The sequence below is a fragment of the Mustela nivalis genome (assembly GCF_964662115.1).
Source record: "Mustela nivalis genome assembly, chromosome: 7".
In the NCBI taxonomy this organism is placed as follows: Eukaryota; Metazoa; Chordata; class Mammalia; order Carnivora; family Mustelidae; genus Mustela; species Mustela nivalis.
The window spans coordinates 131,839,581-131,983,759 of record NC_139026.1 but is presented as its reverse complement, the minus strand read 5'-3'; the positions used below and the strand labels follow the sequence as shown (position 1 = coordinate 131,983,759).

The 144,179-nt window shown below is 39.9% G+C and overlaps 1 long non-coding RNA gene across 1 annotated transcript; it reads left to right on the top strand.

The window, feature by feature from the left end:
• The first annotated feature begins 63,257 nt into the window (after nt 1-63,257).
• Nucleotides 63,258-135,058, top strand: LOC309870073. Its single transcript, XR_014314473.1, has 3 exons — nt 63,258-63,809; nt 125,023-125,100; nt 134,793-135,058. It is a non-coding gene; the product is annotated as an uncharacterized lncRNA (long non-coding RNA).
• Nucleotides 135,059-144,179: the final 9,121 nt, after the last annotated feature.

Sequence of the window (144,179 nt, the reverse complement as noted above, 5' to 3'; positions counted from 1 at the left end):
AACTTTACCTGTAAAATTAACAAATATTTATGGAGCATTAAATATATGTCTGAGACCATCCTAAGAGCCAAAAACAAAACCACGTGCAACACTGGGTCTGATCCTTGCCCTCATGTGGCTTTTGGTCTAATAAGAGAGGCAAGCATTAAACAAATAAGCATGGAGAAAACTAGGTGACTGCCAACAGTGGCAAGTGCTCTGAAATTCAAGAACAGATGTAAGGTGTTGATGAAAATAAAATAGAGGTACTGAATTTAGATTGAGGTTTCTGGGGAATGTTCTTTGAGAAAGTGACAGGTAAAATAAGCAAGACTTGTCAGGTAAAGAATCAGAAGTACGAGGGGAGAAAAACCATGAGAGACTCTTACCTATAGGAAACAAACTGAAGGTTGCTGGAGGGGAGGTGGTCTGGGGGATGGGGTAAGTGGATGATGGGCGTTAAGGAGGGCCCTTGATGTGACGAGCACTGGGTGTTATACACAACTGATAAATTATCAAACACTACATCATCTGACACTAACCATATACTAAATGTTGGCTAAATGAATTTAAATAGAAGAAGAAGATGACGAAGATGAAGAAGAAGAAGAAGATGATGAAGAAGACAAAGACAAAGATGAAGAAGAACACAACGAAGAAGACAATGACGATGAAGACGAAGAAGAAGACGAAGAAGACAAAGACGAAGACAGAGATGAAGGAGAAGAAGAAGAAATCTGAGCACAGATGTCAAGTCCCTGAGGCAGGAAGGAGGCTAGGGGACATCAGGATCCAGCTTCCAGCTACCTTTCCCAGCATCGAGGAACTTGGCTCCTTCTTTTATCCCTATGGCCCCTGAATTTCCAGCCTCTCCCTCTCTTCTCTGCTTCCGTGTGCACCAAATCCATCTTCTCCCACCAACTGTCCATTCACACTCTAATACTTACCTGTGGCCCCTACCTGAGTACTTCAACAGGCACTTTTGATCTGTTGACAGGACTCTGCCCTATTGACTGCTCCCTTCTTCTTGACACGTTGTGACACTTTCTCATCTCTTGGATTCAGTGATGATGTTTCTTCTTGCCTTTATTTACCTACGGAGACACTATTTCTTTTGTCTGTCCCTTAAATACAGGCTCCCATGTTCCATCCTCAACATACTTCCCCTCTTGTTCATGAAACATTCTTCTCCAGGGACCTCCCCCAGGCCCCACACTTCACTACAACCAACATTCAGATGACTTCCTAAGCAACTCTCTCTCCAGGGCAAAAATCCCTGCCATGTGTCCTCTTGGCTGTGTCAGAGCCTCTAGAATCACTGTAGCTAGTGCTGGGGTAGCTGGTTGAATAGGAACACGCTTCTGTCCCTGTCCTTATGCTTGTAGTTCTGACCATAGAAGACATAATGTTCCCGGGGCACTTTCCACCCCCTCACTCTTTCTTCCCTGAGGGAAAAGTTAAAATCTTATTGGTCAGCTCTTGAAATACTGATTGAGATGCATTTTCAGAAAGTGTGGGGTTTCTGTTCTTTGGAGACAGAATGAGGCTTCACTCACATCGTTATCACTATCTACTTCAGAGGTAACTTTTCTCCTACACCTTGCTCTCCCAAGGTTAGCACACCCTAGGGCAACCAGCCACCCCACTTCCTCTGGTCTCCTGAAACATAAGTTGCAGCATCTGCCTCCCAGATTCCGTCATCCGTGTTCAAGGAGGAAGGAGAAAAGCTCTTCTTCGAGTCCCAGACTTGGGCCTTGTGTCTGGGCTTAGTCTGGGGTGTAAGTTGCTTACCTGATTATTACTAAAGCAGTGCTCTATGTCTCATTCACATTTTCTCCTTATGTATACACTTCTATGTTAGGGAACTACAGAAGGGAGAAGAGCATTAAAATGCCATTCCCAACCCAATCCACTGCCAGCCCTTTCTTTTCTCAGTAATCCGTGCCTCCCCAGGGCCCAACCCAAGTGGACCTCTTATCCTTCTTCTCCCTTACTCACAGTTTGCTAACTTGCTCTTGTAATTCTTTCCTGGTAGAATGCAAATATGTCCTTCTCATTTCTGTTTCCTTAGTTGGGGCTTTAGCAGCTCTCAGGAATTTACAAGCCTGATCCCATCACTCCCTCACTCGGAACTTCTGTCTCCCCAAGGCTTTCAGAGTGAAGCCCAACTTCTTCATGTGACGTGCCTTTCCTGCCCCATCTTCTCTCACCCTCAACTGTAAGTTTCGGGGTTATTACACACATGTCCAGCCTCTTCCCACTCACTCCCCACGCTCTTTGTCCATCTCTTTTTAGAAACCACTTATGAACATCCTTGCTCACCAATATCCTACTATTCATGGCTTCTCTGTGTTCCCAAAGCACCCTGAACATTCCTGTGTCTCCCGGCTAATCCATAAGGTCCTAAGGAGGTAGGATTCCGCCTACCTCTGTATCTCTTTTACTTAGCACAGGATCAACTCTGGATGAACATTTGCTAAAAGAATGACTAACAGAAATGAGACTAAGAATGCCATGTTTCTGGAGAGGACACATGAACACAGAGCAATGACCACGCCTTTGCTGTCATTGGCTTCTGTCAACCTAAATATTTGCTGAATCAACTTCCAGTTAACATTGGGGTTGAAAAATAAATTACTGTGCTTTGCTGGTAAGCAGTGCCTAGAGGAAATCACATCATTATAAACTTGATCGAACTATGGTAATTGTTTAAATGTCAAGATCACTGCCATAAATAAAAGCTGTTCTTTAAATGTTACAAAAACAAAACCAGTATTTGCCATATTCACTAGTGATAATTACAGGGCATAAAGAAACCACCCCTGATTTAGAAGTTGTAAATGTCTCTTGGGGAAGGACCCAGTTTTCTTTTACAATACATGATTTTCAACTTGTCATCTGACTCTAATCTCCAACATAGTAGAATAATACTGAAACCATTGCTAATTAAAGAAATTTAACTGCTGTCTACTTCTTATTAGCCACATTTTCTTCTGCAGGTCACCTTCAAATTCTCCCTCACTGTAAATATTCAAAAAAAAAAATTAAATTACTGAGTAACCCTGATAAGACATGGAAATTTGAAAGCTGCAAATGTTAGGTAGGATGGCAAGTGAATGCTTTTTATTCCAATGTTTAATGCATATTTCTAGGATTGGAAAAAAGTGATAAAGAGAAGGAAAAGAGGAAAAAAAGGAAAAGAGTTTTCTATCCAGCTGTCCTACAGTATTTATCATAACTAACACTGCAACGTGTTAATAAGGAAGTTCAAAGTACATGGCTTGCCCAGTTAAATTTTTTAAAATGACATTAAAGTTTTAGTGACTGAATTTGGGGCTAGATCAGCTTTGAACATGAATGAGCTTTTCTTTCTTTACTAACTGGGAAACTGCCTCAACATGAGCATATGCAGAGCCCTGGTCTAACTATTAACCTTTGACTCATTTTTTCACCCTTCCATGTTGCTACCTTTTTTTGTGTGTGTGTGTGTGTGGGGGGGGTCCTATTGCTATTCCTCTCCTTGCTGTTGGCAAAAAAGTTTTTTTGAAAAAAATCTTTGGACAACAGTGTAGGCATTCAACGGTGGCTGCTAGAATTCAACTTCTATACCACTGTCCATTCCAAACCCCCCCTTTTTAAATTTCTTTTTAGCATAACAGAATTCATTGTTTTTGCACCACACCCAGTGCTCCATGCAATCCGTGCCCTCCATAATACCCACCACCTGGGTCCCCCAACCTCCCACCCCCCGCCCCTTCAAAACCCTCAGACTGTTTTTCAGAGTCCATAGTCTCTCATGGTTCACCTCCCCTTCCAATTTCCCTCAACTCCCTTCTCCTCTCCATCTCCCCATGTCCTCCATGTTATGCTCCACAAATAAGTGAAACCATATGATAATTGACTCTCTGCTTGACTTATTTCACTCAGCATAATCTCTTCCAGTCCTGTCCATGTTGCTACAAAAGTTGGGTATTCATCCTTTCTGATGGAGACATAATACTCCATAGTGTATATGGACCACATCTTCCTTATCCATTTGTCCACTGAAGGGCATCTTGGTTCTTTCCACAGTTTGGTGACCATGGCCATTGCTGCTATAAACATTGGGGTACAGATGGCCCTTCTTTTCACTACATCTGTATCTTTGGGGTAAATACCCAGTAGTGCAATTGCAGGGTCATAGGGAAGCTCTATTTTTAATTTCTTAAGGAATCTCCACACTGTTCTACAAAGTGGCTGCACCAACTTGCACTCCCACCAACAGTGTAAGAGGGTTCCCCTTTCTCCACATCCTTCCAACACACGTTGTTTCCTGTCTTGCTAATTTTGTCCACTGTAACTGGTGTAAGGTGGTATCTCAATGTGGTTTTAATTTTAATCTCCCTGATGGCTAGTGATGATGAACATTTTTTCATGTGTCTGATAGCCATTTGTATGTCTTCATTGGAGAAGTGTCTGTTCATATCTTCTGCCCATTTTTTGATATGATTATCTGTTTTGTGTGTGTTGAGTTTGAAAAGTTCTTTATAGATCCTGGATATCAACCTTTTGTCTGTACTGTCATTTGCAAATATTTTCTCCCACTTCGTGGGTTGCCTCTTTGTTTTGTTGACTGTTTCCTTTGCTGTGCAGAAGCTTTTGATCTTGATGAAGTCCCAAAAGTTCATTTTCGCTTTTGTTTCCTTTGCCTTTGAAGACATATCTTGAAAGAAGTTGCTGTGGCTGACATCGAAGAGGTTACTGCCTCTGTTCTCCTCTAGGATTCTGATGGATTCCTGTCTCACGTTGAGGTCTTTTATCTATTTCGAGTTTATCTTTGTGTACGGTGTAAGAGAATGGTCGAGTTTCATTCTTCTACATATAGCTGTCCAATTTTCCCAACACCACTTATTGAAGAGACTGTCTTTTTTCCACTGTATCTTTTTTCCTGTTTTGTCGAAGATTATTTGACCACAGAGTTGAGGGTCCATATCTGGGCTCTCTACTCTGTTCCACTGGTCTATGTGTCTGTCCAAACCCCTTTTGATCATTACTCAGTGTATGCTGAGGCAACCTTAGGATGTCACAAATTCTTCATTAGGTTCACTTTCACTATTCAGGTGATATGGGAACATTGAAGATAAGTTTAAATCAACCAGCACTGGGGCGCCTGGGTGGCTCAGTGGGTTAAGCCTCTGCCTTCAGCTCAGGCCATGGTCTTGGGGTCCTGGGATCGAGCCCCGCATTGGGCTCTCTGCTCAGTGGGGAGCCTGCTTCCCTCTCTCTCTCTCTCTCTCTGTCTGCCTCTCTGTCTACTTGTGATCCCTGTCAGTCAGGTAAAAAAAAATCTTAAAAAAAAAAAAATCAACCAGCACTAAGATATAAAGGATTATTCCATCTGCCCCAGGGATGACTATAGCCCTCATTATGGCCAGTGCCCCTTTTCCTCATACCCTCTGTGCTTCAAATGAAAGGGAGGCTAACCCGTGGAAGAGCAAAAATATGGTGAAATACATCTTCAGCTTCTCACCCTCTTGTCTGGATTCATGGATGTCTATTAACCTGTGTGTGACATCTCCTGAAAACATATGTGATGGCCTGGACAGTGAGTTAAAACTTCCCTAAATCAGAGAAGAGAGAAAAAAGCTCACAATAAAATAAAATTGACTCGTTCCCTAGTAAGGTATTCATGAGGCAATGGGAGAAGGGAGCTAAAGGGGAACATGGCATCAAATCAAAGGAAATAATTTCCTCCTCCTTCTACTCAAGAAGCACAGGAAGTAAAGCATTCTTCATACATGCATTGCAGGTGTGGATGGAGACTTCTGAAGCACACGTACAACTTCTAGAGGGAAATTCCAAAGACAGAAAACAAGTGGCTCACAGAAGTTGAGCACCTTGTTCCAATCTGATATCCAGAAAACAGAAGAGTTGTGAATCAGCCCACGGTCTGTCAGACGTAATCATCCTCTCTCTACACCATTAACAAATCATTGTAGCATGACTGTTGTTTCTGTTGTTGCCGTCTACTCAATAAAGCTACCTATTCTGAAAACAGGCCTTCAGAGACATTGCAACATTCAAAATTAAGCATTAATATACTTCAACATAATAAAAACCAGACATGAAAAACCTACAGCAAACATCATACTAATGGTGAAAGTCAGAAAGCTTTTCTCGAAGATCAGAAACAAGGCAAGGATGCCCACTGTTGCCACTTCTAGTCAGCATAGTACTGCTTTTTTGTTATTTAACTGTATGAGTTCTTTCTATATTCTGGCTATTAATCCCCTATCAGAAACATGATTTTCAGGTATTTTTTTCACCTTCTGTAGGTTGTCTTTTCACCTTGCTGATGGTTTCTTTTGCTGTGCAGAAACTTTTCAGTTAGATGTAGTCCCACTTGTTTATTTTGTTGCCTGTGCTTTAGGTGTAATTTCCAAAAACCCATGACCAAAAGCCATGACAAGGAGTGTTTTTCCTGTATTTTCTTCTAGGAGTTTCATGGTTTCAGGTCTTATCTCTAGCCCATTTTGAGTTAATTTTTGTGAGTGGGAAATGGGTAAAGAATCTAAATAGACATTTTCCCAAAGAAAATATATGAATAGTTATAGGTATATGAAGATGTCCAACACCACTATTCATTAGGGAAATGCAAATTAAAACCATAATAAGATATCACCTCGTGCTTATTAGAATGGCCATTATCAAAAAGATAAGAGATAACAAATGCTGGCCTGGATGTGAAGGAAAGGTAACTCTTGTGCACTGTTGGTAGGATTATAAATTGGTAGACCCATAATGGAAAACAGTATGGAGATCCCTCAAAAAATTAAAATAGAACTACCATATGATTACCTATTCCATTTCTGGGACTATAGCCAAAGGAAATAAAAGCACTTGCTCAAAAAGGGTATCTACACCTCTATGTTTACAGTACCATTACATATAGTAGCTGAGACATGAGTATCCATCACCAGATGAATGGATAAAGAAGTTGTGGTACACACGTAGAAGGGACTATTGTTCAGCCATTTAAAAATGAGGAGATCAGGGGATGCCTGGGAGACTCAGCTGGTTGGATCACTGCCTTCGGCCCAGGTCATGATCCCAGAGTTCCCGAATCAAGTCTCGCATCGGGCTCCCAGCTCCACGGGGAGTCTGCTTCTCCCTCTGACCTTCTCCTCGCTCATGCTCTCTCTCATTGTCTCTTTCTCAAGTAAATAAATAAAATCTTTAAAAAAAAATTTTTTTAAATGAGGAAATCCTACCACTGGTGACAACAGAGATGGACTTTGAAGGCATTATGCTAAATGAAGTAAGTCAGACAGAGAAAGACAAATACTACATGATCTCACTTATATGTGGAATCTTAAAAAAAAAAAAAAAAAAAAAGATACCAAACTCATAGAAAAAGAGATTGGATTTGCAGATTTGTGGTTACCAGAGGTGGGGAATGGGAGGAGAGAGGATTGAAGGAAGGTGGTCAAAAGGTACAAACTTCCAGTAAGGTAAGTATGTATTAAGGATATAATGGTGTCTAGAGCCAACACTGCTCTAAGGTATACAGCAAAGTCATTAAGAGAATAGATTCTTAGAGTTCTCCACACAAGAAGTTATTTTTTCCTTTTCTTTTCACTGTATCTATATGAAATGATGGATGTCAACTGAACTTATTGGGGTCATCATTTCACAATATTTGTGAATCAAACCATCATCCTCTATACCTTAAACTTCATAGTGATGTAAGTCAATTATATGTCAATACAATGGAGGGGGAAGATTTAAAAAAAAAATAAAAGTACGAATACCTGGGCAGAGAAATTAGGCAAGAAAAAGAAATAAAAGGTATCCATATTAGAAAGGAAGTGAAAAAATACCTCTGTTCACTTGTTACTATCTTATACATAGAAAACTCTAAAGATTCCATGCAAAAAAATCAGAATTGATAAAAAAAAAATTCATCAAAGTAGCAAAATAAAAAGCCAACACACAAAAATCGATTGCATTTCTAAACACTAACAATGAACAATCTAAAAGGAAGATTTAAAAAAAATTATTTCCATCTATAGTAGCATCAGAAAGAATTTCCTTTTAATAACTGAACAAAAGAGCTGAAAGACTTGTTCAAGGAAAGGTATAAAACATTCTTAAAGAAATTAAACAAGACATAAACAAATGAAAAGACATTCCATTTATTCATGGGTTGGAAGACTTAACAGTGTTGTTAATACTACTCAAAGCGATCTGCAGATTCAGTGCAATCCATATCAAAATCCTAAAAGACATTTCTTACAATAGAAAAAATCTATCCTAAGCTTCACATGGAATCATAAGGGACCCTGAATAGCCAAAACAATTCTGAAAAAACAAAACTGGAGTTCTCAAAATTCCTGATTACAACTTACTACAAAACTACAGTAATCAGGGGCGCCTGGGTGGCTCAGTTTGTTAAGCAACTGCCTTCGGCTCAGGTCAAGATCCTGGAGCCCAGGGATCGAGTCCCGCATCAGGCCCCCTGCTTGGCAGAGAGTCTGCTTCTCCCTCTGACCTCTCCCCTCAATCTCTCTCTCTCTCCCCCCACCCCCAAATAAATAAATAAAATCTTTAAAAAAAGAACTACAGTAATCAAAACAGTGTGGTACCTTACCATTAGAGTAAAGAGATATACAGATAAACAGATATACCAAAGATATAGGAGAGAGTCCAAAAATAAACCTGCACATGTGTGGTCCACTGATCTTTGACAAAGGGCGTCAAGACCACCAGAAATCTTTTCAACAAATGGTGCTCAGAAAACTGTGTTACCATATGCAAACAAATGAGGCTGGACCTTTAGCTAATACTGTATACAAAATTCAACCTGAAATGGATCTGTGACCCAGATGTGAAACCCCAAAATAGGAAAAAACAAAAACAAAAACAAAAAAACTCTTAGGAGACAATAGAGAACAAGAGCTTCACAATATTAGATTTCTTGGATTGGATACCAAAGGCACAGACAACAAAAGAAAAAGTAAACAAACTGGACCTGGTGAAAATTTTAAAATGTGCCTCAGAAGACACAATCAACAGAAAAAAAAGGCAACACACAGAACAGAATAAAGTATTTCCAAATCATACATGTAAGAGAACTACTAAACTCAACACCAAAAAAAATAAACAGCCTGTTTCCAAAATGGCCAAAGAATCTGAATAGACACTTCTCTAAAGAAGATAAACAAGTGGACAATAAGCATGGAAAGATGCTCAACATTACTAATCATAAGGGAAATGCAAATCAAAACTATATGAGCTATCACCTCAGACCCATCAGAATGACTATTACATTTAGGGGGAAAAAAAAAACAGAAAGCAAGTTTTGGCAAGGATGTGGAGAAAGGAATCCTTGTGCATTGTTAATAAGAACTTAAAATGGTACAACCATTATAGAAAACAGTACAGTGGCTCTTCAAAAAATTTAAAATACCGGGGCGCCTGGGTGGCTCAGTGGGTTAGGCCGCTGCCTTCGGCTCAGGTCATGATCTCAGGGTCCTGGGATCGAGTCCCGCATCGGGCTCTCTGCTCAGCAGGGAGCCTGCTTCCTTCTCTCTCTCTCTGCCTGCCTCTCAGTGTACTTGTAATTTCTCTCTGTCAAATAAATAAATAAAATCTTTAAAAAAAAATTTAAAATACCATGACCATATGATCTAGTAATTCCTATTCTAGATATATAACCAAAAGAATTGAAAGCAGGGTCTGGAAGAGACATCTGTATACCCACATTCAGGCTACATTATTCACAGTAGCTAAAATGTGGAAACACATCAAGTGTCCAATGAACAGATAAACAAAATGTGGTATTAGAAGCACAATGGCATACTATTCAACCTTAATAAAAGAAGGAAGTCCTGCTGGGTGAAACTTAAGGACATGATGCTAAGTGAACTAGGCCAGTCAAGAGAAAAAAACCATATGATTCCACCAACAAGAGGGACTAGGAGCAGTCACAATCACAGAGAAAGTAGAATGGTGGCTGCCAGGGATTGGGGGAAGGAAGAAATGGGGAATACTGTCTAATAAGTATAGAGTTTAAGTTTTGCAAGACAAAAACCACTCTGGAGATAGACAGGGGAGATGGCTGCACAGCAATATGACTGTATTCATGCCGCCAACCTGTACACTTAAAAATGGTTAAGAGAAATTCTACGTCATGTGTATCTTCCAATAAAAACTGGAAAATGTAAAAAAAAAATTCAAACCTTATAATCTGAAAATTGACAGCAATCTTTTAACAAACACTACAGACACCACATATTTGACCATCAAAATTTACCTTTAGCATTCCCAATATTACTTTTAAAATATTAACCCACATTAATTCCTATTTATTTATCTATAGGTTTCTACTTTTTTGTTCTTTTCTAAATTTTTAATTGAAGCCTACATAGTTGACACTATTACATTAGTTTCAGGTGTACAACATAGTGATTCACCAATTATACCCATTACAAAATGCTCACTATGGTAAGTACAGTTACGATCTGTGTTACCATACGAAGTTATTACAGTATTATTGACTATATTCCCGATGCTGTATTTTTCATCCCCATAACTTGTTTATTTTATAACTATAAGTTTATACTTCTTCATGTCCATCACCTGTTTGAACTGCTTCCCAGCCTCTCTCCCCTCTGGAAACTACCAGTTTGTTCTCTACAGTTAGGAGTCAGTAACTTTGTTTGGTCATTCATTTATTTTGTTGTTTTGATTTTACATACAAGTGAAACCTCTGGTACTTGTCTTTCTGTCTGAGTTTATTTCATCCAGCATAATACACTCCAAGTCCACCCATGTTGTTGTGAATATATGATTTGATCCATTCTTTTTTTGGCTGAGTAATATTCCATTAATATTGCCTTGTATATACATGCCACATCTTGTTTGACCCTTCATCATTCCATTGTAAATAATGCTGCAATAAAACTAAAATAGAAGTATATACAATCTTGGGGTGCCTGGGTGGCTCAGTGGGTTGAGCCGCTGCCTTCGGCTCAGGTCATGATCTCAGGGTCCTGGGATCGAGTCCCGCATCGGGCTCTCTGCTCAGCAGGGAGCCTGCTTCCTTCCCTTCCCCTCTCTCTGCCTGCCGTGATCTCTCTCTGTCAAATAAATAAATAAAATCTTAAAAAAAAAAAAAGAAGTATATACAATCTAGTAATTCCACATCTGGGTATTTAGCCAAAAAAAATGAAAACACGAATTCAAAAGATATGCTTTTTTTTTTTAACCTTACACTTCTTTAAAGCAGGCCTCAAAATCACATAATAACCACAGGTAATACGAATCCACGTGAGCCAATATAAAGTAAAAAGAAGTATCAATGTGATAACGTACTGCTTCATAATTGTAAATGACAGAAGTAACCAAAAAACATGGTTACTTGAGGTAAGTTGAAATCCTTTTTGTAATCATCAGCTCCCAATCAGTCCATTAGGCTCTCTCAGTGACACACGGCACAGCCACACTTCTTATGTGGACTACTGACTTTTCTATATTTTTTCCTGCTGGTCTTTGTACTTTCTACAAAACCTATTAAAACTTTCCTCTCTAGGCTTATTATTTTCTGTTTCTCCTCCCTGTTCATTCCTCATCTGTTGTTGCTTCACATTCACATAGCTGTAAGTATTTCACTCCGCACTCGAGGCCTCTGGGGAGAAAAGATAATCTCCATTCATCCCTGCACTGCACGTTCTGGATACTCCCACCAACAGGATCACAGAGGTATTGAACTTCAGCGCTATTAGGGACTACTGTGAGCACGGAAGATGACAGAGATGGAGAGACTCGGAAAAAAATTGTATGGCCAGATGGATAATAAAACTGAATTACTCAACTGCACTGGGACTACACCAGGAGTCTCCATCCAGCGGGTCATGCCAAAAGATCCATGGTTAGGAACTGCATATATACTCTTAAAAATTTATCTCTCTACCCATAGATTTGGCTTCTGAAGATTTCTTCAGGATTTTAACTTCTCTTAGCCAATGCCAAGGATCCAAGCTATTTTCTTTTCCCAACTTTTTTGTTCCATTTGCGCTGCAGCTCGGGAAAGAATGTGGGCCACAGCCCGAGGCAGCTGGGCCTCCAAGAGTCTTGGTGGGGGTGGTGCAGCTGCAGACCCCTGGATCGGAAGCGTCAACCCTGGCGGCTACACAGCCTGTGATTTGCCTGAGTATTTGTATAATGAGGATGAAATTCAGTTTGTATTTAATTATTGTTTTGATAATCCCTGGTTCTAAATCACTTGCCAATGGTATTTTAAAATTCCTTTTCCTTTGATTCTATTCCCCTTAATGCAGCAATTAAATACCACCTATTATGGCTCACAAATGCAAAGAATCAGCAATTCTCACACAAAAAAATTGTAGGAAATGGTACAATGGACCCAACAACTCCTTCCCCCAGAGATTAAGGAAACATGAGAATGCAACAAAGAAGGAGCATTCAAAGAACTTCAGAATTCAAGGGCCCCAAAGAGAAGATGGAGAGCAGAATCACAAGGGGATGGATGCTATATCCTTGGGACACGGGGACATTAAGGATGAAAGGGAGAGAGAGGGAGGGGGATGATATGGAGGCAGCAGCCTTGACCTCTACCACCTTCTCCCCCTAGGCCTCAACTGTGCCCTATTAAAGGATCAGAATATCCAAAAAGAGTCATCAAAGATCGCAAGAGGAAAAGAGGGAGAGTCTGTCTGTTAGGCTATCTGGGAAAATACTGGGAAGGTCCCTGGGCAGAACAGGGACCTTTTAGGGAAGGTTCAATCTGAAAAAACTCTTCCCATGGGTCAATTTACATTTTAGGGAAGGTTCAATCTGAAGAAACTCTTCCCATGGGTCACATGTGCCAGGAGCGATCACCACATTTCTTTAAAATAGAGATGAATCAGTAATAGGATTCTTTTGTCTTTGTACTTCTTCTGGGCAACTAACTTCTCCTTCCTTTTCTCTCTCTCCTTTGATATGATTGTCTCCAGTATACACACATACACACACACACACATTTTGGCTATCTTGTGTCACCGATTCATTTGTTCAACAAACCCTGAGTGCCTCTTATGTTCCAGGCACTGTACCATACCCTGAAGTTTGTGAAATGAATCCCACTCCTTCCCAGGCACTCCCAGCTCAGCAAAGGAGATACCCAGGAAGACTGGTCATTCAACAGTAGAGGGGACATCTGGGAGGCATTAACTCTGATGGGGGCAGGGAGGACGGAAGAGTGAGCCAATAGTTGGGGAGAGAATTCATAGACAAGGACACTTAAGCTGGGTCTTGTTTGTGAGCAGCAGTTTGCCAGGAAAACAAGGAGGGAACAGAATAACTAAGCTGCAAAGGTGGAGTTGAAAGTTTTATGATCTATAATTTCCTTTATGTTCTGAAACACAGATGTCTTAAAACTCAGGTTGGCATATCAGAACATCTTTATTAGTTTTCATTGATCAGCTCTTGGGATTAGTTTAGAGGTTGGACATATGGTGCTTTCAATCATTAAAAAAAGATGAATTTGCTTATTGTGGAGTAGACTGCCATTCTATTCGCCAACATTCTTCTAGAACCTGGAAGCGTGGACAACTCTTGCTTCGATCATGAGATTTCTGTTCTCAACTGTTTTGGAGAGTACATTACAGAGAGTTGGGTCAACTCAGCTGCATGCAAACTGCAAAGCTCCAAATTTAATTCCCAGCTTGCATCCTAAATTTTCTAAAACTATGATGTTACTTCAGCCAAGAAACAGATGGATAGTTATTTGACTTTTGGTTATGTTCCTAAGCAAATGTACAGATGAAGTAGGCATAATGGACAGAACATGTTACAACCCACAGCTCTCAAATTATTTCCATTAATTATTGAGTTTAGTGGTCATACTTCTTTGGGTACAATGATCTCTTATTCCTTGTACTGAGGATTTTATCTTTTCCTTATGCAAGCCTTTTAAATGATGAAACATGGGCCCTCTGATTATAACCAGTGACACTGGTGTTAGCCAGTTTTTCCTCTATTACTGTTCCTCTATTATCTACTTCATTGGCACCACTATTTATCAAATCTGTAATCTTTTTCAAATAGGCAAAAATACTTTCTACATAAGATTTGAGCTCCCTTAAAAAGTAAGAAGCATTAAACTGGTGAATAGGTTTGTAGAACATTTATCATTAATGTTAAAGGTCTATGATCCCAAACCCATCAATAGGCAAACCTGGGTTAGGTACTCAACCTCTTTGTGACTTAGTTCCTTCTAAGAAAAGTGGAGATGACAGTACTTTATAGGGTTCTCATATGGTTTAATGCAATAATTTCTGTAGCATACATAGGTTATCACAGGGCCTACCTACTGAAGGCACCCAGCAAATAACCCATTTATTTGGCTGATGATGAGTTTTTTTTAGTAGCCAACAACCTAAAGGCACTGAATAAAATCTAATACTTAGGATTTAATAAAAATATCTCTCCTTTATGCTTACATTCATTAGTAACATGTCATAACTAATGCTTTTGATATAAGAGGAAGAAAAACCATTTCAAAATCCATATAATCAAACATAAACTACCTCAGGGAAAGAGAGAAAGTGCAATATTGCATGAATAGTGGAAAATTATATCTATAACACGCTTCTTAATTCTGACTTAATGAAAATAAAGGTGAATGTCATATGTGGTTATTTTAATTAGAGCTTATATCAAGGTGGTTAAAAATAGTCAAATTTTGACAAACAATTCTTCAGCATTCAATTAACATTTGGATCAAATTATAATTTCCCCCCATGCAATTCAAAGTGATAAAATAAACCTATCTTTGAAGCAAACAAATATTTTGTTCAATGATTTCCACCCTTAATAATAAAAAAAAAAAGGCTCACTTAAGCCCACAGCTAAAGAGTAAATAAAAAGTAAATATCTTAGGAACCAAAACAAAAAACCAAAACGAAAGTCAAAGTTAATACTCTTTCAATTCATTAAATCGTTCCTGACACACAGCACAACACTTCCAACTGCTAATTAATGACATTCTGAGATTTCAGGAATTGATGAGAATGTTCACAGTGAAATTCAATCTGTTTCTTTATGAAAACTATCTTGTGCTTAACATACACCACAGGATAATTAAACATGGGCTCACAAACACCCACAAACTGCCTCTGTCTTCCCTCTAACTGAAGGCATGTGAACACAGAATCCTCTGTCAAAAGCAAAACAAGTAATAACACAACAGACCCACTTTTCGCCTGTAAAGAAAATTTTCGAGATAATTTATTTAAAGAGGAGACACAATAAAATGTATCTGCTGATGTTCCCTCCTCTGAACATTTTTCAGAACCTGTAACCTGAGTTTCCATTGCCCGTAATTAGTCACAAATACTTTCAAGACACATAATCTGACAGGAAGGCCCCTGGAGACGTCTCTGAATATAGTAAAGCAAACCAGGAGGTTAAAACTCCTTCTTCACATTTTTCTTCAACAAGATCTGCTAAACCAAGGAAATTATTTGATTTGCAAGACCATTAGCCACACTGACAAATTAATTTCATCAATCACGGTAAAATGGGATGAAATTGAGTATTTTTTTTTTTCATACTGAAAGTAAATTCAAGGGCACTTAGGGAAGAGATGGAGAAATGGTGTCCTATTATCCAAAAGACATTTTAGCTCCTGTAAGGACCTCATGACTCATAATGCGGGGAAGTGGGAATGAGAAGACATGGTTTCCGCTTACATTTCAAAATGTCTCAGCACACACAACTCTCATTGGTTTAAATTATTAAAATCTGTGAATGAACAAACCTCCCCCACAATACATCCGTTCCTGGGAATGGGACGCCGCACACAGCACACAGCGCTCCAGCAGCTGGCTTGTTATAGGGAAGAAAGACAAGGTGCATGCTTGCTGATGAAGCATTAAACCTCGAGCATTTCCCAGCTCAGAAAGCACTTGAACGTATTAACGTTAATATAAAACAAGACCAAGTTAATTCTGCCACCAGGATGCTGCTACTGGAACCCTCCTGCATTTAGGCCACCATTAGTCTGTCACAGCTTCTCATTCCCGCTCTTAAATTAGTCATTCATTTATTCAGCAAGTATACTCTGGGTTAGATTTTGAAAGATTGTTCAGGTGATGCCAGAAGTTTAGACTTTTACTAAAGGCAATGCAGAGGTAGTGAAGGGTCTTAAGTAGGAGAATGACATGATCAGATTTTTAGTTTAGAAAGATGACAGCTGGGAGGTCCGGGGGGGCTCAGTCAGTTAAGCATCTGCTTTTGGCTCAGGTCATGACCCCAACATCTTGGAATGGAGCCCCACGTCAGGCTCTCTGCTCAGTAGGGAAGCCTGCGTCTCCTTCTCCCTCTGCTGCCTGCTCTACTTGTGTTCTCTCTCTTTCAGTCAAATAAATAAATAAAATCTTTAAAAAATTTTTTTAAAAATAAAAAAAAGAAAGATGACAGTTTGGATATTATATGGGATGCACTTAGGAGTAGATACCTGGAAAGCAGCTTAAGAGGACTGCACTATCGCAGGCAATAAATGCTGATGGCCAGAAGGCTATGGGAGCAAAATTCAAGAGAATGAAATAGCATCAAGACATACAAGGAAGGTTACCAAAGAAAAAGAAGGAACAAAACAAATTTGGAGAGATGGTTGGGAAATGATGTGTTCAATTTATAACGAGTTGCATTTAAGGTCAAATGCATAGTTAGTGCAGAACAGTGAGATACCTATCTGGACCTCACAAGCGGGTGGGAGGGGGAATCTATATTTGGAAGACGTCTCCAATACAAATGATTATTCAAGGGGTGGCAGAGATAGTGCAGGTAGAAATTTTAGGATTAATGGGAAAAAGCTCAGAAGACTAAACACTAAGAAAGCACCCACATTTTAGAAATGGGCAAAGAGGGAAAAGAACAGAAAAGGAGAAGAAAAAAAGAAACTGTAGGAGTACGCAGAGAGAAAGCCAAGATCAAAGACTTCAAGAAAGCAGCAGTCATGGTCAAAACTGGCAAGAGCTGCCAAGTTGTCAACCGAAATAGAAAAGTGCAAGGGATTTAATAAAAAGAAGAATGATAGATGAGTTGGGAATCTTGGTTGTACAAATGCTCAACTGGACTGAATTAGGTTGCACTTGGAGATGAGGGATTGGAGACGAGTATAAAGAACATTTTCATGAACTGTCAATGTCCACTTCTAGAAATTTCCACCCACGAGAACAAAATTGTCAGTTGCGGCATAATCACTGAAATTACTCCAGACCTGGTGCAGCAGTGAGGCAGGACCCAGAGAGCAATCACTTGATGACATGAGGGACAGACGTGAGGGCAGCTGTTGACAGCGATGGGAAAACAAAGGGGTCTCAACCCCTATTCCTGGCTCTCAGAACATCACTGTGAACAAATGAGCAAATTCTACATTCATTCTTTCATTCATTCATTCATTCAAGAAGTATTTCTTCAGTAGCTGCTACTTTGGGGGCTGTGCTAGATGCCAGGAAGATTCTGGATAAATGAATCCACATGTGCTTCCTGCTCTCCCAAAACCTATAGTAGGGAGCCTGCTGGACATGTGGAAGCCTTGAGATGGAGGAAAATGTCAGTTAAGACCCAAAAGTAGGGGCACCTGGGTGGCTCAGTCTATTGGGTGGCTGCCTTTGGCTCGGGCCATGATCCCAGGGGAGCCATGCACAGGCTGCCTGCTCAGCGGGGAGTGAGCTTCTCCCACTGCCTACCACTTCTCCTGCTTGTGCTCGCTAGCTCTCTCTTTCAAAAACAAACAAACAAACAAACAAACAAAACAAAAGTTTGAAAAAAAAAAAAAAAAAAAAAGACCCAAAGGTAACTGGTTCCACTGAAGAGGAGAGCAAAAGAAGGGACATTTGTTCACGAGGAAACTAGTTCTCCATAAGGCTTAGTGCACAGGTTTTGGAGGGAGGCAGTGGTGGAGGCTGGGTCAGAAGGAGGAAGTCCAGAGCAGGCTGGACTGCCCAGAAGAGGCCATGCATGCTGTAGGGACTTCCATTTGTAGCGCAACTAAAAACATTGGATGTGCAGCCTGGAGGAACTGGCTAACAGGACTTGGGGTTTCCAGTGGAATTCATCCCAAATGGGCAGGTCCTGATTAATGGGGCTTCCTGGAGAATTAAAATGTGCAACACGATGGTAGCTTCCGGCACTTGGTTCTCATAACAAAACCAGCCTAGACTTGGTTAGACTGGGGGCCCATAGGACAGTGGAGGCATGGGGATTTTTTTCCCCAATGCCCATTATTGAAATAGCCCTGGTGTTCAGGAGGAAGGTGGACCTTTTGTGAGCCAGACGGTTCCAGATTGTGGTTCTAAAGGAACCCACTTCTGACCCTGGTATCTTCTGAACCTTTGTATCTCCTTGATGCGCATCTTCATCATTTTCCTCACGTTAAGTGACTCTCCCCTTCGGGTCCAGTTTTGATTCTTTCTTAACAAGGAATTTGCATCCATCATTATCTCCACTACCATGGTCTCCATAGTTGGCCCATCCTGACATGTTCTGGCCTCACCCAAGATGTCGATCTGCAGTTGTGTTGGTAGGATATTTGCCTGAAGACCACAGTCCTTACCCACCATGCTGCTCACCTCATAAAACCGCTGAGGACCACCCCTGTCGCCCAGGGTCAGGCGACCAGAAAATAAAAGACGCATCACTATCCTGATCCAAATTCTGAAAGAAACAAAATGCCAGTGCTTCCCGCAACACCTTCATGGCCTTCCTCAAGACAAAACTCTAGCTACTGCCATCCCCTCAGCCAACCCCCTTGTTTCTTGCTAGTTTCGTCTGTAGAGAGACAAGAGGTCTTTTTCTTGCCAAATATTTGGATCGGATCACATTTCTATGAGCTGAGTGCTACACACTATAAAGTGCCCTTCAAAAGAGATATTCCTATGAGTCAGAATGGTCCTCTGGGCCCTAGAATCTTAGCTTCTTCCTAAGTGGCTTCCTCTGGTGGCTTCAAGGCCTTCTGCCAGCTTTCCTGCTGTGCTGATTACCTTTCCCTTTCCTCCACTCCAACCAAACAAATATTATTTGGCACAATGTTTCATCCTTCCAAAGCCATCTTCAGATTCCTTCCCCACTGCAGCTGGCAGACAACGGTCCCCTACCTAGTCCATCCCCCAGTTCCTCTGTTTGCCCACAGAAGTTCTCACTCAAATCCTGATCCATACAGATAATGTAGCCACACCAGGTAGAAAAGGTGAACACACACTTCGGCCCCAAACACCCATCTGGGATGTAGGTGAATGGAGCAGGGAACAGGGTTTGTGACTGTTGAGTGCAGTCCTCAGAATAATATCAGTGTTGGCAAGGGGTGCAAAATAATGGGAAAATCGGAACCACAAGAGAAATACAAGCATGCGTCAGGCTTCTCTTCATTCACTTGTAGACAAAATCAGAAGCAGATGTTTTTATTCACTGCCCTTCGCACTGGCACTCACTGCCTGACGAACTTCCTCTTGCCAGCGCGCTCTCCCTGGGCTTAACCATCCACACACTGGCTGCAACTTACCACTCATTTCATTGTGGGTTCTACGAGAGCTTCCCCATTTGCCCATCTTATGTTCCAAGGCTTCCCACGATCTGTGGGCCAGGCACAGTTACAAGCAGCCGTCACTTACCAGCTCTGCTGGTTTGTGTTTCAAAGCACTACAATATACACACCTAAAATCACTGAAACTCCACGCTGTTCACTGGGGTCTCTCAATGGGTGCAGAGCTGCTCAATGCGACCTGCCAAACCATGATGCAGGAAATCTAGTCCCAGTGTCTGCATGGTAATCAGCAACATGAAAAAAGTCACAATCAATTTCCATAGATGCCTAATTTACATCAGGGAAGGTGCCCAGGGTCAAGCCCGACATATAGAGCAGCTCCACGGGATCATATTCTGTTAGCACATTGTGGGCAGGATGGAAGGAACCATCAGGCTCTATGTTTCTAAATAACTGAAATCAAGTGTTTATTCTACTCTTCATTCATTTATATAACACTTCTTAAGCATTTAGTATGTGCCAGGGAATACTATTCATACTGGGGACACAGCAACTTGGAAAAAATAATAAAGAATCCCTGCTGTTGGCAAAAAGACGATAGATGGATACTGAGTTCTAACAGAGTGCCCTCATTCTATATCAGTTGTTAGAGGTTGTGATGGTTAATGGTGCCCAGATATTTTGTCGAACATTATTCTGAATGTTTCTGTGAGGGTGTTTTTTGGATATTGGTATTTTTTAAATTTTATTTTTAAAGATTTTATGTATTTACTTGAAAGAGAGAGAGAGCGAGGAAGAAGGGTGGAGGGGTGGTAGAGGGACCAGAAGATTCCTTGCTAAGCACAGGGCCCAACTCAGGGCTTGGTCCCACGACCCTGAGATCATGACCCCAGCCAAAATCAAGAGTCAGATGCTCAACAAAATGTACCACCAAAGCACCCAAATATTAATAATGAAAACAGCAAACATTGAGTAAAGCAGATTACCCTCCATAACACAGGTGAGCCTCGTCCAATCAGTTGAAGAGCTTAAAGAAACAAAGACTGACCTCCCCCAAACAAGATGGAACTTCAACAGATGACAGCCTTCAAATAAGAACTGCAGTATGAGCTCTGTCCTGAGTCTTCTGTCTGACCCGTAGATTTTGGATTTGCCAGTCTCATCAATCACATGAACCAATTCCTTAAAATTGCCCTCTCTCTATATACACACAAACACACATACACACACACACACATATTGATTCTCTGTCTTTGGAGAACCCTGACTAATACAGGGGCATTCTGATATCAATGGGAAAGTCTCCAGTCTTAGCATACCCATACTCATATTCATGTCCATGACGGTGTCTCCCACATACTTCCCAGCACTGATACTGGAGGAACTGGTTATCCCTGCCCCTCCCCTGACAGCCTTCATGATACACCTGGGTAGGACCCCCACTTGGGTTAACAGCTATCAAGGAAAGCCTAGTCTTTGGAAGTTGGACCCTAGGCACCTACCCATGGTACCTCCTTAACCTCACTCATTCCAGTATGTTCTCAGGGAAATCACCCAGTTCTGCTGGCTCCAAAGGTCACCTACAAACCTCCCTGGGACTGAAAATCAATCCTTAGTTCTGAGCCACACCAGTTTGCATCCTCTGCTGAGTTCATGCAAATGTCAAAGCAGCAGGAGAGTGCCACAGTAGGCAATCAATCCTGCCCCAGAGACAGCAGGCCACCTAGCAGCTCACGTACTTGCTAACCAGAAACCGTGGACACCACAAAGGTCTGATCCTGTCTTTAAAAGTCCTTCATTCCAAAGTATTCATTCGCTCATTGGGATTGGCCTGGATCTCAGCGCCTTTGGGCCCTTCCATACCATCTCGGCTTTGCTCCTGCTTCCCCTCTGCGTGGGGTGCTTTCTTCCATTTTTCTATCAGAAAACCCATTCTTCCAGCCTTCTCTCAAATGTTACATGTTTTCTGAAGTCTTTCCTGACCCCTGCCAGCAAAAGTTAATTACTCCCTTAACTGTGTTCCCAGAGACATTTAAATTTCTTCTGAAGATTAGAAAGGACACATCAAAAACAGGGTCATATTAACCAAATATTCAGACATCAGCCCAATGAAAGCTGTTCGAGAAAACTGATCTAACTATGAGAAGGTTCGGGTTTTACTGGTTCTATTCTCTCAGTACCAGTCTTTAAAAATGCAATTTGTAGGAGCACCTGGGTGGTTCAGTTGTTAAGCATCTGCCTTCGGCGCAGGGTATGATCCCAATGTCCTGGGATCAAGCCCTGCATGGGGCTCCCTGCTCGGCGGGAAGCCTGCTTCTCCCTCTCCCACTCCCCCTGCTTGTGTTCCCTCTCTTGCTGTGTCTCTCTCTGTAAAATAAACAAAATCTTAAAAAAATTAAAAAAAAAATAAAAATGCAATTTGTAAACAGGCTGACAGCACTGGACAGCTCAGTAGCGGCTACTTTCCAGAGATTAGTTGGCTCATAAACCAGATATAAGCCTCAAATATGAGAACTCCAAAATATAAAAACATGTAGTGCAGTGCTCATGAGGTAAGTCCTGGTCATTTCTCTCCACGTAGCTGGGTGTGCACTCTACAACTACAACTGTTCATATCATAATCACTCTTGTTAACTCTATTCCTTAGATCCTTCCTCCCTAAGAGAGAATGGAATTGTGCTGTCTTCAAAATAGTTCAAGTGGCTATTAATTTATTCCACTGAAATGTCTTAATAAGATGCCCCCCAAACTTTCCAAACCATCACATGTCAAATCCATTAAATGCCCCGGACTGACTTTAGCACATATCATGTGGTGATTTGCAAAAGAAACAATAAATCTGAGCTACTCGTGGAAATAGATGTTGGACGGGATTGCCAACAGACCGTGCTAAGAACTACCATAAACACGCCCTGATTTTTGCAAAGTTCATCTGTCACCTGGAGCCCGCAGAGTGGTGTGTGGTGGCAGGGGAGGGAGGCAGCAGCTTCAGTTTGGTACCGAACTTAACATTCACGTTTCCTGGGCAGGTTACATTCAAACATTAATTACACAGAAGTAATAAAATAATCTCACTCTTACTGAAACTCCCAGCATCCTGTGTTTTTCCCCACCACAGCATGAGGGGTGCCATTTTGGCTTTTATACCAGATAAGTCAACTCATCACTTATAATACTGCTCCAGAGGCGGGACTGGGTTCCGGCAGCTTCTGGACGTCCTGTCCAACCTAGTGGTTGGCACAGAGCAGGGACTGCCCCTTCTGTGCTTGGTCGAGAACCAGTCTCTGGCTGGGGTGTCTTCCATGTCTCTCAAAACTTGGCCTTGATGTTGTATGATGATAAAGGCAAGTCCAATGACTCATGTCCCACCGATTATACCTGGCACTCAGCAGTATTTTTTACAAACCCCCTTCTCCTGAAACACTCATGCACCTCGTCCCCAGGGCGCCACACAGCCCTAGTGTCCAGCTTTGTGGCAGTCCTTCTCAAGTCTAGAAGCCTCTTCTTTCAGGAGCTCAGGCTTCCAACTTCCCCAAGCTCACACCCCAGCACCTCGCATCCCATCGGACTGTCTTATATCCACCTGCAGGCCGCTGACTTCTTCAAGTATCTCCTTTTCCAGCCTCTCCCGAGAGCTCCAGACAAATCCACACAGCAGACACAAAGGGCACTCGAATACAACTCTTCTACAGCCTCTCTGGAAATATGCCCCTCGGACTTCCCGGTATCCATAAGGAGGCACAATGACTCCCTCAGGCAATACGAGACTGTCCTGTGCTCAAACACCAGGGCTACTTCAGCAGCAAATCCCATCAGCTTTATCTCCCACTTTCTGCGACTTTCTGTCACCACGGCCTCTCCCCTGGACCACAGTGTCAGCCCCTAACATTAGTGATGGTTTTTTTTTTTTCTAGTAATAAAATTTATTAGTGGTATGATAGTCTCCATACAGATCATAAAACATACCCATAGTTTAAACCATAAATTTATCTGTCTCCCATTTAAGTACCTAAAAGTAGATAGTTCAAAGCTATAGTGTTGGGACCCTGGATCTATCAATCACATCACTCTACTGTAGAAGTTTATATTTGCAAAATCATTTCATGTTCCAACATATCCAGTCATCATAAGTCATGATATCTCTAATTCAGTGAAGAAGGAGAAAGAGAAGGAGAATGAGAAGAAGATGAAGACAAAGATGAAAGATGAAGAAGATGAAGAAGAAGAAGAAGAAGAAGAAACAGCAGTAGAAGCACCAGAGGAGGAGGAGGAGGAACAAGAGGAAGAAGGGTGAAGAGGAGGAAGAAGAAGGGTTTATGTTTCTTTTTTTTAAAATTTTTTATTTTTTATAAACATGTATTTTTATCCCCAGGGGTACAGGTCTGTGAATCAGCACTCACCAAAGCACATACCCTCCCCAATGTCCATAACCCCACCCCCTTCTCCCAACCCCCTTCCCCCCAGCAACCCTCAGTTTGTTTTGTGAGATTAAGAGTCCCTTATGGTTTGTCTCCCTCCCAATCCCATCTTGTTTCATTGATTCTTCTCCTACCCACTTAAGCCCCCATGTTGCATCACCACTTCCTCATATCAGGTAGACTATAGTTTCAGGGATCATTTCTATAGTCTGTTAGTGATGGTTTTAAAGTATAAATCGAATCCCATCACTTCCCTGTTCAAAGCCAGTCCAGGGCTGCCTGGGTGGTGCGGTGGGTTGAGTGCCGGGTCTAGAGTTGGGCTCAGGGTTGTGAGATCGAGCCCCACGTCAGGGCTCCATGCCCAGCGTGGAGTCCGCTTGGGACTCTCTCTCTCCCTTTCCCTATACCCCTCCCCCTTCAAATAAATAAATACATCTTTAAAAAAAAAAAAAAGAAAAGTGCCAACCTAAGGCTCCTCATTACACTCAGAAGTGGTCTGGTTTCTTTTTTTCTGAGGAGGTTGGGAAAGGTGTGGATTAGAGGGAATTTTATTTTTGTTGTTGGCAATCTTAAATATATTTTCAGGGTGGGGGGAATACCAGAGATTTCTACTATGTAAGGCTCCCTTCCTCTGATTCCAAGTACTATACTGATATGAAGATCCAACCATACCCTGTTACGGCTTAAAACCCTTCCATGGCTCCTCACTGCTCTTGGACAAATACCAACATCCTGCTGTGGCCTGTAGACTCTGTTCCACGCCCCCTCCTCCCCAACCCCCAAGGCTGCAGTGAAGCAGAAAGAGGCCTAGATGGGAAGGAGCTTAGGCCAGCATTCTTGGCCCTGCCACCTCCTCCCAGCAGCCCTCCCTAATTTTACCCACATGAAGGTCCTCTCTTCAGAACATCCCAGATTCTTACCTTCACACCCTGAGGCTGGACAGAACCAGGTCCCTTTACGCCTCTGACTGCCATTCTTCCCCTCCTTCACCATGGTCTCCCCCCACCACAGCCTTCTGGCAGCTGCCTACACAAGCTCATTTCCTCTGCCTGGACCGCATCCCCTCAGATGACCACATGTTCACACGCTTACTTTGCTCTTACGATCTTCAAAGACCTCTCTCCAGAGTGGCCCCTCCTATCCATAACTGGGCCGAAGCATCCTGTCCCCTTCTCTGCTTTATTATTTAAATAAGTTGTTTAATATCTGTCTCCTCCACTAAAATGAAAACAGGGAGGAAAGGACTTCTACGAACTCATTCGCCACGGACTCCCACTCGGGTCTTGGCTGGCAGTTCAAGCTGACCGGAGCTGGCTCTGCTCGCCCAACCTACATGCTGCAGAAAAACCCACCCGGATGCGACTTAGTGACGGCATCTCTGAGATACAGAAAAATGAGTTTAGTTGAGCATCTGAACGTGCTTCTTTCGTTCAATGAACCATTTGTAAGACCTTTATTTCCCACACCTGTGCCTGAGGATTGCCTGAAGGACTGAACGGGCATGAAATCAGAACTCTTCCAATTGCAAATGAACAGAAAGCCAATTCCAAAAAACGTATTCCAGAAAGAAGGAAAAAAGGAAGAGAGGCAAGGAGGAAAGGAAAGGAAGGAGAGGAGAGGAAGAGCAGAGGAAGGAAGGAAGGAAACAAGCAAGCACGAAGCCATCCAACAGCTCAGAGGAGGATCTTTAAAGAATATTGTTAGGACACATTTTCTCTCCCATCTCTCACCTCGCTCATCCTCTTTATGAAAGCTGTATTCTCCCCTGCTATAAACATGCTCCCTCTGTGTAGCAAGGGAGTAACAACTGTCAATTTCAGGACTGTAATCATTAAGTAATTCCAGTGAAAAGAGGATTTCTTTTTTCCAAAAGCCTTTTATCAATCCCAGGAATGACTCGAGGGGCCTGTGCGTCCACCACTGGACACATGCCTTGTCCAGCGGGACACGCCTGAGGGCGGTGCTCACGCCCGCGGTCCAGCTGAAGACCAATAGAGCTGGGGCTGGCCAGCATGCTAAGCAACCAGACTGAAGGAGTGGGCAACCCACAGCAAGCAGAACGAACCAGGATTTGCGAATGTCTTTTTTATCCCAGGTATGACAGACATTTTTCATCTCAACCTGCACACAGAATTGAGGTCTAGAAGAAAATCTCTGCACTCAGCAGCAAAGAGGGGAGGACAAACCTCCCACTCTTTATTTGCTCCCACATAGACCCACGTGGACCTTCTATGTTCACAGAACCCAACATGCTCACAAACGCCGGAGAAGCCCTAAAGCTAATCTCCCAGGACAGCTGCAGAGATAAGTAATGATCAACAAGTCAAACTCAAAATTGAATTATAGGCAGAAATATCAGCATAGTTATTTATCTACAGCTCCCCCTTTGGTGTCATCTGGAATTACGGTTTTAAAGACCATTCACCCACTAGTAACTCTCAAGTCATTTCTCTAGACGAACCTCTCGCCTCAACCTCACACTGGCCAGTCCAATAGTCTGCATGTCAATATCCAAGAGGCAGCTCAAACCTACGACATGTAAAACAGAAGCCCTCCTCTTCCCAAATCTGATCCTCTCTCTTGTCTTCTGCTCAGAGGTGGCAACTCCGTTTCACTTCTCAAGCAAATACCCTTGAACCTGAATTTACCCTAAATTCTCTCTCTTCCACCTGGCATCCGAAGCTTCACCCAATCATGTCAGCTCTGCTTCAAAGTATGTAAAAAATCAACCTAGAGCTGGCACTTCTCTGCCGCTACCCCCTGGCCCGAGTCACCAGCATCCCTTACCTGGGCCACTGCAACAGCTTCTCAGTTGGTCCTCCGGCCTCTGCACTCAGTGTCCAACCAAGAAACCAGAGTGATCCTGTTTTTAAAAAAAAAAAAAAAAGTAAGATCATGTCACACCTCTGTTCTCAAATCCTCTGCTACATGCCCATCTCATGAAGCCAGAAGTCAAAGCCAAGGAGCCTTGTGCGATCTGATCCCTGTTGCCTTCCTGACATCATGTCCTGCTACTGGGCCCCTCACTGGTTCAATTCAAGTCACCTGGTCATTCTTGTCAGTCCTCATATATACCAGGCATGGTCCTGTTGCAGGGTTTTGGACTAGCAGTTTTTTCCACCTGGAATCCTCTCCCCTAAAAATCTTTACATTTACCATTATGAAAGCTGCCCAAATGTACCCCCAGGCAACACTTCCTCTCTCATTTCTTCACCTTGTTTTTCTCTAGGTCACATCTCTCCACTGATATATAAACGTTTTGCTTGCTGATTGCCTGTGTCTCCCCAACAGACTACAACCTCCATGAGAGTGGGTGTGTGTGTGTGTGCATGTGTGTCTGTGTGTGTGCTCTATCACTACTGCCTGAAACTGTGCCTGGGATGTAGTAGGTGTTCAGTAAGTATGTGCCAAATTAATCAATTACCTATCTGTAAATTTCTCTTGCCCCCACCAAAAAAAGGAAAAAAGAAAAGTATATGACTTAAAGAAAAACCCTCTCTTGCCTCCTCCTCATCCTCTCGCTCACACAGACTTTAAGAAACAGAAAAATATTTTTAAGAGTATCTGCTTTTTGAGCCCAATAGGTTAAAGGATGTATTAAATAAGAACTACTTGAAATAAGATACAAGCATAGCAAAATAAAATATGTAGTAACTGAAATAAAATCAGTAGGTATACATAAAAGCAATTCATACCATAGAGAATAAACTTGAGAAGCACTCCCAGAATAAAGGCCAAATGAATGAAGTTGTAAAAAAAAAAAAAATGCACAAAAGAAATGGCATACTTGAAGGGCAAATCTTAGATAGGAAACCCACCCGTAAAAGAATAAATGGACAAGAAACAATAATAGAAGGAAGGAGAAGATAAAATATTCCAGACCTAAAAAAGCAAACTTGACATCAAAACTTGATAGGTTAACATCTTCCGGAGAAACTTAATGAACAGAAATAAATATTATGACATAGCCTCATAAAAATTTAAAACTTAAGGAATATTTTTAAGGTGTCCTAAAATCAACCAAACTGGGGGAAAAAATCGACTACAGTTTCTTTTCCATTATCCTTTTTATAATAATAAATGCCAGACAATAAGGCCGTTTACAGCACATGGAGGAGAAAAGTTTATGATTTAGGATTTTTATAAGTATCTATGTGCTATCCATATGTTAGGACAACATCTGTTAAGTAACTACACCCGCAAATGAGGAATGTTATAAAAAAAAATCAGCTAGCAGATGAGAAAAGCTGATAAATTTACCTCCCAATAAGTTTTTTACAAAAACTTAATGATGATACATTCCAGCTCACCAAGAGGTTAATTTAAGTTAAAAAAAAAAAACAAAAACGAAGGCACTTAATAGAAAGTAATTACCAGTAGACATAGAAATGGGTTAACTGCCAAGAGATAATTAAATAAATACATTAATAGTTATGAAAAAATGATATAGTCTAACAAATATAATTTTAATTAATATAATATAGTAACTGAAACAGAATGCAAAACATACATTTATTGAAAAAAAGAGCATGTTATTCCAAAAGATTTGTTTATTTGTGTGTTAACTTTCAGATTAATTTCATGGAAGTGTAAATCTGTGTGTGCACTGACGGAGTGGATAATGGTAGGGAAATTTGAAAAGCAAGAGACTAAATTCTTATTAAAATGTGAAGCACTGGTAGAATTTAAAAGAGACTATCTTCCTTCAATATACAAAATTTTGGAATAAACCTAACAAATGTGTGCAAAACATGCATGGAAAAAAAAAATACAACTCTTTTGAAAGACACTAAAGACTCAGAGAGAAAGAAATGTCATGTCTGTGGGTCAGAATAATATACTCAATTTTTTAGACATTTTGTTTCTTCTCAAATTGAACTTTGAATTAAATGCAATTCAATCAAAATTCCAGACATTTTTTTTTTTTCAACAGAACTTGGAAAGTCAATTCCAGACTGTATATGGAAGAGCAAAAAGCAAGAACAGCACTTGAAGACAGAAAAGGTAAGAGGATTTGCACTCTCAGATCTTAGGACTTACAATAATAAAACTGTAGTGACTGATCACCATAGTGTGGCACTAACTTATGGACAGACAAATGAGACAGAACAGAGATGACCCTCTGAGCCTCTTAAACATGAAAATGTGATGTATGGCAGAGGTGGCATTGAAAATCACAAGAGAAAGGATACAAGTTTAATATATGGTGCCAAGACAACTCCTCACACTCACCACACCAAGTATTAAAGACTTGAATTCAAAAGTGAAAACCTAAAAAACTTGTTCATCCAAAGGCTTCTATGGATGGCTTTGTTTTTAACAGCCTAAAAATTGAGACAACACAAATATGCAACAAAAACGGAATGGATGGGACACCTGAGGGGCTCAGTTGGTTAAGTGTCTACCTTCAGCTCAGGTCATGATCCCGGGTCCTGAGATCAAGGCCGTCATCAAGCTACCTGCTCAGCGGGGAGTCTGCTTCTCCCTCTCCCTCTGCCCTTCCCCCTGCCCCCATTCATGCACACACTCTCTCTCAAATAAATAAAACCTTATAAAAATGGGGGGAATAGATAAATAAACTGTAGCCTATCCATATACTTGAGTATTAGTCAGTAATAAAAACGAATTAACTATATATGCAACAACATGGATGAATCCAAAATAATTGCACTAAGTGAATGTAGCCAGGCAAAACTGAATGCAGACCATATGATTTCCTTTGTATAAAACTCTAAAAAATGTAAATTAATCTAGGTGACAGAAAATAGATCAGTGGACACCTGGAGATGGGGAGTGTAGGGAATAAGAGAAAAGGATTACTAAGAGGAACAAGGGAACTTTTGAGAGTGCTGAGTAAGTTCATTATCTTGATTGCGTTGATGGCTTCCTATGTATACAGATGTCAAATTTTATTTAGTTGCCTATTTAAAATAAGTGCAGTTTATTGGAGGTTAATCAAAACTCAATTAAGCTGTATTTTTTTAAAAAGGTATCATAAAGAAAGTTAAAAGACAAGCCAAACACTGGAAGAAGACTATTTGCAATACATATAACCATCAAAAGAATAGCATTCATTATATATATTTTTGTATATATATAAAATTCACACACACACATATATATATAGAATAGCATTCAACATATATTTTTAAAGTCCTTAAACCATGAAAATAAAGCAAGTAATACAGTAAAACAGGCAAAAGACATAACAGGCATTTCACAGAAGAGGGACGACAAATGGTAAATAAACTAAAAAGAAGATGCTCAATCCCATTAGTAATCAGGAAAACGTAATTGTAAAATCATAATAATGTACCATTTTACTTCCACATATTTATGGAAAACAATACAAAGCATATGCAAGGATGCAGATCAATAAGAACTCTTACACATCACTGGGAGAGCTAAAATAGTATGCCACTTCAAAAACGAATGCTGCCTTCACATAAAAACTGAAGCTCTTCATACTCTATAACCCACCAATTCTGTTCTCAGGAACACACTTTAGAGAATTCTTGTACATGCACATTAGTCAACACCTACAGCAGCATTCATAGCACCATTATTTACAATAGTAACAAACTGGAAAAAACTCAAATGCTCATCAACCAGAGAACAGATGAATAAATTGTAGTATATTCTTTCAACCAAAAAAAATTTATCAGGAAAAATATGGATATACTGTCTAAATGCAACAATACAGATAATTCACAGAAATGTCATATTGCAGATGAAGTACCAAGCTGCAGAGAATGTATCTATGGTATACAATTTTTTAAAATTAAAAAAAGCAAAAGCAAACAAAGCATTGCTTTAAAAATGCAAACATACGTGACAAAACCTTAAAAATAACTTCAATGAGCAAGTCTTTCACCTCCTTGGTTAATTTTATTCTTTTGATGCTATTATAAATGGGACTATTTTCTTAGTTTCTCTTTCTGTTGGTTAATTAGTGTGTAGGAATGCAACAGATCTCTGTATATTAATTTTGTATCCTGTGACTTTACTGAATTCAGTTATTAGTTCTAATCATTCTTCACTGGAGACTTTAGGGTTTTCTATACATAGTATCATGTCATCTGCAAATACTGATGGTTTTACTCCTTCCTCACTGATTTGGAGGCAATTTAATTATTTTTCTTATCTGATTGCTGTGGCCAGGACTTCCAGTACTATGTTGAATAAAAAAGACAAGAATGTGCATCTTTGTCTTGTTCCTGATCCTACAGGAAAAGGTTTCAGCTTTTCATCTTTGAGTATGATGTTAGCTGTGGGTTTGTCATGTATTATGGTCTCTATTATGGTGAGATATAGGCCTGCTATATCCACCTTGTTGAGTTTTTATCATAATTTGGAGTTTTTATCATAAATTGATGTTGAATTTTTTCAAATGTTTTTTCTGCATCAATTAAGATGCTCATATGATTTTTAGCCCTCATTTTACTAATGTGATGTATTACATTGATTGAATTTGTGGCTATTGAGTCATCCTTGCAGTTCTGAATAAATTTCATTTGGTCATGGCATATGATCCCTTTAAGGTACTGGTGAATTCAGTTCGCTAATATCTGTATCTATGTTCATCAGTGATATTGGCCTATACTCTTTTTTTCTATACTGTCGTGTTTTTGGTTTGAGGTTATCATTGGCCTCACAGAATGAATTTGGAAGCATTCCAACCTCTTCAATTTTTTGGAAAAATTTAATAATAGATATTAATTCTTTATTAAATGGTTGGGGGAATTCACCTGTAGAGCCATCTGGTCTGTGACTTTTGTTTGTTGAGGGTTTTTGTTTTTTTAAGGTTTATCTATGTATTTGAGAGAGAGAATGAGCGAGCAGAGGGACAGAGGGAGAGCAAGAAAGAAACTTTAGGAGACTCCTCACTGAGCTTGGAGCATGAAGTGGGGCTTGATCCCACAACCCCAGATCATGACCTGAGGTAAAACCAAGAGTCAGATCCTTAACTAACTGAGCCACACAGGAGCCCCAAGAGTTTTTTGATTATTGATTCAATTTCATTACTAGTAATCAAGTTGTTCAGATTTTCTATTTCTTCTAACTTAGTCTAAGAGAATAATAAATCCCATAGACTGGTGCTTACCAGTGAAGGGGAGGCTAGGAAGAACACACTAGTGAACTGATGGGGGTAAGACAGCAGTAAGGTAAATGCTGATGTTCTGGTTAAGCTGCTGGGCTCCAGTTACCTTGGTAACATAGATTTATTTTTACAACTTACACATGTGTTTCAACATTTTGTATGTATCAAATACTACATGGTAAAAACATTTGAAAGAAAAAATTTACACTTCTTAGCATGTTAAATAGCAATAAGTTAATATTCAGAGATATAAGAAAAATGTTAGAAATACAGGAGATAAGTTGTCAGGTTAACGAAGAACAATTTACAAGAGACCAAATGCACCCAGAAAATAAACTTGGAAAAAGATTCATTCTCACCTAAAATCCAGAAAATTGCCTCTTGAAGCCACATATTACAGCCAACTAAATTATCAGCTATTATATAGCTATAATTCTATTGTACACTTACAATCCTGGAAGTTGTTTATCCTAAGATACTACTAAAAAGTCAATTAGCAAAACATTTTAGCATCTGAAAATATTCTTCTACTTTAAGCCAAATATCTTATTTTTTATAATCTTTATTTTTATAGTTCATTCATCATAGTGAAAAGTAAATATTCAACAACATGAAAAATATCTAGAAAATCATCATGTATCTCCTCAAAGGCATAAAAGTTGATAGTTTTGAACATTATGCAACAAAAAAGCAATGTTAATGAACATTTGATGAAAAAAAGGTAAGGATGTACACACATCATTATGACAACTATACTTTTAAAAAGAAACAAGCCTATAAAAAGTCATGGAATTAAATACTCTAGAACTATAACACTAGTTTTATTGGGTTGATAACAAAGTTTTTATCTGTTTTTTTTTTCAATTTCTTTTTACTCTTCTCTATATTCCAAGATTTTCGTATGTGACTTATACTTTTTTTTTTAATCATTAGGAGTTAATAAGAAAATGAAAAGCTAGTGCTTTAAATATTAGGCTTACCATATATAAAAAAATTAGTTTTACCTCCCCCAAAGTCATAGGAACATTATCAAAGCTGGTACTAAATAAAATCAAACACCAAAACAAAACAAAACCTAACAAAGTGAATTTAAAAGCCCTTAAGAGTTAAAAAAAAGAAAGCTAAATTTAGTTGGAATGGTGAATAAAACGCATAGAGAAATATTTCCTTGAATTCACATAAAAGGACAACGCAGAGAAAAAAGTTGCAACAGCCTTTTTCTCTCCACACAGTGGTTCATTTTTTTCAGTGTGAGCACAGAAAAGAATATGAACCCCTGAAACATATTTTTCAAGTGAGAAAGTATATCCATTTGAACTTGACTTTTAAGATACACACATTTTTAAACAACAGGACACAAAGGTGAGGAGTTGGTGTGCATATCCATTAGCAGACAGCTGCTTATAATTTTGGTTTAGAGTTGGAACACTATTCTTGGAATAACCAATTGTGTTCAATTTGTAACAGATGTAACCAAGTGTTTATTACAGTAAAATGCTAGTTTCCGTAAGTCAAAAGTTCAATGAATAAACAAGCCCTGTATGTAAGCAGAATGACATTTATTGTTCCAAACCAAAGAATTCACTCTAATCAGTGGTGGACATTAATTATTCCATTAACTACAATGTTCTTAATTTTATTCTACTTGGAAGAAAGGGGGAAGCTAGCTCATTTGTTGCATTATATTTAATTATGTCTTATTCTCATAGATCCTATACATGATTGCAATCATAAAGTTAAACATAGGGAAATACCTAAACATTTCACATGAATCAACATTTTGCCCACATAACCATCTTTAATCAAAAGAGGGGGAAAAGTCTGATTCAAGACCTAGTTCACAGTCTCTCTATAGTTTTTATGTAGGAACATCAAATCACACCAGCCTTCCTGCCAAAGAGGCTTTCTTTCAATGTGCCTTTTAATGGGTGTCCCTATGCTGTTGCCCACTGAAACCTTCACACAAACCATTCTCAGGGCAAGTTTCCAGAAAGACTGACTCAGTCACCCTATTTTATGAAAACCTTCAGTTTTCAGTACTCCTTTATGGAATGGGCTGAGCTAGGGTGCAGACAGCAGGATAGCTAGCATCCAAATCCAGAGTTTAAAAGGGTAGAAAAATGCTAGAAATACAGAAGCAGTTATAGCTGAAGACATAAGAAGGAAGGAAGATCGGTGAGGTCGGCGGGCTGCAAGAACTTTGCTAGAAAATCTGGTGTAAAATACCGGATATTGGAGTGAGCCCACTGGGTTAAACTGAGGCAGACACAACCACTTCAAACAGCTGAAAGAATGGACTTGAAGGGTTCAACTTCCACCTGGGACCAAGGTCATGGCCAGATGGGCAATTTCTCCCGGGCATAGGACAATCTGAAGGCAAAGCTATCAGATAAACACAGCATCAGTTAACTCAATGACAAGTAATCAAAGCATAGCTCATATTAAAATAATTACACACATATTATGGAGGAGAATAAGTTGCAACACGAGGACTTAAATAAATTTTGATTTTAATTTTTTATTTTTTTAGACCACTTAGGGCTAACTACCCTAGTTTGGAATTATGCCTTCATTCTCTTCTTCCTCCTTCAGGGATAATTACTCAGGGGTAAAATTTGAGAGAATCTACTAAGTTACCCAACATGGCAATAAAAATCTTTCACAATAAGATTCTTGTCCACCTTTCAACCTTATTTTCCCCTATAATAAGTAAATCTTCCCCTGTGACAGATAGACTGATCTAGTAACACTGCCAAAAACAAACAAACAAATCTTGGACAACACCTTAAGAATGCTAAAAATTCTAATTCTACTAATTGTGTAAAAAATGTACAAGTATTGGGGGGCCTGGGTAGCTTGGATGGTTAAGCATCTGCCTTTGGCTCAGGTCATGCATGATCTCAGGGTCCTGGAATAGAGCCCCACATCCGGCTTCCTGCTCAGTGGGAAGTCTGTTCTCTCTCTCCCTCTCCCCTTCCACCCCACTTGTGCTCTGTCTCTCTCTCAGAAAATTGATAAAATTAAAAAAAAAATTAAATGTACAAGTATTACGTTCTCCTTTGTATAACTTCAAATATTCACAATTAGAAGTTACTCATGAGCCCATGTCAACTACTGAGAAACTTACGAAGCAGGAATAAATGTGCAAACATGAATGTGCAGAGCAAAAAGAGATGATGCCAATTAAAGCTCACACATTTTTGTTTTAGGAGAAACCAACATACCATTACTATTTGTCTATTTTTAAATTTGTATATAAACCCCTAATAAGGTGACTTTTTTTCATTTTCCCAGGACACAGCAGTTAAAAAGTAGATAATTACATAAGCAGGGGGGAATGAGAATAGTAGCAGGGACAAGTGCTCTAACAAAAAGTGGAAGCAAGTGTTAAAAACAGTGACAGCAAGAGTTAGAAACTAACCAACCAGACACAATCATCAAAAAGCCAAAAAAAAAAGTGTAGAGCCATTCAGTGCAGAAAGACATCAATAGCCCCAAACAAGTGGCATGGACAGGCTAATGGTCCTTGTGCTGGATTCCTCAATATCCACTTGACCCCAAATTATAACAAGTTCATCACTCTCTGTTGGCCAGTGACTGGTCTAAAAATGGTCATGCAAACCAATCCTGTCCAATGAGTTCTATGATGAGGTCTGTGCAATGACCCCCAAGAATTCATTGGCCATTTGCCACAGACAGAAAATGGTGCCCAACACAAGAGGTAGGGCAGAATTAAACAGGAACAGAAGAACAGCTAGACCCAAGATACTAGACTCAAAACCTGGCCATCAGGAGCTATGTGAACTGTACTATCTACCTATTAAAGCATTTTTCCATTGGGATTTCCATTCCATGCAGTCCAGAACTTCTCATCACACAGATTCAGCTGAAGACCTGGCCTCAGCTGAACTGGGTGACTTGGGAGTAAGGGACTTAATCTCTTTGAGCCTCAGCTTTTTCACTGAGAAAAGTTTCCTCATTGATAACTGTGAAAATTTAAGGCAAAAACATATTGCATCATATGGCAGTCTGTTCCTCCAAAGGCTGGCACATCCCAAAAATCAAGACTAGAAACAGACTATATTTAAGAAGCTAGATCGAGTGGAACATATTTTTGTCCAGATTTATTTTAAGGTAATTAATAACAAATTCTAGGAAGTTTTTTCTTTAACATGACAATGAGTATCCTAATCCCAGAGCTAATAACAGATCTAATGGAAAGTGCTGTAACTGTTTATTGATATACATGCATAATATTTTAATTTATATATATGTAATTTTAATTGTGGTAAAATTGACCACAGAATTTACCATCTAAACCATTTTTTTAAAGATTTGTTGATTTGAGAGAGAAAGTGAGAGGCCACACAAGTAGGAGACACAGAGGGAGAGGAAGAGAAGAGTCTCAAGCCGACTCCAAAATGAGCCTGGAGCCCAATGTGGGGCTTGCTTTCAAGACCCTGAGATCACAACCTGAGTCGAAACCAGGAGTGGGACACTTAACTAACTGCACCACTCAGGTACCCCGACCATCTTAACCATCTTAAGTGTCCTATTTAGTAGTACCTTCATATTGCTGGGTTATCATCACCACCTTTTATCCCCAAAACTCTTTTCATCTTGCAAAGCTGACACTCTGTACCCATTAAACACTCACTCCCTACTCGCCCTCCCTCCAGCCCTTGGCAAGCACCATTCTATTTCTGTCTCTATGAATCTGACCACGCTGGGTGCCTTATAATGGACTTTTTTTTTAAGATTTTATTTATTTATTTGACAGATAGAGATCACAAGTAGGCAGAGAGGGAGGCAGAGAGAGAGGAGGAAGCAGGCTTCCTGCTGAGCAGAGAGGCTGATGCGGGCTCAGTCCCGGGACCCTGGGATCATGACCTGAGCTGAAGGCAGAGGCTTTAGCCCACTGAGCCACCCAGGTGCCCCTAATGGACTTTTTTTAGAACCGGTTTCTTGCACTTAGCATAATGTCCTCAAGGTTCACGCCTGTTGTAACATGGCTCAGAGTTCTCTTCCTTTTTAAGACTGAATAATATTCCTGTGTGTGTGTGTTTACCACATTTTATTTATCAATTCATCTGTCAACAGACACTTGGGTTGCAATGGCAAAATATCTGGAAAACCAAAAAGAAAGGAAATCTGAATAGAAACAAGAATAATGAAGGAAAATGCAGGAAACCTTGTGTGCCTGATTAAATGCAACGGAAAAATTCCAAAATTGTTATCAGAAGCACCCACTGTGTGTGTTTAGGCATCAGGATTGATTTATTTTCAACTCTGAACAGGGGCGTTTATGCTAATTTCATCCATTGTCCCAGAAGGCAAATACTCTGATTCCTAAATGAGGGAAATTTTTCAGTAAAATTTTAACACCTTCTTTATACTAAAGGGAACATACTCAGAGAACATTCCAAATGACCTTCGTTGGTTTGGATCGGTTTAGGTAACCGAGAACAGGGATTATTGATTTACTTATACTTTTATATAAGCACTGAAAAGGAGTAACAGCCCAGCAGTGAAAGCAATAGCAGGATTTCATTATTTTTTTTAAAAAGAATAAAAGATGTTATTCATAATAGTGACCCTGACTCCAACAGATGATAATGCTTTACCTATTATTTTACCCACATGCTGTGCAGTGCCTGGGGTCTGTCAGAGCCAAGCAGGTGAAAGGTGACAACTCTAAGACATTAAATTAAAATAATACTGGGAACAGGAAGCTCTTAACCCACTTTCCAATCTGCTTAGTGGTTGCACTTTTGGGGCAGAAGTGGTCAGGATGGGATGAAGGAGTGGGTTCTGATGGCAGTCTGGAAGTTTTATCTGACTTTTCAAGGGCACTCCCTCAGGGAAACTGGCTAATTTCCCAGATGTTTTATGAAATTCTCACATTTTCATTCCAAAAATGATTTTTTAATGGGCCTTAAAAACGAGGACTTAAAGACAACAAAAGACCATACAAAATTGGGTGCGTGGAAGCTATTATTAATGCCCTGAATCCAAAAATATTCTTAGGGTCTTTGATAAGTTAAAAAGGTGTCAGTGGAATTCATACCTTTTCATTTTAATTTTCTAAGCAAAACCCAGACGCACAGGTTTTTCATCCCTTAGAGGACATGAGCCATTTCTGTATGGGTGACCTGTGAATGTTAGTGCAATAATAATTCTAGGCTTAAAGTGGTTAATATACTTACACTGGATTTTTAATCTCTGAAATTTTGGATGGGTTTTCCTGTCCCAGAACAGAGTATTCTTACAGTATGTCCAGGAGGGAGCTTTGAGACTCCAATGCCCTTTTTTGTTTAACCAAATGGAAAACTGAAGGCAAAGAGAGGTGTTTAGGGCAGGTAAATAACAAAAGTGGAAAGGGGCTAATAGGTTTTTGGATTCCTGTTACCTCTCCTTTCGTCTTTGGGGAGGTCCTTTGCGATGCTATAGTACTTCAGCCCAGTCCCTCTGCCTGTCTCACCTCCTTCTGTTGCCTCCCCCACAATTCCTTTCATGCCTCTATTCAGCTCAACCTCAAAATCCAGCTCAAAGGTCATTGCCACAAGGAGATTTGAAAAAAAAAGTAACCCTCTGTATTCTAATTGGTTTTTTTACTCAATACTTCTCCGGATCTTCATATTTCATTATTATTTACTGTATATTACTATAAAATATTGGTAAGCAACACCTTAAAATTTTCATTTTATTTTACAAAGGCACACACACAGGTTAAATAGGTTAAATGCTATCTCAAGGTTTAAAAACAGAAATACTCTGACACTACCCCACTCTCTCCCTAAACCACCCCTCTTCTGCCTTGGAGGCAAACACCTTCGAATTTCTCAGCTGTTTGATCTGGCATTTACCTGTCTCCCCGTTTCCCCATAATATGTAATATACGGCTATTTCTTGATTTAATAAGGTGAATATCACATAACATAAAATTAACCTTTTTAAAGTGAGGAACTGAGTGAAATTCAGTACATTCCCAATGTCGTACAGCCACCACCTCTACCCACTTGCAAAGGATTTCCATCATCCCAAAGTAAAACCTCTTACCCGTTAAGCAATTTCTCCCCATTCCATCTTCCCCCACCCCAGTCCGTGGCAACCACCAATCAGTGTTTGGTCTCCATGGATCTATCTGAATATTTCTTTTAAATAAAGTCATCCAATAGATAAGCTCTTCTCTCTGGCTTCTTACCATAACATCCTGGAGGTTCAACCATGCCATACCATGTACCATGACCTTGCTCCTTATCCTGGCTGTATACTATTCCATGTTTTGCAGACACCTGTACAAATACATGTACTTGTTTGAATACCTGTTTTCAGTTCTTTTGGGTATGTACTTAGGAGTGGAATTGCAGGAATATATGGTAATTCCACGTTTAGCTTTTGGAGGAGTCATGAAGCACAAAACTTATCTTGTGTGTACACTCCAAATAAATTGAAAGGAAGGCCTTACTCTGAATTAAGTCTGCACTGCGCTTGCTTGTTTTCCTTCTTTCCGTCTCTTTCTTTTTCCCCAAGTTATATGGCTCCTGATATACCTTTGCAGATACTCCAAAACTACTTATTCAATAGTGACTTCATCTACATAAACCTGGAGATTGCTCTAAGAAAATATTGCAAACAATATGGTCCTTCTTAACTAAGAGAAATCCCATCATTTATCTTCTTTCGCTAAACAGATTTCAGGTTTAAAAAAGTATAGATTTTCCTTGCTTGCCATCTCTGTACATTTATTCCGCATCAAACTAGTCCTGATGTTTTCTCCACCCACATACTCTTCTCCCCAGATAAAGGATTTATCAGTAACTAAAAAATAATGCAATTTTAAAACTGCTTTAAGGTTGTGATGAATAACAAAGCAAGCAAATGAGAATCATTTAAACGTGGAAAAAACAAACAAGACAAATCCTGAATCATGAAATATTCCCGTGTGACAACAAAACTTGCATATAAACAAATGGCTCTTCAGAATATCCTCTGCTATCCTATACACCACGTTGGAATATTTTGAAAAAGAAAACTGTTCTCCTAGGTACAAAGATATTTAATAGATGAAAGGCCATTTCAAAGGCCGTCCCTTAGGTTAACTCCTGGCACCACACTATTGAGGATACAGGGTGAGGAGGGACAGAACATTCGAATTGATGCTGCACCTACTAAATCACACCCTGAAAATGGAAACAAAGCGGATTTATGCTAACCAGCAGGAAAGCCTGATCGTAATGACTCTGACACTAAAACACAGCTCTAGAAAGTTAAGAAACCCGTATGAAAAATGTTTTAAGAAGACACACATATTTTAATGGGATTTATATGTAATCCACTATGATCATTGCTATGATCATAGGGTCTGGGTCTCATTATCAGGATTAGCTGCACTTTTCCTGAACAAGTGGTTTGTTTTTACATGGTAGACACAACGAATCATGTTGCTGATGATGTTTTTACCTTGGCATTGGCTGCTAATGAGCTCAGAGCCAATTTTCCAATCCACATCTCCAAGGAGGAGGATTTCATAGCATGCATTTTGTATACTAATCTCATCCTCTGGTCACTTTCTTCCTATTCCTGTTTCCACTCTCACTGTATGTATCTCGACTGCTCTGACTTGAGTTAAAACCTAATAGGAAGAATGTAAGAATATAAAGAAATCAGCATCTCCAGCCATCCCGCTCACAACCGGACTTGGGATATTAGGACTCTAACCTTATATGGTATCTTTTCTGTAATCATTAAAGGTTGGGGCAATCTTAGGGCGATCTTTACTGTTGAGCTTGAGAACATGGGCACAACTTTCTGGGCTTCACTTTCCCTCGTAGTCAGCGGGTAAAATTCATACCTCATCGTGTGATTGCGATGCAGGACTTACACAATCCATGCAAAGAGTTTAGTACTCTGCATGGACCATACTAAGTGCTCAGTAAAAATCGGCTCTTGTTAGCCATGTATATTAACAAGACCTCCTGTGAGCTTAATTTAGAGCAAATTGAAAAAAATCTGAAAGCAGAATCCAATTTACTTCATTTACAAGTGCACTGGCATGAGGGAAACTCAGTATTTCTTAATACCAAGAAGAATTTTGAGTTTAGAGAAACCTGGAGGTGAAGATAAGGTGAAGAGGTAAAGACAAGTTGTAAAAAGAAGGGCAAAGTAGACAAAGAGCTTAGTATTGAAGGAAAATGCTATTTTTGTGCATGGTTTCTGTTTATTTGTTTAAGGTGTGTTTGTGCCTGTGTGCATGTTTCAGATGGGGGAAACATGTGGGGTGCCTGGGTGGATGGGGTCCTGATCTTGGGTTCGTGGGATCAGCCCTGCCTCAGGCTCTTCCCTTAGCTGGGGGTTGGGAGGGGGAAGTCAGGGTGGGGGGAGAAGGGAGGAGGAGGAGGGTAGTCGGCTTGAGAGCCTTTCCTTCCTTCGCTCTCCCTCTGCCCCTCCCCCACCATGCTCCTGCTCATTTGCTCTCCGCACCCTCCCAAAATGGGTGAAACACTAATATACACCATGACAGGTTCAGGAACAATGACAACAAGTATAAACAAACCTTACATATGAGAAGTTGAATACATGAAAAATAAGTACCTCAAAGAACTACAAATGATGTCAAAGATTTAAAAAAAAAAAAAAAGTCATGTCCATTTGCTGTTATGGACATGTGAATACCTTTTAATTTACACAGTAGATGGAGATATAAAAAGCTGCTCCTAGTAAACTAGATCAGCTTTCCCCACAGACTTGTAGCTTCAAATTTTGCAATGTGTGTCCAATGCTGGGCCAGACTGGAGGTGGGGAGGGGGGAGAGTCACCAGAGGGAGAGGTCAGTTGTAAATACAATACTTGGGAAGGTCCAGCAAATTTCATTTTATTTGGGAAAAGACAAAGCAGGATTTACCCTGTAAGTGCAGGAAATCCTAACTGTGTATACTGAATTTGTTTTAATTTGTAACCCCAAATTTTTATATGTTGAGTTGATTTAACACAAGGGATGCCTAGTACAAAATGATGATGAGTTTACCTGTTCAGAACCACGACAAAATGTACGCATAAGAATCCAACACAAAGGGAATTTGATAATCACACTAAGCCCTACATCATATATCAGAGTTTTGTTTTAGATGGATTTAAATAAAGGTATTGCTCATTTATTTCATAAGGAGAAACTTTCCAAATGCCCTGAGCAAACTTTTGCTTCATTTTGGTGCACAGTTCATATATTTTAATGATACATTCTCATCTAATGTGGAAGTATAAGCATAAAGTTCTTATATATGGCAGTAGTCAGAATGCTCCCATAAAAGGAATGAAAAGAACAATGACTCCTTTCAAAACAGAAACACACCATTTGTATCACTCGTGCCACAATTTCTACTTTCTTATCACAGTTAGAGCAAAAATAAAACCATTAACTTGCAAATTAGGGGAAAGTGTTTCCCTTTAAAACAAAACTTTTTTTTAAAGATCATGTCCTTCAAAGGTCATTTTGGTGAACTTAGTAATGCCATTTATCTTTTAAATAAAATGCTGTAAAAGTTAAATGTAAAATCATGTCAGCTTTGCTTTTCTCTCATGGGCAAGTTTAACTGTTGAAATTTAGGTAATGTGATTATTTCCTTTAGAATCAGTTCCACCTTTTTTTTTTGGAAAGATAATGTCTACAGATGAGAGAAAATGAATATATACGTTTTGACATTGAAATTCCCAAAGTTACATGATAATCATCTGCTTCATGCTCATTTTAAATCTCCCTGGTATATACTTGAGGCTTCACATTGTGAAGCATAAAATAAACATAAAATCTGATAGCTACATCGAAGAGACTCCAAAATTAATCAATTTTTATCATTAGGTCACATAATATTCAATAGTAAAGAGGAAGTAAGGTAAAATAAGGAATCACAGGCTCATCATAAATAAATTATTTAGGACATTCTATGTACAAACTCTGGTCATAGTACTTCCATCAAATTTATTTACTTCTTCACTCACTTCATTGACTGAACAAACATTGAGCTAACTGCCAAAGGGATAAAAATGAACAGGCCTCGTCTCTCTCCTCTACCATCAAAAGGGAGAGACAGACATGCAAATAACAGTTACAATATAATCAAATAACTGTTAGACTAGAAGTGCTTACTTATGCTGGGAAGGCACAGGAGAAGAAACTACCCTGGGGATAGAAGAACCACCCCACACCTTACCTGAGAGGTCTCAACTACCAGTTGTACATGGATAAGGTCAAGGAAGAAATCTAAGAGAAGTGCAGGTTATCAGACTTGGACAACTCGCTGGCATCTATCTCTGAGGAAGCAAATATAGAATGGGGAGTAATCTGGAGGAATGGAAGAAAGGGGAATTATTTCCTATTGGTACTTCTTATGTCAGTGTATACACAGGTCTGGCTTCAGAAGAGAACTCTAAGCTAAACAGATCTGAGAGTAAGTGTGAAGCCAAGAATATAAAGGAAATTTCCTAGAAGTACCAGACATAGGAGATCATGAAGCATTAATTTTGCAAAGGACTGGAATAATCTAAACTGACTATTTTTTTTAGAATATTTTCAACCCCAAAATCACATCACATATTCTACTGGGAATTAAAGCCAAACTTTATTAGAGACACTGAAGAGTTTTAATGGGTGGCTTATGTAAGAAAAACTCCTACAGCTAATGATGATAATGACAAAAATATCACCATGCATATCAACACAAGCTCCTAGATGGAGAAAAATTTGGCAGAACCTTAATAATTAGACCATAGAAGAGCAAAACTTCCATATTAACTGAAAACATGATCTGCAGAATGGTCATGATTACTGAAATGATCATTCCTATGATGCTGGTAAACAGGCAAAGGGCCTTTAAAATGTTTGCTTATGGATCAGAAGGAAGATCCAAATACCATTCTTCTCTAAAAACGCTTATGGATGCGTTTTTAGAGAAGAATGGTATTTGGATCTTCCTTCTGGTCCATGACAGTCCGCTTGGGTAGGAATCAAATGAATCTGCTAGAAGTACAGAAGCAAAATTTCTGATGATAAAATAAAACTGAAATGATGAGCGACTGTGAATGGAAATCAACAGCTCTTGATATTGGCCTTATGGTTCTTAGAAACGGAGACATGTCTCAGAATGATAGCCAGGGGCAAAAGCCAAAAGAACAGTTTTACAGACCAGAACTCATGCCTGATGGGCTTGCAAGGGCCACCCCGGGTACCCGAGCAGGTAAATGCAGTCCAAAGTATGGTCGTTTCAAAGAGTACTATTCCGTAATGTCCTAACAAATTGCTCTCTGCACTCCTTTCGTCTGCTGTGTCAATTACTCCATGACTTATCCCTCCCCCTGCTCTTTTCCAAACCCTTAGATCACAGCTGGAAACCTTGGCTTGACTTGGCTTCCCACCCTGCCCAGTTTATAGAGATTCCTACTAACCTCCTGCTGTTACCTTTGGCTTGTTCCCCACCTTCATCCTCTGAGATTACATATAGAACCAAATGCCTGTCTGCTCCACTCCACCCCAACCAGCCCTCTCCTTGCTGCTTTTGGCATACCAGGAGCAATTCTATACTTTTAAGAGGCAATTAACAACTGAATAGGTAATATTCAACTCATCTTAAAATACTCAATTGACAGCAATAAGAAATAAGGCATGCATTACTCAATTAAATGGTATTTATAGTGATTAATAATTAGATTACAGTTACATGTGCAACTTCATCAAATGTTAAAAAAGTAGAAATAATGGCATAACATTTGATCTTTCACAGTAAACACAGAAGTTCAAAGGCCCTATGAAAATAAAATTCAACTGCTTCTGACATTTGCAATGAATATTAATTCAGCTTGAATTATTTGTTAAAAGCTTCAAAGAAAAATGCCCTTGAAATAATGTAGGTTCAAAATAGATACCTGCTAAGTTGTGGTTACATTACAACACAATCATTTTAAAATTTACCCACTAGCATTCAATTTCACATCCACCTCCTCTCTCTTCGGGACGGGGTTACTGCACAGCTCTGCAGTTAACAAAGAAATTGGCAGCCCTTCATTCCCTGGGCCCATAATGGCGGCTACAGCCCTGCCCCAACAAGTCAAGGGCACAAAGGAACTGGAGGTTGGAGGGAGGGATGTTTATACTCCTTCCTTGTACGCTTCAGCCCTCGAGCTTCAAAGGGGTAAAGTCTAGAAGCTACACTTCTCCCTTAGCAGCAAAGTCCCTACCTAGAGCTGATGTGAAATTTGGAAAGTGCAAGGTACTGTTCTTGGATGGCAGTCACGGGTGGGCTCATGGGTATCAGCAGACAACCAAAGTGACATTTGACCCAGGGATTTGCCATGTCCATATTTCCTAAAAATGATTGTCCTTGGCTTGGCTCTCCCATCTTCTGATGGTTGTGTGCGTCTCTAAGTCCCAGAATTAAACTTGTTCCCGTGAAGGTGTCTTAATTGACTCCCGCGTGTTCTCACTCACTCTTTCCCAAGAGGGAAGAGTGGTTGGTTTGATCTGCTGAAGCTTGCTATTCCTTGGATGATGTTTTACCAACAGGTAGGGGTACATTTTCTTTCACAGGGACCCAGAGGACTTGTCCATATTCCTTCTTCCATGCAATAGGCACATCTGGACAGCGCCACCCCCCCGCCCCGCCAAATCTTCTGTATTTGTTTTTTATTGCTGCTGTAAAAAAAATGACCACGAAGTGAGAGAACTTCATTATCTTAGAGTTCTGAAGGTCAGAAGTCTCATGGGGCTAAATCAGGGTGTTGGCTGGGCTGTGTTCCTTCTGAAGGCACTAGGAAAGAATCTGCTTCCTTCCCTTTTCTATCTCCTGTAGATGGTCCACATCACCCAACTTGTGGCCCTCCATCACTTCAGTGTCTGCTTCTGTCATCACATCTTTCTCTGCGACCCTTTGCTCCCTCTTAAAAAGACCCCTGCGATTATCAGAGGGCCACCCAGGTAATCCAGGATAATATCCCCCTCTCGAGATCTTTAACGTAATCGTATCCACAAAGCCTCTTTTACCATGTAAGGTAAAATATTCGCAGCTTTTGGGAATTAGGATGTGGACACTGGGCGGCCAGGGGAAAGGCACTATTCTGCCACGTCTTCCTCTGGAAGCAGCCTGCCAGCCTCTTCCACATCCAAGCAGGTGGTACCAGGGTCTGCTATGAATATCTAGTCTCTCCATCCCTCTGCAAGCACACTTGAAGTTGTAAGACCCAATTCTTAATAAAGAATAGAAGTACAAAGTCCTACTTTGAATGAAGCCAAAGCACATACTGTAATACAGATTGCACAAAGCTCTGCATTGAAGATGATACAGACAAAATCCCTACTTATATTTTCCATCTGGCTAGCAATCTTGCCTGGTGGGTTTGCATTACAGATCAGAATCCTGGAGAATGAGAAGAGGAGATGGTGTCCCTGTCCCCCAAAATCATTATTATACCCATCGGCAGATATGTGATGACCTACCCAACTATTCTCTTATAACAGACTTGGTTTCTTTCTCTCTCTCTCTTTTTTTTTTTTTTAAAGATTTTATTTATTTATTTGACAGAGAGAGATCACAGTAGACAGAGAGGCAGGCAGAGAGAGAGAGACGGAAGCAGGCTCCCTGCTAAGCAGAGAGCCCGATGCAGGACTCGATCCCAGGACCCTGAGATCATGACCTGAGCCGAAGGCAGAGGCTTAACCACTGAGCCACCCAGGCGCCCTTCTCTCTCTTTTTTTTTAATGATTTTATTTTTAAGCAATCCCTACAACCATCATGGGAATCAAACTCACAACCCTGAGATCAAGAGTCACATGCTCTACCATCTGAGCCAATGAGGAACCCCTCTTTAAAAAAAAAAAAAAAAAAAAAAAAAAAAGATTTTATTTATTTATTTGACAGACAGAGATCACAAGTAGGCAGCGCGGCAGGCAGAGAGAGAGAGAGAGAGAGAAGGAAGCAGGCTCCCCGCTGAGCAGAGAGCTGGATGTGGGGCTCGATCCCAGGACCCTGGGATCACGTCCTGAACTGAAGGCAGAGACTCTAACCCACCGAGCCACCCAGGCACTCCAAACGGACTTGGTTTCTAATGTACCTCTTCTGCAATTCAGGTTTAGTGAAACAGACTCTTCAAAATCAAGGCACACCTGTAGAAATCTGAACTTGAGTGCAAGTTCAACACAACACGGACCCTCTGCAAAATATAACGAATTCTCCAAAAACACTTTCAGTATTTGACACTAAAATACAGTAAAATCATAACGCCCTGTATTTTCCTATTTCCTATCGGTACAGAACAAGAAGCCTGGAGAATGCTGATCAACGAAGCAACTCTGCTCATTCCCACTGAATTAACAAGCAAACCCACGCTGTTCACACTGTCAGTTTCTTCAGCCAATACAATCCTCATTAGCTATAAATAAAGTTGTCTTCCTGACATTCGTAACTGAATATCTAAATCAATATCAGATGCAGAAATGTCCTTGGTGACAACAGAGCAACAGTGTTTAAAGAACATAATACCTGCTAGGAGCCTCATCATCTGTTTAACCGAGAATAGCATTATTTGATTAGAACACAACAAAGCATTAATGGAAATTCTAAAACAATAGGTTGGCAAAGCCAGAAATTACCCTGGCCTGAATTGTAATGCAGCTCAGGGATTCTCTGGCCTAGAAAAATGCAGGCTGCAGAAGGTTACAGAAAGGCCCTATTCCACTCCTGCCACTGTATTTCTTATTCCCTCAAACATCATTCATTCATTCATGTCTGTCCATTCATTCATTCCCTCACTCTGCGTTTATTATATGCCCAACCCCGAAGATGTGAAAGTAAACAGCATAGTTCCTGCCTTCGATTTGTTCACAGAAAAACATTCAAAAGATGAGCTCTTCACATGCTCTGCCAAGAGCTGTAGCAGAGGTCACTGGGGGCAAGAGGAGCAGTCAGTCATTTTACACAGAGCTCCCAGCAAGAAGCAACACAGCCAAGTGGCGGTGCGTGGGTCTGTGGAACCAGGCCACCTCTTGGTGACTAATCTGTGCTTCTTAGTGCTGTGTATTTTTTTTTAAAGATCTTATTTATTTACTTGAGATAGATAGCATCGGGGGAGGGGCAGCAGGAGAAGGACAAGCTGACTCTGTGCTGAGCAAGGAGCCTGATATGGGGCTCCATCTCACGACCCAGAGATCATGACCTGAGCCGAAGTCAGGCTCATGTCTGAGCTACCCAGGTGCTGGGTATGAGTCAGAAATTATGACAGCACTTTAGGCACAAGAAGAGCTATACAGACATAGTGATAAGGGCTAGACAGGCATAATAAATGCTATAGAAGTGTTACATAACTAACTTGACCTTTCAAAGAGAGGTAAGAATTTGAGACAGGCTTCGAAGAACAGATGAACACCCGAGTTTCTTTCTTTAGGGATCTTCCCCCACTGCTGGTGGGGCAGCTTCAGGGAGAGCCCTCCCATACGTCTACTTCCAGAAAAAGCTAGCTCCCTCAGGAGGACCTCCACTGCCCCTTTCTCTCGTCTAAGCACATCCAACATCCTCTGGGAAGTTCCCCAATGCCTTAATGGTACCATCTGCAAATCCTATCAATTCTAACTCGAAACCAGATCTCTAGTCTGTCCATGTCTGCCCACGTCACCTTCCACAGTCCTATCTGGATGGGTCACCTCCGTTCTGGTCCCATTTAACCTCTTCTCCACAAAGTAGCAAGTCACTGTCCTAATATGCCAATCTTTTCATGTTAGTCCCCTCCTTAAAACTGTTCATGCTGCCTACCCAGCCATCACATTATGGGTTTTTACCCCAAAGATTCAAATGTAGTGATCCGAGGGGGCATGTGCACCCCAATGTTTATAGCAGCAATGTCCACAACAGCCAAACTATGGAAAGAACCCACCAACAGATATCCACCAACAGATGAATGGATAAAGAAGATGTGGCATATATATACAATGGAATACTATGTAGCCATCAACAAATGAAATTTTGCCATTTGCAGTGACGTGGATGGAACTGGATGGTATCATGCTGAGCGAAATAAGTTAATCAGAGAAAGACCATTATATGATCTCCCTGATACATGGAATTTGAGAAACAGACAGAGGCTCATGGAGGAAGAGAGGAAGAAATGAAACAAGATGAAACCAGAGAGGGAGATAAACCATAGGAGACTCTTAATCTCAGGAAACAAACTGAGGATTGCTTGAGGGAAGGGGGGCGTGGGGATGGGGTGGCTGGGTGATGGACATTGGGGAAGGTATGCGCTATGGTGAGTGCTGTGAATTGTGTAAGCCTGATGATTCACAGACCTGTACCCCTGAAATAAGTAATACATTATATGTCCACTAAAAATATAAATAAGTAGGGGGGCTGTTCACATTGTGCTCAAACAAGATCCACACTCCTTACCAACCTCCAAGACACTCTGTGAGGAGGCCCCTACCTCATTTTCCCTGCATGCCTCCTTGCCTGTGCTCCAAACACAGTGGCCATCTTTCAGGTCTGCATTCAAGCTTTCTCCTGCCCCAAGGACTTTCTCTTGCCCCAAGGACTTTGCCTATCAGCCCCTCTCCCTGAAGCCTCTTTCAATGGCTTCTTTTCCTTTAGAGCTCAGTTTGAGAAACAGTGTCCACCAGAGGAAGGAGTACTCAAAGGGAAGGTGGGCAGGTGGAAAGGGCAGGCTAGGTGAGCAGGGAAGTCACCTGGTGGTGTTTCTGGGCCTATGCGTCCACCTGTAAAGTCAGGGGAGGGGGCCAGATGCATGCTCATTCTTCTGTCCAGCTCCCAACCTTCTTCTTCTGCCCTTAAACGAACGTGACCTTGTCATCTTCTCTTCCTTCCTTCCTTCTCTCTAGGACCAGCCTGAACCATCTTTCCATGCCTCATTCTATTTCATGTCCCCCTGGTTGGTCTCCACTCTGAACCTCATAAAAGTGAAAACCTAAAATAAATGGAAAGAGCAGAAATAATGAGGGATACTTCCTTCTTTCAGGAAAACAAGAAACAAAACTATGATTGGTGAATCCAGACAAGGAAATTTAAAGAGTGAAAACATGCCACGTGCTCTGAGCTCATGATGCAGGCCTGTAGTCTGGACTTGCAGGCCATGGTGGTCTGGCTCTTTCAATCGGCCTCTTGCCCGTTCTTCCTCCGGCTCTGTGCTCTCCACCCACACTAGCCTCCCTCACTCATTCCCCAAGCAGAGCCTTCAGGCACGCTGTTCCCACCACCGGAACGCTCAACCAAACTCCCCGATTACCCACGGTCAGGCCACCAGAACCCTTCCCTTCTTTGTCTTGAATGCAGCTGTACTGCTATATTTAATTTGTGACTATTTTTATTGTGTCTGCCTACTCCTTTAACCTCTATGTTCTCATAGGATAGGAACCACCTCTATTTAAACTTATAACAAATGTACCTCCATCACACCTATTAACAGAATATTAGCAGAAAAAGAACGGAACAGAACACATCCTATATATAATGTATTCCCAACAGTAAGTCCCCAGTGTGGTGTCCACTTGGCAACCAAGAATCCTGTGGTCTCTGCAGACCCTGCTAGGGTTTTCTTCCCCATATCCATGCTGCTGCCTGGGGTCCAGAACACCACTGACTCCCTTCTCTTCTTCCCAGCTTGCATTTGTACTGTTCCTGAAGTGGCTAGAACAGCAGTATTGAGAATGAAGGACAGGAGAGGAGAGGCCACTAGTATGCTGATACCCAAACAAGATGAAGATGTATCACTAGAAAAGAGAATTACAGACCAATATCCCTTATGAATATAGACACAAAAATCCTTAACAAATACCAGCAAACTAAATGTAGCAACATAGAAGGACTGTGCAACACGACCAAGTGGAATTATCCCAGGAATGCCACACTGGTTTAACATGTGATTAACGTAGCATATCACTTTCACAGAACAAAAATCAAACAGAAAGCGCATTTCCCAAAACTCAATACCATTTTATAACGGAAACACTCCACAAACCAGGAAGGGAAAAGGAACTTCTTCAACCTGATAAAAGGCATCTTGCAAAAACCCCAGGTATCATTATACTTAACAGCAAAAGACTGAATGCTTCCCCCCCCCAAGATCAAAAACGAGACAAGGATATCCAATGGCACCCCTCTAGTTAACATTGTTCTGCAATTTCTATCCAGGGCAAGAGAGAAGGAAGGGAGGGAGGGAGGGAGGGGGGAGGGGGGAGGGGAGCGAGGGCAAAAAGGAGGGGAGGGGAGGGAGGGAAGAAGAAAGCAAGCATTCAGATTGCAAAGGAGGGGGAAATATTTTAGAGTAATCTAACAGGGGCGCCTGGGTGGCTCAGTGGGTTAAGCCGCTGCCTTCGTCTCAGGTCATGATCCCAGGGTCCTGGGATCGAGTCCCGCATCGGGCTCTCTGCTCAGCAGGAAGCCTGCTTCCCCTTCTCTCTCTGCCTGCCTCTCTGCCTACTTGTAATCTCTCTCTGTCAAATAAATAAATAAAATCTTTAAAAAAAAAAAGAGTAATCTAACAAACAGGTATAATACTTATGCTCTTAAATTATAAAACATTGATGAAAAAATTAAAGACCTAAATAAATGGAAAGCCATCATGTGCTCCTGTGTCAGAGCAATTAATATTGTTAAGATGGCATTACTCCCCAGATCCCTCTACAGATTTAACACAATTCCTATCAAAATCCCCACCCGCTATTTTAACAGAATTTGACAAACAGATCCTAAATTTTATGGAAATTCGAGGGACTCAGATAGCCAAAACAGTCTTGAGAAATAAGAAGCAGGCTGGAGAACTCACACTTCCAATTTGAATTTACTACAAACCCATCGTATTCAAGACAATGTGGCACTGACATAAAAGCAGACATACTGATACATAAATGGAATAAAATTGAGAATCCAGAAATAAACCCTCCCATTTATATTCAACTGATTTCAGCAAGGATGCCAAGGCAATTCAACTCTTCAACAAACGATGCTGGGACAACTAGATATCCACATGCAGAAGAATGAAATTGGATGTCTTCCTCAAACCAGACACAAATATTCACTCAAAATGTATTAGACCTAAATTAAGAGTTAGAATTACAAAAGACTTAGAAGAAAACGGAAGAATAAGTGTTACTGAATTTGGATTTATTGCACAAGTGACAAAAGAAAAAAACAGATATATTGTACTTAAAGTATCAAAACTTCTGTGCTATAAACTAAACCATCATTAAAGTGAAGACACCCACCTGTAAGGAGAAAATATTGCAAATCGTGTATCTGATGAGGAACTTATATCTAGACAACTTACAAACCAAGAATAAAAGGACAATTCTATTTAATAATGGACCATGTGGGGCACCTAGATGGCATAGTTGGTTGAGAATCAGACTCTTGATTTTGGGCCAGGTCTGGGTCTCGGGTCAGTTGTGGGATCGAGCCTGCATATGGCTCCATGCTCAGCAGGGAATCCGCTTCCTTCTTCACCCTCTCCCTCTGACCACCCTCCTCTCTCTCTCTCTCTATCCCTCTCTCTCTCAAATGCATAAATAAATAAATCATTAAAAATGGACAATGTATGTGAACAGACATTCACCTATTACCATTAGCCATTAAGGAAATGCAAATCAAAGCCACAATGAGATACACCTCACACCCATGGAGAAGGCTGTAACCAAAAACAAGAGCCAAACTGGGGAGAACATGGAGAAAACAGAACCCTCCTATACTACTAGTGAGAATGTACAATGATACAGCCTTTTTGGAAACCAGTTTGGCAGTTCCTCAAAATGCTAAACTAAATTATCATACCACCCAACATCCCTATCCCTAGATATCCATCCAAGAGAACTGGAAATGTGTATCTATACAAAGACTTGTTATACAACTCTTCCTAAGGGCATAATTTGTAATAGCCAAAAATTGGAAACAACCGTAATATCCATCAACTGATAAATGGATAAATAAAATGTAGTCTATCCATGTAATGGATGATTATTTGGCAATAAAAAGACATGAAGCACAGATCCAACATGGACAGACCCTAAAAACATTACACTAAGTGAAAGATGCCAGTTGCAAAAGGCCACATATTTATGATTCCATTTATATTAAGTGTCCGGTAAAGGCAAACCCAGAGACAGAAAGTAGGTAAGTGGTTTGTTTCGAGGGACTGGCAGAGCAGGCAGCAGAAAGGGAATAGCCAACGGTATGAGTTTCTTTTAGGGGAGATGGAAATGTTCCAAAATGAGACGGTGGCGATCACTGCATGATGCTATGAATTCTCCAAGAAAAGATGAACTTTAAAGTTGTACTTTAAATGGGTGAATTTTGTATTATATGAATTATATTTCAATAAAAAAAAACTGGGTTTTTTTGGGTAAGAAAGTGGGTAGGAAAAAAACATACCCAGAGGCCATGCTTTTCCTTATTTACCACTGAGCTCACTATCAATTTACCACTGAGCTTACTCACTCTGAGCGTCCTCATCTCTTTTCCCACCCCCAATTCCCAGGGACCCCATTCTTCCAACAGAGATGCAAGCTTGGCTCCTACGGTGAAGCTCAGGGTAACTTCACCCAGTCTCGACTTTTTCTATGAAATATATATAATTCATGTGATGTATCATATAATCTATATGTTTTCTTAATTAGATATTTATGCATCCTCAATTTCAAATTCCTGAAATTAGAATTTCCAAAGGTCTACTCTGATCATCTATTCCAGGGGTCAGCAAACTAAGACCCACAGACCAATCTAACCTTTGGCCTATTTTTTGTTTTCATACTGCCCTGTAGCTTAGAATACATTTTATGTTTTCAAATGGCTGGTTTTTTTTTATTAAAAAAAAAAACGTATGTGACAAAAACTGAATGTGGACTGCAACGTCTAAAATATTTACTATCTAGACCTTTATAGAACAAATGCGATGACTCTTGGATCTATCCAATTTTTTTCTACACTTCACTGAGTGAAAAACGGCAAGGCTGCAAGGCGGGGGGTGGTCAGGAGAGGGAGAAGACAAGAGGAAAACTTATTTTTAACATGACTGTTCACAATAAAAAGACTAGACTGTGGAAGCCAGCTAGTACAGATTCATGAGAGCTAATTATTAAATTTTCAAGAATTTTGTGAGCCAGTTGATGGTATGGTAAAGCCGACTATCGTAAAAATAGCCACGATCTTCTCTCTTCCAGAGACCCAGCTAAATGAAAACTTTCTGAAAATCTTGTCCCTTCTCTCCTTTTCAGAAAAGAGAGGGTAAGAAAGATGCTTTGAACCTGCTTTCTGGTCCACTGGGAATGTGTAGGTAGGACACCACGGTACAAAGCTAGAAATGAAATAGACAGGAAGTACATAGGGCAATGTTTGAGGTCCTGAAAAAAAACCTTAGAGTTTCACTGTGACTATCTCTAATCCCCTACCCCCTACCCCCTGCCCCTCCTCTGCCAAGACACCCACTCTTTGCATGATTGTCTGCCTGGAGGATATCCAGACCCAGGTCCCTGGAGGCGGCTGTGAGTTGAAGGACCCAGCCACAGCCAAGACTGCAGCAGGTAAGAACAAGCTCCTGGCCTTAGCCCAGGTAACCCATTGCTAAGAAAGTCCATTTTAAAATGTTCTCGCCACAAGAAAAGAAATGGTAATTATGTGACATAATGAAAATGTTATACTCTGTATAACTGAAACTTACAATGTTCTGTCAATTACATCTCCATTGGGGGCAGAGGGGGCGGCAACTGGAAGGGAAGATTTCTTGATCACCACTAGAGGGAGGGCAGATCCCACTTTGCACAAAGGAACTTGAAAGATCAGAACGCTGGTCAAAATGAAGCCACAAGGAAGGAGGGGAAGACTGCGGAACAGAGGGGAGGAAGAGGAAGTGGAGAGAAAAGGGTAATTGCTTTCTGTCTTCTACAAAGAGGTACTAGATGCCAGCATCCAATGTGATGGACCTGGTGAGCAAAGGACATAGGTGAGATTGAGAAAACTGGCATCAAAACTCTCAGCGAGTTCTCAACAAAGTACCCATATCCTGTGCAGAGTGGAGTCAAAGCAGAGGCCTCAGGGTGGGAGGCTAGGAGAACATCCTGATTCCCAACATCAACCCTGATACCTGCCTTGCACGAAATCTTAATTCTCAACAAGGTCTACATACTTCATGTTGATATGCATTTTTTACATTTAATTTACACTTTGTTAATTTAACATGATTTTATAAACTTGTTTTTAAAAGCTAATAAATAAATAAGACACACGGTTGACCCTTGGGACAAGGTATGCTTGCGCTGTGTGAGTCCCCTAATACACGAACTTTGTACTGTATAGTCTATGTTTTTTCTCTTCCTTAGGATTTCCTTAATAACATTTTCTTTTCTCTAGCTTCCTATACTGTAAGAATACAGTTGATAATACAAGTAACATACAAAATATGTGCTAACTGACTTTATGCTATAGGTAAGGCTTTCATCCAACAGCAGGCTATTAGTTTAAATTTTGGGGGAGTCAAAAGTTATATGCAGATTTTTGACTGCATGGGGGGTCAGCACCCCCAACCCCACATTGTTCAAGGGTCAACTGTATTCTGTACTGTAGAACAAGCATGTAAGGAGCCAAGAGAGAGACTACATGCAAAACTGCTAACCTAGATTATCACGGTGTAACATGAGAAGTATTAGAATTTTATTCATTAGAAATTAATACTCATTTTCCCATATAAAAAAATCAAACTATACTATCATTTTTTAACACTCAGCAATGAATTAAATAGGCTTTTCCCAAGACATCTGGGAACCTAAATTCCACACCTAACACTGTCCCTATGAGAAAAACATTTCCAAACAACCTACTTACGAAAGCCATTCCAAACAAAATGTGTTTGTAAGCTAGGCAAAAAATTATGTGTATACCAGTTGTCTGAAAAGCTAAAAGTCACTTCCTCTCTATTCTTCATTGTTAGGACAGTTTGGGTTTCTATCCTTGAATTGGAACCACCACCGACCCCACCTCCGTGCCCCCAACAACCCTGCTCCCCCAAAACCACACAGTCTCTCCTTTAGAGTTGCTTTGGCTGCATCTTTCACAGTTAAAAGAAAATGGATTTCTCACGGCTATAGTTCATGGTTGTTGGCCCCATTTTTGCTGTTGTGGTAACTTTTCCTGGCTCCAGAAAAGCCACTCTAAACTAACATAAATTGGACAAGGTCACAGAGAGTGCTAAGAACAGAACTGGTAACCTATAAGCCCTAAATCCAAGGCTCTCTTTCTATTTCTAGAGCAAAAAATGGGCACAAGGTAACATTTCTCTCTGTTAAAGCAAAACCATTATGAACACTTCGGACTGAAAAGACTGCCTGTTAAGTCAACTTTATAAGTTGCTCTGAGCTCAAGACTGCTCTGAGCTAGTAGGAATTATAAGCTGTAGAGTTTAGTGTGGTAATTTTACAGAAATGTAATAGTGTGCCCAACTTTACCACACAAGCACTATATCTGCTCATAACATCCTGGTAGAACCCATAAAAACATCCTATCAGTTCAGCCAACAATGCATTAAACAGGGACAGCCTATTATTATGCAATTAAGGAGTCTTATTTAGCACAGGCTGTTCCCAGCCCTTGGGATAGCTTTACAGGGATCCTTTTATTTAATTATTATTTTTTCATGTAGTGTCTCATTGGTTAATTGATATGGCTTCATAACTCCTCCTCAGGACAACCAGTGAGAATAGCCATGTTAAGGGATGCTTGGGTGGCTCAGTCAGTTAAGCATCTGCCTTTGGCTCAGGTCATGATCCCAGGGTCCTAGGATCCAGCCCCACATCCTACTCCTTGCTCAGCAGGGAGCCTGCTTCTCCCTCTGCCTGCTGTTCCTTCTGCCTGTGCTCCCTCTCCCTGTCTGTCTCACAAATAAATAAATAAAATCCTAAAAAAAAAAAAAAAATAGAATGGTCATGTTAAGACAAGCAAGAAGAAAACCCAGTAGCAAGAGACAAGAAAAAGAAAAGGAGTAAAAATCCGACCTGCGTGATCAACTAGGTGATGTATAAAGTTCCTCCCAGTTTCCTCTCACATTCCGGTTCTTAAACCTGACTTCAGTAGGTGACTCCATTAAGACAGAATGTTCCAGCAACAGCTCTGTTTTCCAATTCGGCCCTGATCTCCACTTTTGAGTCCTGGAATGCCACTCTTTCTGGCCTCCCAGTGACACTGCCATTAAGAAATACAATGTGGAACGTCCACATTGGCTGCACCAACTTGTATTCCCACCAACAGTGGAAGAGGGTTCCCCTTTCTCCACATCCTCTCCAACACATGTTGTCTCCTGTTTTGTTAATTTTGGCCATTCTAACTGGTGTAAGGTGATATCTCAATGTGGTTTTAATTTGAATCTACCTGAGGGCTAATGATGATGAACATTTTTTCATGTGTCTGATAGCCATTTGTATGTCTTGAGTGGAGAAGTGTCTTTTCATATCTTCTTCCCATTTTTTGATATGTTTGCCTGTTTCGTGTGTGTTGAGTTTGAGGAGTTCATTATAGATCCTGGATATCAACCTTTTGTCCATACTGTCATTTGCAAATATCTTCTCCCATTCCATGGGTTGCCTCTTTGTTTTGACTGTTTCCTTTGCTGTGCAGAAGCTTTTGATTTTGATGAAGTCCCAAAAGTTTGTTTTCGCTTTTGTTTCCTTTGCCTTTGGAGACATATCTTGAAAGAAGTTGCTGTGGCTGATATCGAAGAGATTACTGCCTATGTTTTTGGAGAACAGTGTGGAGATTCCTCAAGAAATTAAAAATAGAACTTCCCTATGACCCTGCAATTGCACTCCTGGGTATTTACCCCAAAGATACAGATGTAGTGAAAAGAAGGACCATCTGTACCCCAATGTTTATAGCAGCAATGGCCACAGTCGCCAAACTATGGAAAGAACCAAGATGCCCTTCAACGGACAAATGGATAAGGAAGATGTGGTCCATATACACTATGGAGTATTATGCCTCCATCAGAAAGGATGAATACCCAACTTTTGTAGCAACATGGACGGGACTGGAAGAGATTATGCTGAGTGAAATAAGTCAAGCAGAGAGAGTCAATTATCATATGGTTTCACTTATTTGTGGAGCATAACAAATATCATGGAGGACAAGGGGTGTTAGAGAGGAGAAGGGAGTTGGGGTAAATTGGAAGGGGAGGTGAATCATGAGAGACTATGGACTCTGAAAAACAATCTGAGGGGTTTGAAGTGGCGGGGGTGTGGGAGGTTGGGGTACCAGGTGGTGGGTATTATAGAGGGCACGGATTGCATGGAACACTGGGTGTGGTGAAAAAATAATGAATACTGTTTTTCTGAAAATAAATTTAAAAAAAAAGAAATACAATGTGATCCCTTAGGGAAAGAAGACTCTTGCCCCATATAGGAAGGACTTGCATGGACAGCATGATAAAATGTGATATGTCACCCCACGGATGGACCTTACCCCAGCATCCTTCCAGAAGCCCCAGGTCAGAAGGTATTTGTGGAAATGATTAGGCCATATCTTGGAGAGATAACTGCATTTTATTTCCTAATTATTTCTAGCAGCAGATGTAAACAACCCCTGGGACTCCTTCAAGGTCATTTCCAAATGTAACAGCTGAGGATCCTGGCAGAATTCTGCCTCTGACCACAATCTTGGTCAAAGGAGAGACTAAAAGGCCAAGAGACCATAGATGACACCGTAAGAATAATGTCTTATACTAATTAAGCATGTACTGCATGCCAGATGCACAGAGAAACACAAAACGTAGCTCGAATAGGAGATATGGTATTTATAGTCACAAGAGCTAAAAGGGAAATTAGTGCAAGAAAGGATGGAACGTTAGAGGGGTATAATCGTAAATTTGGGTAGCAAAGAGAAGCCCTATGGAGAAGAGGAATTTAAAGAAATATTTGAAAGGGAGCGCCTGGGTGGCTCAGTGAGTTTAGCAACTGATTCTTGGTTTCAGCTGAGGTCATGATTGGGGGGTTTTGAAGTCAAGCTCTAGGAAGGGCTCTGTGCTGAGATGGAGCCTGCTTAAAGATTCTCTCTCTGTCTCTCTCCTCCGTCTCCTACCCCACGGGGCTGCTCTTGTGTTCTCTCCCATTCTGTCTCAAAAAAAAAAAAAAAAAAGGATTTGAAGGAAGGGAAGTGAAAGAGTACCAAGCAGGAGTTTAGGAGAGAGCATTTCAGATAATTGATAGAACAAGTCTGAAGTTTCTTAGGAGACAGGGTATGTGGTATGTCACAGGAAGAGGAAGGCAGGAAGTACATTGGATATCAGTATGCAGAAACACAGTGATTGCGGGGAAGCAGGAGAAGTCAGAAGGGCTAGAAGGGGCTAGATCATTTTCTTTACTAAAAGAAATGGGAAGGTCTCGATGAAACCTAAGAGTAAGGTGGGAATATGTAAAATGTAAGCAGAGGATAGTGTGACCTGACTTTGGTGCTGGTAATTTTGCTCTGGCTGTGTGCTTACCCTACACTCTGGTGTGGGGCAAGAATGGAAGCAGAGAAAGAAGTAAGGAGGCCACTGCAATAATCCAGATGAGAAATGGTAGAAGCTTTATCGAGGCTGGTAGCAAGGCACGTGGTGAGAGCCGGTCAGATTTGGAATATACTCTGAAGGCACGGCAGAGAGATTTGTGGATGCATTAAATGCTAGCTGGAAAAGAAGGAGTCAAGGGGGACTCCGAAGCTTCTGGCCCAAGCCACCAGGAAAACGGAGCTGCCACTAGCTGAGAGGATGAGTAAGGGCCAGAACTGGGCTTAGAGAAAGGGCATTTCAGGGTCCCATCTACCCAGAAAGTGATAAGCAATGAGTACAGCATTTTACATCTAGAATCTTTACAAGGACACGGCTCTCATATCCAGAATTCTAATTCTACCTAAGTGACATCCCCCCTCTTTCACTCCATCATTATATACTCACTTATTCATCATTCATTCATTCCTTTATTCAAACGTTTACCGAGCGTTTATTGTGTGCCAGACAATATGCTTTGTCTTGGACATGCAGCAAGTAAGAAAATACTTCGTTCCTTTCCCTATGAAACTTACAACCTAAAGCAAAGCAATAAACAAACAATGATGGAAACATCTGTATCTATAGACGAACCAAAACAAAAATTTGATAACAAATAAACAAAGGTGCTGGGTACTTAAGTCATTGCCCGTGATTGCAGAACTGGGGAGGGACGGGGCTAGAACTTCAGTGCAAGCTGTCTCTCTCCAGAGCCCACACAGTTATATTACTGGAGCCATAAAACACCAGCCAGTGCTGTTCACTGGAGACAGAACACAGCAGTCAAAGAGAATCAGAACTTGACCTAAAGTCCTGCACAGGGGCTGTTAGGGACTGTCACAGAATCTTTTCCAAGCCAGAGTGCTCTCATCTCCAAGACAAGCTACGTAAAGACCGATGATCTCTGAAACCCCTTCTGGCTCTGAAACCACGACCCTATGATGCACAGTGGGAAATGTAGGAAAGTAGACGTGGAAAGCACCCAGTCCAAACTTGACTCCCTCCATGGTTTTGCCTGGGTCTAGACCTGTGTGTGAGGCTGGAAGTCATGGATCCCTGATGAAGTTCTTCACTGTCCTGTCCTGTGAAGGACCTGGAAAAGCAGCAGAACCAGGGAGAGGAGGAGGTGAGCAAGTGAGCAGGTAGGAAATTTAATCCTTCACCTTTTAGGACCCAATTTTCTCATCTGCAGAAACAAGGCTAAGGTGCTTTCTAAGTTTAGTAATCCAGGACCTCACACTCCCGTAACCTCAGCATCTCTGTACCCTAACTACATTTCCAAAATAAGTCCTGCCCTTTGGAATGTGCTCCTTATCAAATCTGCAAGTTTCATTCAAAGAGTCATTAGATCTAACACTGTAATTCTAATAATAATTCAAGTCACATAACCACCACAGAAGAAACATTTCAGTGTTTGGCTAAAGAATCCCAAAGTTCAGCTACCTTTTTAAAGTATTTATTTATATTTACTTCTAAAATACAATTTTTAATCATCGTACATTGTCCACAATCACAATACTCTTCCTAGAACTCTGATAATGTCTTAAAACATCTTCAAAATACCTAATAATGGAAAATATGGGTTATTTTCTATTTATTAAATACAAATCGTTTGTCAGTGTTGGTATACTAAATTAATGACATCAACCACAGAATACAATGCCTAAAAATAGCACACCTTACACTGACATATTCTGATTTTAAATGCCTAATTACATCAATTAAGTAAAATAATCTTGTTTCATAAGTAGAGAAAATGAAGTTTATAAAAATTCTAGAATGGTCCCTACTTACACAGCACTAAGAGGTTTCAATAACTAAATCCAAGATTACCACATATAAACTCTTGACTCAAACCACCAAATTATTATTACTATTGACAAATATTGGTTTTAAAAAAGTAAGTAATACAGTTGTACACATAATTAAAAAATATGAAGTTTTAGTTTCTGGTAAAAGTAATACAATTAAATTTATGGGGATAAAACCCTTATCATTCACCCGGGAATTTACCACCTTCTACCTGTGTAATGAGTTCAATTCTTAAGCCAAGGAGAGTCTGTGTATGTGTTTAATCTACACTGCTTAAGATCTATGTATAATTATTTAAATCAAGTTTAAATCAAATATTGTTAAAATACACAAGTAGAAATTTGCACATTAAATAGCAAAATATTATAAGATGTTTGAAAAAATTATTTTGGTAATTCTAAAGAATGCTTTCATCAACCTGTTCCACTACCCTAGACACATCCCAATCACCATATTATCAACGCATCCACATGAACACGGCATCATGATCTTAATATTTACCATAGCACAGTAATTAATAGAGCCTTGTTCTAAAAAGTTAATCGATATCCACAGAGACGTATGTATTTCAGAGAGAGAGCACTGAGTTGGGTGCTGCAAATTTCCACTGGGTTATCATGGAAGACAAAAGCTGTTTGTTAAAGAATATATACTTCCAAATGTTCACAAGCCCTATCTTTTTTTTTCCCCCTCTGGCCTCTCCAGATCCCTTGATTTCTTTCCCTTTCAACTCATTCTTTCTCCTTTGATGTTTCCCCAATACATTAGCCTCACAACCCTTATATAGGTTTACTTTCCAAGGCTTTAGTTACCCACAGAGGTTTGGTCAAAAGGTCAGTGGTACCCTGATGCCTCATCACAATGACTTCATCTCATTGGGGAGGTATTTTGTCATCTCACATCATCACAAGAAGGGGGAGTACAGTACAGTAAGATATTCTGAGAGAGACCACATTCACATAATTATTGCAGTATATTAATATAAGTATTCTATTTGTCATTGTTAATCTCTTACTTGTGTAATTTACAAATCAAGCTTTATCATAAGTATGTATGTGCAGGAAAAAACACAGTATATATATAGGGTTCAGTACTATCTCCAAAGTTTCAGACATCTATTGGGGGTCTGGGAAGTGTCCCCTTCCCTTCCCATAAGGGGGGACTACTATACAGCATGGTTATCTTTAAGACACTTGTCACTATAAATAATTTATCCCTTCATCCATTCATTTAATAGACTTTATCGATGACCTACTATGTGCTTGGCACAGTGTTGGCCTCTGAGCATCAAACATGAAGGACAGTGCCCCTGCCTTCAGGGAGGATAAAATATAGCAGATGCTGGGCTCCACACTTAATGAGTCCGGAGTGAGTCACTGTGGTGAATACCAGGTAGCACCTGCCCTTTCCTGTAGGACATGTATTTTTCCCATCTTCTTTCCGGATCATGCTCTTACAAACCGTGAGCTCCCTGAGTACTGGTCATTTCTATGGCCCTGGCATCTAACACAATGCCTGGCACACACTGGGTCTCATAAAGTGCTTTGCACGAATGAATGAATGAATGAATCTGAGTAAATGAAATGGGGTAATCAGGATGCATCGTGAATGACTTTTTTAAAAGATGGGATTTAATTAACCATCTCCTTCTTCCTCCAAAATGGATCTACCCTTGGTCCCAGAAATTGGGTAGGATCCTGGTTTGCTAGTCACAGACAGTGCTACTTTAGAAGAAGATGTCTCCGTTGCCTTCCCAGAAGGATCGCATCACATTTTGCACAAAATTCCCTTAGAGCCCTCCCCAGGTGAGACGAGGTGGACGAGCCGGCCCGCGGCGCCCCCGCCTGCCCCCTGCCGGGCTCTGTTCCGAGGGAGGCGCGCGGCTTCCATGAACTTTTTTTTTCCCCATTAGAAGTTTGGTCAGTTAAAGGATAGAACCTCCTCCGGGAGTCCGGTTAGAGATGGAAGCCGGAAAGAGCTGAACGTGCCCGGAGAACGAGTGCGCAGAAAGCTAGGGTCTCGGGCAACCCCGGCGGCGCCCGGCCTTCGCGGCGGCGGGGAAGACCCTGCAGACTCTGGGGATTCGAGGCGGCGTAGAGGGGGAGCAGCCGGAGGCGGGTGCTCCCAGCGCACTGGCCCTCGGAGAAGCCGCCCAATTACGAGCACTCGCCACCGAGGCTCCCGAGACGCCCAGCAGCAAGGGCAGCGACCTGAAGCTTCACCCCCCTCCTTCCTCGACCCGGGTCTCCTCCGTCGAGGCTAGCGCGTCTCAGAGGACCCCAAACCTCGCGCTCCCAGCTCTGGGTCCGGACTCGCCGGCGTCCCCACCCTCCAGCGTCGCCGCCTGGCGCCGGCTTCTCGCTCCTCTTGCCCTCGTCGTCCCGCGTCCGGAAGCGCGATGGCCTCACCGCAGCCCCGGGTAAGAAGCCACGCAATATCCTAGTCGCACTGTTTGCAACCTCTGACAAGCCCCAGGCTCGCCACTCCAGGGGGGCACACCAAGGTCACCATAGGCGTGACTACCTCCACCTTCACCCCCACCCCCCGCAAGAGCCCTCCCTTTCGGAGATCTCCAGGGTCGGGTTCCTCCAGCGTCTCTCACCCCAGCTGGGGTTTCTTCCTCGGGCACCCCTCACCCCATCGGGATCCCTCCCTGCCTCTGCCCTTCCGGGGTCCTCACCCCCTTTGGTAACGCTCACTTTCTCTCCCGGGCGACACTGCCTCGTCGTAAGTCTGCCCTCCGTATCCTCCGCGAACGAGGGGAGGAGATGTGCCTCCCACTCGCTCAAGGGGAGCGGCGGGGAAAGCGACGCAAACTTCTGCTGCACTTACTTCGGGCCGAGGCTGCCGCCCCCTCGCCTCGCCTCTCTCTCCCACAGGCAGCTGCTCGGCGGCGACCTGGAGCCACTGCGCTCGCATTCCCCACACCGGCGCAGCTGCGAAATGCGCAGGACCGGGGGCGGGGGGGTGGGGTGGGGGTCTCTCCCGGGCGAGCGCGCCCAGGGCGGGAGTCCCGGGGCCGACGTCCGGCCGCCGCGCTCGGCTGCGAGCTGTGCAGCCGCCGCCTCCAGCAGCCCGGGGAGGCTGCGCACGGCGCCGCGCGCCCGCTCCTCCGCCGGGTCGTTTCTGTCCGAGTTGCAGTTTTCAGTGCATGCCAGGACTGCAGCACCCTCTCCGTCCTCCCCCGGAAACGACTTTCAATTCACCTGGAGGCTCGCGATGCTCCCCCGCGGGCGGGCAGCGTGACAGCGGGTGCAGAGGAGAGGGAGGAGCGCGGGAGCGGCTCCTGCCCGAGTGCGCCTCCAGCTTCCTAGGCGAGGAGCGCGCAACCCTCTCCAGCCGCTCTCCTCGGGACTGCAGTCCTGACGTCACCCCCCCCCCACCCCGCGGAAGAGCGGCTCGGAGGGTGGGGTGCCGGGAGCGAGGACGCGGGAGTGTGAGCGGGAGTGTGATTGCGTGTGTGTGCACGCGCGCGTGTGCCTCGCGAGGCTGGGGACTGGTCGGAACCGCAGCTGGATGTGCGACGAGTCAGAAAACCGAGCTCCCTGCAAACAGGCGCCGAGGGGCTGCTGTGAACAGCCGGGGGCGCTCGCTTCCTAGTTGGGGCGAGGATACTACCCCCCGCGAGTTTGAAGGCGACCAGAGGGAACGGATTAACGCGATAGGGGCCTTGGGAGAGCGGGAGTTGGGCTCTCTCTTTCCCCAAAGTTGCAGGATGCGCTGGACGCCTTTAAAACGCTGCGCTGGAGATTGAGGAGGAAGACAGGAGTAAACCTTGTGGGAGGGTTGCTTTTCACCTCCTATAGGAAGAAGGCGGGTGGGAATGGAAGAGCCCTCTTGGGGTCTTCCACTCCCGCCGAGAGGCCCTAGGAGGGGGCCCGCTTTGGTCCGCCAAGGGTGTCTGTCGCCTACTCGGAGCAGGCATCCAACCCGCCGCCGCTGTGTACTTAGAAGTTGCTGCAAAGGGATCAAGGGGCCGGGACTTACCCATCTAATTCCCCGCCCTGCGTCAGCCTGGGGGACTTTCCGCCCCAGCTGGACGAAGGCACCCGGAACCAGAGAAAGGGATCAAGACCCAGAATGGGCTGCAGAGGCGCGATACCCTTCCCTCGGGTTCTAGGTCTCAGGCTGCGATGGTCAGAACTCTGCGCAGAGTCCCTAGAGACCATCAGTGTTACAAAGGCCCACAGTTGGGAGTCTTTGCCACACTCCAGATCCTTACTCTTAAAAGAGACCTAAGTAGCCACCCAACTTTCCTCGTTCTCTGAAGTTCTCCTGGGGACCAAAAATGGGAGACAGTTTCTGCGAAGAACTCAATGAGCGATCTTCGAGAGGTTCTGAGATGGCTAAAGTTGTCCCTGCCGCGTTTGTCCCTTAGCGGCGACCCAGTCGTCTTTGGGGCGGGGTGCCTGGCTCCATGCGCCTGCAGGACTCTGCACCGCTCTGCACCGCTCGGCTGTACCCTGCTGGGAGTGCCCGCCGCCTGCCGCCTCCCGGCTGGAGCCAAATGTGCAGTGTGCTCCCTGTGAGGCCGGATCCGCTGTCAGCAGCGAAACGTCAGGTGCGCACTGCAGTGACAGCAGCAGACCCTAGCAATTTTGCCCGCGTTGAGTGGCACTGATTTTTAACGCCAGCGTCTTCCTTCTTGAATGCTGATTTCTGATATGCCTCGTATTCATTAAAATACTTGGTTAAAACTGAAAGGGTGAGGTGTGGGAAGTAAAAAGTAAACAGCATGAAAAAAAAAAAAAAAAGATCCCCTGTCCACAAATACTTTTTAACTTCAGATTCTTAAGGTTACTAAAAGTCGGTTCAGCCCTACTTGAAGTAGTAGAAAGTTTCATTGCATTCTTGAATCTCAAATGGAAGCTTAACAGAATAGAAGAAAGTTTGGGATCTTGGGCCACTGCCTTAGATTTAAATGTCTCGGGAATTCCCACATTTGAAAATTAGAATTCTAGCTAATTAGACAATATATGGATACTCTTAACTGTGAGTCAGATTCAACAAATAGAATAATTAAAATAACTAAAGAAGCAGCATGTTCCTAATTTAAAAAAACAGGAAGTTTTCAGAGAAGGACATAGGGTATCAGTTTCCAGGTCCTCTTGAAATGGTCCTTTATTTTTAATATATAAGTTGGAAAACACTCTGTCATCACAAAGCAATTACATAACTAGATCCTAATTATGCATGTTTCAGAAACAGCGATTCCTCAGTAGGAATGACAGTTCCTGAAAATGTTAATTCAGATTAACAGTGTGGGAATGAGCAAGGCATTGACAAAGAAATGGTTTGAAAACAAGATTTTGAAGTGGCAGCTAACCTGCTAGGTATGAACCTTCCAAGTTGGGGCACAATTTTGCTTCCTAATGTTCCCTGTCAACAGCTAATTAGTAATGCTATCTTTGCAGGTATGACAGCTGGCTGGCATAGGCAAGGTAAGTAATGGCTATTTAATGTGGCAGGCCTAAGTACTCCTTCCTTGATTTCCTATTATATTCTGTTCACAGCTCCAGGAGAACTTTTTTTCACATTCTAATGTGATTGGTTGTTTGCAGGTCTGTCTCCCTTCTAGATTTAAAATCGCCTTCAGAACAGGAATTTTGCCTTTCTTTCCACAGGACCCAGGACAGTGCCTGGAAAATGATAGGCACTTAGTAAATACATGTTGACTGAATTAACTGCTTTTTAAGGAGTCTAAAATAACTACAAGTTAAAATCTGTGTGTTCCAAACTGTCTCATGCCATCTATGTGAAACAAAATGTATACAGTATATATATGTGTGTCATATATATATATATATGTATCTTATACATACATATATATATATATATATGAAATAAAAAGGGGAGGAAAAAAATCATTTCTCAAGAGGATAAGTGGCTGAGTTGGAGTTTAAATTGTCCAGAGAAATATCCCTTATCCTATAATCTTATCCCTTGAGAATCCTTTCATGCTTGTGAATTGACATTTATTTATGTATTTTAAGTTTGATGTTTGGAGCACAGAAGCACTATCCAAAGTGCATTACAAGTATTTTCCCACTGGTCAGAAAGCAGCAAATCATTTCAGTTGGGTCTATGCATTTCTGATTCGTTAAGAGGTGTTAGTTCAGCTCGCCCTGGACTTTGCCCTAATCAGTGTGAGACAGCTCATGTGGGTCCAAGACACTGCCAATATGGCCCAATAGGCTGCCAGCCAGTGCTTCTGCGACCATGCTCTCTAACACAGAACACCTGTGGCCAGGCAGTTCAATCAACAGACACAGTCCAGGGACCAGGTGGAAAATTACATACGTGTACACACCAGTCCATAGCTACCACAGAGTCAGAATATCGTGTTTACAAATAAGGAACAGCTCTGCTGGGAGTCAGGGTGGGGGTTTTTCAAAGGAGGCACTTTAAAAATATAACAGTAGCTTTTTACCGCACACTCTGTAGCCATTAAAGCCTCTAAACCAAACCCTTTAGCAAATAAATGTTGGCAAAACTGTGGAGACTCATAATTCTGTTTTACCGGAAGCCATCTCTTGAGCAAAACAAGTTCTGTGATTCAACTTCTTATTTTCTGCAACAACAACCAAAAAAAAAAAAAAAAGGCGGGGGGAGAAGGAAGGAAGAAAGAGGGGAGAAAAAGGGACAAGAATGAAGATTAAAATTATTTCATATAGGAAAACAGTATGGAGGTTGAGGTTAAAAAGTTCAAAATAGAATTACCTAAAGACCCACCAATTGCCTCTACTGGGTATTCACCCAAAGAATAAAAAGAGCTAATTCAAAGGGATACGTGCATCCCTATGTTTACTGCAGCATTGTTTACAAGATAGGAAAGTAGCCCAAATATCCACTGATTGATGAATGGATAAAGAAGATGTAGTACGTACACACACACACACACACACACACACACACACACACAGTGGAATGTTACTCAACCATAAAAAAAGAATGAAAACTTGCCACCTGCAATGACATGGATGGCACTAGAGAGTATAATGTTGAGCAAAATAAGTCAGAGAAAGACAAATAGCATATGATTTCACTCATATGTGGAATTTAAAAAATGAACTAGCAAAGGGTGGGGGGAGTAAGAGAAAGAGACAAACCAAGAAACAGACTCTTCATTATAGAGAAGCTGATAGTTAACAGAGGGGTGGTGGGCGGGGGGGGGGGGGTGAAGCAGGTGATGGGGATTAAGGAGGGCACGTGTCCTGATGAGCACAGGGTGTTGTATGAGGTGTTGAGTCACTATATTGTACACCTGAAACTAATAGAACACTGTATTTTAACTAACTGGGATAGAAATAAAACCCTAAAAAAAGGAAAAATGAAAAAAATTTATTTCACATAGGGCTTACCTAAAAAAACAATTAACACATTTATCTTGTGAGGTACCTGGATGGCTCAGTAGGTTTAACTGTCTGCCTTCAACTCAGGTCATGATCCCAGGGTCCTGAGATTGAGTCCCCCACATTGGACTCGACTCAGCAGTGTCTGTTTGTCCCTCTCCCTCAACACCTAACCCCCCCCCTCCTGTGCTCCTCCTCTCTCTCTCTCAAATAAATAGTCTTTAAAATAAAAACCACATATATCTTGTATATATTTATTCTATGCATTTATTAAGAGAGATTATGGTCAAAATAATTTTAACAAATCTGTCCAATTATGTAGATACTACATTTTTTAAAAAGAATAAAAAGAACCCAAAATAGCTCACACTAAAGAAAACATCAAAAATTGTAAACATTTGTTTTTAGAACATAGTAAAATCGCTATAAAACACTGGAATTTTCCTGTAACTTCCCTCAGGTCTTGTATTTGCTCTTAATATTTTATGCCTCATGATATATTGATAGCTTTGTATTTGAACTGTATAGTTTTTATAGTACCTTCTAATTCTGATAGAGTTAACCTCAAAGACAAAATCTAAGTGGCTGATTTATTTTAAGAAGTTAAAGTTATAAGTGATTTCAAATTTCAAATTTGACAAATGTCATAACCAAAACAAGGAGTTGGCATTATATATTTATAAATAGTGCTCTTTTTTGTTTGTCTGTTTGTTTTTTTGGTTGAGCAACTGCCTTCAGCCCAGGTCATGATCCTGGAGTCCCGGGATTGAGTACTGTGTGGGGCTCAGCAGGAGGTCTGCTTCTCCCTCTGACCTTCATCATCTCATACTTGCTCTCTCTCATTCTCTCTCTCTCTCAAATAAATAAGTAAATAAATATCTTTATAAAGAGTACTCTTGAAGTACCATTACAGATTAACAATAATTTTGTGATTAAAAATTGGATTAGGGTGGTGTTTTAAAATATTTTAAAATGGTATTTTAAAATATTACAACATTTAACTTATACATGTGTTTATATGTTATTGTTATGCCCCAATAATGGGTTCGTGATTAAAGGAGTGAGACTGATACAAAGCGAAGGTCAAGCGAAGCTTTATTTTGCACCAAGCATCAAGAATCTAACCGAATGTTCGGGGCCGCACCTCTTACAAGAGAGGGTGACCCTTCTCTGTTTCAGAGTCTAGCTTTTAAGGGCAAAGGCCATGCGGTTGGGCCTGGCCACACACAGATGACCAATGAGATTGTAACTCACACAGGAAACTTCATAGTGATGCTAGGTGACCAATTGAGTACAATTTACCCTAGTAGACATTTGACACAGCCTATTACACCTTGATTAGGATTGGCGCCAAAAAGGGTTCCCAAAGTTGGGGCCCATACTCCTTGGTAATGAGGGAGACAGTATGCATCCCCCACTGATCAGATGTCTCCACCTGGCCTGACCCACCTTTGTATCTGGGCTTTGTTACCTGGAGCTGGTTTCTGGAACTTGTCTCCAAGTAAATCCCCTGGGGGAAGGGGAGCAGGGACAGTTTCTAAATAGGTCCTTACAGTTAAATGCTACTTTACCGTAGCTTTTCTTTCTTTCTTTCTTTCTTTTTTTTTTTTTTTTAATTTTATTTATTTATTTATTTATTAACAAATAATGTATTATTTGCTTCAGGGGTGCAGGTCTGTGAATTATCAGTCTTACACAATTCACCACACTCATCATAGCCCATACCCTCCCCAATGTCCATCCCTGGCCACCCTGTTCTGCACCACCCTCCAACACCCACCCTGCCCCAGCAACCCTCAGTCTGTTTCCTGAGATTAGGAGTTTATGATGGTTTGTCTCCCTCCCTGGTCCCATCTTGCTTCATTTTTTTCCCTTCCTGCCCCCCACGGCCCCCTGCCCTGCCTCTCAAATTCCTCATATCAGGGAGACCATATGATAATTGTCTTTCTCTAATTGACTTATTTTGCTCAGCATAATACCCTCTAGTTCCATCTACATCATTGCAAATGGCACAGGATTCCATTGTATATGTACACCACATCTTCTTTATCCATTCATCTGTTGATAGACATCTAGGCGCTTTCCATAGTTTGGCTCTTGTGGACTTTGCTGCTATAAACATTGGGGTATATGTGCCCCTTCGTATCACTACATTTGTATCTTTAGGGTAAATACCCACTAGTACAATTGCTGGGTCGTAGGGTGGCTCTATTTTCAACTTTCTGAGGAACCTCCACACTGTTTTCCAGAGTGGCTGCACCAGCTTGCATTCCCACCAACAATGTAGGAGGGTTCCCCTGTTTCCTGACTTGTTAATTTTAGCTATTCTGACTGGTGAGAGGTGGTATCTCATTGTGGTTTTGATTTGTAGTTCCCTGATGCCGAGTGATATTGAGCACTTCTTCCTGTTTCTGTTGGCCATCTGGATGTCATCTTTGCAGAAATGTCTGTTCATGTCTTCTGCCTATTTCTTGATTGGATTATTTGTTCTTTGGGTATTGAGTTTGATAAGTTCTTTATACATTTTGGATACTAGCCCTTTATCTGATATGTCATTTGCAAATATCTTCTCCCATTCTGTTGGTTATCTTTTGGTTTTGTTGACTATTTCCTTTGCTGTGCAAAAGCTTTTGATCTTGATAAAGTTCCAATAGTTCATTTTTGCCCTTACTTCCCTTGCCTTTGGCCAAGTTTCTAGGAAGAAGTTGCTGCGGCTGAGATCAAAGAGGTTGCTGCCTCTGTTCTCCTCAAGGATTTTGATGGATTCCTATCTCATTTTGAGGTCTTTCATCCATTTTGAGTCTATTTTTTTGTATGGTGTAAGGAAATCGCCCAGTTTCATTCTTCTGCGTGTGGCTGTCCAGTTTTCTCAACATCATTTGTTGAAGAGACTGTCTTTTTTTCCTTGGACGTTCTTTCCTGCTTTGTCAAAGATTAGTTGACTATAGAGTTGAGGGTCCATTTCTGGGCTCTCTATTCTGTTCCATTGATCTATGTGTCTGTTTTTGTGCCAGTACCATGCTGTCTTAATGATAACAGCTTTGTAATAGAGCTTGAAGTCTGGAATTGTGATGCCACCACTTTGGTTTTCTTTTTCAACATTCCTCTGGCTATTTGGGGTCTTTTCTGGTTACATATAAATTTTAGGATCATTTGTTCCATTTCCTTGAAAAAATTTGATAGTTATTTTGATAGGAATTGCATTAAATGTGTAGATTGCTTTAGGTAGCATAGACATTTTCACAATATTTGTTCTTCCAATCCATGAAGCATGGAACATTTTTCCACTTCTTTGTGTCTTCCTCAATTTCTTTCATGAGGACTTCATAGTTTCCTGAGTACAGATTCTTTGCCTCTTTGGTTAGGTTTATTCCTAGATATCTTATGGTTTGGGGTGCAATTATAAATGGGATCAACTTCTTAATTTCTCTTTATTCTGTCTTGCTGTTGGTGTATACAAATGCAACTGATTTATGTGCCTTGATTTTATATCCTGACACTTTACTGAATTCCTGTATCAGTTCTAGCAATTTTGAGGTGAAGTCTTTTGGGTTTTCCACATAAAATATATCATCTGCAGAGTGAGAGTTTGACTTCTTTGCTGATTCATATGCCTTTTATTTCTTTTTGTTGTCTGATTGCTGAGCCTAGGACTTCTAGTGCTATGTTGAATAGCAGTGGTGGTAGTGGACAGCCCTGCTGTGTTCCTGACCTTAGAGGAAAAGCTTTCAATTTTTCCCCATTGAGGATGATACTCACTGTGAGTTTTTCACAGATGGCTTTTATGATAATGAAGTATGTACCCTCTATCCCAACACTGTAAATATTTTTGAATAAGAAAGGATGCTGTACTTTGTCAGATGTTTTTTTCAGCATCTATTGAGAGTATCATATGGTTCTTGTTCTTTCTTTTATTAATGTATTGTATCACATTGATTGATTTCTGGATGTTGAACCAACCTTGCAGCCCAGGAATAAATTCCGTTTGGTCATGGTGAATACTCCTTTTAATGTACTGTTGGATCCTATTGGCTAATATTTTGGTGAGAGTTTTTATATCCATGTTCACCAAGGATATTGGTCTGTAATTCCTCTTTTTGATGGGGTCTTTGTCTGGTTTTGGGATCAAAGTAATACTGGCCTTGTAAAATGAGTTTGGAAGTTTTCTTTCCATTTTTATTTTTTGGAACAGTTTCAGGAGAATAGGTATTAATTCCCTTTAAATGTTTGGTAGAATTCCCCTGGGAAGCCATCTGGCACTGGGCTCTTGTTTGTTGGGAGATTCTTGATGACTGCTTGAATCTCCTCAACTGGTTATGGTCTGTTCAGGTGTTCTTTTTCTTCCTGGTTCAATTTTGGTAGGTTATATGTCTCTAGGGATGCATCCATTTCTTCCAGATTGTGAAATTTGCTGACGTATAGTTGCTTATAATGGGTTCTTTTTTTTTTTTAAGATTTTATTTATTTATTTGACAGACAGAGATGACAAGTATGCAGAGAGGCAGGCAGAGAGAGAAGGAAGCAGGCTCCCCACCGAGCAGAGAGCCTGATGGGGTCTTGATCCCAGGACTCTGGGATCATGACCTGAGACGAAGGCAGAGGCTTCGTCTGAACCATTCAGGTGCCCCTTATAACAGGTTCTTAAATTGTTTGTATTTCTTTGGTGTTGGTTGTGATCTCTCCTCTTTCATTCATGATTTTATTAATTTGGGTCCTTTCTCTTTTCTTTTTGATAACTCAGGCCAGGGCTTTATCAATCTTATTAATTCTTTCAAAGAACCAATTCCTAGTTCCGTTGACCTGTTCTATTGTTCTTTTGGTTTCTGTTTCATTGATTTCTGATCTCATCTTTATTATTTCTCTTCTCCTTCTGGGTTTAGTCTTTCTTTGCTGTTCTTTCTCCAGCTCCTTTAGGTGTAGGGTTAGATTGTGTACTTGAGACCTTTCTTATTTCTTGAGAAAGACTTGTGTTGCTATATACTTTCCTCTCAGGACCGCCTTTGCTGTGTCCCAAAGATTTTGAACAGTTGTGCTTTCATTTTCATTTGTTTCCATGAATGTTTTAATTCTTCTTTAATTTCCTGGTTGAGCCATTCATTCTTTAGTAGGATGCTCTTTAGTATCTGTGTATTTGAGTTCTTTCCGACTTTCCTTTTGTGGTTGAGTTCTAGTTTCAAAGCAGATATATTCATATCTGAAAATATGCAGGGAATGATCCCAATCTTTGGTACCGGTTGAAACCTGATTTGTGACCCAGGATGTGATCTATTCTGGAGAATGTTCTACTTGCACTAGAAAAGAATGTGTATTCTGTTGCTTTGGGATGAAAATATCTGAATATATCTGAAGATATATTCATCTGAATATATCTGTGATGTCCTTCTGGTCAAGTGTGTCATTTAAAGCCTTTATTTCCTTGTTGATCTTTGTTTAGATGATCTGTCCATTTCAGTGAGGGGGCTGTTAAAGTCTCCTACTATTATTGTGCTATTGTTGATGTGTTTCTTTCATTTTGCTATTAATTGGTTTATATAATTGGCTGCTCCTTGTTAGGGGCATAGATATTTAAAATTGTTAGATCTTGTTGGACAGACCCTTTAAGTATGATATAGTGTCCTTCCTCGTCTCTTGTTGTAGTCATTGGCTTAAAATCTAATTTATCTGATATAAGGATTGCCACCACAGCTTTTCTTTGATGTCCATTAACATGGTAAATTGTTTTCCACCCCCTCACTTTCAATCTGGAGGTGTCTTTGGGTCTGAAATGAGTTTCTTACAGACAGCATATCAATGGGTCTTGTTTTTTGTTTGTTTGTTTGTTTGTTTTTATCCATTCTGATACCCTGTGTCTTTTGATTGGGGCATTTAGCCCATTTACATTCAGGATAACTACTGAAATATATGAATTTAGTGCCATTATATTGCCTGTAAGGTGACTGTTACTGTATATTGTCTCTGTTCCTTTCTGGTCTGTTACTTTTAGGCTCTCTCTTTGCTTAGAGGACCCCTTTCAATATTTCCTGTAGGGCTGGTTTGGCATTTGCAAATTCTTTTAGTTTTTATTTAACCTGGAAACTTTTTATCTCTCCTACTTTCCAAGTATCTCCAATACTTTCCAAGTATTCTTGGCTGCATATTTTTCTTGTTTAGTCCTCTGAATATATCATGCCTGTCCTTTCTGGCCTGCCAGATCTCTGTGGATAGGTCTCCTGCCAATCTAATATTTCTACCATTGTATGTTACATACCTCTTGTCCCGAGCTGCTTTCAGGATTTTTGCTTTGTCACTGAGAACTTTAAGTTTTACTATTAGATAATGGGGTGTCGACCTATTTTTACTGATTTTGAGGGGGGTCCTCTGTACCTCCTGGATTTTTATGCTTGTTCCCTTTGCCAAATCAGGGAAATTCTCTGCTATAATTTGCTCCAATATACCTTCTGCTCCTCTCTCTCTTTCTTCTTCTTCTGGGATCCCAATTATTATAATATTGTTTCATCTTATGGTATCACTTATCTCTCAAATTCTCCCCTCGTGATCCAGTAGTTGTTTATCTCTCTTTTTCTCAGCTTTTTTTCTCCATCATTTGGTCTTCTATATCACTAATTGTCTCTTTTGTCTCATTTATCCTAGCAGTAAGAGCCTCCATTTTTTATTTTATCTCATTAATAGCTTTTTAAAATTTCAACTTGGTTAGATTTTAGTTCTTCTATTTTTCCCAGAAAGGGATTTTATCTCTCCAGAAAGGGATTCTCTAGTATCTTCCATGGTTTTTTTTTGAGCCCAGCTACCATCTTCAATCATCATTCTGAACTCTAGATCTGACATCTTACTAATGTCCATATTGATTAGGTCCCTAGCCATTGGTACTGCCTCCTGCTCTTTTTTTTTTTTTTTTTGAGGTGTTTTCCTACCTTGTCATTTTATCCAGATAAGAATAGATGAATGAGAGAACAAAATACTAAAAGGGTAGCAATGACCCCAGAAAAATATACACTAACCAAATCAGAAGAGACCCTAAACTAGGGGGTAAGAGGGAAGAAGAAAGGAGGTGAAAAAACAAATATATATATATATATATATATATATATATACACACACACACACACACACACACACACTGGTGAATAGAACAAAGTCACACACTTTATTTTGAGTGTATTTTGGTCTGTTAGAAGAAACTGCCTCCCAAAATTTTGAAGAAAGAAAAACTTACATGTATACAAAAATAAGGGTAAACACAATGAAGGGATATAAGATGATTGTAACGATGAAAATTTTAAAAGACCCTAAAAAGGAATTGATAAAAGTTCATTGAAAAAAGAAAATAAAAAGGAAAGAATGTGATCAGGCTGGTTTTCATGTGATTTCCTGTGAGTTATGCTGGATCTAGCATAACTAGACATTTTAAAAAATGAAAAAAATGGGCTCAGAGCCCAAACATTTGTACCTGGGCAAGTAGGGGAGGATTGAATTTATAAGAGCTAATTAGAACTTCTTAAGGGGCGTCAGGAAATCTTGTTAAGTGGATGTGGTTACGGTGTTTTGATTCTCCTTGAATTGTGTGGAGGAGCTCCAGTCTGAAGTCTGAAAGTACACTTGCTTCAAAGCTTCGGTCCTTCTAGAGCACTTATTTCTTTAACCCCATTTTGGGCCTGGTCTCCTCCTACTTTGGCACAGAGTAGTTTTATTTATTGTGGGGTTTTTTGTTTTGTTTTGTTTTTCATTTAGATTGTCTAATGCAAGCAGTTAGAACTTAGGTACCTCTGGGCAGAGCTCTTATTTGCCTACGTGTTTATAGAGCATTCTGTACACTTAGGGTACTTTATAAATAATAATAACAGTAATCACCCTCTATACAAAATTAGAATGTTAACATATTCAACCAGTCTAGTATGCTGATTTGCTCTAGTGCTTCATAATTATCTCATGAAACCAATGGTATAATGGGCACTACATTATACAATCTTCCAAAAATATGTTCCTATATATTCTGGCAGAGAGATGCACCTGTGGTTTTCCTCCACCCACCTCTAAGATTCAGAAATGGCAGGGTGATACTTAAGTTGTATTCATGCTGCAAACTATTCAAAGTAATCTCCTTTTCAGCCTTTTCCTCTCCAAAAGCCAGCCAGCATTAAGTGTGGCTAAGATATATGTGTCCTAAAGGAGTAACTTGAACAAGGAGATGGGAATGTATAATTTGCCCCACATAAAGGACCGCATGAGAATTACAGATTGCTACCCTCACTTATTGCAGGAAATCTAGGGCCTTGGGTCATTCCTGTAAGCTTTAGCCATTGGTAACTACCAACGGCACAGCTGTAAGCTGCTTGATGTTTTGCTGTCTGATTAAATAGCAACCAGAAAATTAGTCTGATTTTGTTATAAAAACAGTGAACTGCCTCGCATTTTCTTTCTTTGTAAAAATTTTATTTATTTATTTGAGAGAACACACTTGAGCAGGGGGGAGGGGCAGAGAAGCAGACTCCCCCACTGAGCAGGGACTGGATCCCAGGACTCTGGGATCATGACCTGAGCCAAAGGCAGACACTTAAGCAACTGAGCCACCCAGGCGCCCTGCCTTGCATTTTCAAACTCAGAGGAGAAGAGCTAAAAAATTGCAGAAAATGCAGTTGATAAAAACCTCTTGCTTTATAATAAGCATTACTGATCTCTTCCTGCAATAAACTTACCAGGTTGAGGTTACCAAGTTAGTCCTACAGCTTCCATCTTAAGTAGACAGGTTACATGACCAAAATACCCACAGCATTTGAAAAGCTATACTGTTGAAAGAGCAGTGCTACATAAAATTGAAAACCTCACACCATTCTACTACCTAAGAAGAGGGAGCTCCCTGCCTTGCTTGCTTTTTTGCCCAGGGGTTTTCTTCTAGTGCAGTAATGTTATTTTAATGTGCCAGAATGGGAACCCTGGCCAGAGACTTCTACCATCAAAAATTCCAGTGTCTCAGGCTGTATTTTTAGTCTTCTGAATTAATTGGATATAGCACCCTATAGTAAAAACCCCTTTGACACTGACGCAGAAATCCCTAAGGCATAGTTCCCAGAAAGAACTGCTGGCTGGCCACAGAGCTGAGAGGCTTCATCTGGCAAAGCCCCCGAAATCTGCACTCAACAATTCTGGCTCTCCGCATTCTCTCCAGCAGAGCAAAACTCATTGATTTTACAGTACATGGAGCTGACTTTGGAAGATGTTATCATTTGAAACAGTATCCAATCCACCAAAATAATCCTTAGGTGTGTAAGTTTTCACCTGCAGCTACTTCAAAAAAAGAAACTTTTTTCTTTTAATAATGAAAAGCTGTCCTGACCTAATCCTCAAACTTGTGTGCGAAGGACCATGGCCGGTGAGAAATGCAAGTCAAAATGCCTTCCGGAACATTCCCATTAAAATGATTAAAAGTAGCAACAGCTCCTGAAGTTTTAAACTGTATATATTCTTATTTAAAACACCGTGGAAGGATATATGCTACTCAGTGCTAGGAAGGAAAAAAATATATATGCCAGCAAAATATTTATAGCGGCAAAGATAGGTGGGTTTAAGGTGAAACACGTTCCAGCTTGCATTTCAACTTGCATCCCAGAGGTCGACTTACAAGACAGGTGTAGAAACAGAAATTACTCTGGATATTTTGAGAAAGCAATGACTCAGTGTCCGGAATTAGGGGCTCACAAAATCATTGGAAGATCTTGAGGAAAAAGTTCTCACCAGAAATGGCATGCAGAAAATAACAGAACCGAACTTCCTGGCTGGCCATGACCTCTGAGGCTGCCCGGGCTCACGGGCCACCTCCTTGGACATGTTTCTAGAAAAGTTAGTGCTTGGCTCTCAGGGCTTTTCCCTCGCATGGTTTCTTCTTGTTGTTGTAGGATTTCAGAAGTTCCCGGGGGGTGGGGGGAGTTCAGGCAGCAGAGTCATTGTTAACATTGCTGTTATAATTGAAGGCATTACTGGTAGTCTTGGGGAACAAATAAGCAAGTAGGCTTTGAGAGAACAGTACATTTCTTTATGGGTGTCTTGGCTTTTTTAAAAAGCCTCTTGGCTTAAAAAAAATTTTTTTTATAAACTTTAAGTGGATGTAGTCTACAAATACATATTCTGTTTGTCCAGACCACCGTAAGAGTAGAGACTTAATAAGGGTACACACACACACACACATACACACACAGCATTTATATAATCCCACCCCCACACTCTATGACAAGACTTTGATTCTCCACCTAAAGAGCATTCCTTGCATGGTCCTGAGGCATTGAGGAGTCCAGCTCTGGGCCAAAATCCTATGTGGAATCTTTGCAGGCCAACCAGAGGAGATTACAAAGGCTCTGTGCAGTAGGCCCCACGCTGCCCTCTCCACAGCCGACTCAGGGCCCAGCCACGGCGTTACAGTTTGTCTGGGGGAGCTGCCCACTAAGACTGAGGGCCCCCGAGGCCAGCCATGCCCATCCTCAGACCAGTACTCCCAGCACAAGCACCTCCATGTAGAAGCTTCCTTATGGGGACCCTGACTAAGGCACTTTTCTCAACTCTGAGTCAGTACTTTTCCATTCCTGGTCAGTCCTCCCCTTCCCCTTCCTCCCCCACAGGTGCATAAAAATGCAGCCGCCTTTTGTTCAGGACTCCTCAGCACTGAAACCAGCTTCCCCCTCCACCTCCAATCAGCAGGTCCTGACCCTAGAGGCTGCAATTATTTCTAAGCCTCTAAAAGGTTCTTTCATGAAAGCTACTCTCAGCTACCTTGGGGAGCATGGGGTTTCCCTCTTCTCTGGTTCCTGGGTGGTCCAGGGGACCAGGGAAGTGTCCTCTGAACCAATGTTAGTGGCGCTGGAGCCACCGTCTAGGGGTGGGAGATCTGCCATGCTGCCACAGTGAATACAGCTAGTGCTCTCTTGTGCCAATGACATTCATAGTCAGTCCTCCTTCTGCTGTGTTTCCTGTGAAGGAAAAGTCCCCCCCACCCCGTGTATATGTACCTCATTACTGAGGCTCCTAGCAGAGCTTCTTTGTGTGCTTGGGGACTTGGAGAGGGTGCCATGAAATGCCTCATTCATTCTTACTAGAATTCTCTCCAAGTCGCTGACATAAAGGGACATGAGCGACAGGATCATCTGAGTGACAGACATTTACGGTTCTCAAAATGACCCCTTCCTTGCTACAGCCCAGCTCCACTAGACCTCTCCTCTCTCTGAGAATGGGTTGAGTCTACGTATGAGCTCCTTCTTGGCCATTAGTGGTTGCTACTATTCATCAACTCACTTGTTTGTCATCCCGGCACCCGGAGCTGAAGAGGCTGGAAAGCTACAAACTTCATTTCCCACAGTTCCTCTACTTAAGCTTTAGGATTCAAGGTAGGGCTCCCTGATAGATACATTCTCCCAAGATTTGCATGTCCCCTCATGGGCTAACTGCTTTATGAGCCCCTGTATCCATTGCCTGTAGGACTCCCTGGAAAGCAATGAAGATCGGGCAAAGGGACATGGGTTGTTCCTTCTTAGATTTTTGGTGAAAACCCTCCACATCTTTTAGGCTCTGTTTTGTTCTTGTATGTTGTCTTTCTGTCACCTGTATACACATTTTTGGAAGTGGAGATGGATGTACACCCTGCTTTAAAATGCAGGTTTTTCTTGTCTGGAGGACTAACACAAGGGTTCCCATACTTCTAATGTAGGCAGTTTCTTTTAAAACACAAGCAAAGGTCCAATTATTTTATGTTGATTATTTTTAGTATTTGGCCTATATACGGGACATATGTCACGTCTGGCTTCCCAACACTTTCCAACACCTTTCTAATTTCGGGAAATGTTCCACTTTGTGAGTTTCACCTTTTCAAGATTAAACATGTGGATGTCTCACTTGTTCAACCTCCTTTGCAGCTAGAGTACAGGCAGGTAACTGGGTGCCAGTGGTGTGTTACTCCCCTGGGAGACTTCATTCCAGAAGTGGGCACATGAGAAACCACCTCCGTGCAAAGCATTCATTTTACTGGAGAGAGTGATGACAAAGCCTTTTGCTTTTAGCAGAAGCTGTGATTGCAAGGCAGAGTCTTTACGAGTGGGATCCCAGCTGGCAAGAGGAACAGTTGGAGCCAAGTTAAGTTGCAGGCAACTTTGCAAAGTCAGGAATCTAGTGCAGTGGTAACAATGGCCCTAGTTCTCCTCTAGCTCATTCTACCGTGTGGCTTATAAGTGTTAGCGGAATGTTAGCCAGGACCTTGTTGTTCTCCGCTGGGATTATGTGGAACCTATAGATCAATTTGAAGTGAATTGATACCTCATTAGTTTTAAATCTTCCAACACATCTTAGATTTTTGGTGAAAACCCTCCACATCTTTTAGGCTCTGTTTTGTTCTTGTATGTTGTCTTTCTGTCACCTGTATACACATTTTTGGAAGTGGAGATGGATGTACACCCTGCTTTAAAATGCAGGTTTTTCTTGTCTGGAGGACTAACACAAGGGTTCCCATACTTCTAATGTAGGCAGTTTCTTTTAAAACACAAGCAAAGGCAGTGTTTCTCTCTCTTGTCATCCCGGCACCCGGATGTTTCTCTCCTTTTACTTAAATCTCCCTAAAATTCTTCTTAGCGTGGTTTGTAGTCTTGAACTTTGCTTGTCAGACTCATCCCAAATATTTCATAATTTTGGTACTGCTGTAATGATATTTTTAAAATTTCAGTTCCTGATAGCTCATTGCTAATACACAGAAGCACATTGACTTTCATATGTGGGTGTTGTATCCTGCAACTTTTCTAAGTTATTATTAGTTCTAGTAACTTTTTTGCACATTTCCCTCAAACTTTCCCCATAGACAACCATGTCATGTGTTTTACTTCTTCCTTTTTAATCTCAATGCCTTTTTTTTTTTTCCTGGCCTGGTTGCACTGGCTATAAACTCCACAAGATGATCTACAAAAGTGGTAAGGTTGCACATCATTGCCTTGTTTCTTAGGGGGAAAGCATTCAGTTTGATTTCATTTGCTAGTTTGGTTAAGAATTTCATTATCTATGTCCTCTAGGTATATTGATTTGTATTTTTTTTCTTGTTGTATACTTGTCTGGTTTTAGTACAAGGGCATGTCATCCACATAGAATGAGATGGAAAGTACGCCTTATACTTCAGCTTTCTGGAAGAGTTCATATAGAATTGGTATTATTTTTTTCCCCCAAAAGTTTAATAACATTTACCAATGAAAATAGGTTTTTTCTTTTTAGGGAAGATCTTAACTATACATTCAAGTACTTTGATAGATATAAGACTATTCAGGTTATCTGAATTCTTCTTGAGTGAGAGCTTTAGTGCTTTGTGTCTTTCAAAGGATTTGTTCATTTCTTCAAAGTTGTCAAATTTATTGGCATAAAGTTCTTCATAATATGTATTACCCACTTATTATCTGTAAAATTTATCATTACATTTCCTCTTTTATTCCTGATACTGGTAACTTGTGTCTTCTCTATTTTGTCTCTAATAAATAAGGTTACCAATTTTATTTGTTTTCATAAAAAATAAATAAATAGTAAATAAACAGTTTTTATTTATTATTGGTTTCACTGATTTTTTTCTATTGTTTCTTTATTTTCTATTCTAATCTTTAATCATGCCCTATCTTCTGTTTACTTTGGGTTTAATTTGCTCTTTTTCTAGTTTCTTAAAGTGGAAACTGAAGTCAATGATTTGAGAAATTTTTTATCTAATAATATAGACATTTATTTATTATTATCACCCTCTAATAACTGCTTGAATAGCATCTCACATAGTTTGATATTTTCTGTTTTCACTTTCAGTACAAAATACTGTATAATTTCTTTTTGATCTCTTAATTAACCCGTAGGTTATTTAGAAGTATGTTATTGATTTCTAACTTAATTCCACTGTGGTCTAAGAACTTGAGACCATTTTATGGTCCAAAACTCAATCTATCTTGGCAAATATTCCACACATGTTTGAAAGGAATGTGTATGCTATTGCTCTTAAAGTTATCTATAAATATCAATTAGGTCAGGTTGATTTATAGTATTATATATGTTCTATATCCTTATAGATGTTCTATATCCTTATATATGTTCTATATCATTACTAACATTTTGTCTATTTATCTTATCAGCTAGATTTAATTCTCTGATTCCATTTGTGGATTTTTCTCTTCCTCCATGCAGTTCTGTAAGTTTTTTGATGTATTTTGAAACCTTTCTACTAGGTACATCTTCTTGATAAATTGAAGTCTTTATCCTTGTGAAATTATCATTTATCCAACATAATATTCTTTGTTCTGGGGTCATCTCTGTTTGTTATTAATAAACCATTCCAGTTGTCTTTATATTAGTTTTAGCATGGTATATCCTTTTCCATTCTTTTACTGTTAACTCTAATATATTTAAAGTGGGTTTCTTGTAGGCTGCCAATAGTTAGGTCATGCTTTTTGGCCTATCTGAAAGCCTCTACCTTTCAACTAAAGTTTTTAAACCTTTTTTTTTTTAATATTTTATTCATTTATTTGACAGAGAGATCACAGGCAGGCAGAGAGGCAGGCAGAGAGAGAGAGAGAGATGGAGAAGGAGGCTCCCTACCTAGTAGAGAGCCCGATGTGGGGCTCAATCCCAGGACCCTGGGATCATGACCTCAGCCAAAGGCAGAGGCTTTAATCCACTGAACCACCCAGGTGCCCCTAAACCCTTTAATTTTATGTGATTAGTTATATGGTTAGATTTAAATCTTGTTATATTTCCCATCTGTTTGTTCCCATTTTCTTCATTTCTCCTATGTTTGAATTAATAAAATATTTTTACAGCTCTATTTTATCTCCTTTGTTGACTTATTAGATATTACTCTTCACATTTTTATTTTAGCAATCGCTTTAGGGACTTTAATATATACCTTTACCTTATTTTTAACCTCAAGTGGTATTGTAGCACATCTCATATTATAAAAGAACCATAGCAGTATACTTCCATTTCAGCCAACTGTCTTTTGTGCTGCTGTAATCGTGCATTTTATTTCTACATATGTTTTAAACTCCATAATGCCTTGTTAATTGTTTTTGTGTAAATAGTCAGTTATCCTTTACAGACATTTAAGTAAACAGGAAAAAGTCCTTTTGCATTTATACATATAGTTACTGTAGCCAGTGTTCTTCATTCCTTTGTGTAGATCTATATTTCCATCTGGTACTTTCATTCTGTCTAAAGGAATCCTTTTTTTTTTTTTTCTAAAGATTTTACTTATATTTTTGACAGAGAGAGAGATCACAAGTAGACAGAGAGGCAGGCAGAGAGAGAGGGAGAAGCAGGCTCCCCGCCAAGCAGAGAGCCTGATGCGGGGCTTGATTCCAGGATCTTGAGAGCATCACCTGAGCCGAAGGCAGAGGCTCAACCCACGAGCCACCCAGGGGCCCCTAAAGGACTTCTTTTAATAGTTTTTGTATTGTATCTCTGTTGGTGCTATATTCGATCAGCTTTTGTATATTGGAACAAGTCTTTACTTCATGTATGAACTTAAAAGTCATTTTTACTGAGTATAGAAGTCTCAGTTGACAGTTTTTCTTCCAGTAAACTTTCCAGATGTTGTTCCACTGCCTTTCCTCTTGTATTGTTTTGTGGGGAAAAAAAAAATCTGCTGGAATCTTTATCTCTGTTTCTCTCTACTTAATGCATCTTTTCCCCCTCTGGCCCATTTTGAGATTTTTGTCCTTTTCATGGTTTGAAGAATGTGATTTTATGTGCATTGATGTAGTTTTTTGTTATTTTGTTTGTGTGCTTTCATTTGGGATTCATTGGTCATCTTGGGCATATGGGTTTTCAGTTTTCATCAAATTTGAAAAACTTTCAGTCATTATTTTTTCAAATATTTTCTGTCTCAACCTCATTGTATTTTCTTCTGTAGACTTCAAGTTCACATATTGAACTATTGAAGTGATTCCATATCTTAGTGATTCTCTTATTCTTGTTTTGTTTTTTGCTTTTTTGGGTTTTTTTTTCCCTGTTTTTCATTTTGCCTAGTTTCTCTTGCTGTGTCATCAAGTTTAATAATTATTTCTTCTGTGATGTCTAATCTTCCAATAGTTCTATCAGTGACTTTTTCCATCTCTGAGATTTTAGTTATCAACTCAAAAGTATGATTTAGGAATTTTATTTATATCATGTCTCTACTTGTTCAATTTTCCTCCAGATTTTTGAACATCTGGCATACAGTTATAATAACTGTCTTAACGTCTTTGTCTGCTAATTTCAGCATCTGTTTCAGTTCTGGGTCCACTTTGATTGGTTCAGGTTTTTATCCTCATTATGAATCATATTTTCCTGCTTCTTTGCATGCCTGATAATTTTTTATTTGATGCCAGGTGTTAAGAATTTTATACTGTTGGGTACTGGATATTTTTGTATTCCTATAAATCTTCTTAAGCTTTGTTCTTGGATGCAGTTAAGTTATTGCAAAACTGTGATATTTGTTTGGATCTGGCCTTCCTGATTTGTTAGTTTGGTTCAGAGTAGTGCTAGTCTAAGACTAATTATTTGCCTGAATTCTTAGGCAGAAGCTCATTGAGCATTCTATCATTTCTCCCAGAATTGAGTTTTTCCATTTTGGCTGGTGGCAACAAGCACTATTTCAGTCCCCATGTAAATACTAAGTACATTCACTTTAACCTTTTTAAGTGGCCCTTCCCTGTGCCTAGAGTAGTTTTCTCATGTGGGCGTGTTTATCCTTCCCTAAAGAATACTGAAAAGGTAATATCTGGAGATCTCCAGAGTTTCCTCCCAATGCAGCATTCTCTTCTCTAGCATTCTATCCTGTAGATTTTATCAGACTTCACATTCCCAGATACTGAAGTCCATCTGCATAACACCTACCTCATTTGTTTCTCATTTCTCAGGGGAAACTGCTCTTTATTCATTGATGCACAATGTCTTGGGACCCATTGTTTAATAGATTTTTCTAGTTTGTTGTTGTTGTTGTTGTTTCTACCAGGAAATAATTCCTGTTATTCCACCATGACCAGAAGCAGGAGTCCTATGTCAAAGTTTGTTGGAAATGCATGCTGATGAACTCTTTTGCAAACTTTTCTTGACTATATCTAGAGCCTTTGAGAGGTATCTTGTATATGTCCTCTACAAATATTTGTACTGCAATCCCAATCAAAATCCCAGAGGAATTTTTGTAGATATCAACAAGGTGATCTAAAATTTCTGTAAAAAGAAAGAGAAAGACAACAACAATTTTGAAGACACAGAAAAAGTTGGAGGCCACATACAATCTGACCTTTAATTTCACCATAAACCAACAAAACTGAGATATTTGGTTCAAGGATAGAGAAATGGAATAAGACATAAAGTCCAGAAATAGACTCATACAAATATGGTCAATTTATTTTTGACCAAAGGGCAAGGAAAGCCAACAGTGAAAGAATCATCTTTTCAACAAATTTTGCTGGAAAAATTAGACATACATATATGAAAAAAAACCTACTATTCTGTACTTCACATCTTTACAAAAATTAATTTAAACTGGGTTTTAGATCTAAATGCATGTAAAACAATAAAACTTGTATGAGGAAACATTTACGACAGTGGTTAGGCAAAGAAATTTGAGATATGATGCTAAAAGCACAATTCATACAAAAAAAAATGGATAAATTGAGCCTCACTAATTGTACCTCACTAAAAGAGTTAAGAATTTATGCCTGTGAAAGCCACTATTAATAGAGTAAAAGGACAAGCCACAGACTAGGAAAAAATTTTTGCAAACCAGGTATCTGAAAAAGCCATGATACATCCGGAATACATAAAGAAGTCTTAAAATTCGACAAAAGGAAACAAACATCCTAGAAAACATGGGCAAAATATTCAAAAGCTACTCTATCAAATAAAATATATAGATTACAAATAGGCATTTGAAAAGATAATCAGCACAATTAGTCATTAGGGAAATGCAAACTAAAACCACTCTGTGATATCACCATTCAGCTATTAGAATGACTTAAAAAATAAAAAAATCTTAATACTATTCCTGGTGAGGTTACAGAGCAACTGGAACTCAGACTTTGCTCATGCAAATGCAAAATAGGCAGCCACTTTGAAAAACTGTTGTCAGGGTTTTTTGCAAAGTTAAATGTTCATTTACCATATGATCTTCCTTCTAGATGGTGGGATTTAATGAAAATTTTCATGAATAGACCTGTAGGCAAATGTTTATAGAAGCTTTATTTAATAATCACCAAACACTAGAACCAATCCAAATGTTCTTCAACAGGGGATGGGATGAACAATCTGTGATACATCCATAGAACGGAATACTAATCAGTGAAAAAAAATGAACTGGGGATGTGTGTAATAGGATGAATGAGTTGTAAATGCATTATGCCAAATGATAAGGTAAAAAATGAATGATTCCATGAATATGTTATTCTAGCAAAGCAAAACCTTAGAAATGTTGAAGAGATCAGTGGTTGCTAATAGTTAGGGGTAGAGGAAAGATCAACTACAAAGGGCAAGCATGAAGGTATTTTGGAAGATTATGAACTTGTTCTATTTCTATTATGGTGGTGGTTTGTGACTCTTTGCATTTGTCAAAACTCATAAAACTATACACCAAAAAAAGGGAATGCTACTGTATGTAAGTTTAAAAATAAAATTTAAAAACCTATATACTGAATATTGAGACACCCACCACTTTTCCATGACTCAATCCCAAGAATGCAGGCAACTAGACATGTTCCCCAAGGCTGGAGACTAGATAATTCGCTTCTCTTGAGATATAAAAAGATTGAGTGGAGGATGAGGGAGAGATTTGCATATATTGACATTTGATACTACTCACTGGTAGAGCTGGGCTTCTGCTTATGTATCTTGCATGAAGCCCTAGCAGATACGTCCGGCCTGCACACACATATATTCCAAATAGCTTCTTAATAGAAAGAGATATCCAAGAAGCCATAGGCTTTCAGGGGGAATGTAACAATGCAAAGAGTTGAAAAATATTAAGCCTGCATTTAATATCCACAAATAGCTAAGAGAAGATAATGACTTAATTTAAAAAACAACAATAATAATAATAATAGGGGCACTTGGGTGGCTCAGTCAGTGAAGCAATGACTCTCTTTTGGCTCAGGTCCTGATCTCAGGGTCGTGAGATCAAGCTCCACCCCTGCTGAGCTTCAGGGCAATCTGCCTGAGACTGTCTTCCTCTCCCTCTGCCCCCCCCCCAGCTCATGCACAAATGCACACACGCATTCATGCATGCGCTCGCACACACACACACACACACACACACACACAGTCTCTCTCTCTCTCTCTCTCCCTCCCTTTCTCTCTCTCTCAGATAAGTAAATCTTTAAATAATAATAATAATAACCACAATCAGAGAAAGATAAATAATTCATAGAAGTTAAAAAGAGGTCAGCAAAATAAAAAATATCAGAAGGGCTAGAAGATAAATTGAGGGATATTTCCCAGAACAAAGAACCTAAGGAAAAGATATGTAAAACATGAAAGGAAATTTTTGAAAGTGGTGTGATTAATTCACAATTTCCATATCTAAAATAATAGGTAATATAGAAAAGAAGATCAATCACAATCAAAACAAGCACACAAACAACAAAAAACAGAGCGGAGATTTGACCAATAAAAGATTCAAGATAATTTCCTAGCATTGAAATGATAAGCCCAGCAAAATGAGTAATAAATGACCTAAGCAAAGCATGTCATTACAAATTTACAAAACACCAGAGATTTTCTTAAAAATCCAAAAGCTTCCAGGAAAAAAACACTTACCTTCAAAGGCTAAAGAATCAAAATGACATTAGACTTTTTTTTTTGACATTAGACTTCTTATTAGAGACATTAGAAGCTAGAAGGCAATGGAGCAATCTCCAGAATTATGGGGGGAAAAAAATAAGATCCATATTCAGTCAAGTTATCAAAAGTACAAAGGTAATATAAACACAGTTTTAGACATCTGAGATCTCAGAAATGTTACATGGAAATTCTCATATGATTATATCTTAGGAAGCTATGGGATGATGTTACATAGCAAAATCAGAGAAAACAAGAAAAACAAACAAAGCAAATCTACACGGTGGGTGCCTGGGTGGCTCAGTGGGTTAAGCCTCTGCCTTTGGCTGGGGTCATGATCTCAGGGTCCTGGGATCCAGCCCCGCATTGGGCTCTCTGCTCAGTGGGGAGCTTCCTTCCCCCTCTCTCTCTGCCTGCCTCTCTATATACTTGTGATCTCTCTCTCTCTCTTTCTGTCAAAAAAAAAAAAAAAAAATCCTTAAGGTACATGGGACCTAATACAGAAGTGGAGAAAAGGGGAGTCCTGGATGCCATCTCTGCAATAATCCAGATCGCACGACCCAGATTAGAAGAGAATAGAAGGATTCGAGAACTATGTCTCTGGGGGGAAGCAAACTGGAATTGATAGATTATCTGCAATGTTTTACCATATAGGAAAGTATTTTAAATACTAGCACAGGTGTTATAGATCTTGTGAAGAGTTTGAAAAGGATTTGTGATAGGAACATGAAAAAATAATAAAACCGAAGCAGTGTCAATTCCAAGGAAAATGGAAAGTTTGATTTAAAAAAAAAAAAAGAAAATACATGGGGTTCCTGGGTGGTTCAGTGGGTTAAAGCCTCTGCCTTCGGCTGAGGTCGTGATCCCAGGGTCCTGGGATGGAGCCCCGCATTGGGCATTCTGCTCAGCGGGGAGCCTGCTTCCTCCCTCCCCCTCTCTCTCTGCCTGCCTCTCTGCCTACTTGTGATCTCTGTCTGTCAAATAAATAAATAAAATCTTAAAGAAAAAAAAAAAGAAAATACAATCATAGAAAGAGATTTTGCTCAGCAGTAAATGAAACTTTCATAACCATCAAAATGTAATATTGATTATTGATTTTATTAAAAATTGTTATATAAACATATTGGAAAGATAGAGGAAGGAGGAAGTTGGGTGGGGAGTGGTCTCATAAGAGTTCCAAATGCTCATCCTTCATGCTAAGAAGTCAACAGACAATGTGTAAAACTGAAAAATCAAAGTGAAGATAGTATTTAGAGTTATATAGGTAATCATTGGAAGAACGAACTGGAAATAATGAACAGAGTGCTTTTACGAAACCCAGCTCAGGTACTGGCAAAAGATTTTGATTGGGTGTGTTAATTATTAAAAACTTCATCCCTGTTTTACTTTGATAAAAATAGAATTTAAACATTTTTAACAGCTATTGGCTACTGTGAGAATGTCAGAGTGGAAGTCTGCAGGATAATATATTTTGGAGAAAAGGGAAGCTGTTTTCTATTTTTCAGATCTGCCTAAGTCTATAGCTGGCCCTCTCAGTTTCCTTCTGGGGAAGGGAAGAAGCACAGCATGATTCTTATATTTCAGACCGGCATTTTCTTATAGCATTTTTTTTTTTTAAAGGAAGCAAAGGCATAAGAACTCCTATATTTTCAAGTTTTCTTTTTAGCTCTGTTTTCTTTTTTGTGAGGTCTTTTAAATAGATTTTTTTTCTGACAGCATAAATAGTCACGCAGCACTTTAATGCCTGTAATATTTTCCTGCCCTAGACAGCTGACGACCAGCCTATATAATAAGATTGGTCCTGACATTATGAAATTGACATAACTAAATGTCACTACAGACAGAAAACGCGGAATCAGATTTTAGTGAAGTCAGCCCTTAGGCTCTCCCAGAAAGAATTCAGCCCTCGGAAAAGGTCCTAGAATAACATCTTGAGGCTGAAGTTCTATGCCAAGATCCATGGTGTTTTAATAGTGAAGAGCTTTGTACAAGTATTTGGTCAAGTGGTCAATTCTTTGAGATCCGGAGAGACTTTTCAAAGAACTGCGAACTGACCTAAAATATCTCACCCTCCCAAGACAGTGACTGATGAAATAAAAACATGCCTCTGAAGGTCTCCAAGAAACTTGGAGGCAAATTAATTCTGACTCGTGTGACATTTGTTGGCTCAGACATCTATGAATTTCTATTATGTTAGGCACCTGAAGTATTCAGAGTAGGCATAATTAGTATAGTTTCACACAGATAAACCAGGTAAAGAAAATTTCCATCAACTTTTACTTACTAACAACATATAGTTGGACTTTTTGACAATTAGACTATCAATCTTTGCTTTTAACATTCACTGTGGTTCTTTATATATTTGTCTTAATTTCTTTGATCTTATTTCATCCATTTTTTCTCTAAAGTTCACCTTTTTTCCTTCTAGTCTTCTGAGTTGATTTTTTCTTTTCACTTCATTTTTTTTCTCCCCTACAATGATTCAGAAGATAGACATTTATTTCTAGTTTTCAGGTGGTTGTCCTTGAAATTTTAACGTGCTTAACATTAAAAAAAAAAAAAAGATTTTATTTATATATTTATAGAAAGAGAGCACAAGCAGGCAGAGGGGCAGAGGGAGAGGGAGAAACAATCCAAAGCAGTCTCCATACAGATCAATGAGCCCACTGCAGGGCTTAACATCATGACCTTGAGATCATGACCTGAGTTGAAATCAAGAGTTGAAAGTTGAACCAGCTGAGCCCCCCAGGTATCCCTAACATGCTTACATTTAAAACTCTTACAGTAATCAGTATCTTCACCAGCATACTGAATAATATAATGGCTTAGGATACTTTAGCCCAGTATCCGATGTCAGAGCTTACGTACCATTGTCATCTAGATTTTTCATTCTATTGCATTTTATTTGTTTTATTTTCATAAATAAGCTTATTTATTGTTCAGATCTGGTTGGGATACAAGAGTAAACTGGGGTCACAGAATGAATTTGGGACTATTGTCCTTCCCCCTCTGGTATCTGGGAGAGTTAGCAAAAGACTGGAATGGAATTCCTTAAAAGTTTGGTAGAGATCATCTAAAAACCTTCCTGGTTCTGACAAGAGTTTTAGCTATTGCTTTAATTTCTTTGATCCTCACTTATAGTAAGTTTTGTTTTTCTAGGAGCTTTGCCATTTAATCTGTTTTCAAAATTTATTGGAAAAAATGTTATTGGGGTTTTGTCCCATCTTCTCTCTTTGCTGTATCTCTCTCTAGTTGTGTTCCTTTTTCATTCAGAATATTATTTCTTTGTCTTTTCTCACTTTTTCTTTAATAAGATTTCTCTGTTTTTATTTTTCAGATAGCCATCATTTCGCTTTGTTTATTCTCTCTACTGTATCTTTTTCTTTTTCATTGATTCCTGCTTTGATCTTTACTGCTATCATCTGCTATTGCATTTCCTAACTTTTGAAATTGGAAATTGCATTAATTTTCAACTCTCTCCTTTTCTTATATACATTTTTTGGCTGTAAATGTCCTTTGAAGCCTCTCTTTGATTGCACTATCTGAGTTTCAATATATGGTGTTTTTTGTTTTGTTTTTTAAAGATTTTGGTTATTTATTTGACAGACAGAGATCACAAGTAGGCAAAGAAGTAGGCAGAGAGGCAGGCAGAGAGAGAGAGAGGAGGAAGCAGGCTCCCTGCTGAGCAGAGAGCCTGATGCAGGGCTCCATCCCAGGACCCTGGGATTATGACCTGAGCCGAAGGCAGAGAATTTAACCCACTGAGCCACCCAGGTGCCCCAATATATGGTGTTTTCATATCATTTATTTTCTAAGTGTTTTTTAATTCCATTTTGACCCATCTTTGATCCATGAGTTAGTGAGTTAATTAAAATTTCCAAATACACTGAGATTTTTTAATTCTTTTTTTTCGTGAAAATTTTTTTACTTATTTGAGTGCAGTCAGAGAATGTGGTCTATATGATAACTGTTTATTGCAATTCATTGGGGGAGCCTGGGTGGCTCAGTTGGTTAAGCTTGCAATTCTTGATTTCAGCTCAGGTCATGATGAACCAGTGTTGGGACTGGATGCTCAGTGGGGAGTCTACTGGAGAGTGTCTCTCTCCCTTTTCCTTTGTCCCTTCCCTCCTCTCTCTTAAATAAATAAATAAATAAATAAATAAATAAATAAAGCTTGAAAAATAAAATAAAATAAGGCTCCTGGGTGGCTCAGTTGGTTGAGCATCTGCCTTCACTCAGGTCATGATCCCATGGTCCTAGGATGGAGCCCCACATGGGGCTCCCTGCTCAGTGAGGAGCCTGCTTTTCCCTTTCCCTCTGCTTCTCCCCCCAGTCATGTTCTCTCTCGCTCACTTTGCTCTCTCTCAGAAAAATAAATAAATAAATCTTTAATTTAAAAAAATAAAATAAAATTTCACTGAGACTTGTTTTATGCCCTAGTATGTGATCAATTTGTAAATGTCCATGTTAGAGAATATTCCTATTCTTTAACTAATTTTATATTGTCCATTGACTCAAGCTTGCTAATTGTGTTGTTCAAATGCTTATATTTTTTTCTGTAATTGATGATCCATAAATAATGGGAGGTATGTTGAAATTTTTATTGTGCAGTTGTAAACGTCAATTTATTCTTATAGTTCTGTTAATTTTTCCCTCGCATATTTTTAGTCTGTTATATTAGGTGTATATATATTTAGAGCTGTTGTAACTTTTTAGAAGATATACTTACCCACTTTCTAAATAATACACAGAGGTTTATTTTATTTCCAACCACTGCTAACCCATCCCCCAGCTTACATTCCATTTTTTCCAGTCTTTTAGTTCTATATCATTTATCATGAGCCCCACAAATTAGGCATTCTTGTTATATACTCTTAATACTGAGTAGATTTAGTGATACATTTGTGATTTTATTCATGTTACGTTTTTCCAATAGCTCAGATGTTCTTTTGGAGATCTCTTCCATTTAAAACACACCCTCGGCAAATTCCACAAGTGAAAATTTGTTGGTGGTGAATCTTCCCAGTTTTATTATAGAGAAAATATTTCCCTCTTGTTTGTGAAAGATAATTTTTCAAGGAACACAATTCTTGTCTTAGAGTTGCTTTGTGTCAGTACTTTGAAATTGTAATATTCTGCCGTCCGCAGTTCCCATTGCTGCTGTGGAGGACTCAAACTTCCTTCTGCTTATTATTCCTTTTTGGGTAAATTTCCTTTTTTTCCTCTGGCAGCTCTTAACTGCTTCTCTTTATTTTTTGTGTTCTGCAGTATGAGTTTAGATATGAATTTTTTTCTATTTATCCAGGGGGGAGATGTGTTGGTCTTCTGAACTGGAGATGTGTTTTTGCAACAATTCTGGAAAATTATCAGATATTTTGACCTCCCGTATGTATTTTCTGCTATTTTAATAATACGTATTCCTCATAATTCTCTCTTCAGCTATGTCTATTTGGTGATTTAACCATTCCATTAAGTACCTCACTTAAATATTACTTTTCTCATTTCTAAAATTTTAGTCTGGTTCTTTTTCTAATCTAAGTGATCATTGTATAACCTCTCTTCTCTCATGCATTTAAAAAAGTTACTCTTTTGGGGTGCCTGGGCATCTCAGTCAGTTAAGCATCTGACCCTTGATTTTGGCTCAGGTCTTGACCTCAGGGTTGTGAGTTCAAGCACCACACTGAGCTCCATGCTGGGCGTGAAGCCTACCTAAAAAAAAAAAGTTGGGAGCACCTGGGTGACTCAGTTGGTTCAGCGCCTGCCTTCAGCTCACGTCATGATCCTAGCATCCTGGGATCGAGCCCCACATCAGGCTCCTTGCTCAATGGGGAGCCTGCTTCTCCCTCTCCCTCTAACTGCCTGCTTGCCACTCCTCCTGCTTGTGCTCTCTCTCTCTCTCTCTGTCAAATAAATAAATAACATGTTTTAAAAAAAAGTTACTCTTCTGTTTCTTTAAAAGTATAATCCTAGCTGTTTCATTGCCTCTGATAATTCTTTGTGGATGCAGTTTTGTGCGTGTTGTTTCTGCTAACTCATTCATATTGGCTTGTTTTTGCCTCATGCATGTGTGTGTGTTTACAGGCTCAGAGTTGTGGAAACTCCCTTTTTGAGACTGAAAGTCTTAGGTTGAGGGTGAATTTCCAGAGGAAGAATTTGATTTTACTTCTGAGGTCATCTGAGGGAATGTCTAAACAGGGCCACCTTCATCTCAGGATTTTATACATCACACAAATAGTACACATTCAAGACTTAAACCTCTTGTTATGACTGGGGACCCCGAAATCTTGAGGGAGATTCTTTTTCATCTCTACTCCAAATTGAGGCTGAGACAGTCCTTGCTGTCTCAGTCTTCTAGACTTGTTTTCTTCCTCTATTTCTTAGGTAGTAATGGTTCCTAAAACTCCTTTCAGTTAAGTGCTAGCAGGAGGCTGTCTATATGTTCCTGGGGATTGTAGCAGTTTCAGCAAACCCTGCTCTCCTAGGACTGACTTTCTCCCTTTGTCTCTGACCACAGTGCTTTTCTTGACTTTCCTTTGATATGATTTTTTTTTTAATATAAAAGTCTCCTGGTATTTTTAACTGATTTGTTGTTGCAAGACTTTGACATATCTAGTCTACCATATTACTGTAATAACAACAACTTGGGGCCATTATATGAGGTTCAGATACTCTTACAAGGTCCTCATGGACTTGTAGCTCCTAACGCTCATTCTTACTATCTTGGAACTTCAAAAAAAGCTCCCACATTTTCAAGAATATGTATTTTAAACATCTTTTCCCCTCAGATTCTTGAAGTTATGGAAAATTCCATTCTGTTCCCATAGTTTTATTCTCAGAAACCCCTAGTCTATCTCTGACCTTTGCCCACTTCAACTCTAATGGGGTATCTTTCCTCTTATTCCTTTCTCCTTTATTTTTCTTCTCCTCCAGTTCCTATAAGCGCAACCAAAGTTCTTGTCACCAAAAAGTGGTTTCTGCAGAGTGGGCAAGTCCCAGCCACAGCTCATAGGTGACTCCAGGTACACCACCAGTAAGAAGAGGCTACCCTTGATCCCTGGGCTGAGAAGTCCTCACCTCATGAAATTTCAAATAAATATTGAGATTTTCTTGTTTGTGTTTGGTTTGTTCTGTTTTAAGAGCATAGAACAAACTGAAATCTGAGACACCTCTTACATAAGCAAACTGTCGCAGCAGAGGGGCCAAAAGACCTTGAAAAGCCTACACGGGTCTTTAGAAAGAATGAAGGAGAATGTAGCAACTTAACATGACATTATTCCTGCTTTGAGTCAGCGTATTACCTATAAGCCCTTAAAAGCATGTTTATTGCTTCACTGGGTAATGCTCTTAAAACGTTCCAACGTGCAGCCCCACACTACACCCAAAGGAATAGGATTATCTGTGGCTAAACATGCTGAGAATTCTTTATCATTTGCAGAAGAAGGAATTTTCCTTGAATTACGGCACCGCAAACAGGGCCAACTTTCTCTCGCTGGCTACCACTCTTTAAGTGAGATAATGTGTTTCTGAGCAGTCAAATTAAACAAGGAACCTGCATAAGGCATGAGTACTTGGAAAAACAGGCGAAAGATAAGAGCAGAGGGCCTTAAAGTAGAGAAGAAAAGTCTAAATCTTTCCATTCAAATGATATCTTTCATTTCTTGAATTTGGACCACTTTGCTGGAACCTCACTGGGACATTACGTGCTCTAGATCAGAGTTCGTTAAACTATATCCAAAAAGGTATAGTTACTGAAATATTCACCTGATAAATTATTCTCACTTGTAAGCACAGTAGTCATATATCTTGGGCTTTTCTGGGACAATTCCAGTATAAATTTATTTTATTCTTTTCTACAAAGGCAGTACATTCAATGTTTAACCAAGTGTGGTTTCATATTATTCAATTTAGAGATGAGAAAACATCTAATGCTGGATCATGTGTTGTGGTTTTGAGTCTATAAAAGAAGGTCACCATGAACCCTCAAAAAAAAATGTTATAGCGATATTCTGCTATGTTTACAATATTTAGAAATCTAAGCTAATTTAGCTTAGATTCACAAAATCACTGGAATGTAAAAGCACTTGGACGGTAATGTAATTTATCCTTCCCCTTCAGGTAAGCAGTCACACCTGAATCATTCGAGACTAATGAGAATTTATCCTGTTTCTCAAAATGTCAGAAAAGCAGATCAACAAACCTCTTCTGTCCCACCCTCCCTCTCTGAATGCATAGTCCTGTGCTGGATGAGAGAAAAAGCAAAATCCTAGACCTGTTCATCCCACACCTGTGGTAGAGGCAGTTTGCCGCAGTATCTAACTGACAATAGGGTCTAAATTCTGGGGTTTTTTCCCCCTAAAACATTTCCGAAGTCAGCAAAAATAACTACATATCCTACTAGCAAATTTTTCACACTATCAAAAGACCATCTCTCTACTATCATTTCTCCTCTCTCTCATGGGTCGCCTCATTGTATATAACCCACAGGCCCTCTTGAATCTCCATATCCAGGAAATAAGCTCCCCAACATCATTAACTTGGGGACCACGGCCTCCATCTCCTTCCCTAACTGAGGTCTATTGCTACTCTGAAGGATACTGCTTCCCCATCAGCCCAAGCTGCTAGAGACCTCGCATCTCCCAACAGTCTTGCTTCAGAGTCAGAAGGTAGAGTTGGCATGATTTTTCCACTTTCACATAAAAATGTCCTTCTTTAATGCTCCCATCCCCTTACAATGCCGCCTTCTTCTTCTTCCTCCTCTGCATGTTTATTTCTGAGGTCCTGATAACTTCTCTCATTTATTTTTTTTAGCTTCTCTCATGGGTCAGTCACATCTGGCTCACATCACTTTTCCCTAGCCCAAGTCTTGCCATATTGTTTCTTGTTTATATAGATGTCCCTCCAACCTCAACTCCACTGACTTTCACTAATCCTTTGCAGCCCTATATCAATCACCAGGGCCACACCATGGCTCTCGTGGTCATACATAAGCATGCCTCTGAAGTCTTTAACTCCAGTCTTCTACTCTTTGATCTAACTTACTCTTCTAGGTCTTTCAGAACTTCAAGTCATTATCTGAAGCACTGGCTTACTTCATTTATTATTATCCCTCATATATAATTATAATATTATCCCTCATATATATCCCTCATATATAATATAAATATAATAATTATTATATAATTATAATATTATACCTCATATATATCCTTCAAATATATCCCTCACATATAGTATAAATATTTTATCATTATTATTATTATTATTATTATTATTATTATTTATTATCCCTCACCAGCTTACTTCATTTCCTCACACTCCAGGCCTTTTGCAGCAACTGCTTGGGGCTACAACGCTGGATTCTTACTACATATACTTTCTTCCATTTCATATCCCGAGGAATAAACCCTTCTGGAACTGCAGATTGCAGCCATTTAAAGCCCGTGTTCAACCTCAGCTGTGCATCAGTCCCTCCACCAGAAAATCCCATCAGTTTTCATTGGTCAGTCCCAAGTGAGGTTTCAGACCAACGCTACTCTCTCTCCTCTTCCCATCTTCCAAGCACTCTGCTCATCTTCCATTCCCTCAATTTCAGTAGACAAACTGGTCTCTTGCTATTGGGGAACAAATGAACCTGATGTGACTTGCCTCAAATTTTCCTTCCCTTCCCATTGCCTTTGTAAGTTGTAGCTTCTCTCACACCCACACTTGCCCCATTTCCTCCAATCCCAGGCAGTAAGATGTTGTAGTCCATGGCTAAGATCTCTACCTGTGCCCTTGAGCTTATTTTTTTCATGCTAACTTCAGGGCCCTGAGCCATCAGCCATTCCTTTCTTCTTTGTTACCTGTAGGACAAAGGCCATACTTCCTATCATGGCTTATTCTACGCCCATCTCACTCTCATCCATTCCTTTATGCTCTAGAATTACACTGACCAACAGGGTATCCACTAGCCACATGTGGCTATTTAAGTGTAAATTAATTAAAATCAAATTAATTAAAATTTGGTTATTTAGTTCTACTAGTCATTTTTCTCAAGCATCAGGTAGCCACATGGGGCAAATGCTTACTGTATTGGACAGCCCAGATATAAGACATTTCCATCACTGAAGAAAGTTCTCTTGGATGACACTGCTCACTTTTATTGAAAATTTTGCACTTTTTTGAAAGGACCAAGATTTCTCATATCTCTGGACCTTTGCACACACACAAAAATGCAACAACTGTTTCACAGCACTCACTCTGGCATCCAACACATATGGTTCTGTGGATATTCACTTCCAGAAGCAATTTTGGTGTTGTTGCCAACAAGTATGGAAGTTCTTAACATCAGTCTTTGGGGTGGGGGGTGTTTAGTGTACCCTTAAGGCATGTTTTTGTGTTTGGGTGAAAGTAAAGACTAGGAAGATGTACTCATGGGGAGATGGAACCTTATATGGCAAGGAGGGCATTTAGATCCCATCGTGTCAGTCTTTCTAAATCTCCACATAAGCACAAATTAAACTGTCATTGTAGATAAAGCGATCATCTTACCTTCAAGCTTATCACAGCTTCTCCCTAGAAAATCTTTTTCAATGCTTTTAAAAAAGAACCTACAATAAACTCCCTAATTATCTTTGCTGAAACTTTGTTTTTAGTGCATCCAAAGCATTAAATTGTCATGAAGCAGAAAGAACACTTGGACATTCAACCACAACACTATTTTAGGAAAATTTCAAGAGAAGTTGCGATGAGAAAGAGGAAACAAGTGAGTTTTTTCAACTTCTGTGTATTCTCCCTAAGTCAGATCTTGGCTGTATGACTTCATTCTTCATTTAACGTGGATTCCTAAATTCACCAGTAAATCAAAACCAGGAACAGCAACATTTAAACATAAATACGAAGTCAATTCCAAAAACCAGATACCAAGTTGGTGGTAATTACTTATCGCTTTGAATATATTTCATTAAGTACCAAACTGGAGTAAGAGGCGGGGGACTGGCTGTGCTATTAGCTGGCACACCTAATGGATGAAGTAAGAGAATCAGAACGGATTCTCTCTATATTGCTTTTCTACTTTAAAAGCAATGATATTGGGGCACCTGGGTGGCTCAGTTGGTTAAGCATCTGCCTTTGGCTCAGGTCATGATCTTGGGGTCCTGGGATGGAGCCCCACATCAGGCTCCCTGCTCAGCAGGGAGTCTGCATCTTCCCATCCTTCTGGCCCTCCCTTCCACTCATGCTCTCTCTCTCTCAAATAAATAAATAAAATCTTTGAAAAAGAAAATGAAGGCACTGGTATTGTTGGGTTGTAGGTGGGGAAAGGGCATTCTTTACTATAATTAACAATTTCTCAAATTTTTGTAAAGAACACTGTAAATCCAGCTTCCAGTTCTCCCTGCACAATGGCCACCCTCTTAAGTCCTTGTGCTAGAATTCTGGATTCTCCATTGCCGAAAATTAGAGAAATAAATATAAGTGCAAGGCACCTACAAGAGCAGTTTATGGAGGTGGGGAGGGAAGGGGTGTAGGAGGGAAGGTGCAAGAGAAGAGAATTTCCAGGCTAGTGTGACCTCATTAATGTAAGTGGGCTTTGCCATCTGTCTCCAAATAAGATGCATTTGCCTTTAGCAGTACATAGCACTTGTCTCGCTCACCTTGGTTTACTCTCCGTAGAGAGCCACATCTCTAGCAGGAAGTACTCTTATTTTAAAATATTATAAATATACAAGTATTATTTGTAAATATAGTGTCAAAAACACTTAGTTGTTTCGGCGTCTTTGCTCAGACTATAGGCCCCACACCCTGGAGCTTGTAGAGACTTACAGGTTTCATCTTGGATGTTTGAGGTGAGAAGGTTAGACACGAAATGCTGCTTTGGTTTACTATTTTTCAGCATTATGGTGATAAATGAATGGAGAAAAGGACACACACCAAGGTGGAGGAAAGAGTATATTTTTCTTCAGCAATATGAAACTTTTAATTATTTTAAATGTGTGACTTAGCCAGCTTGGAACCAGTCCACCTCAAAGTAAAACAAAAAGAAATGAAAATTGATGATAGAATGGTTCAGTGACTAAAAAACTTAAAGTTATTACAAATAGAGTATGAAAACCTCTCTAAACCAGGCAGTTGCAACTTCTGGGGGAGTGTGTGTGTGGGTATGTGTGAGTGTGTGTGGGGGGGGTGTTCAGTTAAAATATTGCACAGATTACTTTTATTGTCTTTAAAGACAAAAATAAAGGCTATTTTTAATGTGCCTTACAGATATATAAATTCTTTAGAAAGCTTTTTATGTCACACATTTATTTAAGGAACAATTGTACACAACTACATTTACCAACACTACATGCTCCAATTCGCTCCTCTCCAAACAAAACCAGAGAAGCCTTTTTGGCTTGGAAATGATTCTGAACTAGCCCTCAACAACAAATACAGCTTTCCAAATGCATTGGTGAATCCAGAGGTTTAGATGGCCTAATTTTGCAAACTTTTGTAAAGAGTCCAAGGTCCAACGAGGAAAAGGTGAAATTTCTACTTTTAAAAATCATCACCGTAGGCACATAGATACAAAAAAGCACAATGTGTAAACTGTCAAATTTCTACTCATACAGCACTGATTTAATAAATCATGATATAGACCAGCTAGGGAATCCTTCACCACTCACTGTTGAAAGGAGTAAGATGAGCAAGATGATTCATTAAGGGTAAATGAATAAATAAATATAGTATTAAATTTTTTAAAATGCATACTAATATTCCTTTTAGTAAAAATACTAATAAATTATTATAGTATAATGTACATACATGCATATGTGTGTTTGCATAAAATATAAAGTTGATACCAGTGGTCATCACCCTCTTCCAGAGGGGTGTGAGAATAAACCTCACTTCCCATATATTTTTGTATGATAACATTTTTAAATGACCAGGTATTATTTTTATATTTGGAATAAATATTAAAGGTTTTTTTAAAAAAATGATTTATTTATTTATTTTAGAAAGAGAAGGCACAAGCAGGAAGGCAGAGAGTATCTCAAGCAGACTCCACACTGAGCATGGAGCCCTGTGTGGGGCTCGATCTCACAACCCTGACATCACGACCTGAGCAGAAACCAATTGCCGGCCATCCAACTGACTGAGCCATGCCGGCACCCCTAAATATGAAAGGTTTTTAAAGAAACTTCATTAGAAAATTAAAAAGAAATAAAAACAAAAGGCAGTCTCTACCCCAGCATGGAACCCGACACAGGGCTTGAACTCACCAGCATGAGATCAACACCTGAGCTGAGATCAAGAGTGGTCGCTTAACCAACCTAGCCACCCTGGTGCCCCTTCATCAGAGACGTTTTGAGGCAAACATTGGAGCCTGAGCCTATGCATCTCTTTCCTTCCCCCTCTCCTACTTTTCCACTGGGGGGAGGGAGCCATATAGAAGAAGAAATGCAGAGCTGTGACATAAGCTAGAGCACTATGCCAGCTTCTATGCAGAGACAGAGGGCTTCTCAGGGAGACTGGCTGGCAAAAGCAGAGAGGGACATGGTGAGACAAATCCACAGCCAACATCCCGCTGTTTGTTGTCCTGGAGTCCGTCAGGTCAGCTAAGGGACGCTGTCCTTCTCTCTCCAAAAGCTCATTAACATGGGACAGGACAAACCCAAGACGGGGTAAAGCCGAGTTCTGAATTTGAGTCTCGGATTGGAACTCACAGGGGAAAAGTTTCAAATCAAAGTTTAATTTAAGACATTTGAATTTATCAAACGAAATACAGTGAGGGTGTATCATGTAGTCACAAGATACAGATGTGGAGCCAGAAAAGCTGTAGTGGTTCTTACTCATTAAGGAGAAGGTTTCGACCTCAGCTGAATTTGGAATGTCAGGGATAGTATGTGAACAAACGTGAAGGTCCTTACCTGCATCTCTTTATGTCCCTAAGACAACAATAACAAAATCAAAAGCTGATCATTTATACCTTTCCTCCTCCTACTGCCTAGAGCTGAAAGGAGTTGCTGGGCAGCCAGGGAGTTCAGAGAAGGAGGCTCTGGAAGTAGTATTTACTAACCATACAGAGGTATTTAAATATTCTGACCTCTGGTCTGGCCATGCCTCCATGTGCCAGCTGACTGACTCTCAGGTCAGAGTCAGCAAGGGAAGCTCCTGAAATTTTCCTCATGACCTGCTTGGGTCTAGTCTTTCATATAGAACTCAGGAATAATCTAATTCTGAATTTGGGTTTGCCTTCTCTGTCCAAGTGCTTTTGCTACAAATCATCATCCATGATCTTACCAGATGTCATTTTTGTTGTCGTAGTATTTCACACGATACTCCTCTGACCAAGGAACTCATTTTATATATTTTTAAATGAGACAATGGACTTATTTTTACAAGATTTGTGGATCTTAACTCTGCTCTCAACACCTTACACAATGGTGAGATGGTCCACTGAAAACTCATGTATGCACCCGCTGAAAGGGAACTCCCTGATATTGAGGACAGTCTTATAATACAGTGCTGGTTGCCTGTCTTTAAAATATGAGGGTCTGGGAATCAAGAGAGCAAAGTGTGAGTGGTTCCTCTCGCTATCATAAGACTCACTTGCAAAATGTTTACTTCCCTCTGCCATGATTTTGAACTCTGCTGGCTTAAATTTCTTATTTCCCAACGGATGGCTACTTCCACCTATGACACAACAGTGGTTTCACCGAACTAAAAGATGAGTTAGCCAGCCAGCCACCTTTGGATTCTCTTGCTACTGAAGAACAAAGAACAAAGACAAAGAAGGGATTTGCTGCCCTAGCTTGAGTGATTGACCTTGATTATGAAGCAGAAATAGAGTTACTGGTATATATCAAGGGCAGGGAGGAGTATTTATAACCCAGAGCATCCCTTGGGTGTCTCCTAATACTTCTACATCCAATACCAAAGATTAATGGAGGACCTCAGCAACACAACACAACAGAACTCAGGCAATTATGGAAGGCAGGCTCAGGTCACCCCATAAAGATATAGAACATTGAATTGATGACTAAGGGCAAATTGACCCATAAGATTGGTAGTAGACAAAGCAAGTTACAAATTCCAGTGATGTTTTTCAAATCTGCTGTAGGACTGGGGGACTATCCTAACTGTACATGTTTTTCCTGCTTGCTTTATTATGTGTATATTTGTATGTATTAACCAATTTTCTATTTTCTCTTCTCCTTTTCATGTCTATATCTATGAGGTGATGGTTAACTGTAATTTAGTTTTGAGGTTATTGCATACCAAGATGGGTACATAACTGAACTGGAAAAGGACTGAATGTCTTCAGGGGTAGATAGAGGATTTCATGGGATTTGTGCTTTTTCTTTTGGTAGAGAGTGTGTTTTATTGGTATGGGGTGTAGTTGCATGTTAGGTGGGAGTAAGTTTTTGCTATTGTGACTGTCTGGAAGGCTCCAAATGCATAAAAACTTGCTTAGGGATATTGAGTAGCCAAAGATTTACACTATGATAGATTGCTTTGACTCTCTCAACTAGTTCATCCTTTTTTCTTATTTGGAAATATTAGAAAGCTAACAACTACATTCCTCAGATTATCTTACTGTGAGGATTCTGGGTATAAATTTGGTTCTGCCAATCAGATGGCTTTTCATGAGCTTTTTCAAAAGCAGAAGAAGGAGTTACACCATCTTTCTGCAACAATGTGAACAGACAACCAAGCCGTCAAGGGTGAGGGAGTCCCAAACGTCATCATGCTTGTCTTAGTCATTGTGGACGGTGGTGATGAGAGCGGTGACAGCCGCTATCACCTGACGCTGGGATCACATCAGCAGTGGCCAAAACGGCAGCCAGAGTTCCAATGGACTATCCTCACTTACACACCTCCAGCACTTACAATTATTTTATCAACAACTTGTTTCTACATTAAATCCTTTTACATTTGGAAAGCCTAAAGTGTTTTCTATGGCCTGAGTTAAAGTGCAATTGACATGTAACTCTAGGCATGTAAATTGATGCTGACTTCAACATTGCAGTAGCTTCAAAATAATTACCTACATGTCTAATCCTAGGGGAATGGGCGGAGAGATTATGGTGCGTTTGTATTATGGGATGCTGCAGTTAAAAAGAATAAAGTAAATCTATACATATTAACCTGAAAAAAGCTCTATGATATGCTGGTCAGTTTTTTTTAAAAAGGAAGTTACAGGAGTGCCTGAGTGGCTCAGTGGGTTAAAGCCTCTTCCTTCAGCTCAGGTCATGATCCTAGGGTCCTGGGATCAAGCCCCGCATCTGGCTCTCTGCTTAGCGGGGAGCCTGCTTCCTCCTCCCTCTCTCTCTGTCAGCCTCTCTGCCTACTTCTGATCTCTATCTGTCAAATAAAAATAAATTTAAAAAAAAAGGAAGTTACATAATAATTTGTGCCCTATTAAACTATTTATTCTAAATATTGTACATGCAGCACATGGTTTGGGTATATATGGCATGCATCACCATATACTTGAAAGGACAGATCAAATTCACAATAGCAATGACCTCTTTGGAAGGAAGTGACATTAACAGTGGTAATAGAAGAAGACTTTAGTTTTATGTGTAAAGATTAAATTTTTACAATTAGAATATATTCCTTTATTACTTGATAATTGGAAAGAATTTTTTAATTTTTTAAAGGATTTTATTTATTTATTTTTTGAGAGAGAGAGAAATAGAGAGAGCAAGTGAGCACAAGCAGTGGGGAGAGGCAGAGGGAGAAGTAGACTTCCTACAGACTAGGGAGCCTGCCTTGGGGCTTGATCCCAGAAGCCTGGGATCATGACCTGAGCCAAAGACAGAGCCAAAGCCATCCAGTGCCCCAAGAAATAAAATTTTTAAAGAATAATAATTATGGTTGTGAAGGGTAAAGCGATTATAAACCTTGTTCATGGGAAAATACATAATATTTTAAAATAAACTAGAGCTACTTAAATAGAATCTAAGGAAGGACTGGAAAAGATGCAACATAAAACATGCTAACTCACCAGCTTTTGGGGAAAGGAGAGAAAAACAGATCAGGCAAAGTACATAGATATTATTTTGTTCTTGAGAATGACAGAGAAATTTAAATTCAAATATATTTTTAACATAAAGATAATGAGTAATAGAAAAAAATTGGACATGTAACGTTCAAATCACCAGAGAAGAGAATACACATGATAAAGAAATGACTTTATAGGAAGAGGTAAAATACCAAAATTGACTCAAAAGCATAGCAAATTTATGGAGCATAATAATTAAGAAAGAAACCAAAAGTTTAGAAAATAACAATAATAATAATAACAAAAAGAAAAGAAAAAACAATAGACCTACATGCTTTAAGACAAGATCTTTCTATTCCTTGAATTTTGATCATGTTCTATGTTATCTGTGCAATTACAAAAGAGAGAAACACTGGAATGTTTCCCAGTTAATTTTATGAGGTTTCCATTGCTCTAAAGTTAAAGATGTACAAGAACATAATAGACATGAACAGATGAGCACTAATATTTTTTAATATAGTTGTAAATTTTTTTAATTTTTAAAATTTTATTTATTTTTTAATTAACATATAATGTATTATTTGTTTCAGGGATACAGGTCTATGATTCATCAGTCTATGGAAAAGGCAAAAGATTCTTCAAAGAAATAGTTAAATTAATAAGGGAAACTAGCAAGGGCTAAGCAGATCTAATATCAATATATTGAAAAATAATGTTGGATACACTATCAATAGTTATAAAAGAAAATTTTAAAGCTATTTTATAGTTGTAAAATCTTATAGGGAACATTAAATCCAACAGTACATTAAATCACAGTAAACCCAACATTATATTAATTCCAAAGTTGAATTTTTTTTCTGAGAATTTATTAATCAGTCAACTGTAGGAAATGTAGGAAAACTCAAATGGTTAAAGTGAGAAAAATCATGTGAATATTGCCACAAAAATACTTGAGAAAATTCGATATCCAATCCTTTAGGGGAAAAAAATCTTCACAAATTAAGGAATAAGAGAATATTCCCTTAGTGTAATAAAGAGGATCTACTAAAAACAAGTAGTGAAATCATAGTTCAGAGTAAAATATTAGTGGCACCACCACTGAAGCCATGATTAAGACAAGCATATCAGCTTTTAAGACTCTATGCTACCTCATCCTGGAATTACTAGTAATAAGAGAAAAAAATAAATAAGGTAAAAATTCATTAAATAAAGGCACAAAACCAAAATTATTTGTAAATATGGTTTATTACTAAGGAAATGCAAGGGAAACAACTGAAAATAGAATAAAAAGTCAGAGGTCAGCTGAGTGCCAAAGATAAAAATAAACATATAAATCTTAATAGATTTCTTATGTGTCAGCATTAAAAAAAAGTGGGGGGGGGGTGTGAAAAAAAGATCCCATTCACAAATTCACAATAGCAAAATCCATTATAAAATGCCTGATAATTAAATAATCAAGGTCTAATACAGAAGAAATAATAATTTCCTGGACAATATAGAACCAAAAAAACAAAAAATCTTGAATTAATGAAGACAAATTAGTTGTTCCTAAATGGGAAGAGTCAATCCTGAAAACACTGAATTCTCTTTCAATTTAGTCTATAAATTTATTGTGAGCACATAATTGCTTCCTGTTTGAAAAATTATTTTTGAGGAAAACCTGCTTTTTTCCAAATTATCTGAAGTAAACTGCTTTTCCTGTTTCCCTATTATCTAAGACTCCAGTGTGTGTTTCCTACAAACAGGGACATTCTATGGAATGGGAATACAACAATTCAAATAAGGAAATTATTACTGTTATATTACTGCCATCTAATTGTTAAAGTCCATAATCAAATTTCATCAATTATCTCAATGATCTTTTGCAGCAAAAATATCCAGTTCAGAATCATGCATGTCAATTAGTTCTCTCCTGTAATATACTTCAAGTCTTAACAGTGCCTTACCATTCCTTTAACTTGCATGACCTTGATACTTTAGAAGACAATAGGCCAGTTGTTTTGCAGAATGTACCTCAGTCTGGCCTTGTCTGAGGTTTCCTCCTGATGGAATTCTAGTTATACATCCTTAGCAGGAATGCCATAGATATGAACCAAGAGCTTTTGATTCCCCTGCTAGGCTGTCCCCACCTTTGTGGTTATCCCCCAGGCCCTTCTTAGGCTTTGACACCTGATTTCAAAAGATAGTTCTGAGCGGTTTCCCTCTTTACCCTACTTGCACCCTGACAACTCCCTCCAGACTGCCCCCCCATATGAATGTCCTCTGTACCCTGCTCCAGCTTTGCTATCCTTTGCAGAACTCTATAAATGTAATGCAATCTCATTCGTAATTCCAAACAAAATCTATTTAGAGCTTCAAAAAATGATGCTAAGATTCTACTTGAAGAACAGCTTGAGATGCACAAAGATATATTTGAAAAAGACTGGAAAGGCTTACTTTACCATATACTGTAAGACCACAGAAATTAAAACAAATAGATGCTGACTCAGGAATAGACAAATTCATGAAAAACAAAAAGATTAAAGAAAGAGATGATTAAAGAAAGAGAAGATCTTCTTTATCTCATTTACTATGTCTAGTCAGTATAGGCATCGTAAATGAGATAAACAATGGTGATTTGGAAAAAAGCATTAACTGGCATTGTATGTTGTGAAATATCCAAAAGTTTAAGTGTAAAGAAAATAAAATCATAAAGTAATGTCAATTCATAATATTATAATTCGGTGCTGGGAAATACCTTGCTGGATATAGCAAAGAAAATCAAGATAAAAAAAATTAGCCTATTTATAAATTAAAATGTCCTGTATGGTAACAAAACACAGGTAGCTCCAGTCCCCTACTACACATCCCTTCCTATGGAAAACGAGGGCTTTGGATGGATGATTTTGGATATCTCTTCAAGCTCTGAAATGATGATTCTCCTTATTTTATGCATACGATTGGACTTAAACTGTGCACCTGTCTATGTTGCATCTTTCATATAATGGAAACTCTTTGAAGGTAATTTGCTATTTCACTTTCGTGTGCCTTCTTCAGTTACCCCAGCTGTGGTCATTGTTGTGAGTTGAATTGTGTCCCCAAAAAAGGACATGTTGAAGTCCCAAGCCTGGGCACCTGGGAGTGTGACCTTATTTAGAAATAGGGTCTCTGCAGATGTAATCAAGTAAGGTGAGGTCATATTGAAACATGGCGAGCCCTACACGCAATGAATGGAGCCCCTAAAGAAGACAGAGATTTGAAGACACAGTCCCAGGGAAGAAGTGCATGTAAAGACAGCCAGAAGTTGGGGCCAGGAGGCACCAGAAGCTAGGAAGAGGTAAGGAAGACCTCTTTCCCAAAGCCTTCTGAGACACCACAGCCCTGGTGACACTTGAGGTTCACACTTCTAGCTTCCAGAACCGCGGGGTGATAAATTTTCTGTTGTGTTAAGTCACACAGTCCATGGCCCTTTATTAAGGCAGGCCCAGGAAACGAGTTCAGTCACTTAAATCAATGATTTTGTTTCTCTAGGTAATCGTACAGTCCACTGTCAGAGCCCTCACATTTACCCGTTAATGTTTGAGTGATGAAAGCCAACATTTTCCTCTTCTCAAGTGTGTTCTCTCTGCTGCTCAAACACAAAAAGGTTTGGCTCACTTCCTTCTAATTAGAAATAAGTTTCATCAGCCCTGCAGCCTCAATATTTTTCTAGTTTGCCTCATCTGTCAGAAAGCGTCTCCCTCAGCACCTACAAGTTTTGCTCAATCTCGAACTCAGTCCAAGTCCCTCCCAGCCTCCTCCCAGAGGCTTCTGTTTACCCCAGACTCAATCACTTCCCTGAAATGGGACCCTGAAGAACCTTTTTTCTTCTTATCGGGTAGTGAATTCTATCAGTTTGATGTATTGTAACTGCCAAGGTCTGTTGTGTTTACATACTCATGGAAACTATAACCTACTTCAGAGAAAGCTATAGTATTTGTAGATGAGATCAGTAAAAAGAAGAATGAATTAGTATTTGATTGTGTTCAGGAGATTCTATATTCATATGCTTTTACAAGTCTGACATTCTGTCATTAGAGCCATCTTTTTTCTGATTCTCTATGTGCCATTATTTTAGATGCATTCCTATCTTATTATTCCATCTTATTCCCTATTTCACTTGCCGGTAATGCTTCTAAGAATATATCATATTTTACTACAATCTTTCACAAAAGAAAGAATATTACTTTGCTCCACAATAGATTAACTCCCAGACAAGTGGATTATCTGTTAATTTGATGTCACCCTTACTGAACTAAAACTCTCACTATTGAATTTTACTAATTATATATTACCGTAAAGTAGCTACTTAGAAAGGCATTTTAAATAAGCATTTAGATCCAGAAATCTATTATAATTCCTTAACCCTGGAAAAGGGAACAAGAATAGTGTCGCTCACATGCTGCACAATGGCTGTCCATGGATCTGAATGGAACATGCCCAGTGTGGTCCGTTAGGCATGCAGAGTGATTTTAAAACCAAATATGAAATAGTTTCAACATCTAAAAATTAGGAGAGCTTACAAAAATAAATTCTTATTTCTCTCTTTTGGGGAAAAGAATCAGAAAAGAATGTTGAACTATTCTGGACAGTCTCTTCAATAAATGGTATTGGGGAAACTGGACAAGCAAAAGAATGAAACTGGACCCCTCTCTTACCCCATACACAAAAATCAACTCAAAATGGATTAAAGACTTGAATGTAAGACCTGCAACTGTAAAACTTATAAAAGAAAACGTAAGTGGTAAGCTATTTGATCTTGGTCGTACTTTTTTGGGATTTGACACCAAAAACAAAGGTAACAGAAGTAAAATACACAAGTGGCACTACATCAAACTAAAAAGCTTCTGCAACCTCTGGAATGAGAGAAAATATTTGCAAACCACATACCTGATAAAAGATTAATTTAAAAGAAACCAATTTAAAGAAAGCAAAAACAAATAACCCAACAAAGAAATGGCAAAGCACCCAAATAAACACTTTGGTCAAAGACAGACAAAATGTCAACAGATACAAGAGGAGCTCAACACCATAGAGCAGGGAAATGCAAATCCAAACCGTAACACGAGAGCATCACCTCACACCAGATAGAATGTTCATTATCAAAATGACAAGGGATAGCAAGTGCTGGTGAGGATGTGGAGAAGAGGGAAAGGTCATATGTTGTTGATGGGAATGTAGACTGGTACAGCCACTATGGTGAATAGTGTGGACGTTCCTGCAGAAACTGAAAATGGAACTACCATTTGATCCAGCACATCCACTTCTGGGGATAGATCCAAAGGAAACCAAATGATGACCTTGAAGAGATATCTGCACACTCCGTACGTCACAGCATTATTCACATAGACAAAGAAAGCATGGAAACAACCTCAGTGTCCATTGACCTATGAGTGGATAAAGAAAAGGTGATATTAAAAAAAAAAAGAAAAGAAAACAAAAGGTGATATTGACATATATATGAAATATTACTCAGCTTTTAAAAAGAAAGAAGTCCTGTGTTTGTGATAACCTGGAAAAAACTGGGGGCAGTTATACTGAGATAAACCAGATATGGCATCGTTTATATCTAAGGGATAAATCCAAAAAAAATCTTAAAAAAAAAATGTCAAACTCATGAAAAAGAGTAGGAAAGCGACTGACAAAGCATAGGGAGTGAGAGAGACAGGGGGAGGATGGTAAAAGTGTGCCCCCTCAGAAACCGACTCCAAATATTTTTGTACATGTCTTTTTGTAGAGATTTCTACTCCTATCTGTTGGACATAGACTTTGGAGTAGAATTACTGAGAATCTGAAAGTAGGTATCCATTTAGTTTGAGTATAGAATTCTATCTTCCAAAGTGTTTCTACCAGTTTACACTCCCACCAGCCATGTATAAGAGTTCCAGTTGGTTCATGTTGTTGCCAAACTGGGTGTTGTCAATCTTTTTAATTTTAGCCATCCTAGTGGGTGTGTAGTGATATCTTGTTGTGGTTTTAATTTTAATTTTCTCCATGACTAATGATGTTAAGCATCTTCTTATATGCTTACCGTCACATAGGCTCTTTTCAAAAGTGCCTGTGAAAGTCTTTTGCCCATTTTTTTAGTAACAGCATTATTGAGATTTAATTCACATACCATAAATTTCTCGGTATTCAAGTACAAATCCATCAGGTATTAGTATATTACAGAGCTGTACAATTATCAGCATCATCTAATTTCAGAACATTTTTATCACCCCCAAAAGAAACCATATTCCCATTAGTAGTCACTCTGCATCTGCCCCCCACCCCCTACCACAGCCCCTGGCAACCAGTGACTTACTTCCAGTCTATATCCCTATTCTAGACATTTCATATTTTTTTAAAAAATCATGTGATATGACACTTTGTGCCTAGTTTGGGGGGGAGGGGTGGTGTTGTTTTGGAGGGGATTTTTTGTTGCTTTTTTTTCTTACTGAACCTAATGTCTTCAAAATTCAACCATGTTGTACCATGTATCCATATTTTATTCGTTTTTATTGTTGAACAATATTCCCTTATGTGGTTATGCCACATTTTTTTCTTTAAATGAAAGGGAAACTTTATTGAAGCCCCTGTGGGCCTTGGGCCTCCTGCGGACAAAGAAAAAGTAGGTGGAGGGCCCTTATGTGACCTTCTTGGGGCACAGGTTGCCAGTATGGCCTCGTCCTTCTTGTGACAGCATGGGAGGATGGGTCAGCATACCCTCGGGGCAGATCATCTTGTTGCAGGTGTATTTCTGGGTGAGCTGGTGGAGGAAGGCTATGGAAGGATGATGCTACCCCAGAGGTGAACTGCCAAGGGCTCTTTCTGGATATTATAGTCTGAGTGCCCGGCCATCCTCCAGCTGTTTCCCTGTGAAACTCAGACATTGCTGAGATGCCCTCCTTGCCTTAGATTTTGGTTTTGACATTCTCAGTGGTGTCACCGGGGTCAACCTCAAGGGTGATGGTCTTGCCTGTCAAGGTCTTAACAGAGATCGGCATCTCTGCGGCCATTCTACCAGCTGATTGAACAGAAAGACCATGTCACTTTTTTATTTGTCATTACTTGATGGACATGTAGACTGTTAACTCTTTTTGGCTGTTATTGATAATTCTGCTATGAACATTTGTTTACCCATTTTTATTTATTTTTATTTTTTTAAAGATTTTATTTATTTGTTTGAGAGAGAGTAGGAGAGAGAGTGAATAGGGGAGAGGAGCAGAGGGAGAAGGAGAAGCAGGCTCCATACTGAGCAGGGAGCCCAACATGGGATGGATCCCAAGACCCTGGGATCATGACCTGAGCCGAAGACAGACTCCCAACCGACTGAGCCACCTAGGCACTCCTGTATACACGTTTTTTTTGTTTTTTTTTTTTTTAAGATTTTATTTATTTATTTGACAGAGAGAGATCACAAGTAGACAGAGAGGCAGGCAGAGAGAGAGAGAGGAGGAAGCAGGCTCCCTGCTGAGCAAAGAGCCCGATGTGGGACTCGATCCCAGGACCCTGAGATCATGACCTGAGCCGAAGGCAGCAGCTTAACCCACTGAGCCACCCAGGCGCCCCTGTATACACGTTTTTAAATGAACATATGTTCTCAGTTCTCTTGGATATATACCTAGGAGAAAAATTGCTGGGTCATATGGTAACTCTATGTTTACCATATTGGGGAACTGCCAAACTTCCAAAGTTTGCACTATTTTAAAGTATCACAAGCAGGGACACCTGGGTGACTCAGTGAGTTAAGTGTCTGCCTTTGGCTCAGGGTCCTGGGATGCTTGAGCTCCCCCTCAGGCTTCCTGCTCAGTGGGGAGTCTGCTTCTCCCTCCCCTTCTCTCCCTCCTCCCTGCTCTCGTGTACAAGTGATCTCTCTCTCTCAAATAAATAAATGAAATGTTTAAAAAAAAAACACCATGAGCAATTCTTCCCACATGCTCATTGGCAGTTGTTATTGCCTGTCCTTTTTTTTAAAAAGTGCTGCCATCCTAGAAAGTATCTCTAGAACTGGTATCTCATTGTGATTTTCACTTTTCTTTCCTCAATGACTAATGATTTGAACGTCTTCTCACATGTATAGTGACCATTTGTATACTTTATTGACAGAAATGTCTATTCAAATTCTTTACCCATTTTTAACTTGGGTTGTTTTTCTTTTCACTATTGAGTTACTGAATATATCTATATACTGACATAATATATATATATATATATATATATATATATATATATATAATATGTATGTGTATATCTATATACAGATAATATATCTATATTGACAGATATATAAATTACAACTATCTTTCTCTATTCAGTGGGTTGTCTTTTCAGTTACTTGACAGTGTCCTTTGACATACACAAGTTTTTCATTTTAATGTAATCCAATTTCTTTGGTCCTCCTTTTGTTGGGTATTATATCTAAGAAACCACTGTATAATTTAAGATCTTGAGATTTACTCCCACAGGGCACCTGGGTGGCTCAGTGGGTTAAAGCCTCTGCCTTCAGCTCAGGTCATGATCCCAGGGTACTGGGATCGAGCCCCGCATCATGCTCTCTGCTCAGCGGGGAGCCTGCTTCATCCTCTCTCTCTCTCTGCCTGCCTCTCTGCCTACTTGTGATCTCTGTCTGTCAAATAAATAATAAAATCTTTAAAAAAAAATATTTACTCCAAAGTTTTCTGTAAGAGTTTTGAAGTTTTCGTTCTTACATGTATTTCTATGATCTATTATGAGTTAATTTTTGTATATGGTTTAATGGGGGTCCAAAGTTCATTATTCTGTTTATAGATATGGATACAACTCCAATTGTTGAAGGAAAAAAAAACAAACAAACCTGTTCTTTCCCTCTTGAATTTTCTTAGTATCTTTATCAAAAATTGATTGACCATAAATATAAGTGTTTATTTCTGTGCTCTCAATTTATTCTATTAATCTGTATGCCAGCCTTATGTTAGTACCACATTTTCCTGATTATAGTAGTATTGAAGTCAGTTTTGAAATGGGGAAGTGTGAGTCCTCCAACTTTTCTAAGATTGGCTATTCTAGATCCCTGGCATTTCCATATGAATTTTGAGATCAGTTTGGTAATTCCTGGAAAAATTTAGCTGGAATTTTGATAGGGACTATGTTGAATCTGTAGATTAATTTGGGGAGTATTGCCATCTGAATATTAAAACTTCTACCCTATACAAATAGGATGTCTTTCTGTTTACTTAGTTTTCTTTAATTTCTTTCCACAAAATTTTGAGTTTTGACTATATACATATATTGCATTTCTTCTGTTAAACTTATTCCTAAGTAGTTTATTCTTTTGTAAATGGAACTATTTTTCTCAATTTCATTGTCAGGTTCTTCATTGCTAACAAATAGAAATATAATTGACTTTTGTGTATTGATTCTGTATCTTGTATCTTGCAACCATGCTAACCTGTTTACTAGTACTAACATTTTGTATGTGTGTAACTCCTTGGGATTTTCTCTGTGTAAGCTGGTGTCATCTATGTATAGAGATAGTTTCATTTTTCCATTCTAATCTGGATGGATTTTATGTCTTTTCTTACCTAAATGCAGTGGCTAGAACCTTGAATACAGTGCTGGATGGCAGTGACAAAATTGTTGTCTTGTTCCTGATCTGAAGGAGAAAGATTTCAGGTTTTCACCATTAAGGGTTAAACTGTGGGGTTTTTGTAGGTGGATTTAATCAGTTTCAGGAAATTTCCTTCTATCACTTTGTTGAGTGAATGTTTCTATCATGAAAAGGCATTGAATTTTGTCGAATGCTTTTTTTTTTCTTGCTTCTATTAAGAGGATCATGTGATTCTTGGTCTTTTATTGTATTAATTTGCTGTGTTACGTTGGCTGATTTTTGTTTGTTAAATCAACCTTGCATTTCTGGGATCAACCCAGAAATAGGAGTTGTCCATTTAACTTTTTAATTGATTCTGAATACAAGTCCACAGTCAAATCTGTGCATTGAGAATATCTTTTCCCAGTTCATGTCTCACCTTTCACTTTGCTGCTCACCTTGTACTTTGCTGCTCAGCTGAAAGACTTAATAAATGAAGAAAATGTAACGTTGCCTCTTCCCTCTCCTCTGCTCATGACATAATATTGGTTGTCAGTACTTGATGGATCCTTCCTAAAACTTGCCTGTGAATGTGTAAACAGACACCCCCCCACACACACACACAGATGTTTAGGTGGTGGAAGATTTATAAATGGGATCTACTAGCTATGTACTTTATGACTTGATGATTTTCTAGTATTTCTAGTATTGCTTTTAAAGGCTGCATAGGATTCAATAGTAGCAGAAATACCATGTTTTGCTTAAGATTTAGATGATTCCCAATTCTTTATGCTAAAAACAATACTGGAACATCTTTGTACATATGTTCCTATATTTAAGTGTAAATATTCCCGAAGACTTGAATCCCAGAAAGAATGGATGGGCCAAATCCTAGGAACTTTCTATCATTTATGTAAGTAGCAAATTGCCTTCCAGAAGGCTATATCAAGTTACACTCTCACCTACAGTTTATAGAAATGTATATTTTCCAGCATTCGTACCAAATAGTGGAGATAAGCATTTTCTCCAATTTGGACAGTTTGATGGCTAAAATATATTTTGAGATTTTATCTGTATTTCCTTGATTTAATCAGGATTTATCCCTTTTTATTTCCACTTCATGAATTGTTTATATCTTTCAACTAATCTGAGTTTTCTTTATTGATTTATATATTCTCTGTACATGTTCTGGATAGTAACCTTTACCTATTAAATATGTTGTAAATATTTCCCCAGTCTTATTGCTCATATTTTAATTCTCCTTTACTGTCTTTTTATATTAATTTTTAAAGAAGCGATTCTCTGTTTTAGCTTTGTGTTTCTAAAATTTTTGCCTTGCTTAGGAAGGCCTACCTCAACTCAGTATTATAAAAACATTTTCTAGGGTGCCTTGGTGGCTCAGTGAGTTAGAGGTCTGATTCTCGATCTTGACTAAGGTCTTGATCTTGGGGTTGTGGGTTCAAGCCCAGTGTTGGGCTCTACATTGGGCATGGAGCTTACTTAAAAAACATTTTCCAGGGGTACCCAGTCTGTTAAGCATCCAACTCAGGTAATGGTCTCAGAGTCTTGAGGTCATGAGATCAAGCCCCACCTCAGCTCTGGGCTCAGTGTGGAGTCTGCTCGAGATTCTTTCTCCTTCTCCCTCTACCCCTCCCCATATTCATGTGCTCTCTCTCTCTAAAATAAATAAATGAAATCTTAAAAAAAATTTCCTATATTTCCTCCTAATAATTTTTGAATTTTGTTTTGTACTTTTGTTTTCTCATTTTTATACAGAATGACAAAATGCCTTCTAAGAGGTATTTTATTCTCTTCTTAAATACTTTACTTGTGCATGTTGGTACTTTATAGCTTTATATTTTTTCAAATGTGTGGGAAATTATCTAGTAGCCATTTATTAAATTGCTTACCCTTTATCTCCTATATGAACTGCTACCCAGGGGTGCCTGAGTGGCTCAGTCTTTGATTGTCTGCCTTTGGCTCAGGTCATGATCCCAAGGTCCAGGGATGGAGCCCCTCATCAGGCTCCGGGCTTGGTGGGAAGCCTTCTTCTCCCTCTCCCCACTCCCCCTGCTTGTGTTCCCTCTCTCACTGTGTCTCTGTCAAATAAATAAATAAAATCTAAAAAAAACCCAAACTGCCACCTATATCAAAACTCAATCCCCATATTTACAAGAGGAGTCTGTCTTAGGACTCCTGGGTTTTATTGATTGCCGTGTCTATTTCTATGCACTATCTTACTGTTTTACATACATATATATGTAAGAGGCTTTATTTATTTATTTATTTATTTATTTATTTATTTATTTGACAGAGAGAGAGAGAGAGAGCACAAGTAAGCAGAGTGGCAGGCAGAGGGAGAGAGAGAAGCAGGCTCTCTGCTGAGCAGGGAACCACATACAGGGCTTGATCCCAGGACCCTGGAATCATGACCTGACCTGAAGGCAGCCGCTTAACCAACTGAGCCACCCAGATCCCCCTTTCATGTGATATTTAGAATAAGCTTCAGATTTCTGAATAAATTCAGATGGTATTTTGATTGGTGTCATATTTATTAATCAATAAATTTGAGGTAGATTGGATATTTTTATAATGTTGGCTGTTCCCATGAGGGAAAGAGAGAGAGAAAGAGAAAGATGCCTTGATACAACAATATATATACACCTTGATTTATGTCTTATACATTTTTTTTCATTTTATTAATATAGTTCTAACATTTCCTATCAGATATTTTTTTAAAGAATTTATTTATTTACTTGACTGACAGAGATCACAAGTAGGCAGAGAGGCAGGCAAAGAGAGAGAGAGGAGGAAGCAGGCTCCCTGCCAAGCAGAGAGCCTGACATGGGACTCGATCCAAGGACCCGAGATCATGACCTGAACCGAAGGCAGAAGCCCAATCCACTGAGCCACCCAGGCTCCCCCTATCAGGTATTTTAAAGATGAGTTGCTAATTGTAAATGGCATTATTTTATTCATTATATTTCCTAATTGGTAATTCCAGATGCCATCAATTTTGTATGTTCTTATTTTCATCCACATTTTTAATTCTCTTGTAAGTCCTCTCTAATAATTTTTCCAGATCATTTACTTGATTTTTTCCCTTGATTTATTCCAATAATTAGAATGACCAAAAAATACTGAATAGTGACAGTGACAGTGGTTATCCTCATCTTTTCGCCAATTATAGTGAAAAGGGGATTTAATGTTTCATCATCAGGTTTATTTGGGGAGTTTATTTAAGGAAGTTCCCTTCTATTTTTTTTTAATCGTGTTTCAAATAATCATTATCATGATTGAGGGTTGAATTTGGTCTCTCTTTTCATTTGTTATATCGTGAATTAGATTAATAATAGGTATCCTGATGCTGAACTACCTTTTTATTCATGAGATGAAACCTACTAGGTCACCATGCATTTTTTAAAAATACTACTGGATTTGATTTCCTAATACTTTATTTGTGCATTTGCATCTTTATTTTCAAATTGGATTGTAATTTCTTTCATTCGAATGCCCTGCCTGTCCAATTTTGAAATCAGGTTTATGCTAGTTATACTGAGTAAATTAGGAAGCCTCTCCTTTTCTTTTTTAATACTCTTCAACAGTTTAAAATATTAACCTGTTAAACCTGTTTAAAATATTAACCTATTAATATAAGCCTGTTACTTGACAGGTTTGCAGAATTCATCCATAAACTAGATCTATTGCCTTTGAGACATGTTGATATTTGTCTGCTTTTCACTACTAATAGTTAATGATCTAAACAAATTTTTCTCTTCTTGAGCCAATGACTTTTAGATTATCATTCATTTCAGTTGGATTTTCTAACTTTGAGTACTGCCAAGTAGAAAGGTATGCAAAAGGCTAAAAATAAAATGTTTCAAATAAGTGGACCAATGAGCATTTGGGTGGAGAGGTGTTGGATTAAAGATGATCGTGTTTTTTTCTTCTTTAAAATGGAAAAAAAAAAACAACCCAGTTCAGATGAGTAGTTGGAGGAGCTATGATTCAAACCATCTATTAAGCAACTGATAAAGCAATTCAGTTTCAAATGCTTCTTGCTTAGAACCAAATGTGTTCGACAAACGTTTATGTCCTGATCCTATAGGTCCTCAAATTTTAAGTGAAAAATTAAGCCCTTTAATAATGAAGAAACCATTTTTGTTAAAGCACTTGAAAGCGGACTCAGACATTGGGATTCCTGACAAATGATGAACACTTTAGGGATGTGGCTGTCTCGTTGGAGTCACAAGCTCCAAGAGCATGTGGTCAGAGGTTCTGCAGTAAATCTCGCATGCCCTAGAGCGACAGGATAACCACAGAGAACATGTGTTGAATTTGTGGTTGTTTCCACAGTCGCCTCTGTACTGTCCGTCCACTCTCTTGCAGCTGCAGGGGTGAGACCCAATAAACCAATCAAGTCAATCCCATCTGCTCTGCTGCTAAGATTGGTTCTGATAACCAGACCGAAGCAATTCATCCCATGGCATTTTTATGTAACATTTATGGGGCTGAATTTTTGCAGTTCTGCTCTGGTGTTGAATTGTATTTTCCTGTCTGCACCTCCAGGGTTCTGCGTAATATTTGAACAGCTTCATCCATGAAGTTCAGCATTGGGTTTCATGAGTGGCCTCTTCCGCTTCTTTGTGAATGTTATGCCCCAATAATGGGTCCGTGATTAAAGGAGCAAGACTGATACAAAGCGAAGGTCATGCAAAGCTTTATTTTGCGCCAAGCATCAAGAATCTAACCGAACGTTCTGGGCCGCCCCTCTTACAAGAGAGGACGACCCTTCTCTGTTTCAGAGTCTAGCTTTTAAGGGCAAAGGCCATGCGGTAGTGCCTGGCCACTCACAAGTGGCCAATGAGATTGTAACACACACAGGAAACTCCATAGTGATACTAGGTGGCAACTGAGTTAAAATTTACCCTAGTAGACATTTGAACCAGCCTGTTACACCTTGATTGGGACTGGCGCCAAAAAGGCTTCCAAAGGGCGGGGCCATACTCCTTGGTAACGAGGGAGACAGTACGCATCTCCCCCACTGATCCAAGTCTCCACCTGGCCTGACCCACCTTTGTATCTGGGCTTGGTTACCTGAAGCTGGTTTCCAGGACTTGTCTCCAAGTAAATCCCCTGGGGGAAGGGGAGCAGGGACAGTTTCTAAATAGGTCCTTACAGTGAAAGGGCACAACAATTTCATAGTCCCCTGGGCTCAAGAGCCAACTTCAGAGGCAACAACTCCAATTAGAGAAGAATGGAACATCTGGTTTCAGGCATTATCTAGGTAAGATAGGGATTTTAATTTGGGTTTTTAGGGATGGGATTCTGGGGTTCTAAAACATGCTTGAATTATAGCCAAGATAATGTGCATTTTCCTGGGAGAGGGTCCATTGCTTTTATCAGATTCTCCAAGGTATCAATGAATTTAAAAGGATTACCATATCAGTCAGGGTTCTCCAGAGATAAAGAAGCAGTAGGAGATAATATATAAGGAAGTATTGGCTTATGCAATTATTAAGGTTAAGAAGTTCCATAATATGGAACTTGTAGGCCAGAGACTCAGGAAAGCTGATGGTGTAATTCAGCCCAAGTTGGAAGTCTTGAGAATCAGGAATGCCGATGACATAAATCCTAGCTGGAAGGCAGGAGACTATGAGATAAGACCTACCAGCTCAGTTGGTGAGGCAGGAAAAAAGTGAGACACAATCTTCCTTCCTCTGCCTTCTGTCCTATTCAGTTCCTCCAAAGACTACATAAAGCCCAACCACTTGAGGAGGGCAACCGAATGTATGGAGTCCACTGGTTTCAGTGCACCCTCACAGACACACCTAATGTGGCCACCCATGGCCCACGCAAATTAACCCATAAAATTAACCATCACAGTTAAGAACCGTGGTAGAGGTTTTATAGGCCCCTTTCCTTGAGTTCAGGCAAAACCACGGAGGCAGCTGTTGGAGACACACCAGAATCAGAAGAGGCAAGAGAGATTCGTAGGGCAGAGAAGAGAAGGGATGCAGATCTCAGCTGTCCCGGCAGGGGTTCCAGCTCGGCTGCTCTGTACCACTTCCGGGGATTATTAAAAATATTCCTGATGCCCAGAAAAACCCCCAGGCAAATCAAATGTGACCGCATTATTGTCTGGTTTGGAGGTGCTTGTGCTTACATCATATCCGGATTCCCAAGGAGAGGACCTTGAGCAGATTCACTCAGAGAGGTCGTTTCCTGCCTTTGGTTCTGCATTCCCATATCAGATCAGGTTGGGGTTACTGGAGGGTAGGAAATCAGCCACATTACCTGGCTTGCTAAAATGTAACACAGAGGCTGCTGGGGGCAGGGAAGGTTTCTGAGAAGGGCGCAGGCATTTGGAATGCGGAGGCCGGTAGCCCCAATAAGGCCTCAGGGAGTTGCCTTCCCTGCGGCTTTCTCAGCCCAAACAGCCACCCTGTGATCTAAGAGAGGCAAGCATTGTCCTTTAGGCTCTGCTTAGCAGAACTCAGAGAATAGGCAGATTAGCACCGTGGATTAGCACTTCGAATCTTTCCCATAAACAGCTCCTCCTAGTTCCAGTAAGACCCTTTGTCACACATCCGGTGCTTGAGAAACAGTGATAAGGATTTGTGATTATCCTGAAGGATCAATAAAAGTGGGAACAAAGAAGAGCAAAGGGTCTTTGGTCCTTAAGCGTTGACCCCCTTGCCTTCTTCTCTCTTTCGGAGCAAAATTTGGAGCAATCTTTCATCCAGGGATACAGGGTTTGCAGGCCATTGCCAGCAAGATCAGGCAATCGCTCAAGATAAACATCCCCATCCTTGCCGGTAGATAGACTAGGACAATTTACACTTCTCCAGAAAATCACTTCGGGAAATAATTACTTGTTTACTCACAGACACCAAAGTCTAACCTGCTCCGGAGCTAAGAGATAATATTAGTAGTGCGCTTGATAATATTCTTGAGTGGTATTTAGGAAGCACTGGGATATTTCCTGCCGAATAAACAGCCTCATAATCACCTTGGAGCTTAGCTGATACAAATACCCAGGACTTTTACCTGTTCTCCAAGAAGGCTTTCACCCAGTCTAAGTGTTTAAAACCTTATACTTTCTTGATATTTGTCCCAAGTTTTCTGTTGTTTCATTTGATCTCATTACTTCTGGTTGTAACTCCTTTATATCATAACTATCTTAACAAATTACTCATCTAAGCAACAAATTATTTAAGAGAGAATTCATTCAGAGCAAAAGCATTTATTTCTAAAAATCGTCATTCTCTTGGTGGCCTGGCAAAACTTATCATCATAATTAGGCATAGTCACTATTTAATTCTGATTAGTGATCTACAAAGTAAACTGTAGAAACACAAAATATCCAAATCAGGACATAGTCTGAATGTAAGTCATGTTAGCAATAGACTATGGTAAAATATTTAAAAGAGATTTATTGCCTAGCTATTTTTAGCATTTATCTTAATTATTTAAAAACCAATTTTTAAGCATTAAATAATGTTTCCTGCAAATTCCCCTTTGGTTTAAAAGGTAAGTAGGCATTAACTCCTTTTGTAGATGACAACAAAAGCTTGAAATTAATTGCCCCCTTCCACACTCTCTGCAATTTTCCCCCTCGCTCCCAAGTATCTATCGTTGCCATCCTGCTCCTTCTTGCATAATACATCAATTAGACTCTGCATTTTAAAATATAAGAAATATCAAACAAGAGAAGACATTGGTAAAAAGTTCATCAGGCACTTGTATTTCATACAGCAATTTGTCTGTCTCTTAATTCCAATCAGATGAACACCAGTTTCTGATGATCTGTTTAGGAAGTGAATGGTAAGGCTGGTTTAAGTGACACATCTAGGAAGCCTGAGAACTCCACATCCTGGAAGGGCCCTTTACTATCAAGTTTCTAGACGTTTGAGGTACTGGATGACAGCTCTTCCTCTGTGAAAATAGAGCCGCAAAAGGGCACAGACATTAGAACCATCCATGGGGCCATGGTTCAAATCCTCCTTATGCCCCTTAATGCCCTGCAACCTCCATGAAAGTCACAAATTCTGGGATGATCCGTTTCCCATGGAGAATGTGATTACTACCATCCACCTCTGAGGATTTTATGAGGTGTACAGAAGACACTGGCCGGGGGAGGGGGAGGTCTTCAAGAAGTGGAAATGATCACGGTTTGCATGTTCCTAGAGTCTACAAACATCACTGCATTTTCTTTGAACAAATAAAAACATACTGAAATCCCTTTAAGAATACTCATTTTTATATAATTATACTTTCTAACATTTTCTAAACCAGTAACAAATATTTATTGAGTGTTTACATGGCATCAGGGATGGGGTTCAGTACTGAGGACAGAGTAGTAACAAGGTAGATACAGGCTTGCTGGTCATGCATTTCACGGGTAATAAAACCCATCCATCCACTTTGTTCATCTTCAATTGTTTCAGCAAAAAGTGTAGTAAGTCCTACTTGTCTGAAAAATCACAAAAAGTATGACTGACCTTTGAACACATGGTTTTGAACTCTATGGGTCCAATTTTATGTGGATTTTTTTTTTCGATAAACCCAGTAGTCAAACATATTTTCTCTTATGATTTTCTTAATAAAATTTCTTTTCTCTAGCTTACTCTATTGTAAGAATGCAATATATATATAACATACATATATGCAGTATATGTATGCATATATATGTACGTATGTATGTGTGAAGTACATATGTATGCAGTATATATATATAACATACAAAATACGTGTCAGTCAACTGTTTACATTATCGGTAAGGTTTTTGGTCAACTGTACGTTCTAAGTAGTTAGGTTTTGGGGAAATCAGTAGTGATATGTGGCTGTCTGATGCACAGGGGATCTGTGTCTCTAACCCCTGCGTTGTTTAAGGGTCAACTGTATATTGTTCCTTTTAGAGAGTAAAAACCTGAATTTACTGAACACTAACTATAATAAGCATTTATAGACTAACTCAGCTGTTCTTCACAATTATCCTGTGAGGCACGTCTATCATTATTGCCATTTTACATAGGAGGAAACCAAAGTAAAAAGAGATTAGGTAATTTGTTCACATCACAGGGTGAATACTGGCCAACCTTGGATTATCTGGTGGTCTGGCTGCAAAGCCCTTGCTCTTAGCCTTCATTCTGTGCTGTTTTGCATAGGTAGAGTGAGGCCCAGAGGAAGCCTTATCTTCTTGGCCTCCAGGGCATGCAGGACAAGTAAGCATGTTGTGCTCAGTGACACGGATACGATTTGGACAAATGTCCAGAACCTCCAGGAAAGACCTAGACAAATGATTTCAGTCCACTGGTTCTAGATTTAAACTGCTCCAACATGGAGGAAGAGGTGGGCAAAAAATCACCCCTATACTTCCTGGGAAGGGTTCAATATGTAAAGAGGACTCATCCTGAGATGTGCCACATTGTCCTGAAAACTCATCGCCTTCCTCAGTACAGGGACTTGTATTAACAAAGAGTGGGTTAAATGAATGCATCTTTACTGGGGACATCAGAGGACAGAAGTAGCAGGGCCTTCCTGCTGTGAGCTTAGTATGTAAATTATGGTTCTGAAGTTGAGGGGTTTGGGGGTGTTGAGAGGTAGACTACAAGAAAGAAAGAATTAAATCATGATCTGTCATCAACAACCCCAGCATAAACCACAGAAGAGTGGCTCTGAGAAGAAGGGCGCCACCACCTTGTACAGAGCCGTGCATCGTCTCCATCAGGAATTGTCACCCCCACGGCCCCCCTCCACAACTGGGGCCCTCATTCTAAAATGTAGTACTGCTGCCCATAGATGGCTGGCCTGGGGCCTGACATGGAACTCACAGAGCTTTCTAGGCTGGTCAGCAGTTCTCCTGGGGCCTGGCAAGAAAGCTCTTTCACGAGAGCTCCACACAGAACAGTGACTGACGGGCCTCACTGAATCTGTTTTTTAGGAAGTCTGTGTGTAACCCAGACAGACGGAATCAGCACCGAAGGAGGCAAAGCAAAAGTGGAGAGACACAGGGAGTACGGTAAGGAGAAGTCATAACATAGAAGTTCGCTATTAGCTCCAGCAGCAGCAAAAGAGGCAAATGGTAGCTGAGATGCCCTAATAGTGGTTACCCCTAACCAAGCAATGACATCCAAGGTGAAGTTTACAAGAGACACTGAGGCCATTAGAAGAAAATATTAGAACACTATTTACATTTCTTTATCTCATTGTTTCTCCATTGTTACTATTTATGCACATTAAAAAAAATACATATATTGAAGCACCTGGATGGCTCAGTCAGTTGAGCATCTCTCTCTTGGTTCTGGTTCAGGTCTTGATCTCAGTGTTGTGAGATCAAGCTCTAGGTCAGGCTCCAAGCTAAGTGCAGAGAGTCTGCTTGGGTGTTTTTCCCTTTTCCTCTCCCTCCCCCTCTGCCCCTCCCCCTGCTTGCTCAAGGGAGCGCTTGCTCTCTCTCTCTCTCTCTCTCTCTCTCCCAAATAAATAAATTTAAAAAAAATTTTTTTTTGGTAAATGCATGTATTGGGGAAAGCATGTTCAAATGTTTTCACTGATGAATTCAAAAATAATTTTGAATTATTATTCAAAACACTTGTGGCCACTGCAGAAATGTATACAGAGTAGCAGTCACCCAGTCCTGCAGGGACAGCCACCAGAGTGATGTGGCATCCTGAAAATGCTCCTTTTTGCCATGAAGCCCAGAGTTAGGGCTGCTGTCTGACCTTCTTCTCTCCCTGTACTTCCTCACATTAAATCCCCACTAACGAGTCACCCCAAGTGTGTCCCTGGAAAAATGCCCAACCCCCAGACAGAGGCCAATTTTGATCTGTGCTGCCATGAAGACAACTGCCTTTTATGTCCAGAGACGGAGGAAGGGAAGGTCAGAGCCACAAGCCTTTGGAGGGGTGACTCAAATGATCACAGAGAGTGTGCAAACCATCCTCAGATGCTGTCAGGGAGAGGAGGGATTTGGAATCAAGGATAGCATCCCACTGACAGGCCTTAAAAATTGCACCTTTTCTGTGATTCATTCTCTTTTGGAAGCATGCCTCCAATGTGGTTAACTTGAGTATTTTAAATTGAACTTCTAGCTTGCTATGCAGTGGAGTTCCCTAGGGATCATTTAACATTAAACATGTAAAAACATAAAGAAATTTCAAGGAAAGGTCTTTGAAAGTAATCAAACTTGCATAGATTTTCAACAAATTTCTAACTACTCTATAATTCTGGTAGCTGGAAAATTTTTTTCCAAGAGAGAAAAATCCCAGAAAAAGCTGTAATAAAGAAATGACAAGAAATCCACTAAGAAATAAAAAGAGGAGAAATTTCCAAACCAAAATATTGAAAGAATTTTAATGATTGGGTTCGGTAACATTAAGCAAAAACAAAACAATTGTAAACATAAGGTAACATAGTATTTTATACCTTTCGTGCTCTAAATTCTATAATCATAACTGCTAAAGGTAGAGTTCTTGAGCATGGTGGACTAGATTAGTGGGTGTTTAGTCATACTTTCCATATTCTATACATGTGAAAACACGCTATGTTTCCTCATAAATGATTTTTCTTGCAAAAGGAAAAAATACAGCAGTAGTGTTTGGTTTGGAGACAGTATCTCTTTGTTGGTTCTATTTTTCCCAACTAAAAATGTCTTAATATGTTAAAATATTGCAAATTGCTATTATTATACAATTCATGACACCTTCTTTCCAAAAGACCCATCCAACCTCCAAAAATTTGGCCAGGTTGCTTCCAAACACCTCTAAGCTCTGGTTAAGTGCCCATTTCTATTCAGCAAGGCTGTGGACAAACACAAAGCAAAATTGATGATGGTCTCTGGGCTGGAAGAGTTTGCACTCTAGCAGGGGAGGCAAAACATGCTCATAAATAATTATAACACAAAATCAAATATGCTGTAGACTGCAAAAATTACATGAATGAAATGTGGAAGGATATCAAAAAGGGAATACTCACTCCTAGAGGGGTGTGTGTTGGGGGGGCGAGTATCAGGAAGATTTCGAAGAAAGGTGCATTTGATCCAGACATTAAAGAATACGTCTGATACAGGAAGTCAAAAGAGGGTGAGGAAGGGGAAGAGGCTGAGAAGGTGGGGGAAGGTAGGGGCAAGAGGTGGGGAACTAGGATGGGGGAGGGGCGGGAGGGTAGGGAGAGGGGAATCCAAAAGAATCAAACTTTCTAAGACAAAAAAAATAGAAAAACTTGGAACCCAGTGAAAAAACAAGAGATAGGACAGAGTTTTAACTTCAAGGTAGTTAAAGGCAAGTGAAGGAACAGGTCATAAAGAAGAACAGGTTGGTTGGCTAAAAGGCTAAAGGTTAAAACAGCTTCTCTTACCTTTGCCTATTTTCTTCTTCCAGCCCTATTTGTCCTCACCCCATTTTTGAGCTCCAATAAACTACTGATTTTATTTGTTTACTTCTCTGAGTCCCTTCTCTGGACTAAGAGCTCCCTGAGGGTAAGGCTAGTGTCCTCTTCCTCTGTGTAGCCACAAAGTCCAATGTGGAGATTGGCGCACGGGTGGGATGAGTGAATGCCGTCATCTCTGTGAAGGAGCAATCTGGTTATGTTCAAGATTTTGCAATGAAAGATGAGGTCTCAGCATTAACAAGGGCGTGACACAGGACAGTAGCTCAGCATGCCTTCTGGGCAGTCAAGCAGACCTGGGTTAGGGTCCACCTCTGCCATTCTTGCCATCTGAGGGAGACTCTCCATAAATATTTCCCTGATGAACACGCATGACTCTTACCTATAAAATGATTATAATAGCCGTACCTCACAGGGTTGCTGGGAGGATTAAATCAGCTAATGTGTGCTGGACCCTGAGCACTTGCCTGGGCTATAGTAAGTTCTTTATTTATGTAAGCTATGTAAGTTATCTTATTAACATTAAATAAAGCTTGCCAATGACAGTTGGAAGGCTGCTCAAGATTTCACCATGACATTGGCTTTATGTTTCAAAGCACAGAGGCTGGGTAATAACTTTTATTTTGGAGTCTAAAATAAGACCAACATGATTCTTTTTCTGGGGTGGAGATATATATATACACACACATATATGTGTGTGTATATATATATATCTTTGACATATGATACACATCCAGAAGAATGCAAAAACATTGAAATGTATAGTGTAATGTATGATTATGTAGGAACTATGCTGGCAACCAATGTCTAAGATATAAAATGAAATATTGGTTGCTCCTTTGAAGTTCACAGGTTGTCCCTTGCTAACTGAAACCCTCTTTCTCTTTTTAGCGGTAACCACTGCCCTGATTCTGATGGTGATTCCGTCTTTGCGCTCATAGTTTTTCTTTATAATTTCATCCCCTCTGAAGTACAGTTTCTCCTATATTTCAATTGTATATCAGTTAAGAATATACTGTATACATTCTTCTGTGCTCTGCTTCTTTTGATCAGTATAGTGTTTGTAAGATACTTCCCCCAAAACAAGCTCTGATTTTTTTTACGTTGTTGTAAGAATTTCAGTGTACTAATGTACATACCACAATTGATTCATCCTGTTAATGGTTATGGCCATTTTACTCTTAATGGACACTGGGTTCATTTACAGTTTAAGACTATTATCAAAATTCTGCTTAGAACATTTTGTGCATGTCTTCGGATATACAAATGCATGTATTTCTCTAGGGATATACCCAGGAGTGGGATTGCTATATCATGAGTTATGTGTAGCTCCAATTTAATTAGAAAATGCAAACTGGATTCCAAAGTAATTATATTAATTTCTGCTCCCACCACTAGTACATGAGAGCTCTCATTCCTCCACATCCCAGCCAACACTTGTTTTTTTTTTTTTTTCTCTCCAACACTTGTTTTTATCAGATTTTTTATTTTGCCATTCTTGGTGTGTGTGACATTAGCTTTCTGCTTGATTTAGCTGGTACTTCCTGATCATTAGTGGACTTAATCTTTGCTTATTCTTATTAGTTTTTGCATTTCCTTCTGGTGAAGTGCTTGTTCAAGTCTTTTGCTCATTTTTTAATTGGGCTGTCTGCCTTTTTCTGATTGACTGGTGGATACAAGCTCTTTGTGGATTATGTGTTGCAAATATCTCATTCTGTGGCTTGTATTTTCACACTCTTTAAAATAGTGTCTTTTCATGAGCTCAATTACTTTAATGTTATTATACTCTTTTCTCTTCCTATGATATTTTAAAATACTTCCCAATGTCCTGGAGATATTTATAAATACATAAACACTTTATATTTTTTTTCTTTCACGTTTAAGTTTACAACCCACTTGGAGTTGATTTTTGTATATGGTGTGAGGAAGGGGTCCAGTTTCATTCTGTTCTCATTTAGATACCTAATTATCTTGGCATCATTTAATGAGAAGACAGTCATTTCCCCATTTGTTTTGGAACATTTCCTTTGTCATATATCATATCAATATAAACATGACTCTGTCTTAGGTATCCCTATTCTCTTCCCTGGCTCTATTTACCTGTAACAATACCACAAAGTCATGATTGCTGTAGCTTCACAAGTTTTAATATTTGGCAGAATAAATTCTTCCTTGTTATTCTACTCCAAGAGTGTCTCAAATATTCTTGGGATTTTCTTTATTTCTTTATAAAATTTAATATCAGCTGGTCAATATGAAAATTCAGACTATTGAGATTTTTATCAGAAGTACATTGAATATCTAGTTTGATTTGGGAAAGGTTTGAATCCTTGTTATATTAACTCTTTTAATCCATATACATGGCATATCACCACATTGATTTAGATCTTCCTTAGTTTCTCCCATTGAAGTTTTATAATTTTTATGAAGCATTTGTGCATTCTTTCCTAGATTTTCTACACTAAGGTGAAACCTTTTTTCCCCTCTTTACTGTGAATTATCAACTCATTTATAATAGCATCCATTTTTTGGGTCTAGCTGTTTTTCAGATATCATATTAGCACTTCAAATGTACTATGTTGTAATCCTCACAACACCCTTTTTAGGAACTCCTATTGTTATACTCATTTCATTTATGAACATACTGATGTTCATTAATACTTCACCCAAGTTCTTACAGTTAATAATTATCCAAGCCAGAATTTGAACCCAGGCCTGAGTCCCAAATCATGCTATGCCACCTCAGTGGGAGACTTGCCCTCAAGGAAGTGAATGATAGACTTTGGTGGGGACAAGGCAGGAAAGATTGGTGATGTGGGACACTGGCCAAGAAGGGTATAAGGCAGGGAAGGATCCCAAGCACTCAGGAAACTGAAGCAAGATGTTGAGGTGAGTGATGGTGGGAGAACACATAAAGTAGGGAGGTGCTGAAAACAAATATCCCCCCAGTGACCATTTTTCTTAAAGCAAAGAGGAGTCAAACAGCCTGGGAACTGTTAGGTGTCAGGTTTGCCTTAGTGACATCACTCCTGGACACACAGAGGCCATTTTACTAGCTAATGTTACTCACTTGCTATTTCTAAACTGAGTTTTTTAAAAAATTAATTAATTTATTTTTTAAGTTAACATATAATGTATTATTTGCCCCAGGGGTACAGGTCTGTGAATTGTCAGGCTTACACACTTCACAGCACTCACCATAGCACATATCCTCCCCAATGTCCATAACCCAGCCATCCTATCCCTACCTTCCCACTCCCCAGCAACCCTCAGTTTGTTTTGTGTGATTAAGAGTCTCTTATGTAAACTGTGTTTTACTACCCAATTTCCCAGTCTCTTTCAACTGGTACCTTTCATTCGGATTTTTGCCTGAACATATTTCTTCTAATGCTTATGGCTGTTTGCTCAAGCCAATTTTGGGGCTAATTTTGGGAAAACACATCTATTTTGAGTACATAGGACATATGAGAACATTCTTTCCTCCTATAGAAGATTTTATGAACAAAAATTATTTGACATAGTTCCTTATCATGGATATGCATTTTTAAATATAGTTAAGAGTGCAACTGGCCAAGAACTCTAAGAAAGCAGGATAAGAGTACAGATGGTCCAAGATTCTTAATGTCTGCTCCTAGAGTTCAAAATGATGCTATTTAATGGTGTTGATGAGCCTGCCTCTTGAATTCCTCAGAAAATGCATGTTGTGTTGCAGCTGATTTTGAAGAGAGATATCTGTGCTAGGTGAGCAGCCATTAAGTGCAGCTTTGGAATAATTGGCCTTCCTCCATTGTTCAGTTTATAATAGCTGCAATAACTCAGACTGCTAAAATAGATCCAATTATGTAGAAAATATTAAAGAAACAGAAAGCTTTTCCTTAGCTACCATACCTTGCCTAGAACGTAAGCAAGGATTTTTTTTTCTTTTAGTTTGTGACCATACAGAAATTAAAGGCCCAATATTAAATACAGAAGTCCAGAAATAAAAATACAGAAGAAAACCTCACTTAGCAAGGGCTCAGACAATACTGAAAATAACAAAAGCTAGAGTACAGTGAGATATTGCAAGACTATAAAAACCAGGAAGCTTGATCTGTTTTATTAATTAAAAAATTGGACACAATATTTAGCACAATATAAATTTTTTTCAGAAAATAATTGTGGTACATATTTATATATCTGTGTCTAGTCCAAATATATAAAATTTTAAATGAAAATAAATTAGTGGGGCTCCTGGGTAGCTCAGTATGTTAGATGTCGGCCTCAGCACTCTCCCTCTACCTCTGCTCCTCCCTGATTCACATGTGTGCTCTCTCTCTCAAAAAAAAAAAAAAAAAGAAAGAAAGAAAGAAAGAAAAGAAAAAAGAAAAGAAATTAGTAAAATAAATTCATATATGTGCATTTTATCCTGTGGTGAATGCATGTTATCTGAGATAAAGTCTAGAAAACAATGTAGTGAAGTTGAGCATTAATGTATTTTGTGAATGACTTAATTGTTTCAAAGTAAAGCAAGACTTTTCCCCCTCCATTTTGGGTCAATTTTAGTAGCTCCTTTCATGAGCCATTTCTTCTTCTTTTTTTTTTTTTTTTTAAGATTTTGTTTATTTATTTGACAGACAGAGATCACAAGTAGGCAGAGAGGCAGGCAGAGAGAGAGGGAGAAGCAGACCCCCCCCACTGAGCAGGGAGCCTAATGTAGGGCTCCATCCCAGCACCCTGGGATCATGACCGAGGCGAAGGCAGAGGCTTATCCCACTGAGCCACCCAGGCGCCCCTCGTGAGCCATTTCTAATCTCATCTGTCATTTGTTCCATTCCTAGTTGTGGAAATTTAGATTCTTGTGATTTCCATAGCTCTTTAACTTTAAGCTAACCCCATCTTACGATATTTTGCTAAGAATGTTGTAAAAAATAAATTTTTAGGAAATTGGGTAGATACTGTTCTTTAAAGAAATTTGTTGTTCATGGTTATTAGGTCCTCAAGACAGTTTATTAAAAAACAACCAATCAGCCAACCAAACAACCTATTTTTCACAAACTGTTGCTGAAGTTTAGCTCCAGTAAAATTTAAGAGTCTATGTACCATTTCTTACAGTTATATCATGGGAAATTAGTTGTGTTTCAAGCTGAGGTGTCAGAAATGCATTTTATTCCCATGCTGAGGTGAACTGTGAACATCCTCTTCATCTGTCCCTTCTTCTGTCTGAGGTCAGCCCATGGGGAGAACTTCTCCAACCCAGAACACTTAGGGAGGCCTCTGCAGGCTAGTGTAGGGGCTTGAGTGGGCAGGACTAATGATGAGACTGACAGGAAATGAGGCAGTGAGGCAATGCCTCAATTCCCTAGGTTTGGGGGAAGAGATGCAGAGATATCTTTCCCCCTAAGTTTGGGGGAAGAGATACAGAGTTTCAGGGCCAATTTCCTGGGTCAAATCTTTCCCTTCACTATTATGACTTGCATCAATGTCTTGTTTCTGATACTCTTCACAAGCAGCAGCTGACCAAATCCCTTCTCCTTCCCACTCCCTGTTTCCTCCACCCAAGATGGCGTTCCTCCCTAACCATACAAGAACAAGATCAGCCTACCAGGTTCTCCCCTTCAGGCCTCCAGCAAGGACACAAGCTCCTTGAGGAATTCTCAGAGTGTAGAACACTGGTTGTTATTGAGAAACACATGAGTGATAGAGTGAACTGATCCCCTTCTTTCTCTTTGTCCTCTGCACTCCCCCCCCCAGAACATGGAAAGGGACATCTGGTCTGCACATATATGTTAACATATATGTTAACAATGAGTTTTGCATATAAAGGGCTAGAGTAAGAGTTCTCATGTCTCATAGGGTGTGGAAAAAAGCTTTCTGGGCCTTTTTTTTCACTAAAGGAGCTAATAGCTACACATTGCAGGAATGCATGGAGGATGAATAAGGTTAATGTGGGTAAGAGTACTTAGCAGGGTGCTTGGCATACAGTATGTCTTTAATAAATGATCATTTCTTTTCCCCTTATGGGATTTTTGAAGTTTGGTCCAAAGAGGAAAGCAGTTACTTTCATAAAGCCAACAACCCCTTGGCAGGTTCAATTTGAAAATTAACATACAGTATGTATTCTGCAGATCCCGTTAACAGAGGTTGTCAAATGGGGGTCCACTAAATTAATTACACTTGACATCTTTAACGAGTAAGCACAGATGGCAATTTGTAGTCAATGGTAATCTCAGATCAAACTATTTTAGCATCAAAATTTGACTTATTATGAATTAATCTTCTTACTTTTGAGTTTGATTCTTTGTAGAAATGTTTGCTCATGAATTTACTGACTACACTGACTACCAATAAACCCCCAAAACTAAAGCGTAATTTTTGCAATTGATAATAGGGCAAAAGTAGGCTAATCTTTTTGCCTTAAAGGGCATTGTTTTAGGGGGAAAGTTCATAATATGGGAAAAATTATAATATAAATGATGTTGTCAAGTCCTCTTTTTCATGCCATTACTCTTGTTGCAGCAGAAACAAAATGAAACTAACAGTTTTAGGGGAAATTCTCATGGGAGTTAGAAGTTCTGGTTTGTATCACTTCTGAGTACATCAATTTTTGTTCACGGCAAAACGGAAAGCCACTGTGAGGGGGCATCATAAACATGGAGCAAGAATGGAATGGGAAGGATCACAAAAGGGAACAAAGCAAGCTTTTGATGCCAGGTCCTCTGGGGGTTGAATTCCAGCTCACCACCCAGAAGCTCTATGATGGTGGGCAATTTAAACTCTGAAAATCACAATTTCTTCGTCTGTAAAAGGGGATAATATATGAGGACAGGACTATCATAAGGATTAAGTAGAGCCTAATCTGTGTGCCTTAATGGTTTCTGGCATATAGTAGGTGCTTAATAATGTTTGTTTTAAGATTGATTGATTTCAGAAAGAAAGAGAGAGAGAGAGAGAGAGTGAGTGTGAGTGTGTGTGTGTGTGTGTGTGCATGAGCCGGGGGAGAAGCAGAGGCCAAGGGAGAAGCAGGGTCCTCGCTGAGCATGGAGCCCCACGTGGAGCTTGATCCCAGGACCCAGAGATCATGACCTGAATGGAAACCAAGGATCGGATGCTTAAGCTTAACGGACTGCACCACCCAGGCACCCCAGGTGCTTAGCAATGTTAATTCCTTCCTCCCACTTCCAAAACCTGACCCCTTTCAGATAAAGAAATGTAGATAGCATGCATGGAGTATTTTAATTCACTTTTTAGTACGAACGTTCACAAATAACTCATTTAATTCTCATAGCAACCTGTTTTGTGAAAACCCTACTATAATTTCTGAAAAGTGCTATTGTTCTCTCTGTCTTACAGATGAAGAAACTGAGGCACAGAGTGAACAACTTGCCCAACTGGCCCAGCAGATGAGTGGCGGGGCCAGGTTCAAACCCTGGTCATCGGTTTGCATTTCAATTCTACACCTGCTGTTTTTCATAATAACAAAAGAAAATGTTCAACCCATTCTTCATTGTCAGAATTGCATTACCAAGGTTGAAATATAATATAAAAGATATCAAAGGAATGGGCATATATAAAATAATTATTAAAAATAAAATAGTTTTAAATATGCAAAAAAAAAAGTGTACCTTAAGGGGTCTGTGGGGCAAAGGGAGAAAGTGAAGAGAAGAGACAGCGTCATGGCGGAGGTGTAAGGGAGCAAAGGTGTAGGGAGCAAAGAAAGAGTGCTAAGCCAAGGTCAGGACATCATTAACCAAACTCTTCACAACTGAAACTGCTTTCCTACCCTGCAGAGAAGCTATGATTATGGCAGAGCTTTTCCCCAACTTGTAGAAAACTGGACCATGGCCCCTGGCTGCCATGCTTCTCCTGAGTCGTGAGCAGTTCTTTAAAATAAAACTTTCTGTCCTAATGGAGCTCTGATTCTCTGGGGTCATTAACTGAGTTATGGCTGTGTTAAGAGAGAAAACTGCAGAGTTTTGTAGTGGACACTCCCTCTAGGATGAAGGACTGGGCCTTCCGCTGGCAGAAGCCCCTCAGCTGTCAGGGCCCTTTGGGAACTGTGTCACCCTGCCCTTGAGGGCAGATCAGTCTAATGACCCACCAGCAGAGTGTGAAGGGACAGTGCCTTGGCTCCAGCTGGCTCCATACTGAAGGACCACCCCAGCATCAAAGCTTCGCAAACCAGCTTCTCCATTTGCCCAATCTCGCTGCTATCCCTTCTCTTCCAGAGAGACTGATTCCAAGTGCACTGATAAGCTGATAAATTACTCTTCGTGTTAGAGTCTATTCCCCAAAAAACGCAACTTGCGACTTTCATGCACTGTCCTGTATCTATGTATCTATCTCTATCTGTTTGCCTGGTGACCCCAAGTTCCAACCACTGCAGTTCTAGCAGATTTCTCTTCCTTCTACACCAGCGAGACACCATTTTAAGGGAACTGATTAACTTGTCCATATGGACAGGACAGCAGGGGTCCCCTCAGGCTTGGGTCACACTTTGCAATCCTCACTGATAGAGGCATTCAGTGGTTATTTCAGAAGACTGAGACACTTGAAGACATAGACATGATAACCATTGTCCTGACTATCTCTGGGCTGGAATCCCTGGATGCTAAAAAATTCTTAATAAAATATGTTCACTAAAGAGAAAGCTAGTTTTATTCCCGAATAATACGAGGACATATAGGGATGGGCTTAGGAAGTAACCTACTTTTTTCTGGTTGACTGGTGTATATGTGTGTGGTTGTTTTTTGTTGTTTTGTTTTAAGTAGCAAAGGCCGATGCAGATTTTACAAACATGTCTTTGAAACAAGGCTGACCAAATTACAGGCCTGCACATTTCTGTGGGTTCAATGATCAAATGGAGCGCTCCTATTTTAAGAAGTGATTAAGAGCAGCTTTTTTTAGACCCAAAATTTAATCGACATTTTTCTTGCTTTTGCCAATTGTTCTCTGACAAGCGAATTCATTTCCAAGTACATTAGGCTGAATGAGATTCCATGAGGGCCATGACTGTCCTTCCAGATTCTGTCTCAACAAGGGGACAGTGTAGTTATCAGATCAGAAAGCTCTCTTCAGAAGTCACATGTCACAAACCGGCTGGCAAGACTGAAAGCTGGTTGAGGTCCTGCCAGGAAGCTGGCGAGAGGCCATGGCCCAAGAATTCAAACATATGAAACCCTGATCCAGTCTGCTTCTGCTAAGGACAGCCAAAAGACACGAAATCTCTTTTAAAAGTTCAAATTGTTGATCTGTGGAACGGGAGAGCCTTCCCGTACTTCCTGCACTCTGCCCTGTCACTTTTTCCATTTGGATGCTTGTTAAATAAGCAAAAGCACTAATGAAAACTGACACAGTGCCTTTTTGGGTGGAGGCTGGACCAGCGTGAAAGGGCCACGCTCTACCTGGAATAGTTCCCAGGAATAATATAACAGGGTGCGGCAAAGCATAGGAGACATGAAATGCAGAATTCACGTTCAAAACAAATATGAAACAATAGATTGTGACAGATATGAGTTCGTTCCTTGTTCAACTGATCTTAAGAGATCAGTGCATAGAAAACGGACCTTAAGACTGATCAGAGGATGCTCAAAAGTCTTATTTTTTCCATTTAAGAGAAAAATATATATGTGACACGTATTGAAAAAAACTCTAATGCACCAAATTTCTTAAAAATACATATGGGCGTTGATGACCCAGTTTTCTCAGACCTTGTCCCCTTCCTTGCACGTGGTAGGGGGAGAGGGTGGACACTGGATCTCCTCTCCAGTTTCTAAGAGTGACATCCACGGATGGGGATAGGGTCTGGTGGGGAGCTGGTCTACATGATACACGGGGCTGTTGGAAGGTGGCCTTGCGTTGACCATGGGCATCTCAGTACAAGTCTGTCCCTGCTGAAGAACCCCCCAAATTTTTTCATAGGCTCGAAGCTGCAAGAAACCTGATTGCAGGGATTGGCACCCTCAAAATCTCCCCTAGTAGAAGACTCCACATTTAAAAAAAGCTTAAACTTGGAGTGTCTGGGTGGTTCAGCAGGTTAAAGCCTCTGCCTTCGGCTCAGGTCGTGATGCCAGGGTCCTGGGATCGAGCCCCGCATTGGGCTCTCTGCTCAGCAGGCAGCCTGCTCCCCCCCCGCACACTCCCACCTGCCTCTCTGCCTACTTGAGATCTCTCTCTCTCTCTGTCAAATAAATAAATAAAATCTTTAAAAAAAAAAAAAAAAGGAAAGAGAACAATTGTCTCTTTCTTTCCATTTTCACTGTCTAGCATTTCCCAAAGCATTGGAGGAAAAAAATGGGCTTGAGGAAAGCACAGAGTGCCCACTGCAGAGGGCTGCAGATTCTACAAGCTGCTGATGTACATCGTGACTCTCTAAGGGAGAAATAAAGCATGCGCTGTACCCCAGATTGACATGACCACTTAACTTCCTGTTCCTAAAGAACAACTTGGGGCCTAGTGTCCCGAAGAATATATTTTGAGAAATGTTATAATCATTTGGGGAACTCTTATTTAGAAATCTTAACAGTTCTTTCCCAGGATGCTCATTTTGTATCCATACTTAAGAATTCTTGGTTCATACATGTCCTATATGTATTCTTTTATTTGACAGCATGTGGTCAAATATTAAAGAAATCGAATTCATGTGTGTGTATGCTTAACTAACCCAGCATCTAGAAAAAGGACCATTTTGTGTACTCAAAGGCAGTACGTTTTTAAGGCTTCTAGAAATTTCAGTAGAAGGTTTCAAACAGATAATAGGCAGTATTAGCATAGTTCTAGGGCTTTGAGTCAAAGACACCCATTTATAGACAGCAAATTAGGTAATTCTTACTAACGTCTCATCACAGTGATGGAAAGGAATGCCCAAGTTGCTTGCTCTCTGGAAGCCAAGCACATTCTGTGTGATGAAGCATCTTTGATCTGCAGCTTCTGATAATGCCTATCCACTGCCAGCAGCCAACTTTGATACCCAGCTGAACGGAGAGGTAAGCCGCTTTAACTTGAAAAGGATCAGAAACAATTACAAAATCGAGTGAGGTGTTAACTGACATGGCAGGGAGATGTGCATGAAGAAGCGAAGTATCAGGAACATGCATTAATCAACCCCCAATGCCAGCAACCCGCACCCTGCCCCCCGGCACTCATGCAATAAAACCAAACCAACATCATCGCAAAGGAGAAAACAAGTGTGGAAAAAATTACTTAGCTAATCTCCATGCCGTAGTTCCGTCATCCTTAAAACGAGAGCAGACTTGTTATACAAATTGAAGGTAATGTACATAAAGCACCTAGCACAGTGATTGACACATAGCAGACACTCAGTAAATAGGACTATTATTACTGTTAGAACATCAAAAGGTGAATGACCGAAAGCTGTCAAAATTCTAGTAATTTGCTAAACCTGCCAACAATCTCAAGATGGCGTCAGCCCTTTATGAAGCCATAAACACTAGAAACTAGTCAGTGAACACACAGACCTCACTCAAAAGGGAGGATGGCAGAAGTAAGTTACAGATGGGATTTTCCATCCAAGAATCCGTGAGGTTCCATGTTTCCAAGAAGGACTCAGATTTTTGCTCTCTACTGTGTTGTCCTCATAAGGGCTAGCAGTTGTTACTGAAGTTTCCCGGGACTGGTTTTTTGTAAAGAGATAGCCACCAAAGAGTAAAACCAAGCAAATTTGTGAAGATGTGTCATCGGATTGCAGATTGTCTATTGCAAACTGCCTGGGAAGGAGTCAGCATGAAAATGTCGACCCAATCAGGTGAAGCATCTTGGTTTCAGGCGCCCCAAGAGAGGGCATAAAAATAGATTCTGAAGAGCTCTTCCTGGTTCCTCTCCTTCCACCTTCTACACAGCCCACCCTTAAATGACCATCACCGCAAATAAGGCATTAGACTGCCCCCATGTAGAGCACATTGAGCTATTTAAGGACAAACCCCTGCTTTAATTCCTGCTGCCATGGCGACTCTTCTGTGTTTTTCACCCTTAAGGCAGATGGGCTATTGAGTTGGAAGAAAAAAAAAAAAGATTATTTGCTTCACACTAAATTCCCATTTTTATCCTCAGGGTTTTCTCTTTTGATACAAAAGCATCTGGGTTTTTGCTGAATTAGGGTGAGGATCATTTTCCCTCAGTAGAACATTTATACTAATCCTTGGCCGTTCATGTATCTCAACATCTACTGTTGGACAACACATTCCTATAACCGTAAAATATTCTGTCCCCTTGGGACACCGGTTGTGTCCAAACCGGAAGACTTGTCCTTCATTTCATCAGAGAACTGGAAGAAATGTCATTTTCCTTTGGTCTGTTAAACAATGTGACATCTTGTTTTGTCTTGGCCTCTGGCTTCAGCCCATCCCACACCCTTCAGCATCCCTTACTCTTGAAGATACTGCCTTAGACTTTTTTCTTCCCTTTCCAAAAATTGGTGGTGGATAATGATGCTGGAGTGTTATCACACTCCTTCTAGAAATAAAATACTGATTTTTGACAATCGGAGGGGGCTCAGTCCTAACCTGAAGATCCTCTATGATGAAGAAAGCCTCTGTGCAAAGCTAGCATATCCTTGCAGTGAGAACATGCCTCTGGAAAGCAGCCAGTCTGCTTTAGTCAGGAGCGAGGCTGATAATAGAAGAGTATAACTGAAGTTGACACATTCTCATTAGAGTAGCTGAAACAAAAGCACATATGGATCTTTCTGAATCATTGAACACACACTGCTTGATAAATTCTATTCTCATTTTCAGAGGCTCCATCTCCGAATGCCTTAGCAGGTAATAGCCGTCCTCAGGTCTGGTTGCTACTTTTCACCTCCCGTGAGTGAATTCAACGGGTGGGTAGGAAGGGGTTAGGAAAAGGTAATGATCACCAACAGGTAAGTTTGTTTTTGACGAGGCTTAGTTAAGTAAACCCCAAGACTGAACCTCCAGACAGGGTCCCTTTTCCAGAGCTATCACTCTCCGAGAAAGAGTAAGTATTCTACCAATGTTGAAAGGGTTGGAAAGAGTGGCATTATAAAATTATGCCTCTTCGACTCTGGTCCCTCTGAGAGTTGGTGATGACATCATTCCCTAAGTACCTCTTGGGGTCCTTAGGCCAGCAGAGTATCCTGAGAGAAATCTGGTGCAAGGGACCAGGTCAGATGTTAGAAAGGTCACCCCCCCTGCCCCGCCCATAAATGCTTCTGTGCTTTTTTTCACTTCAAGATCTTGAGGTCCAAATCTCAGAAAGAGCCTGTGTCAGTGAGGATTGTTTTCTTAGCAACAGAAACCCACTCTGAATCATTGAAGCAGAAAAAGAATGTGCCAGAAGCACATTGACTGGCTCTCAAAATTGGCCGGCAAGGCCAGGGAACCAGGACCAGAAATGCACATGGGTCCCTCTCTGCAACTAGTTCCCTCTTCCCAGCTCTGAGGGCTGAGGATGGCCATGGCACCACTGCCCTCGGCAAATGGAGATGCCTTGCCTTTATGCACCATTTGCTCTTCATTCAGATTTCCAATGAGAGCATGTGATAGGTCAAGCCAAATCATTTTCTCAAATTTTGCTGGTGGGAGTGGGGTAGGGCCAAGTACCTGGCTTTTTTTCAGCCTCTTCAGTGAGAAGTAAGTGAGCAAGTGAGTTCAGGTGTTAACAGAATTTCTCCAAAAGAGAAAAGAAGGGAAGGAGGAAGAATCTAGAAATGTTGACTCATTTGAGAACCTCTCAACATTTCTGACAAAATGCAGCCTAAACCACTTTTTGTAGGAAAGGGGCCACTGTCCTCACATTATCACCTTCAATCCCCTCTATTCCTGTCTTGCCCTTACTCAGCAAACACAGTTTGAAAAAGACCCACTGGTAATTCAGATATAGGAGCTAACCCTAGTCTTCCAGACCCCCAGGGAAAAAGTGCCCTACACGTTTATCCAGATTCTTCTCCCATACTCAAGTTTTACATTGCCTTTTTTTCTAGACTGAAGGTTATTTTAAAATAAAACTGTCTGAACTGCTTAAAAAAGAAGAAAGAGGAAAAAAGTAAAAGCTATTTGTGATTTTTGAAAAGCAGTAATGAAAGTAACCTCAAATCCCCAATTTTTCTTCTACTTGAAAAAAAAAATGCCTCTAAGAATCTTAATCTCTCATTTCTTAGAACAGCTTTTAATTTTGTTTTTCTTCTCATTGGCATACTTTAATGCGAGCCCTACAGGAAAAGATAACAAAAACAAAGCTAAAAATATGTTTTAGAATCATGACACAGAAAATGTTAACTTTTTTTTTAAGTAGTAGAATGGATACTATTCTGATTATAGAATCTGCAGAAAGAGAAATAATCTTAGAAAAACAAAACAGAAAATATTGCCGTGGTCTTTTTTTAAGTGTATGCCAATGCCAAATCCCTTGAGAAATGGAATCCTTGCTGGTTTTGCTTCCAGATGGGCGATAAACTACATGACCCCTGAAATTCCTTTTAGTGAGCCCCAGACGTAAGTTGTTAACTCATGCAACACATGGCCAGGCTACGCCACGGAAATAAACAGAAAATTGGGTCAATTCCAGAGGATTCATCCTCAACACTTCCCCATCCATGGCTGCAGAAAGTAAGCTCATTTGATTTAATTACTTTCTGTTACTTGTGGAGATCTATTCAGGAAGAATTACTTTATAACCCCAGGATAAATATTAAATTTTTGCTTTGCCAGTAGTAGTGTTTCAGATTTTTGGAGGGAGAATGTACTCGTGTATCACAAGTATAATTAAACACTGGTTTTTATTTATTTATTTTTATTCTTTTAATTTTTTTTTTAACTCAAATGGTTGAAAGACCTTAAATGTGAGATGGGAATCCAACAAAATCCTAGAGGAGAACATAGGAAGCAACCTCTTTGACTTGAGCTGTAGCAATTTTTTGCTAGACATTTCTCCAAGGGCAAGGAAGAAAAAAAAAGTAAAAATGAGCTATTGGGACTTCATCAGGATAGAAAGTTTTTGCACAGCAAAGGAAACAGTCAGCAAAACCAAAAGACAACCTACAAAATGGGAGAAGATATTTGCAAATGTTTTATCAGACAAACGGCTACTACCCAAGATCCGTAAAGAACTTATCAAAGTCAACACCTCTCCAGAAAAATCCAGTCAAGAAAGAGACAAGAACAGAAGACATGAACACATATTTCTTCAAAGAACACATCCACATGGCCAACAGACACATGAAAAAATGTTCAACATCACTTGTCATCAGCGAAATACAAATCAAAACCACAATGAGATACCACCTCATATCAGTCAGAATGGCTAAAATTACCGAGTCAGGAAACAATGAATTTTGGTAGGAACACAAGCTGGTACAGCCACTCTGAAAAACAGTATGGAGGGTACTCAAGAAGTTAAAAATAGAACTACCCTATGACGACCCAGCAATTGCACTACCAGGTATTTACCCAAAGGATACAAACATTGTGATCCGAAGGGGCACCTGCACCCCCATGTTTATAGCGACAATGTCCATAATACCCCAAATGTGGAAAGAGCCCAGATATCCATCCACAGATGAATAAATATTCCATTGTATATATATATATACAATGTGTATATATATATATACAATGGAATATTTTGTGTGTGTGTATATATATACACATATGTACATATGTATGTATATATATATATACAATGGGATGGGCTGGGAGGCAAGGGCCTAAGGAGAGAGTGAATCCCAAGCAGCCTCCATGCCCAGCATGGAGCCCACGGGGCTCAGTCCCACGACCCTGAGATCATGACCTGAGCCAAAATCAAGAGTCAGAATCTTAACCCGCTGAGCCACCCAGGTACCTCTTTTATAGTTTTTATTATGGAAATTTTCATATAGTCAAAGATAGAGAGTCTAGTATAATAAACCTACATGTACCTTACTTCAGCCATTGTCAACATTCTGTTGTTTATGCTTCATTCTCTCCACCCCCGTTTTTTATTCTTGCTGCAATATGTTAAAGCAAACCCCAGCCAGACATTGTGTTATTTTATATCTAACACTTCAGTATGTATTTCTAACTAACAAGGTCTCCCCCTCTATTTTTTAAAAAGACACATACCTACCTTGCCATTATCATAGATAACAACATTAACAATAATTTCTTTAACTGCATTTAAAACCAAACAATATTTGAATTTCCCTAATTATCTCAAAACTATCTTTTTACAGTTGGCTTATCTTTTTATCACATTCCACATAAGGTCCACACACAGTATTTCATTAATATTTTGGGCGTTTTCCATCTTATAACCACACCCCTCTCTCCCTCCCTTTATTTGTGTCATTGGTTTGTTAGAGAAGCTGAGTCATATTCTCAGAATGTCACATGTTCTGAACTTGGCTGGTTGCTTCCTCATTAAGCCAACTATTTCTTCTCTCCTTTGTATTTCCTAGAACAGAACTTCAGGTCTAAAAAACCTATTAGATTAAGATTGCTTTTTGTAGACAAGATTACTTCACGGATGATGTGGGCTGTACTGCATCATCAGGTGTGTAGTAACTGGTTGTACCAGTTATTTTAGTGATGCTAAAACTGGGCAGTGTGTCCATGTGGAATGAATTCAATGTCTCCATTATGAAGTTTGCCATCAACTTTCCTCCAAATGAGTGCCTTTTCATTACATGTTTACTGACCAGAGATTTATTATCAATGAGTCATGTACTCAAGACTTCTTGACCCATGCTCATTTTAGCTGCGTCCCTGGTTCCCCTCCCACTCCTTA